Source organism: Neoarius graeffei, chromosome 14 (assembly GCF_027579695.1).
Source record: "Neoarius graeffei isolate fNeoGra1 chromosome 14, fNeoGra1.pri, whole genome shotgun sequence".
Taxonomy (NCBI): Eukaryota; Metazoa; Chordata; class Actinopteri; order Siluriformes; family Ariidae; genus Neoarius; species Neoarius graeffei.
The window spans coordinates 60,096,598-60,240,776 of NC_083582.1; the positions used below are offsets into that span (position 1 = coordinate 60,096,598).

At 41.1% G+C, this 144,179-nt stretch overlaps 2 protein-coding genes across 2 annotated transcripts; both read right to left on the minus strand.

Annotated features, from left to right (window-relative positions):
- Nucleotides 1–51,806: 51,806 nt before the first annotated feature.
- LOC132897807 (cadherin-10) lies at nt 51,807–107,779 on the minus strand. The gene is made up of 11 exons (XM_060939031.1): nt 107,582–107,779; nt 87,992–88,286; nt 81,857–81,976; nt 77,899–78,066; nt 72,026–72,213; nt 69,101–69,354; nt 66,636–66,772; nt 63,915–64,033; nt 63,639–63,747; nt 63,029–63,280; nt 51,807–52,297 (listed from the first exon to the last, which is right to left on the minus strand). The coding sequence occupies exons 1-11, from the start codon at nt 107,777–107,779 to the stop codon at nt 51,807–51,809; spliced, it is 2,331 nt and encodes a 776-aa protein (XP_060795014.1).
- Nucleotides 107,780–122,378: 14,599 nt separating this feature from the next.
- On the minus strand, nt 122,379–123,406 carry LOC132897808 (putative nuclease HARBI1). Its single transcript, XM_060939032.1, has 3 exons — nt 123,140–123,406; nt 122,656–123,029; nt 122,379–122,416 (listed from the first exon to the last, which is right to left on the minus strand). The coding sequence occupies exons 1-2, from the start codon at nt 123,255–123,257 to the stop codon at nt 122,656–122,658; spliced, it is 492 nt and encodes a 163-aa protein (XP_060795015.1). The 5' UTR covers nt 123,258–123,406; the 3' UTR covers nt 122,379–122,416.
- Between the last annotated feature and the right edge of the window lie 20,773 nt (nt 123,407–144,179).

The window sequence follows — 144,179 nt, forward strand, 5'->3', positions numbered from 1 at the left end:
CTGCAAAATATCAACAGTTCGTTACCAAATCTCTTTCCTCCTACCTCTCTCACATTGGGAAGAGAAGCCATGCTTTCCTTCATGTCAGCTGTCATCCAGGGTCTGTGGATTAAAACACGCCATCAGCTCCAGCCACTTCCATCATTGGAAGATGAAGGACTTCAGACTTTAGGTCACAGCCTTGTGGACCCACTGGTGAGCACGTGGTCAGGTCCAGGAGGGTGTCTTTTCCATCGCCATATGCAAGACCGGCTCTTGTGTGTGATGGAGAAGCGCTGAGAGGCACTGATGCTGGAGGCGGCTGGTAGGCTGGGAGAGATTCCAGAGGCTCAGTTTTTTTCTTTGTCTCAATTTCTCCCCTTCTCTGTGGGTGAGGCACTTGTGGGAATGATGCTCCGCCTTCCCTGGTGCAAATCCTACACAGGATCCTGTAGGATCCTATAGGATCTTATTTAGGAATGGGATCCTGAATAGGATCCTTCATAGGAACAGGATCCTATTTAAGATCCTGAATAGGATCCTATGTAGAAATAGGATCCTGCACAGGATTACATTCCTATTTAAGATCCTAAGTAGAAATGGGATCCTATATAAGATCCTGTGCAGAATCCTAAATAGGATCCTAGAAGGAGCCAAAATCTTGGAAGTGATAGGATCTTGAACATGATCCTGTATAAGATCTTGAAAAAGTATCAGGATCCTGTAAAAGATCCTAAGTAGGATCCTGAATAAGATCCTAACTCAAATGCTTCAGGATCCTGAGTATGATCTTGTAGGATCTTAAACAAGATCTTGAGTAGGATCCCGAATGAGATCCTAACTCGAATGCTTCAGGATCCTGAGTAGAATCTTGTAGGATCTTAAACAAGATCTTGAGTGGGATCCTGAATAAGATCCTAACTCAAATGCTTCAGGATCCTGAGTATGATCTTGTAGGATCTTAAATGAGATCTTGAACAGGATCCTGAATAAGATCCTAACTCAATTGCAGCAGGATCCTGTGTAGGATCTTGTAGGATCTTAAATAAGATCTTGAACAAGATCCTAACTGGATACCAACAGGATCCTGGGTATGTTCTTGTAGGATCTTAACAAGATCCTAAGTAGGATCCTGAATAAGATCCTAACTGGATACCAACAGGATCCTGAGTAGGTTCTTGCCGAACGAATTCCCAGTACTCTGATTCAGCAAATTCAGGGTAGCATGGAAACAAGGCTTGCTAGCCCTAAATTCTTGAATAGATAGTGCATTTAAAGTATTTTTGCGAGGTTTTTTTAAACTTAAATAAATATCCTTTTGTACAAGAGCAGAAGAGGGCTCACACATACTATGTGATTTAGGGTTTAAATATAGCTAAATATGATGACCTTTATTTCAACAAACCATAATAATGTGAATATGGAAGACAATTTTAACTATTCCATGATAATATTTCAGAGTTACAGTTTTCATGAGTTTGCTTGAATAAAGTTATAAAGAGCAGTGTTCCATATTTATTCAACGATGAAACCTAGTACAATCAACAGCATGTTTGGTTGAAAAATAACCTTCATAATAATGTGATTCATCTAAAAGCCCTGGTGCAAATCCTGGCCAGGATCCTACCAGGATCCTAGCAGGATCTTACCAGGATCCTAACCAGGATCTTGTACAGGATCTGAAATATAATCCTAAAGGATCTTGTCCAAGATCCTACAGGATCCTGTACAAGATCCTGTAGGATTCTGTAGGATATTGTATAATCCTGTTCAAGATCCTACAGGATGTTGTAGGATCCTGTACAAGATCCTGTAGGATATTGTAGGATCCTTCACAAAATCCTGTAGGATCTTACCAGGATCCTATAGGATCCTGTACAAGATCCTGGTTAGGATCCTACAGGATCTTGTACAAGATCCTACAGGATCCTGTTCAAGATCCTGTAGGATCCTATAGGATGCTGTAGGATCCTACAGGATCTTGAACAGGATCCTGTAGGATCTTGGACAAGATCCTTTAGGATTATATTTCAGATCCTATACAAGATCCTGGTTAGGATCCTGGTAAGATCCTGCTAGGATCCTGGCCAGGATTTGCACCAGGGTTGCTGAGGAGGCAGTGTGTGTCGGGGTGGTGGGGCAGACTCCAGGTCAGGGTCCATCTGAAATTTCAAACACTGAGAAGAGGGTGAGAGCCCTGCCTGTCGTTTCTCTCTTTTGTACTCTCTCTTAAGGCCCGGTCCCACTGCACTTACAGATGCAAAGAGGATGTAAAACGTAAAAAAATCTTTGCCATCTGTTGGAAAACACTATGCATCCATTGTGTACTCATTGCATACGTGCTTCATACGCTCTATCCATCGAGCATCCGTCCACTGTGATTTCATCCGCGCAAAAAGTTTTGAGCTGCACAAAACTTTTAGAACGGATGAACTTTCCACCGTGTACGATGTAAATCCGCAACATATACGAGCAACAAACGTTCTATGTCCATTATCATCCGTTAAACGTCTGCTGTATCCTCTCTGCATCCTCTGGGCATCCTCGCAACTCACATCCGCTGCAGCTGAAAACGGAAAGAGGGAGGAAAGATAAGGTACATGAAACGTCTATTCATCGTTAGTAGCACGGAAATAGAAAGGATGTAAGCGTATGCATCTTGTATATACAGTATTCAAAATGGACAAAGCATTTATATCTGGGATGTATCTCGTATATTTAGGATGTCTGGAGTATGTCTAGAGTATGTAGAAGGACACCTAGCGGACAATCGGTCTGCATCCGATATACATCCGCGCAACATCCCCTTTGTTTCCGTTAGGCGTACGTGATGCATCCCCTTCATCCGCTATGCATCCGCTCTTTCTGCTATGCGTCCACTTCTCAGTTATCACCGGTAACCCCTTCAGAGCTGTCATCCACTTCCATCCACTTCCATCCGCTAGGCTTCCTATGAACATGCGTTTAACATCCCCGCTATATACTACCCACGTCCGTTCTTTTCCGTTCTGTTTTCGCAAATTTTCGCCAATTTTGTCCATTTCTGGAGCGGATGAAAACGGATAGAGCCACCCCCAAAATTTTGCTCGTCCACTGTGTCCTTTTTGCATACGTTTTGTGTCCATTGGCCAGTGGGACCGGGCCTTTAAGTGTTTCTTCTTTCCATGCAGAAAACACCCTCCAGTCCCCTAAGAACTTAACATTATCTGCAGGCTCTACTTTTTCCTTCTGTTTCAACTTTTCTTCTAACTGTCCTATCTGCCTGGGACTAAAACTGCCCTTCTCAGGGAATTCTTAAACTAAAGTAGGTATCATTTAACACAACAACCTCAAAGACAACTCGCGCATGTGTACAAAATCTGTTTCTCTGTTTCAGAATTTGGAGGAGGACAGTACTCTGTTAATTCATCAATATTTTGTGTGCACACCAGTGTGTCTTTGCAACTTCGTGATCGAACCTCTCTATCCCGTTCCTCCGACGGGCCAGTTGTTCACACAGAACAAAGGGAGCAAGATTCAATTCTTTCCCAGTTATGAATCGCTGAACATGAGTCTGTTGAGACATGCACCCGTACTTCCTTTGCTCAAGTAGGTGAGCCGTTACCCAGTCGTCACTTGGGCGGATAATTCTCTTACACAACCCAATAAAGTACTCGCGGTTTATTGTCTCAAAATTGTGTTTTATCTGTTTCGGTAAACATATTGATGGTACCACAGCTTAGCAGTCCTTCTGGGCTCAGACAAACATCTGTCCGTCTCTTATATCAGTCTTCCTTGACTGGGACAATCTCTGTCCATCTCTTATATCATTCTTCATTGACTAGGACAAATCTCTGTCCGTCTCTTATATCATTTTTTAAATACTAGGACAAATCTCTGTCCATTTCTTGTATCATTCTTTAAAAACTGTTTCCACTAATTTCTTTACACAAGAATGCAAAGTTATCACTTACTGGTTTGGTGAGCCCTGATGGCCTGGTCTCTCATCCGAGTTCTCAGCTCCGCACCGTAGCCTTGGGAGTGTTCCGTTGTCCGAGGATCAGACACATAGGGCCCACCCAGGGGACGCCAAATTGTAATGGAAATTTCTAATAAACACTTCAAAACTCTTAGCAGTCGTCTTTTCAGTCATTTATTATAGTAGATCATATAACAGATATATAAAGTAGGAAAGGAAAGAGAAAAAAGAAGACACCACTTCTGATGCCGAGAGTATGGACACTCTGAGTTGTGTTTTAGGAATGTTATCTATTATACTCTGAAAGCATTCGCTAACTGCTTGTGTCTTCATGTGATTGGCTCAAGATTTTCTATGAAGCTTTGTTAAAGCGTGCACCTGGCATGCTCTGGTATGTGCAGGCGGATGCGAGTTAGGGAGAGCTCAAGCTCCCTGCTTATCACCACCGAGGTCAAGAAAGGTGGTTACATCATGAGAATATGCGTAGTTAGGACGAACCATGGGTGTAGCCATGGGTGTGCTAGGGTGTGCCAGTGCCACCCAAAGACGCAGTTGGCACACCCACTTGTCACCTGGCAACCGATAGTAAGCAAGCACTGGGGCACGATACAAGCTAGACAGTGCTGCGATGAAACAGAGTTCTCTCAAACATTATTTAAAAAAGCCTCGACTTGAGGGCCAGCAAGACTCAAGTTTGAGAATTGAGGAAGATGTTTTACCCTCAACAAGCCGGCCCACGACACCACCAAGTGAGCCTACCATAGCAGCTAGTGCTACAGATGACCCCAATATACAAGTAGCTAGCGCGGGGATCCCTGATCTCTCTGCCGTGGACGAGCCTGCATGCCAGCCCAAGCTGCAAGCTTTCCCAACCACTGAAGCTGTCAGTGGAAAGAGGAGGAGTTTTTCTTCTAAATGGTATGCCCGATACAGCTGGTTGGAGTACAGTTGTAAATTGGATGCGGTGTTTTGTCAGTCATGTCGTCACTTCAGCACAGACGTCAGGGAGGACAGATTCATAAAAACAGGAATGAGAGACTGGGGGCATCTAGGTCAGAGTTGTGTTAAGCACGAATCAAGTAAAGCTCATGCTTCTGCAGTGGCCTGACACAAAGGTTACACTGATATAAAACGAGCTGGAAACAGTGACATCATACATCAAGTGACAAAGGACAAACACGAGCGTTTAATAGACTCTATTGAAAGAAACCGGGCACACGTGAAAGTTATCATTGATATTTTGCTGTTTTGCGCGAAACAAGGCATTGCACTGTGTGGTCACAAGGAGGACGCAGAAAGCCTGAACAGAGGAAATTTTCTAGAGCTGTTCGAACTGATTTGTAATTATGACACTGAAATTAAAAAGCGCTTTGATGAGCTTCCAAATAACGCTAAAATGATGAGCCCAGACATTCAGAACGATCTCCTTGAAACTGCAGCATCACTACTCCTTCGAAAAATCAAAGCCGAGCTGCATGCAGAGACAGACACGTATTATGCCATTTTAGCTGACGAATATAAGGACCTGTCAAAAAAAGAGCTCATTGCTGTCTGCTTAAGGTATGTGCATAAGGGTAACCTGAGAGAGAGAGCTGTTGGATTTCTTGCGACAGATGACATGACATCATCTGGCACCACCAAAAAGATTTTGGAAGTACTTGAACCACTGCAGCTGGATCCTGAATTGTGTGTGGGTTTCAGATTTGACGGAGCAGCAGTTATGTCCGGTGAGAAATCAGGGGTGCAGGTGCAGCTCAAAAAAACTTTTCCTCATGCAGTGTATGTACACTGCCAATCCCACCGCCTGAACTTGGTGCTTTCAACAGCCTCAAAAGTGTCCCCTACTGTGGCCACTTTTTTTGATGTTGTGAATTCACTCCATCATTTCATGACCGGAGCCAACAGACATGCACGATTTTTACAAATCCAACAAGAACTTCACCCAGGCGCACCGAGTCTGGAGCTTGCGCATGCCACAGACATAAGGTGGAGTTCAAAATCAGAGTCTGTGGGCCGTGTTTTGAAGTTGTATGATGTGATATTGGAGACACTGAGTGAGTTTGCAGAGGGGTCAGGGCAGACTAAAATAGACGCCGAGTCTCTCCTGCAACAACTACAGACAAAAAGATTCATATTTCTTCTCGTTGCGTTTTCTAAGTTGTTCAGTGCAAGTGATTTTGCAACCAAAAGCCTACAGTCCCCATCTATATCAGTGACTGACTGCATCCACATGATTGAGGGTCTCAAGGAAACTTTGGCTACTTTCAGGAGTAACTCAGGCGGGGAATTTGAGAGAATACTAAAGCAAACGGATGATATTATGACCAAAAATTATATTCAGAACTGGGATGTAGCAGGGCCAGGCGCACGGAACAGAAAGCTGCCTGCCAGGTTTGCCGACTCGCATGTGACCTCCACAGTGGGTAGGTGCGCGCCCATCAGGAATGATTCGGACCTGCAGTCCTTGTGGAATGTGATCCTTGACAGACAGCTGATGGAACTTAACAACCGTTTCCAAAGTGACTCGTACGGAATAATGAAGGCTGCTGCCTCCCTTGTGTCTGCGCCAGATTCATGTTACCAGTTCGATGCATTGCACGAGGCAAGCAGGCATTATGGAATTGAGTTGGAGGCATTCGAGCTGAACGTGTTTGGGCAATTGCTCGAAAGGAAAATGGACGGAGGACATAAATTCTCGTCCCTTATTGAAGTGTTGGATTCATGTTGTAAAGATGTGTTTCCATCAATTAACAGTTTACTGCGTGTATTGGTAACACTGCCAGTCACGAGTTGCTCTGTTGAGCGACTATTTTCGGTTGTTAACAGAGTAAAGTCGAAGATCCGAAGCACGATGCTCACAGACAGACTTAATAGCATCTCACTGCTCATGTTCGAAAAAGAGCTCGCCGAGAAATTAGATTGTGATGACAAATGCGTTCAAGCCCAAGCCACGTCGCCTTACCCTATAAATTCAGTTGCGCAGCGCAGGTGTAGCAGCAGTGTTGTTATGTTCTTCACTCATCTGCTAAGGCCAATTTGTTCAGATGCTATATTCAGGTGTTATACTTATGTTCATCTCAGTGTCTGTGTGTTGTTTTGCGGTGGTTGCATGTCGTTTGAGAGAGATGCATGCTGAATGTATGTGGAGGTGTATACATTTCATAATAAATTTGGCACACCCAGTATTTGCTGTTGCACACTCAATGTTTTATTTCTGGCTACGCCACTGGGACGAACTCAAGCACCCTGCTCATTACCGCCAAGGCCACAGAAAATCGATTACAACATGTGGAAAAACATCTCTTCTCAGTAACTAAGCCACTTTAGCTCAACATACAGAAACACAGAGAATAATAATGTTCGTCCATTAAATTTTCCTCACAGTTGTCTAGCTACACTCTCCCCTGCCATCACTTTATAGTCTCCAATCTCCTTCAGGTTACACCTTCTGCAGAGTATGTAGTCTACCTGTGTAGATCTTCCTCCACTCTTAAACGTCACCCTGTGCTGCTCTTTCTTCTCGAAGTATGTACTAACTATTGCCAAATTCATCTGCTTTTAAAAATCAACCACCATTTGCCCTTCCACATTTCTCTCTCTTACACCATATCTGCCCATCACGTCCTCATCTCCTCTGTTTCCCTCACCAACATATCTGTTGAAATCTGCTCCTATCAGCACGTGCTCTCCCTTGGTATACTTTCTCCCACTTCATCTATCTTTTCCCAGAAAAACTCATTCTCTTCATTCTCACATCCAACCTGTGGGGCATATGCACACACAACATTGATTACCACTCCTTGAATCTCCAACTTCATGCCTATCACTCTGACACCCTTTTCACATCAATCACACTGTTGACCAACTCTCCCCTCAAAACAATACCAACATCATTTCTGTTTCTATCAACTCCATAATAAAACAACTTGCATCCACCTCCAATGTTCTTGGCCTTGCTTCCTTTCCACCTCATCTCCTGCACACACAAAATGTCCAACTTCCTTCTTTCCATCATACCTGCTAACTCACTTGCTCTGCCAGTCAATGTTCCCACATTCAGTGTTCCTACCCTCAATTCTAAGCTCCTTCCCTTCCATCTTTCACGCTCTCTCCTAACACGCCTCCCCCCTCTCTTTTTCCTTCTCCATTTTGCCGCAACAGTAGCATACTTTCCACCGGCACCCTGTTGACCAACAGTACCGGAGGTGGCCGTTGTTAACCCAGGCCCCGACCAATCTGGTATGGTATTTCTCTTTTCAATCAACATGTTAGATTTGGCACAGTTTTATGCTGGATGCCCTTCCTGACACAACCCTCTCCAATTTATCCGGGCTTGGGACCAGCACCAAGAGTACATTTATGCACCCCCAGTGGCTGGATTAGGTGAGTGGAACCTCCTATTCAACATAATTTCTGGTCTTCCTGTCCCTGTCCACCTATGAAAAGACTGGTTCTCTGCTGAATTTCCCTCTGCACCAACAAGGGAGAGGCACTGGAAGACACCCAGGAAGGCTTGACTCCATCCAGCTCCATTGATCCCAGCCTTCCTGGTCCAAAATGGGGAGGACAGTGTTGATGCCAAAGCTGAAGTTGAGTTAAATCCTGCCACTTACCCACTCTCTTCTGTGTATAACTAGGTCACCACAGAGGGAATCTACAGTCATGAGCAGAAAGAGGACAACAGACTCAAACACTGTTGGGGCAGGTGTGTTTGCTTGAGGGTGGAGTTCAGCTCGGGGTACAGGCCCTCCCCTTGTCTTACTTCTTAATACTACTACTACTACTACTACTAATAATAATAATAATAATACTGCTACACTCAAAAAAAAACAACATGGGTGTCTGTTACATGAACCTAATTCTAACATGTAACGGTTGACATTTAGGTCACTCAACAAGATTGTTTCTGGCTAAGTTAACGCGTTTTACTTGGGTGGAAATACTTTCCATAATTTTATTACGTTCACTGAGCAAGTTATTTTTTTGAGTGTACTACTACTACTACTACTACTAATAATAATAATAATAATAATAATAATAATAATAATAGGTTAAATTTATTTAGCACCTATCACAATCCCAAGGTTGCTTTATATAGGGGTAAAAAAAAAAAAGATTAAGCAGCAAAGAAGGAAGAGATTTGTTAACTGATATGAAAAGTCTTAAATTCAGATTTGAAAGTAAAGAAAGAAGAGCAGTCACAGAGTTTGAGGTAGAGAATTCCAGAGTTTGGGGGCCATGGCACAGAAAGACCTGCCTCCCATGGTGGAAAGTCTGGTGCATAGGACAACAAGGAGATTATTGGTCAAAGACCTGAGAGAGTCTGAGGGGTAGTAAGGGGTCAGGCATGAACTAAGGTAGAGAGGAGCAAGGTTATGCAGGCGTTTGAACATGAAAAGCAAAATTTTGAACTTAATATGAGACTCAACTGGTAACCAGTGTAGCTGAGGATGGGGGTGATGTGAGTGGAGTGCTTGGTATAGATGAGAACTCTATCTGCAGAGTTATGAATGTATGTTATGCTATAAGTTGTGAATGTAAAATTATGCTGTAACTTCTGTAAAGACTTTGCTAGGAAGCCGATGAAGAGGGAATTATAGTAGTCTAAGTGGGACATAATTAAAGCATGAACCAGAGTTTGTGCAACATTACTAGTTAAAATGAGCAGAGACAAGCAATATTATGGAGATGAAAGAATGAAATTTTGGTGAAGAACTATGTAGATCAAAATTAAGTGAAGGTTCAAACAGTACACCAAGATTTCTGACAACAGAAGTAGGCTTAACAAGCATACAATCCATACAAACAGAAAAAAATTGAATTTTTAGATCATAAGAATTTGGAGCCAATCAGTCGAAGTTTAGTTTTATGTGTTTAACTTAAGAAAGTTACCCTGCATCTAAAGCTTTAAATCAGATATACAATCAGTTAGTGCATTGGGAGGAGAGTCTGTGGGGGAATACATATTGAGATATAACTGAATATCTTCTGCATAGCAGTGAAAGTTCAGATGCATGGTTATGAATAATCTGACCAAGGGGTAAGAAGTAAATTAGAAACTGAAGGGGCCCAAGAACTGATTCCTAAGGGATATCATACATAACAGGAGAGGTGGAAGATTTGTGTGTACCTAGTGTGATAAATTGTTTGTGAGATATGATCTGAACAATTGAAGGGTTTTATCAGTGATACCGAGAGAGAAAAGACAGGAAATGAGTACATCATGAATAATAGTGTCAAATGCTGCACTTCATTCAAGGAGGCGGGGGATATTGAGCAAAACACTATCATCAGACAGGAGGAGATCAAACAACTCACAAATGACCTGTCTCTGTGCTGTGCTAAGTATGGAAATCTGACTGAAAAGACATGTAGAGTTTATCATTATGAAAAGAATGGATTTGTGCAGTGTCCACTCTTTCCATCATTTTAGCTAGAAAAGGAAAATTTGATATAGGTCTGTAATTGGAAAGAGATGTTGGATCCAAGTCTTACTTAAAGCTCCAGAACTAGATCTACAACCAGCCAGCCCAGCTCCAGGAATTCCAACCTGGGAACCATGTGCCCCTGGTCCTGCCCACTGCTAACTGCAAATTCCTTGCTTGCTGACAGGGACCCTACATTGTCATGGAACATGTGGGACCAGTCAACTGCTGCCTGCAACAGGTAAGAGGAAGCTCTCCCAACTCTACCACATAAATCTGCTCACATCTAATCTAGGCTGCACACATCTAATCTAGCATTACATAAAACCATCCCCAGAGACATTATGTGGAAACAACCATACCAGAGTCCCAGAGGCCAGACACCAGGCCATTGAGAAAGAAGTGGCCAAAATGCTATGGTATGGCATCAAGAAGTCAGCTAGTCCCTGGTCCAGCCCCATTGTTACAGTCACTTAACCAGACAAGGTCTCAGAGTTTGACTGCTACCCCCTCACCAGAGAGGATGACCTAGTGGACCGATGTGGAAGTGTCTAGTTTACTTCCAACCTAGATCTCAACAAGGGATACTGGCAGATAGCCCTGACCCTGGAGGCAAGACAAAAACAGCATTCAGCACCTTGTCAGGCCACTGGCAGTACCTGGTCCTCCCTTTTGGCTTCCATGGGGCACCAGCAACCTTCCAATGACTTACTGTCCTCCTCCTTTGTCAACACTTCTAGTTCAGCACCACCTATCTGGACGACATCATCATCCAATCATCTGCCTGGGCAGACCTTGTACACCACCTGAGGGAGGTCCTGGGCAAATTTTGGAAGGCAGGACTCACAGAGAACTCCTGCAAGTGGCACCTTGGTCTGACTGAAGCCCAGTACATGGGTTATTGCATCAGCCGTGAGTTACTGAAACCACAACAGAAGTTGGTTGAGGCCATAAAAGTGTACCCTTTGCCCACCACCAAGAGACTGCTACATGTTTTCATGACGTGGGTTGGATATTATCATAGATTTGTCCTGAACTTATCATCCCTAGCACCTCCCCTCTCTGGCCTGCTGAGGAAGGGACAACCAGACAGGGTTTGGTGGTCTGAGGTGATGGAGCAGGCATTCCAAACCCTAAAGCAAGCATTCACCAGCTGACCAGTGCTGCAGGACCCCAATTTTAACAATCCTTTCATTCTGCACACAGATGCTTTGGAAACAGGTCTGGGCACTATGCTTTTGCAGACCTTTGAGGGAGATGAATGCTCCATGCTGTACATAAGCAGGAAGCTGAACCTGCTGAATAGCTCTACTGTGACGGCAACCCTGTGTTCCCCCAACATGAAGAGCCAGGCACTCCTCGCACTGCCATCTCTGGGGTGGTGAAAGAACAGCATTGCTTCTCTTGTGGATGGAAAGGTGCTTCAAGACCACAACCATTGTCCCTGTGCCAAAGAAGTCTTCAGTGTCCTGTCTCAATGACTACCATCCCATTGCACTCACACCCATCATTATGAAGTGCTTTGAGATGCTGTCTTAAGGCACATACAGACCCTGCTGCCTCCCTCCCTGGACCCCCTGCAGTTTGTGTATTGTCGTAAACAGTCAACAGATGATACCACAGCCACCACCTTTCATCTGGCCCTTAGCCATCTGGACAAGAATTACACATATGTTTGAATGCTGTTCATGGACTTCAATTCAGCATTCAACACAATCGTTCCTCAGTAACTAATTGGAAAGCTGAGCCTGCTGGGCCTGAACACCTCCCTTTCCAATTGGATCCTGGATTTCCTGACTGAGATACCTCAGTCAGTCCAGATTGGGAGCAGAACTTCCAGCACCATCATATTGAGCACTGGCGCCCCCCAGTGCTGTGTGCTCAGTTCACTGCTATTCACTCTGCTGACTCATGACTGTGCAGCAACTCACAGTTTGAATCACATCATCAAGTTTGCTGATGACACGACTGTGGTGGGTTTCACCAGTAAGAACGATGAGTCAGCACACAGAGAGGAGATGCAACAGCTATCGGACTGGTGCAGAGTCAACAACTTGTCTCTGAATATGGACAAAACAAAAGAGATGGTTGTTGACTTCAGAAGAACACTGAGTGACCATTATCCACTGTACATCGACGGCTCACTCGTAGAGAATGTCAAGAGCACCAAATTCCTAGGTGTTCATCTGGTAGAGAATTCACTTGGTCCCTCAATACCAGCTCCATAGCCAAGAAAGCCCAGCAGTGTCTCTACTTCCTATGGAGGCTGAGGAAAACCCATCTCCCTTTACCCATCCTCACAATATTCTGCAGAGGGACGATTGAGAGCATTCTGACCAACTGCATCACGGTCTGGTTTGGGAATTGCACCATCTTGGATGCAAGACCCGACAATGGATAGTGAGGACAGCTGAGAAGATCATTGGAGTCTCTCTTTGCTCCACCATGGACATTTACACCACATGCAGCAGCCGGAAAGCCATTAGCATTGTGGCTGACCCTACATATCCCTGACACAATCTCTTCACCCTTCTGCTTTCTGGAAAAAGGTACCAAAGCATTTGGGCCTTCACAGCTAGACCCTGTAACAGTTTCTTTCCACATGCCATCAGACTTCTCAAATTTGAGGGACTGCACTGATATACACAGACTGTTGATTGCCCCACTCCCATTGCAGTCTTTGCACAGTGAACAATAATGCGCTACCATATTACTTTACAATGTTTACAGTGCTTCTCACATACACAAGGTTTACATTTATTTATTCCCTTTTCATATGGGTATACTACCTCAATACGCACACTCAACTTTCTGCACATTAACAGTAGCAGGTTGGCAATACTGGTAATGGTTGGCAATATACTGTTGTGTGTGCTAGCTGTCATTTTTGCACTGTCCTTGTTGTCTGCACTTTATGTTGTTGATGTCTGCACTTTATATTGTGTGCAGTTTATTGTCTGCAGTGTTTGCACTTGCTGCACTCTTGCGCTTTATGTAGATTTGTAGTTCTGTGATGTTAATGTCGCACCATGGTCGCGAAGACACTTTATTTTGTTTTAACTGTGTATTGTACCAACTGTATATGGTTGAAATGACAAATAAAAACGCTTTGACCTTGACCCTTGTTCCTTGAAAGAGTGCACATGGCACCCTGAAAAAAAAGCTGATTTGTGTCACATTAAAGCAAAACAAAAAAAGAAACAAACAAACAAACAAACAAACAGAAAAAAGTTTTGTGTCACTTCAGCCTGGTAATTTGAATGTAGCCTATGGGGCCCAAACCTGTTCCAGCATGACAGTGCCTCTGTGCATTAAGTAAGGTCCATGAAGATATGGTTTGTGAAGGTTGGAGTGGAAGAGCTTGAGAGGCCTGCACAGAGCCCTGAGCTCAACCCCACTGAACTCATTTGGGATGAACTGGAATGCCAACTGCACAACCTCCTCATCCAACATCTGTGCCTGACCGCAATAATGTTCTAATAGCTGAATGGGCAAATCCACACAACCACTCTTCAAATTCTAAAGCTTTCTCAGATGATTGAAAGTTATTATAACAGCAAAATGGGACTAAATCTGGAATGGCATGTTCACAAAGCACATAGCAGTGTGATGGTCAGAGGACCACAAACTTTTTTGCCATACAGTGTATTTCCTATTTTAACACTCATTCCATAAACATGAGAGGAACAGTAAATGGGAAAAGGTTTGCCAGGCAAACAAACACACTACCATTATATTAACATTAGGTCAAGTCATGTCACTGACTGGAAGTATAATGGTGGAATTAGACAGCTAACAAAAAACTCCTTTTTTGTCTAATTATGCAATGTGGCAAACGACATAATGTCAACATTGCATTAAGCCAATCAATGATGCCAGATGATCGAGACAGCTATAATGATATTCTGTATATCACTTCCATGAGGTGGTGCTACATATGAATAGGTTGCAGCAAATAAGCACATTGCAGGGCATCTTTCTTTGAACAGGAGAGGGTGCCACATGCTGAATAATTGAAAGGAAAGTCTGTTGTTTGGATACATACTGAAACAAGAGGGCAAGGGAAAGGAAATTGATCTTCAGATGACGGGGGAAATGACTGCATATGGCATGCACACAACTGTGTATCTATATGTTTGACATATAATACAGTAATTGTATGAAGTTTCCTGGTGTGTAATTTTCACAAGAAGGCTGTTTAACCTTTATCATATTCCATGTTTTAAAGTTTATTTACATGTTCTTGTGATAATATTCATTACTTCTAGCTGAAAGAAAATATCAGATAAAGAGTACAGTATATAATATTATAACAGTGCAGCTGAATTCTCAAATCTGATTGGACAGAAGATGGGCGTTATTTTTGTATAACCACATGGCTTAGACAATAATTCCAATTTTAACATGAATAGTTTATATTATTTTAAACCATGTGTTATTGTTCTGTCATAACAGCTCATATATAGAGACTTTTACAGTGGACACTCTGTCATGCAATTTAGCAGTGATGGATGGATCTACAGTGGTGCTTGAAAGTTTGTGAACCCTTTAGAATTTTCTATATTTCTGCATAAATATGATCTAAAACATTATCAGATTTTCACACAAGTCCTAAAAGTAGATAAAGAGAACCCAGTTAAACAAATGAGACAAAATTATTATACTTGGTCATTTATTTATTGAGGAAAATGATCCATTATTACATATCTGTGAGTGGCAAGAGTACTGTATGTGAACCTTTGCTTTCAGTATCTGGTGTGACTCCCTTTTGCAGCAATAACTGCAACTAAACATTTCCAGTAACTGTTGATCAGTCCTGCACACCGGCTTGGAGGAATTTTAGCCTATTTCTCCGTACAGAACAGCTTAAATTTTGGGATGTTGGTGGGTTCCCTCACATGAACTGCTCAGTTCAGGTCCTTCCACAACATTTCGATTGGATTAAGGTCAGGACTTTGACTTGGCCATTCCAAAACATTAACTTTATTCTTCTTTAACCATTCTTTGGTAGAACGACTTGTGTGCTTAGGGTCGTTGTCTTGATGCATGACCCACCTTCTCTTGAGATTCAGTTCATGGACAGATGTCCTGACATTTTCCTTTAGAATTCACTGGTATAATTCAGAATTCATTGTTCCATCAATGATGGCAAGCCATCCTGGCCCAGATGCAGCAAAACAGGCCCAAACCATGATACTACCACCACCATGCTTCACAGATGGGATAAGGTTATGTTGGAATGCAGTGTTTTCCTTTCTCCAAACATAATGCTTCTCATTTAAACCAAAAAATTCAATTTTGGTCTCATCCATCCACAAAACATTTTCCCAATAGCCTTCTGGCTTGTCCACGTGATCTTTAGCAAACTGCAGACGAGCAGCAATGTTCTTTTTGGAGAGCAGTGGCTTTCTCCTAGCAACCCTGCCATGTACACCATTGTTGTTCAGTGTTCTCCTGATGGTGGACTCATGAACATTAACATTAGCCAATGTGAGAGAGGCCTTCAGTTGCTTAGAAGTTACCCTGGGGTCCTTTGTGACCTCGCCGACTATTACATGCCTTGCTCTTGGAGTGATCTTTATTGTTTGACCACTCCTGGGGAGGGTAACAATGGTATTGAATTTCCTCCATTTGTACATAATCTGTCTGACTGTGGACTGGTGGAGTCCAAACTCTTTAGAGATGGTTTTGTCATCTTTTCCAGCCTGATGAGCATCAACAATGCTTTTTTCTGAGGTCCACAGAAATCTCCTTTGTTTGTGCCATAATACACTTCCACAAACATGTTGTGAAGATCAGACTTTGATAGATCCCTGTTCTTTAAATTAAACAAGGTGCCCACTCACACCTGATTGTCATCCCATTGATTGAAAACACCTGACTCTAATTTCACCTTCAAATTAACTGCTAATCCTATAGGTTCACATACTTTTGTCACTCACAGATATGTAATACTGGATCATTTTCCTCAATAAATAAATGACCAAGTATAATATTTTTGTTTCATTTGTTTAACTGGGTTCTCTTTATCTACTTTTAGGACTTGTGTGAAAATCTGATGTTGTTTTAAGTCATATTTATGCAGAAATATAGAAAATTCTAAAGGGTTCACAAACTTTCAAGCACCACTGTAAGTGCAGGAAGAGATTATATACAAACAGCCAAACATCAGGCAAAGGCAGGGTCATGTAACAGGCAAGGGTAATTCAAGGTGCAAACAGAATATCAGAGGCAATCACAAATCAGAGTCGAGGAAACCAGAAAGCAGTGTTGATAAACGGAGTTGCATAGACAATACAAGGCTTGGTACTTGAGACACTGGGTACAACAAGTTTACTTCACCTAGTCTGTGTGCTTGCAGAGTCCTTATAAGCATGTGCCATTATTGCACTCTGGTCAGGAACAGGTACAGTGTCTTGCAAAAGTATTCATCCCCTTTTGTGTTTGTCCTGTTTTGTCACATTACAAGGTGGAATTTTTTTTTTTTTTTTTTTGGGGGGGGGGGGTGGTAAGCACCATTTGAGTTACACAATATGCCTACAACTTTAAAGGTTAAAATTGTTGCTTTACTGTGACACAAAAAATAATTAAGATGAAAAAACAGAAAATCTGGAGTGTGCATAGGTATTCACCCCCTTTTGTATGAAACCCCTGAATAAGAGATGGTCCAACCAATTCACTTCATAAGTCACATAATAAGTTGCTTAAGATCCACCTGTCTGCAATCAAAGTGTCACATGATCTGTCACATGATGTCTGTATCAGTCAACCTTTTCTGGAAGGACCCTGACTCTGTAACACTACGAAGCAAGCAACGTGAGAACCAAGGAGCACTCCAAACATATCAGAGACAAAGTTGTGAAGAAGTATGGATCGGGATTGGGTTATAAAACATATCCTAAACTTTGAATATCCCAGGGAGCACCATTAAATCCATTATAGCAAAATGGAACGAATATGGCACCATGACAAACCTGACAAGAGAAGGCTCCCCACCAAAACTCACAGACTGGGCAGGGAGGGCATTAATCAGAGATGCAACAAAGACACCAAAGATAACACTGAAGGAGCTGCAAAGATCTACAGTGGAGATGGGAGTATCTGTCCATAGGACCACTTTAAGACATACACTCCACAGAGTGGGGCTTTATGAAAGAATGACCAGAAAAAAATGCTGTTGCTTATGAGAACACATTTGGAGTTTGCCCAACAGCATGTGGCAGACTCCCCAAACACAAGGAAGAAGATTTTCTGGTCAGATGAGACTAAAATTTGATCATTTTGTCCATCATGGGAAATGCCATGTGTGGCACAAACCCAACACCCAAAGAACACCATTCTTACAGTGAAGCATGGTGGTGGCAGTATCATGCTGTGGGGCTCTTTTTCATCTGCCGGGACAGGAAATCTGATCAGGGCTGAAGGAAAGATGGATGGCACTAAATAAAGGGCAATTCTGGAGGAAAACCTGTTTGAGTCAGCCAGAGGTTTGAGACTGGGATGAAGGTTCACGGTCTAGCAGGACAATGACCCAAAACATACTGCTAAAGCTACACTGGAGTGGTTTAAAGGGAAACATTTACCAGTAAATGTCTTGGAATGGCCTAATCAAAGCCCAGACCTTAATCCAATTGAGAATCTGTGGCATGACTTGAAGGCGACATCCACACGACAACGACAACGAGATGTTATTTAAAAATATATCGCGTCCAAATGGGCAACGATCAGTAAAATATCAGGTCCATATGGCAACGCAATGCTTGCTGAAAACGATGCAATACACATGCCACACCTCTAGGGGCGCTGTAAGACGGTCCCTTCGGAGACACCAGAACAATAGAAGAAGTAAGGCCACATGCGCATAAATTATTATGCGTGAGACTTCATATTAGCCACAAAGTCAGGAAAATCTGTTTGTAAAATTACATTATAATGACCAAATACAATGAAAAGTATTTTTCCAGTCTCACCTGTGAAAGGTAATCCCATGTGATCTCGTTTGGACGGCAAACCTGTTGGTACAGTTAAACGCAGCTAATCTTTATTCTCCGCTTTGACCTATCCAATATGGCGGCGAGGTTGACGTATGATTCTACGCGGAAGGCGGCGTCTTTAATGGTCCGGAATAAATTGAATGCTACACGTTGATGGATTAATTTGTTGTTTCTCACCTGTGAAAGGTAATCCCATGTGATCTCGTTTGGACGGTAAACCTGTTGGTACAGTTAAACGCAGCACATGAATCTTTATTCTCCGCTTTGACCTATCCAATATGGCGGCGAGGATGACGTATGATTCTACGCGGAAGGCGGCATCTTTAATGGTCCGGAATAAATTGAATGCTACATGTTGATAGATTAATTTGCTCTTCTACGCCCTTTTTGAGGAATGTATTGTAGGACTTAAACCAACATCTGAAGAAGTGAGATCGCTCCTTTTTTTCCCTATTTTTGCTGGCGGGATTGACTCTGCCCTAAGGGCAGAGTGTCTCTCTCTCACTTTGCACCATTACACAATAAATATTCAAAGTGAAAATATTTTGTAAGCGCGTTTCATGAACCAAGTTATAGGATTTGTTGACAACTCGCATCGAGTTCGTTACACTTCTACCTGGCGTGAAGCACTCACAGTCATGTGGTTGTGACATCATCGTAAACAAATCCGTTCTACTCATCCAGACGACTTCACAACAGCAACGTTGCCAGATCTTTCCACTCTGGAACCCGTTCTCAAAAAGATTGCGTTTTGGGCACCCAAAACGCCGGTGCCGTGTGGACGCCAGGCCTAAACGATAAGCAATTGTATCGGAGTCACCTGAATCCATTGCCGTGTGGACAGGGACGAAGATTGCTGTACACCAACACAACCCATCTAACTTGAAGGAGTTGGAGCAGTTTTGCTCCAAAGGAATGGGCAAAAATCCCAGTGGCTAGATGTGCTAAGCTAATAAAGACATACCCCAAGAGACCTGCAGCTGTAATTGCAGCAGAAGGTGGCTCTACAAAGTATTGACTTTGGGGGAAGGTGAATACCTATGCACACTCCAGATTTCTGTTTTGTCATCTTAATTTTTTTTTTGTCACAATAAAACAACAAATTTCACCTTGAAAGCTGTAGGCATGTTGTGTAAATCAAATGATGCTCACCCCCCAAAAAATCCAGTTTAATTCAAGCTTGTAATGCGACAAAAAAACAGGACAAACACCAAGGGGGTTGCAAACTTTTTCAAGACACTGTATTTAGTAATTAATCCTTGTGGTGTGTGCTGCAAGTAGTAGTCTTCAGCATGCACTGCACAATCAGAGCACAAATGCACATGGACATGACATATTCCACAGAAAGGAAATTAAAGAAAAATTATTATTTTAAAAGTCTTGACTGTTGATATGGGTTTTGTTTGTTTGTTTGCTTGCTTGTTGATTGATTGATTGTTAGAAGACATATATATGTATGGGAAGAGTCCCAGGTATCAGTGCATTGTAACGGTCATGGTGCTTTGCAAAGTTTTCCAGTATAGTATAATCTTCAGGACAGGAGAGTTTATATTCTTCAGTTTGTTTGTAAAATGACAAGTTGTGTTTTTTGATAGGGAGCAAAAGGTGATTCTGGTGAGGGAAGGACTGTTTTAACATGAGTGATAATAGCAACTAACTTGGCTCTTGGACCCTGAACAACAATAAAACTAAATATACCGTAAACTATTTAAATATGTGATGTCATTCATTAATAAATTAACCATTGTAAATTGCTGTGGTATAAGAAGAATAAAACACTTCAGATCATGCTGTTATATTAGAAGAATCCATTACAGGGTTGTAATGCCCTGATATATGGCCTGCTGTGTGTTATTCCTTACATAACCTACATAATAAAAGGCTTATGTAAGATCATGAGTATAGATATCTCTTTAAATAAGTGTATCTCAAGGGAATGAAAATTGAAAGCTTGCTTTTCCTTTGGGGATTGTTTTAACCCCAAAAGAGTAATTCTCAAGTCTAAAGGCCTCTGCATGCTCTTGCGACAAGGCTTTCGCAGATAGCTTTTCGCAGACAGTTGTAATTTATCGTTGAGCGGGGAGTAATAGGCGTGCGCGATGTTATTCACCGGCACAACGCAAGGGGGCGCGAAGTCGCTAGGAGTAGTTGGTGGGTGTGGTTAGTGGAGTGTTTATCCTCCAGTTACTTATAATGACTAGAACTTTTTTTTTATTATAATGACTAGAACTGGAGTCGTATAGATGTACGTACTTCCTCATTTCCTCAATCAACCGCTCTTCGTGCTGCTCCATCTTCGCTTGTGTTTTTAAAAATGCCGGTCGTGAAAACAAACCAAACCAGGAAAGTAGGGAAGCGGAAGTGTGTGTACAGCGGATGTAGAGTGGACCAATCAGAGCCCTCTTGTCTGCGAGGCTTCTGCGGTGGACACAACTTTTGGGAGGTGCGCGCAGAGCGTCTGCAAAGGAGGGGGGGCTACGCAGACACTGTCTGCGACGCTATCTGCGAGGACTGGGTTGTCAGCATAAATTGGCCTTAAGAAGGGCAAGGCAAAAATAATTAATATATTTCTGTGCCTGGCATAAAACAGAAGTTGAGTATTTTTCAATAATAAGACATATTGGTGTTTATTTTATACTACAGCTATTTGTCAATTACAAATTTAAATTTATTAAAGAATACATAATTTTTAACCATTTATAGTTACATTTAATGCGGTGTTTCTACTTGTGTTCACTTATGGCAGCTTGAAGCAGGCACTTCTATTTTTTTCAGCTTGTAATGCAACAAAACAGGACAAACACAAAAGGGGATGAATAGTTTTGCAAGGCACTGTACACTGATAGCAGTGGGTATAAATAAATTATGTAAACTTTTTTTGCACTTTGCATATATCTACTTTGTTACAGTATGATAAAGGCTTTGAGAGTCTTGATTTTTTTTTAGGTAGTGCTTGGAAAATGAATGCATTTTACTCTTAAAAAGTGAACAAAGACTAATTAAAACAAAATTAACTTCAAGTTGTACTGTTTTGTGCATTTTTAAATCACATTATTGACCATTGCTTGTGGAATACAAGGAATACAATTCATCATAGCATACTTACTTACACAAGGCAAATCTATTGAAGCTAAATGTATGAGTCTAAAAGCCTGATCTATTGATACCAGAAACTTTATTCAAATGTAGTTAGTACCTTTTAGAAACAAAGGTGTAACATCTGATAAGAGATCAGTCAAAATCCCCTTACGATTCTGATTTGCCTATTTCACAGTATTTTCATGTGCTTGTGAAAGCCACTCATAGTCTTTGGAGCTCATACTTTTCATCTGAGCTACAGCCGAGACATGGCGATCCAAAACCATGACATAATTCTCTACATGTTACTCGTGAGGATATCAGTGAATTGTTTTGATAAGTTTGGGGTAGTTTTTGTTTGTGAAAAAACAAAACACACACACACACACACATATATATATACATATATACACACATATATATATAAAAAAAAAGAAAATCACACATTGGCTTGAAGATATGAAGTTTATCTTCTCGTGTTGAAAAACTTGTATTTTTCATACAAAATACATCATCAATCTGAGTGACATATTTTCTGATATTTCACTCCAATGATGTCACTTCCAATGTTTTCCTGCTGACTTGATGAGTGTTGTCAAAATGGCGAACTGGTTCAAAATTAGAATTCTTTTGATTAACTTTTTTTTGTGGATGTGCCCATATAATATAAAGAACAGGACACAGTGGTGCAAAGATGTTTCATCTTATATTGAAAATATATGCACTTGAAGATAAACTTCATATCTTCACACAACAGTGAAATATCCTCTCTCTCTCTCTTTCTATCTAGCTACCCACCCATTATATATCAGGGCTTTGAACCAGAATTTTTTTCCTATTGGTTCGTTCCGAACAGAAACGGAATTTTAACGTTTCCGGTTTTGGGTTCCACCATTAAATAGACGTTCCCGAACCGGTTAGAACAAAAAAATTTCATTCCCAGAATGGTTAATTATGTTCCCTGTCAGCTGTTTAACAAATGGCTATAAAATTATGTCTCTGTCTCATCCAGCTTAAGCCAAATGTAGGCTAATTCTATTACAACCTTCATTAAATAAGACAAGAAATAATTCAAAACAATTATTATTTCAAATGTTGGCGATTTGGATTCTCAGTATGTCTTCCCATCTACACAAACATAAAAAGTGCCAAAAATGAAAGATAATTCGTTTAGTGTGTTACCAAAGGCTAGTCAGGCCCAATAGAGGACTACCGCATGACGTCACCGCGCCGCGAGATTTTGTTAGGCGCCATATTGGGAGACCAAGTACATATCTATGCAAGTACATACATACATAAAACAAACTACACCTGAAATGTAGCCAGGGCCGGTTCTGCCCTAATCTGGACCCGGGTGCAACATTGCGCGACCCCCCCGCCAAAAAAAAAACCACCAGTCTAAATCAGGACAACCATCACATAACTATAAACATTTTATATCAACTATTTTAACTAAATGGGCTATAATAAATAAGGCTGCAGGCAGCCACGGTGGGCTGCCTCAGAAAAGTAACCATTCAATGACACAACTGAAAGCCTGCAGCCACGGCGGGCTGCCTTAAAAAGTAACCATTTGTCCTACCTTAAAACTCGTTTTGCATTTTCTGCCTCCTTTTTTGTATTTTTGACCCTCCGTTTATTTTCTTTCCCTTTCTGAAAACCCGATTTGTGTCCAGACATTTTGTTCTGCTACCAACGAACTAACTCGTCAGGTCTCGTCTCTCGAGCCCGCGATGATTCCCGTGGGAAGGGCAACAATTGATACATTTTTACAAACAGCCAATAGGGAGGTTGCAACGTTCAGGCTCTTCTTTGCTCAGACACTCAGTAATGCACTTACTCACTTATTATCACGTGGAGACGTGATAGTAGTCCACCTTCCCGCTCTCTCCATTCAGTCAGCGAACGTCACACAGGAAGTGAACCCCAGCGGGTCATAGAAACTTGCGCAGAAGAATTATTTTTTTATTTGTAGGCTACGGAAACTTTGAGGAACGAAATAAAAAACGGTATTAACCGGTTACCATTATTTTTAATAAGCGTTTCTGTTCCGGAACATAAAAAATGATAAAGTTTCTGGTTTCGTTTCTGTTCCATGTGAAATAGAAAAAGTTCCCGGTTTTCGTTCCTTGAACCGGTTCATCTCATCTCATCTCATTATCTCTAGCCGCTTCATCCTTCTACAGGGTCGCAGGCAAGCTGGAGCCTATCCTAGCTGACTACGGGCGAAAGGCGGGGTACACCCTGGACAAGTCGCCAGGTCATCACAGGGCTGACACATAGACACAGACAACCATTCACACTCACACCTACGGTCAATTTAGAGTCACCAGTTAACCTAACCTGTATGTCTTTGGACTGTGGGGGAAACTGGAGCACCCAGAGGAAACCCACGCGGACAACATGCAAACTCCACAAAGAAAGGCCCTCGCCGGCCCCGGGGCTCGAACCAAGGACCTTCTTGCTGTGAGGCGACAGCGCTAACCACTACACCACCGTGCCGCCCCATATATATATATATACACACCTGTGTGTGTGTGTTTATATATATACACACAGATAGATAGATAGATAGATAGATAGATAGATAGATAGATAGATAGATAGATAGATGGGTGGGTAGGTGTGTGTATATATATATATATATATATATATATATATATATATATATATATATATATATATATATATATACATGTGTGTGTGTGGCAGTGGGGGCATGGCCAAGCAGCAGTCTGTGAATGGAGGGCGGGGTCAGGGAAGGTAAGTGGCTAAGTCATTACACCTGGTGTCAATTAATGTGTGTGTGTGTGTGTGTGTGTGTGTTTGTTTGTTGCAGGGATGGAGGATAAAAGGAGGGGGAGAGCAGAGGAGAGTCTGTCCCCCTGGCCAGGACACGTGTGTGTGTGTGTGTGTGTGTGTGTGTGTGTGTGTGTGTGACTGTGTGAGTGAGAGAAGCTGAAAAGCTGATGATAGATAGCAAAATAAAGTGTCTGTGTGAACACGAACTCTCGCCTGCCGTGCTTCTGTGCTCCACCCACATCAGGGATTACTACAGTGGTGCCGAAACCCGGGACGCACAGAAGAGAACCACCCCATGGTGTCCTCCCCATTCGAAGAGCTCATCCTTGCCCTCACTACTGCCCAGCAGAACCAGCATCAAGCGCTGATCACCCTCCGGAAGGAGCAGCAGCAGCGCTTCAAAGTCTTGATGCTGGCCCAGCAGGAAGATTGTTAGGCATTCCGGCACCTGCTCACATCAGCAGGGCCGCCGGCCACCGCTGCTGCCACCCTCACAAAGATGGGACTGCAGGATGATCCGGAAGCATTCCTTGCTCTCTTTGAGCAAGCAGTTGAGGCGTGAGGGTGGCCGCTGGAGCAGCGCGTGGCGCGCTTCCTCCCGTTCCTGACTGGCGAGGCACAGCTCACAGTGCAGCAGCTCCCTGCTGACAGCCAGCTGGTCTATGCTGACCTCAAGAAAGCCATTCTGCAGTGGCTCGGCTGCTCCCCGGAGCAACATCATCAGCGCTTCCGGACGCTGGCACTGGAGGAGGTCGGCCGGCCATTTGCATTCGGCCAGCAACTCCGGGACACCTGCCAGCAGTGGCTGAGGGTGGAAGACCACGACGCCGACAAGATCATTGATCTGGTGGCACTGGAGCAGTTCATCTCTCAACTTCCGGAAGGAATGGCGGAATGGGTCCAGTGTCACCACCCGGCGTTGCTGGAACGAGCCATCGAGCTGGCAGAGGACCATCTGGAGGTGGCTCCAATGGCAGGCAGGTGAGGCATCTCCCCTCGCTTCTCTTTTCCCTCTCTCTCTCCTGTCTCTTGTCCCCCTCTCCACCCCGTTCCCCTGCCACGAAGGCGGTGGCTGGCTCCTCCCCAGCTGGCCTGTCGCACCCATGGTGTCCTCCCATCTCCCTCTTCTGTGTCTGTGCTGTCTCCCCCTCAGGTGAGTGACACCCATAACACCGGTGCAGAGGGAAAGCTTGGGTAATCAGAGCATCTCCAGTGTCAGGGCTCCGCAAGGGAGGTGGAGGCTGTCATCCGGATCCCCGACGCACCAGAAACCACCCCCAATCAGGCCAGAACGTATTGCATACCGGTGAGTATTCAAGGGGATGCATATCATGCTTTGGTGGGTTCCGGTTGTAATCAGACCTCAATTCACCAACGCCTGGTGCAAGGTGAGGCATTGGGGGGAGCACAAGTGGTGAAGGTGTTGTGTGTCCACAGGGATGTTCACCATTACCCTCTAGTGTCTGTCCATATTCTATTCCGGGGCCAAATGCATAGGATAAAGGCAGTGGTTAGTCCTCATCTTACCCACTCGTTGATCTTGCATACTGATTGGCCAGGATTTAAAGAACTAATGGAATATTTAACATGTAGTGGGTCCTGCCCTAGTAGGTCACGGGAAGATCCTGGTGTGGCATTGGCTGGAGAAGCTGTCACAGAGCCATCTACGTCAACATCGTGTCAGAGTGAGGAGCACCCCGCTCCTCCTCCCTCTCTCGAGGATTCTCTTGGGGATTTCCCGTTAGAGCAGTCACGAGATGAGACTCTGCGGCATGTGTTTGACCAAGTGAGAGTAATCGATGGTCAAACTCTTCAGCCAAGCGCGGCACCAACCTTCCCCTATTTTGCCATTATTAAAGATAGATTGTACCGAGTGACACAGGACACTGAAACTAAGGAACGAGAAACCCAGTTGTTAATCCCAAAGAGCCATAGGGAACTTGTATTCCATGCGGCTCACTTTAATCCCATGGCTGGACACTTGGGGCAAGACAAAACACTAGCCTGCATAATGGCCCGGTTCTTTTGGCCAGGGATTCATGGGGATGTCCATTGGTGGTGTGCGGCATGCCGTGAATGCCAATTAGTAAATCTCATGGCCACTCCAAAAGCACCGTTGTGCCCTCTTCCTCTAATCAAGACCCCATTTGAGTGAATTGGGATGGATCTCATCGGGCCATTAGATCGGTCAGCACGGGGATATCGCTTTATTTTAGTTCTAGTGGACTACGCAACGTGATATCCAGAAGCAGTGCCTCTCCCCAATATCTCAGCACGCAGTATTGCTTAAGCGCTCTTCCGCTTTATCTCCCAGGTTGGGATTCCGAAAGAGATCCTGACAGACCAAGGCACCTTGTTTATGTCATGCACACTGCGCGAGCTGTATGGGCTACTGGGGATTAAGTCTATCCAAACCAGTGTATATCACCCACAAACTGATGGATTAGTAGAGCGATTCAACCAGACACTCAAAAACATAATCCGGAAATTCATTAGTGAAGATGCACGTAATTGGGATAAGTGGCTCGAACCCCTGTTGTTTGCAGTACGAGAGGTCCCACAAGCCTCCACAGGGTTTTCTCCTTTTGAATTATTATATGGGCGCAAGCCACGTGGCATTCTGGATGTGCTGTGGGAAAATTGGGAGAAGGGACCTTCACAGAGTAAAAATGAAATCCAGTACATTCTTGACCTGCGCGCAAAACCCCACACCCTCACGCACCTAATCCAGGAGAATTTGTGGCAGGCACAAGAACGTCAAAGCCGGATGTATGACAGGGGCACGTGCCTTAGAGAGTTCACGCCGGGAGACAAAGTGCTCGTATTATTGCCCAGGTCAAGTTCTAAATTAGTCGCCAAGTGTCAAGGGCCCTTCGTGGTCACACAGTGAGTCGGGGACATCGCCTATGAGGTGAAGCGAACGGATGGGGTGGGGCACTGCAAGTCTACCACCTCAACCTTTTAAAACGCTGGAATGAGGGGGTCCCCGTGGCGTTGGCATAGGTAGTCCCAGAGAAGGCAGAGCTGGGGCCAGAGGTAAAAAGATAACATCTCAGACCACTCTGGTCCCTTGTGGAGACCACCTCTCACCGACCCAACTCACGGAGGTAGCAAAGTTGCAGAAGGAATTTTCCGACATGTTCTCGCCCCTTCCGGGTCGTACCCACCTCATAGAGCACCACATTGAAACGCCCCCAGGGGTGGTAGTGTGTAGCCGCCCTTACTGCTTGCCCGAACACAAGAAAGAGGTGGTTCGGGATGAACTCAAGGCCATGCTCGAAATGGGCATTATCGAGGAGTCCCACAGTGATTGGAGCAGCCCAGTGGTCCTGGTTCCCAAGACTGATGGGTCGGTCCAGTTCTGTGTGGACTATAGAAAGGTCAATGCGGTGTCTAAATTTGACGCGTACCCAATGCCTCACATTGATGAGTTCCTTGATCGGTTAGGTGCTGCTCGCTTTTATTCGATACTGGATCTAACAAAGGGATATTGGCAGATCCCCTTGACTCCTCTATCCCAAGAGAAAACGGCCTTTTCCACACCATTTAGTTTACACCAATTTGTCACGCTCCCTTTTGGGTTGTTTGGGGCACCCGCTACGTTCCAGCGGCTTATGGACAGGGTCCTCCATCCTCATGCTGCCTACGCAGCTGCCTATCTAGATGACATTATAATCTACAGTCATGATTGGCTGCAGCAATTGGAACACCTGAGGGCCGTTCTAAAGTCGCTGAGGCGGGCGGGCCTCACAGCTAACCCGAAAAAGTGTGTGATTGGGCGGGTGGAAGTACGGTATCTGGGGTTCCACTTGGGTCATGAGCAGGTGCATCCCCAAATTAACAAGACTGCAGCAATTGTGGCCTGCCCAATGCCCAACACCAAAAAGGAGGTGAGGTGGTTCTTGGGGCTGGCTGGTTATCGTAGGTTTCTACCTAACTATTCGGACATCACCAGCATGCTAACCAACCTCACTAAAAAGGGGGCTCCAGATCTGGTCCAGTGGACGGAGCAGTGCCAACAGGCCTTCTCTGAGGTAAAAGCTGCACTGTGTGGGGGGCCACTTTTACACTCCCCTGACTTCTCCCTCCCCTTTATTTTGCAGACTGATGCATCGGACAGAGGGCTGGGGGCCGTTTTGTCCCAGGAGGTGGAGGGCGAGGAGCGCCTCATGCTGTACATCAGCTGAAAACTATCGATGCGCGAAAGCAAGTACAGCACAATTGAAAAGGAGTGTCTGGCCATCAAGTGGGCGGTCTTTGCCCTCCAATACTACCTGCTGGGGCTCCCTTTCACTCTCTGTTCAGACCACGCACTCCTCCAGTGGCTCCACTGCATGAAGGATGCCAATGCACAGATCACCCGTTGGTATCTCGCTCTCCAGCCATTTAAGTTCGAGGTGATCCACAGGCCGGGGGCACAGATGGTGGTGGCGGACTTCCTGTCTCGTCGGGGGGGGGTCAGCTTCAGGCCGTATGGCTCCCCGGCCTGAGTCAGGTGGTGGGGGTATGTGGCAGCGGGGGTGTGGCCAAGCAGCAGTCTGTGAATGGAGGGCGGGGTCAGGGAAGGTAAGTGGCTAAGTCATTACACCTAGTGTCAATTAATGTGTGTGTGTGTTTGTTTGTTGCAGGGATGGAGGATAAAAGGAGGGGGAGAGCAGAGAAGAGTCTTTCTCCCCGGCCAGGACACGTGTGTGTGAGTGAGAGAAGCTGAAAAGCTGATGATAGATAGCAAAATAAACTGTCTGTGTGAACACGAACTCTCGCCTGCCATGCTTCTGTGCTCCACCCACATCAGGGATTACTACTAATATATATATATGAGAGAGAGAGAGAGAGAGAGAGAGAGAGACAGATTGATTATGCGCACACACACACAAAAAAAAAATACTTTGCCTGATTGTAAAAAAATATTGCTTGGACAAAAGGAGCTTCAAACTCCATGTGGCTGTGCACCTTAAGGGAGATAACTAGATGAGAATGTGTGAAGTCTGAGTGCCAGCTCCGTATTTTTAATTTACCTTAGCTTAACTCACATAGCCTAAGAGAAGAATCTGTCAGTCAGATGAGTCCAGGAAGATGCTTTATTACACCAGCCAAAATCATCTCAATACTATTTTACCTTCTGCTGTTTGAATACCCTGGTGTTTAGGCACAACTCTAATGTGTGCAGTATGGCAGCTGAAACTGTAATTATCTCACTCACCCCCTTACATTTCTCTCATGACTGTCTTCTCCTTGCCTTCTCCCTAAAATCCCTAAATTGCATGTCTTCGCTGTCAAGGAACCATGGCATCAACATTAAGCTAGAAATGACATGATTGACATTCACTGCCTCCATAATCAGCTGAGATTTGATGAATACATATAACTACAGTGCTAGGAGGACAGGCTACCCAAATTCAAAAATGCCAATTGCAGCTTTCCCCTCAGCAAAGCATCCAGATGGAGGCAAAATATTCATCAATTTGTGTGTTCATTAAAGCAGTTCAGTTTTGTTCAAGATCATGATTGTAGTATACCCAGCTGCAACTCTATTTCATGGTCTTGGAAACGATGGAATGATTGAATGATTGCACTGACAGTTGTTAGTAAATGAGGTTATGACTGGTACTTGTCATATGTTATCCATGTATCATGGATTGATCTCGCCAGCATTCATGTTATGAAGCTTCCAGTAGTATTGCACACAACCAGAGAAAGCAGTGACACTTGTGTTCTTATTTTGTGTTTTCTATATACCTCAATAAGCAATGTGTATAAAACATTTAAGAAATACAAGAAAGAAATGTAGACAGGGATGCACCTAGGTCCACAACAGGTTGAGCCAGAATAGCAGAAAGTGTATTATCTGGCAAAGTTTCAGGCTTTCCATCTCTGAGAAGGTTTAATGGAGATGCTAAACAGTTTTTTTTCCCACTTGTGTTTGCTTTCAATGCTGAGTAATTGCCAAGATCACATCAAATTAAATTTTATGAATGATATGTATTGTAAGAGAGGCTTTTATCAAAAGTATATGAATTATAATCAATAATGATCATAATATTATAATGCAATAGCAAGATTCTTTCTTGACAGTGACTTTCAAGCCTAGAATGTGCACAACACACACACACACACACACGCATATGCAAATATCTAGGGGACTTAAATTCCTTTTTAAATTTTGTCACATACATTGCTTGTTCACTATGTCTTCTGCATTAGTGTCTCTGTAGAAAAGATCAAATTTTAGATGTATAAACAAATAAAATCATTAAGGATGTCTGGAATTGTCTACAGAAGCAATTAAAACAAAGCCTACAAAGGAACAATGCCAAATTCTTCAAAATGCTTGAAATAACTTCTCTCATTCTCTCATTATCTCTAGCCGCTTTATCCTTCTACAGGGTCGCAGGCAAGCTGGAGCCTATCCCAGCTGACTACGGGCGAAAGGCGGGGTACACCCTGGACAAGTCGCCAGGTCATCACAGGGCCGACACATAGACACAGACAACCATTCACACTCACATTCACACCTACGGTCAATTTAGAGTCACCAGTTAACCTAACCTGCATGTCTTTGGACTGTGGGGGAAACCGGAGCACCCGGAGGAAACCCACGCGGACAACATGCAAACTCCACACAGAAAGGCCCTCGCCGGCCCCGGGGCTCGAACCCAGGACCTTCTTGCTGTGAGGCGACAGCGCTAACCACTACACCACCGTGCTGCCCTGCTTGAAATAGCTTACCAAATAATTTACTTATAAAACTACATGGCATTGTACCAACAAGAATTCATGCAATTGTAAAAAGCAAAGGGTGATCAAGCCAAATATTGATTTGGGATTTCATTTGTACTTTTCAGCTGCTATTTATCATCTCATATTTGATATTTTGAAAGCCCCTCTACTTCATATAAAGAAACCCTAGACCTTTCAAATTCAGAGTGCTTGTCAATATATTAAACTGTTATCCTAAATTGGTTTAGAATCCCTAAATCCCCAAGTACCAAAATGTCAACACAACACAAACCCTCTACAGCTTGTTAGACTGCTATCTTCACAGCAAAGACCTCCTGAACATCTGCCCCACTATTACCCTCTGCTTCCTCTGAGACCTGGACTGCTTTTGAAGATAGATTTTAAAAGCAATGAGCACATCTATTGGGACTCTGGGGCAGCAAGACTCAAATGATTAATTGTCCAACTTGGTGTTTCTTCCACCATACGCCCTTGAGTCGGGACTTAAGTGCCTGTTCACTGTCTGTGCCACAACTCTGCAAGGCTTATGAGTCTTCCTTCTCTACTTGAGTTTCTTCCCTCTCATTTCTTCTTTTGCTGTCAATTTTTGTGGTTGTTCTGGTGAAGTCAGGTGGCTGAACTGTTTATCTTGTCACATAACACTTTCATTACTGATTGCAAACATGAACTTCTGAAGTCCACATCCACATTTTTCATGATCAGAAGTAGTGACAGCTTTGCTCTAGGGGTATATACAAGGGGCATACAGTATATAGCTCAACAAAATTTAAATTTAATAAAGTCCTCATTTACAACTGCAAACATTTTCAATTTCTATTGAATTCTGTGCTTACGACCCCACTTAGCTCCACAGACTTAATATTGGACCTAGTGGTCAAAAATGGGAATCACACAGCCCCATGCTCAGGAGAGGGGTAACAGACAGAGCACTTAATAACAGGGTTACCTTTTTTTTTTCAAATTGGAGTTAATAAAAATATTCCATGGCTGCCAAGAACTTGTTTATAGTAAATTACTGGAATTAAATCTACATAATACACTATAAGTGAAGCAGTGGGCCCCATTTTTCAAGTTGGACATGAACAGATTTATTTGGAAATCGTTAGTAAGAACATTTACACAAGAAATTTGGTATTTTTGAAAATCTCATAATTTCAGAAAAAAAAACCAAGTTAATTCAGCAGATCCTCATTCTGTGTCCCTGAGCCCTCCATGAGATATAGAGTGGGACCGTTGTATTCACAGGGACTACATTCCAAGATCTAAAGCAGGTAGCTGAAACCACAGATAGTAGCAAATGATATATAATGCTTGTTTTTTTGTGTATACATACCCATGATAAAGTTTAATGTATCACACAATATGACACCAACAGCATTAACTAATAACAAAATAAAACAATTATAACAATATATTATAAAGAGATGAATGCTAGTGTGGAAACTTTTTTATTAGACCAACAAAAAACAGCATAAGCTTGTCTGATGGGGTGTCTTGGCCTCAGGCTCACAGGTCCTCAATACCCCCCCCACACACACACACACACCAGATTTCTTTGAGGGCCCTCATGCCTGGTTGGTTGGTATATCAATCTCAAGAGACCACTTGCATGCTGGTCCAGTGAATCGGGATGTGGTAAGCTTCATCCACATGCTCCCTTTAGGCTTAGGTTCCATCAGACTCTCATAATAGAGATGGCACTGAAGCAAGAATCCATTGGGATGGTTCTCAACACCATCAAAGGGAGCCAGAGTTTCCATTTACATACAGTATATTGGGGGAATTGTATGGAGTTATACACAAGTATGGTGATCTTGGTGCTGTACCATTCCCTCTCTACTTATGCATCCATGGTAATGTCATGTAAAATCTGGAGGCAGATGCAAATGCAGTTTAAGAGAGTTTTATGATAAATCTTAGCAGACAAACTGAAAATGAGAATCAGAGTCATGATCAAAACAGGCAGAAAGTTGGGTAATTAACAAACAACATAAAAGGGGCAAAGCTAGAATAAAAAAAATAAAAAAAACAGGTAAACAATCAAAGTAAAGACCATTATAGCAGTACATGAAACAAAAGCTTAGTAATGACTGGCAACTTGGACACAGAGCATATTACTTTGCAGCAAACACAGAATCTATGTACATCGACGAATCAGGGGTAAACAGGAAACAGGTGCAAGTGACAATCACACATAGGGAAGGAGAAAAATGATGAGACAAAAAGGGGAATTTAAGGAGTGGATAATGTTTGCACACCAGAAAAAAAAAGAAAAAAGTGTACAGTGGTGACCTTGCTTGACACACACACACACACACACATACAAAAAAGAAAAAAAGTGGGCCTACTTTTTTTCTAATACCTAAATTTTGAATATAGTTTCAGGTATTTTGTGTGGTTTTTGAGATGTAGTTGAATTGGAAATTTTGGTGAAACTTGGTATCTCTGGTTAATGGTATTACCTCTTGCGACATGGTACTGCACAAAATTACATCTAACACTACTCAAAGCAAACTGCTAGACTGTATACTGGATGACTGCATTTTGTCAACTCCGTTCAAATGCCTATTATAAGGTTATTCTAAACATTAACTCGATAATAGCTTATAGCATAACTCAAGTTGTCATGATTAATGTTGTCATGAGCCATTGCTGCTCAGAAGAGTAGTTGGTACTCATGCTGTGAAAAACAATGCAGGAGTACAAAATAAAGAAATCGATATAATGTGCTGTAACATATGTGAGATATTTTAATGAAGATATGGCAATTATAAATAATAAATGGTGATGTTCCTCTTTAAAAATAAAATGGTACCATATATATCAGTCAATGGCTAATGAGTGTGGTAGCATAGCCTTTCCGAGAATATCATAAGAATTTATTGTGTGTTTAATAAGAGAGTTGACATTGCTGAAATGAGAAACTGAATAGCACAGGGGGTTATACATTGCACAACATGCTTGCTGACTCAACAGACCATTGCTGCACTGTAAAATGGCAAAACATGATATAAAAGCTGATCTGCCATCATCTTCTAAGGCCTGTGAAGCATATAGTAATTGACAGCTTATTGAAGATTATTTAACTTTCCGCCAGCAGTCAACCTATGAAGTGCTAGCATGGCAATAACAAAAGGGCTTTCATGTATTATTCCATGTGGCACATGGCGAGTTTAAGCATGCCCCCTGAGAGTGAACATTATTGAGAACGATAGAGCTTCTTTCCTCCATGATCACTATGATCATCTCCTGTGATCAGTCTGATTGATGCATATGAGGATCTTTCCCAGAATGTTGCCATAGCAACTCTGCGATATCCCACAGGATGCGAGATATTCCCCACAGTTCATTGCAGTGCATGGGTCATTGCTCTCTCCAAATAGCTCACTGTGTGATGCCTGGTCCCCTACCCTGTCTAAAAGCTGTGATTAAACTGTTTCCACCACTACCAGAAGCTGTACTTTGCATCAGTCTTGCCCTGCTGGTGGCAAATATCTGGAGAAATCAAAAAAAGTCTTGACATTGACAGTCATGGCAGCCTAATGGTGGCATTGCATGTCCCATTTTCCTTTCTGATTACAGAATAAATGAGAACTCTGCATGCATTTTAAGGGCTTTTAATGTGACACTGTCTACTGCTCAGTGTCATTAAGGCTTTTGGGAACATTATTGAAGACAAATTAGCCCAATTAAACATTAGATTTATGATAGGAGAAGTTTGAATGTTAAATTATTTTATCATGTTCTTGATTCTTATGCATTACAGTGGTGGGTACAAGAAACAAGGTACATAACAGAAATATCGCAAATTCACAACTGCTCATACAGTATTACTCCCCAAAGAAACAGCACATTGTTTCTTTCCTCAGATTACCTTTAGCTCTGCAAGATAAAGGTATGGGTGTTTCTTATTTGGATACTTTTGACATTAAGTGGCTCATCTGAAGCTTAGGATTGCACAGATGCTTCATCGTCTTATAAATACTCAAGCTCAATTAATATTCAGTGACAGTGTGTGTGGTGAGTGGTCGCCTTGAGTGCATTCAAGATCCCAGGTCTCATTTATAAATTCAGCTGGAGCAAGTCATGGCATGGACTTGCTTCCGTCAGCTCCTGCTAGTGCTGATGGCCATTCACTGATTCACTGCTCATATTCAGATGTTATTTGAGGTTAAAAAGTGAAGTTTTAATTTAACCCTACTGCTAAATTAGTTCTGAATATCATAGGGTCTCAGCGAATCTGGTGATACTGTGGTCTTCTTTGGACAATGCTATTAAGTTATTGGCATTATTCTCTACATCCTGAAAATATGCTACCAATCAAAAGTTTGGACACACCTACTCATTCATAGGTTTTTCTGTTTTTTTGACTATTTGCTACATTGTAGAACAATACTGAAGACATCAAAACTATTAAATGGCATATGGAACATGAGCTTAGCCCTTGGGGCATAAGAGACTTCACATCATTACAGTGAAACAGCAAATTCAGAAATACAATCAGTAGCTTCGATACCTGGTATGTGAGCACCAACAAATTAAAATTAATTTGAACATTAACTGGTAATCAGTGAGGAGAGATGAATGTTTCCCATGTTTTCATAGGAAGATGAGCTGGAAGATGAGCCAGAGCTCCTTGCCTAAGGCAAGGCAAACAAAGATTTGCAGTAAATCCAGTAATGGCATATATTTATGCAATGACATAATACATACAATAAATAAATACAACAAATATATAATACATGTGAATACATTAATGCATTTCTCTATATCCTTATGAGACAATTTATGTCTATTCTTATCAATATGTCCTAAATGGGGGAAAACAGGATTGAACTTATTGATATGCATCACAAAATTCAAAGAAAAAAATGGTACATTAAAAGCAGTGTTTAACATTAGATCCCAATGGCTATCTTAATTTCCCAAATGAGTCTACCAGGGTCAGTTACATCTTCTGTTTTATCTTCATTTAACTTAAGAATGCTATAAAGGTCCAGTCATTAATTCCTAAAAAGTAAGTTAATCTACATAAGTATTTACTTTTCACCAACAAGTAAAACTGTGTGTTTAAAATGAAAAGAGACTAAAATACTCAATTAAAATTCCAAAGGAATTCATATAGATTGGAAATAGAATTGTGCCAATAACGCATCCCAGAGATACTCCACAAGTAAGGGCAGCAAGAGAGGATCATTTATCCGCAACAAAAACAATTAAGAGCATTGCCCAAAATACCAACCCACTGATTAACCCTGATTAATTTCAATTTCATAATCAGGCTTTAAGGTCTAACACACCACTCTAACATCAACATGCATTAAATGTCATTTCATAATCTTAAGGGAGTATTCTCTGCAGTCGTTTATTTATTTATTTATTTATTTATTTATTTAAAACTATAATTTTTCAAAGGTTGTTTGTTCTAGTATACATGACAACTAAGCAGTTGCCATCTTCTCTAAAATCTTAATTATTAAATTAAATTTAGGGATTGTATACAATAATTTCCATAAACATAGATGGATCAAGGCCAGTTTTATTAAGAAGAGGCTCAACATGTGCTAACTTAAAGTTCCCTGGAACATAACCTGAAATGTGTGATTCATTCAAAATTGGGTGGCACAGACAGTTCCTAATACTACTTCTACTTCTTCTTCTTCTTCTTCAAATAATAATAATAATAATAATAATAATAAAGGGGGCGGCACGGTGGTGTAGTGGTTAGCGCTGTCGCCTCACAGCAAGAAGGTCCTGGGTTCGAGCCCCGGGGCCGGCGAGGGCCTTTCTGTGCGGAGTTTGCATGTTCTCCCCGTGTCCGCGTGGGTTTCCTCCGGGTGCTCCGGTTTCCCCCACAGTCCAAAGACATGCAGGTTAGGTTAACTGGTGACTCTAAATTGACCGTAGGTGTGAATGTGAGTGTGAATGGTTGTCTGTGTCTATGTGTCAGCCCTGTGATGACCTGGCGACTTGTCCAGGGTGTACCCCGCCTTTCGCCCGTAGTCAGCTGGGATAGGCTCCAGCTTGCCTGCGACCCTGTAGAAGGATAAAGCGGCTAGAGATAATGTGATGTGATAATAATAAAGCAGTGTCAAATGTAGTGGGGATACAGCAATATAGATAGTCACGTCCTGATGTCACTAATCTTGTCAACAAGGGCAGGGGGGCAACTTTAAACTTTTTTTATAATCAATAGTGCAAATAGAAGTGGCAGATGGAGCATCGTTTACAACTTAATCAAGAATAGACAATAAAAACTGTGAGTTCTGTTTATTGGCACTGATTACCTTACTAAATAAGGAGTTCTTGCCTCCTTAACCATTGGGTTATAGGAAACCAATAAAGCTTCCAAGTGTAGGTAATGAACTTGCAGCTTTGTCTCTTTTCACTTACATACAATGCATCTATATCCTCTCTCTAGACAAAATATTTCATCATTCAACCAATGTAATGGTTAACCTAGTCTTGTAAGAAGCACAATTATTTAATGTTGCAGAGCAGAGATTATGAAAACAGCTAATGTAATCACTGACATGATAAAACAATGTGGTTTGTACACTCAAGTCAGGGAAAATATGGCAGTTGAACCATTACTAAAACATTGCTTATCATGCTGTATGTTTAGAGCTGACCAATTTAGACTTAAAAGTGGATTCAAAAATAATACCTTTGTAGATAAAGAATCTGATGTCTTATAAATATAGGGAGTTAAGTGCCAAATCTAGCATGAACTTCAAATCCAGTATAGGTTCCATTATGTGTGGAACCTAAAAACTGTTGAACATAATTAAATAATTCAACAATATTTACACAATCTGAAGCAAATGTATTAAAATGTCATCAATCCATCCATCCATTATCCATAACTGCTTATCCTGTGCAGGTTCGTGGGCAAGCTGGAGCCTATTTCAGCTGACTATGGGCGAGAGGCAGGGAACACCCTGGACAAGTCGCCAGATCATCGCAGGGTTGGCACATAGAGACAAACAACCATTCACACCTACGGTCAATTTAGAGCCACCGATTAACCTAACTTGCATGTCTTTGGACTGTGGGGGAAACCAGAGCACCCAGAGGAAACCCAGATAGACACTAGGAGAACATGCAAACTCCACACAGAATGGCCCCTGTCAGCCACTGGGATCAAACTTAGAGCCTTCTTGCTGTGAGGTGACAGTGCTAACCACTACACCACCATATGTCATCAATGTGAATATTAAATTACCAAATGAAGCTCAATTGTTAATAAATCAATAAATTCAATTTAAACCACAATATAGTTTTGGAGGATGAACACAGCACACAAAACTGGCTTGTTCTGTGGCCACCTCCTCAACCAAGGAGCATTAGGTAGTTAAACATTGCAGAGTTCTACTGGCACAATTCAACAATCTGATCATTCTCACCATGTTTAAGCCTAGTATCAGTTAAAAAAACAAGAAGTCCAATTCATTCAAAATGAAAGTCTTATTAGTCTGAGAGCATACATAAATTAGGGCCAACTTGGTAGCAACACAATACCCTACCTCTGCTTGTGAGATGTAGGAAAGTTTCTGACAGTTATGCTAATTCATGTATTTTTAATGGTTCTTGTTGAGAATTGAAAAAAAAAAGGTCCACAAAGTAAAGCCACAATGAAGCAGCTTTGTAGTGAAGTTCTGACAAGGAAACAACTCCACTGCATCTTTAGCTGCACCCAATGCCCCCTGTTCTCCAACTTCTCTTTTGGCATTGAGTCCATCAGTTATTAGTGTTTGTAGCAGGCAAATTTCCAGAATGACTAGTAACAACAAAGTAGAATACAAGTTTGAGTGCTGCAAATGCACACTGTGTTAGCCAACCCCAAATTAGAAAATGTTGGGACAGTATGGAAAATGCAAATAAAAACAGAAATCAGTGATTTCTATGTAACCCGGGAGACTCCCCGAGTCACGTGATTGCATTTCAATATGCCAATTACTAGTCTGCAACAAATGGATAGATGGTTAATTTCCTAGGACATAGTATATTTTTTTTGTGTAAATAATAATATTAATAATAATAAAAAAAGAGATGTTGCCTAAACATAATAAATAGGGCACAATAAGAGACATTACATAAAAGTGCAACGGGAGAATGTATGTGAGTTCATGAAGTTATTGCGAGAGTTCCTCGGGGGGGGGGGGAGACAGGCAGAACGAGGGGAGAGAGACATAAAGGCAGAAGCTCTGGTCAAGTCGGCCAGGAGAAGGTTACCGCAGTAAGAATATTTCACCATTCTAGTCCGTGTGTGTTAATAACAGTTTTAGGTGTGGTGACGCCAAAAGTTATCATTTAGAGTAGTTGATTTGAGTGCCTGGCAGCAGTTATCCACAGGCCATTACAAGTGTATCTATGTACTGTGTGAAGGTAACGCACGTGAGTCGTACATGCTAGCTTGCAAAAAGCACAGTGCAGACGCATGCTAGCTTGCAAAGAGAACAGTACAGCTGCACGCTAGCGTGCTGCGATAAAAGTACAGTCGCGTGCTCACTTGTATAAAGAATAGACCACCACGTCAGAGTTGTGGTGTCTAATAATATAGATAATAGGCAGTGAAAGTTGTTTGGTTAGCGCTTCAGACTTCCCGGCATGACTGAGGTTCCACCAAGCAACCGTCGAGGGATCAATGCGCCCCAGATAGCACCGCTGGCGACCTGGGTAAAGTCAGTGGTTCCTCTGGGCAACGTGGGAGGATCGGGCCTCAAGGACGCTAACCTGGGAGGTGTGCACCCCCACCATCTGTCCACCTGAGCAGCTCGTTGGTGTCGTGAGTAAAGACTGAATAGTGAAAACGACAAGACCCATATGAACGTTCTTATCAGGCCTGCAACGTTTGTTATTTTTTGGGTTTGCCGGCTTTTTGTTTCCTTTTCTCAGTGCACCGGTGCATTTGTGTGTATTATTTTTCTGTGTTCTAAAGTGTGAAGGCCATCTCTATTTTCCCTGAGAGGCCTGGTTACAGTTTGTGTTAATTTAAATACAGCGGGATGTAGTGTTAAGGGAGTGGAGCGTTTGAAGCCCACTAAGTTTATTTTATTTTATTTTAATTTTGTTTTATCAAAGGAGACATTCTTATAGGTGGAGGTTAAAGGGGCAACTTTTGTTGGGTTAAAAAGGGTTACTGGAATATATTCAGTGTACTGCCATGGGGCACTTTCATTTATTATAATGTTTTTGGTTGTTTAAAATGAAGTGTACCCTAACATTGTGGTAAAAAAAAAAAACGGTTAATAAAAATATATATTGTTTGTTTGAAGGGATATATGTCGTGCCAGGCTCCACTCACTTGAGGTTTATCACCTGTCTGTGGGCACTGAACTGCTATAGGTAGTAAACGAACCCACTTTGGTCCTCTTACTTATCGGAGGGGTAATGAGAAGGGCTACATCTAAATTTACTTTGACTTGGAGTTTATTGAAGACAGTATGAACCCAAAATATTTCATATTTTGCCTGGTCAACTTTATTTCATTTGTTAATATACATCCATTTGTGCATTTCAGGTCTGCAACACCTTCTCAAAAAAGTTGGGAAAGGGGCAATATGAGCTAGTAATGAGGTAAGACAATATATAAATAATTATGTGATTTGAAACAGGTGATGTCAACAGGTGATTCTAATCATGATTTTGTACAAAATCAGTATTGATGAAAGGCTTAGTCTTTGAGGAGAAAAGATGGGCAGAGGATCTCCAGTCTGTCAACAAATACATAATAAAATAATTGAAATGTTTTAAAACAAAGTTTCTCAAAGAAAGACATGAAGGGATTTGAATGTTTCACTCTGCAGTCCATAATATCATTAAAAGATTCAAGGAATGTGGAAGGATTTTAGTGCATAAAGGATAATGGTGCAAGCCTAAGCTGAACACCCATGATCTCCAGTCTTTCAGACAGCACTGCATCAGAAGCCATCATTCATTTATAGCCGATCTAACCACATAAGCTCAGGATTACTTTGGCAATCCTTTGTCAATAACTACAACACTGAGTTTCATCCACAAATTCCAGTTAAAACTATACTCAGGATTGCATTGAAAAGCCTTTATTAAGCACTACAGTATAAAGTTACATCCACAGATGCTAGTTAAATCTTTACTGTGCAAAAAGGACACTTTATATTAACTGTATTAATATAATATATTAATAGAAGCCATGGTGGGGTGGAACGGTGGTGTAGTGGTTAGCACTATCGCCTCACAGCAAGACGGTCCTGGGTTCAAGCCCAGTGGCCAGCAGGGGCCTTTCTGTGTGGAGTTTGCATGTTCTCCCCGTGTCTGCATGGGTTTCCTCCGGGTGCTCTGGTTTCCCCCACAATCCAAAGACATGCAGGTTAGGTTAATTGGTGGCTCTAAATTGACCATAAATGTGAGTGTGAATGGTTATTTGCCTCTGTGTCAGCCTGGCGACTTGTCCAGGGTGTACCCTGCCTCTTGCCCATAGTCAGTTGGGATAGGCTCCAGCTTGCCTGCGACCCTGTAGAACAGGATAAGCAGCTACAGATAATGGATGGACAGATGGAAGCCATGGCCTAATGGTTAGAGAAGCAGCTTTGGGACCAAAAGGTTGCTGGTTCCCAACTTTTTTTGGAATGTGGTGCAGGCCTGTAATGCAGGAATGGGTGCATATTAACAAATGAAATGAAGTTAACCAGACAAAACTTGAAATATTTTGGGTTAATTCTGTCTGCAATGAAATACAAGTCCATTCATCCATCCATTATCTGTAGCCACTTATCCTGTACAGGGTCACAGGCAAGCTGGAGCCTATCCCAGCTGACTATGGGTGAGAGGCGGGGTACACCCTGGACAAGTCGCCAGGTCATCGCAGGTAAAAGTACTCAGTCTAGCTCATTTGATACCAAAACCCATGCCAAGTCAGTGAGGTCACATATTCTCCCAATTATGATGTTTACTGTGAACATTAACTCAAACTCTTGACCTGCATGATTTTATGCATTGCACTTCTCCACATGACTGGACAAATGGAAAATTGTATTCATGTTCCTATTAAAAGTGTTTGGTGAGATAATTGGACCTGAATATGAATTATTGTACTGTTATGCAGAAGATACCTAAATACAACTTTTGGATCATACATATCACCAAGTTTGGTGGAAAGGTAAGCACATGATACCCTACTCTGTCTCTGGCAAAATGTTAATCAGTAGAAAAAAGATTCTTCAAACATACTTTCAAATAAATACATTCATGTTAGTAGGAATACAAAATTTGATTTTGCCAATAAAAATCAGACTATTTGGATTTGAACCCTATTTTAACACACAAGCAAGCCTTTAAAAAATAAATAATCTTGAAATGTTCAGCATAAAAAAAAAAATGGTCCATCTACCTGGGTCCATCTCCTAGAACTGCCACCTTATTGTGGTGGAGGGGTTTGTGTGCTTGAATGATCCTAGGAGCTATGTTGTCGGGGGCATTATGCCCTGTTAGGGTCTCCCAAGGCAGACAGGTCCTAGGTGACAGGCCAGACCAAGAGCAGTTCACCAAAACCCTTATGGAGAAGAATCGATCAAGGACCGTGATGTCGCCTGGTATGGCGCAGCTGGGGCCCCACCCTGGAGCCAGGCCCAGGGTTGGGGCTTGTATGCGAGCACTTGGTGGCTGGGCCTTTGCCCACGGGGCCTGGCCGGGCTAAGCCCGAAGCAGTGACGTGGGCCCGACCTCCTGTGGGTTCACAACCCACAGAGGTAGCTGTAGGGGGCCAGTGCAATGTGGATTGGGCAGCAGTCGAAGGCAGGGGCCTCGACGACCTGATCCCCGAGCACAGCGGCTAGCTGTTGGGACATGGAATGTCACTTCATTGGGGGGGAAAGAGCCTGAGCTTGTGCGGGAGGTTGAGAGGTACTGGCTAGAGATAGTCAGGCTCACCTCCATGCACAGCTTGGGCTCTGAAACCCAGCTCCTTGAGAGGGGCTGGACTCTCCACTTCTCTGGAGTTGCCCATGGTGAGCAGCGGCGGGCTGGTGTGGGCTTGCTTATAGCTCCCCAGCTCAGCCGCCATGTGTTGGAGTTTACCCCAGTGAACGAGAGGGTCGCCTCTCTGCACCTTCGGATTGGGGAGAGGGCTCTTGTTGTTGTTTGTGCCTACGGGCTGAATAGCAGTATAGAGTATCCGACCTTCTTGGAGTCCCTGGGAGAGGTACAGAGAGGTGCTCAGACTGGGGACTCCATTGTTCTACTGGGGGACTTCAATGCTCATGTGGGCGACGACAGTGACACCTGGAGGGGCATGGTTGGGAGGAATGTCCTCCCCGATCTGAACCCGAGTGGTGTTTTGTTATTGGGCTTCTGTGCTAGTCACGGTTTGTCCATAATGAACACCATGTTCGAGCATAGGGGTGTCCATAAGTGCACGTGGCACCAGGACACCTTAGGTCGGAGGTTGATGATCAACTTTGTTGTCGTTTCATCTGATCTCCGGCCCTATGTCTTGGACACTCGGGTGAAGAGAGGGGCTGAGCTGTCAGCTGATCACCACCTGGTGGTGAGTTGGATCCGCTGGCAGAGGAGGAAGCCGGACAGACCTGGCAGGCACAAACGTATGGTGAGGGTCTGCTGGGAACGTCTGGCCGAGCACTCTGTCGGGGAGGTTTTTAACTCCCACCTCCGGGATAGCTTCTCCCAGCTTCCAAGGGAGGCGGGGGACATTGAGTCTGAGTGGACCATGTTCTTTACCTCCATTGTAGACGTGGCTGTTCGGAGCTGTGGCCGCAAGGTCTCCGGTGCCTGTCGTGGCAGCAATCCCCAAACCCGGTGGTGGATGCCAGAAGTAAGGGATGCTGTCAAGCTGAAGAAGGAGTCCTATCGGGCCATGTTGACCTCCAGGACTCCTGAGGCAGCTGACTGGTATCGGCAGGCCAGGCGTGCCGCAGCTCGGGCAGTTGCGGAGGCAAAAACTCGGAACTGGGAGGAGTTCGGGAAGGCCATGGAGAAGGACTATCGGTCGGCCTCAAAGAAATTCTGGCAAACCATCCGGTGCCTCAGGAGGGGGAAGCAGTACTCTGCCAACACTGTTTACAGTGCGGGTGGGGAGCTGTTGACCTCGACTGGGGACATTGTCAGGCGGTGGAAGGAATACTTTGAGGATCTCCTCAATCTCACCGTCATGTCTTCCATTGAGGAGGTGGAGGCTGATGACTCAGAGGTGGACTCGTCCATTACCCAAGCTGAAGTCACTGAGGTGGTTTGCAAGCTCCTCGGTGGCAAGGCACCGGGGGTGGATGAGATCCGCCCTGAGTATCTCAAGTCTCTGGATGTTGTGGGGCTGCCTTGGCTGACACGCCTCTGCAACATCGCGTGGCAGTCGGGGACAGTGCCTCTGGAGTGGCAGACTGGGGTGGTGGTCCCTCTTTTTAAGAAAGGGGACCGGAGAGTGTGCTCCAATTATAGGGGAATCACACTTCTCAGCCTCCCAGGGAAGGTTTACTCCAGGGTACTGGAGAGGAGAATTCGGCCGATAGTCGAACCTCGGATCCAGGAGGAACAATACGGTTTTCGTCCTGGTCGCAGAACACTGGACCAGCTCTATACCCTTCATAGGGTGCTCGAGGGTTCATGGGTGTTTGCCCAACCAGTCCACATGTGCTTTGTGGATCTGGAGAAGGCATTCGACCTTGTCCCTCATGGTATCTGTGGGGGGTGCTTCGGCAGTATGGGGTTCGGGGCTCTTTGCTAAGGGCTGTCCGGTCCCTGTACAAACGGAGCAGGAGTCTGGTTCGCATTGCCGGCAGTAGGTCAGACATGTTCCCAGTGCATGTTGGACTCTGGCAGGGCTGCCCTTTGTCACTGGTTCTGTTCAGAATTTTTAGGCGCAGCCAGGGGCCAGAAGGAATCCTGTTTGGGAACCACAGGATTTCATCTCTGCTTTTTGCAGATGATGTTGCCCTGTTGGCTTCTTCAAACCAGGACCTTCAGCATGCACTGGGGCAGTTTGCAGTCGAGTGTGAAGCAGCTGGGATGAGAATCAGCACCAGTCAAAGGCCATTGTTCTCGACTGGAAAAGGGTGGCTTGCCCTATCCAGGTTGGTGGAGAAGTCCTGCCTCAAGTGGAGGAGTTTAAGTATCTCAGGATCTTGTTCACAAGTCAGGGAAGGATAGAGTGTGAGGTCGACAGGAGGTTCGGCGCAGCCTCCGCAGTGATGCGGTCGCTTTACCGGTCCATTGTGGTGAAGAAAGAGCTGAGCCAAAAGGCGAAGCTCTCGATTTACCGGTCAATCTACGTTCCGAATCTCACCTATGGTCATGAGCTTTGGATAATGACCGAAAGAACAAGATCGCGGATACAAGAGGCCGAAATGAGTTTCCTTCGCAGGGTGGCTGGGCGCTCCCTTAGAGGTAGGGTGAGAAGCACAGTCACTCGGGAGGAGCTCGGAGTAGAGCCGCTGCTCCTCCACATCGAGAGGAATCAGCTGAGGTGGCTCAGGCATCTCTTTCGGATGCCTCCTGGACACCTCCCTGGGGAGGTGTTCCAGGCATGCCCCCCCAGGAGGAGGCCTTGGGGAAGACCCAGGACACGCTGGAGGGACTATGTCTCTCAGCTGGCCTGGGAACGCCTCGGTGTTCTTCCCGAGGAGCTGGCCAAGGTGTCTGGGGAAAGGGAAGTTTGGGCTTCCATGCTCAGACTGCTGCCTCCGCGACCCGGCCCCGGATAAGCAGAAGAAGACGAGACGAGGCGAGACCTGGGTCCATCAAAGGCTCAATCCTGTCCTCAAATATCAATTGTTGAGATTCTGATAATTCTGAAGGCAATATCCATATACCATGTTCCCTCTACCCTAATCTTCAACCTTCAGAACATCAAACATTGCTCAATTATCCTTGAGTTGTTTATTTAGATCAAGATGCGAACATTTGTGAAATGTTACTTTTCTCTTTCCTGAAGGTGATATGAAACTTTTCTCTATCAAAACCATTTCCTTGCTATTCTAGCAGATGTCCATGTACCTAAAGTGCAAATTAAAAACTGCTCTATTTGGTAATCATCTGGAGACATACACTAGTGTATAAGGGGGTGATTAAATAAGATCTTACAAAGGAATGAATAGCTAAAACCCTTATGTGCAAGCATGTACAGTGGTGCTTGAAAGTTTGTGAACCCTTTAGAATTTTCTATATTTCTGCATAAATATGACCTAAAACATCATCAGATTTTCACACAAGTCCTAAAAGTAGATAAAGAGAACCCAGTTAAACAGATGAGACAAAAATATTAAACTTGGTCATTTATTTATTGAGGAAAATGATCCAATATTACATACCAGTGAGTGGCAAAAGTATGTGAACCTCTAGGTTTAGCAGTTAATTTGAAGGTGAAATTAGAGTCAGGTGTTTTCAATCAATGGGATGACAATCAGGTGTGAGTGGGCACCCTGTTTTATTTAAAGAACAGGGATCTATCAAAGTCTGATCTTCACAACACATATTTGTGGAAGTGTATCATGGCACGTACAAAGGAGATTTCTGAGGACCTCAGTAAAAGCGTTGTTGATGCTCATCAGGCTGGAAAATGTTACAAAACCATCTCTAAAGAGTTTGGAATCCACCAATCCACAGACAGACAGATTGTGTGCAAATGGAGGAAATTCAAGACCATCGGTACCCTACCAAGGAGTTGTCGACCAACAAAGATCACTCCAAGAGCAAAACGTGTAATAGTCGGCGAGGTCACAAAGGACCCCAAGGTAACTTCTAAGCAACTGAAGGCCTCTCTCATAGTGGCTAACATTAATGCTCATGAGTCCACCATCAGAAGAACACTAAACAACAATGGTGTGCATGGCAGGGTTGCAAGGAGAAATTTAACCACTGCTCTCCAAAAAGAACATTGCTGCTCATCTGCCGTTTGCTAAAGATCATGTGAACAAGCCAGAAGGCTATTGGAAAAATGTTTTGTGGATGAATGAGACCAAAATAAAACTTTTTGGTTTAAAAAGATGAAGAAAAATTTGATTTTCACAAGGTATAAAGATGAAGGGGATTAATCATAACTGGCTGTTTATTGTGTATTTTTTTATTTTGTTCTTTTTTGAGTCATCATCTATTTGTTTTGTTTTTATCTTGTTCTTCTCCATAGTGAGCATGGTATTAGTAGTAAACTTATGTGTAGACATATGGAATTTACATATATAATTAATTATATGATATAGTCATAGAGAATTGATATCTGAATAGTTGAAACAGTAAGTAATATACAGTGTATGTGTGTGTATATAATCTTTCTCCTTCTCACCCCCAGTGGGGAGGTGGTATCCATGTCATCCTCAAGCTCGGGTCCTCTACCAGAGGCCTGGGAGTTTGAGGGTTCTGCGCAGTATCTTTTATGTTCCTAGGACTGCGCTCTTCTGGACTGAGGCTTCAGATGTTGTTCCTGGGATTTGCTGGAGCCACTCTCCCAGTTTGGGGGTTACTGCCCCAAGTGCCCCCACTACCACAGGGACCACGCAACCCTTGACCTTCCACATCCGTTCCAGCTGCTCTTTCAACCCTTGATACTTCTCAAGTTTCTCATGTTCCTTCTTCCTGATGTTGGCGTCAGCTGGGATCGCCACATCTATCACCACCACCCTCTTCTGCTCTTTGTCCACCACCACTATGTCTGGTTGGTTAGCCAGGATCTGTTTGTCAGTCTAGAAGCTGAAGTCCCACAGAACCTTGGTCCTGTTGTTCTCAGCCACCTTCTTTGGTATGGCCCATTGGGACTTGGGTACTTCTATTCCATACTGGTTGCAGATGTTCCTGTATACTATCCCAGCCACTTGGTTGTGCCTCTCCATGTATGCTGATCCAGTTAGCATCTTACACCCTGCTACTATGTGCTGGACTGTTTCAGGGGCTTCTTTGCACAGTCTCCATCTTGGGTCTGATCTACTCTGGTAGATCCTGGCCTCTATGGCTCTTGTGCTTATGGCCTGTTCTTGTGCTGCCATGATTAGTGCCTCTGTGCTGTCTGTCAGTCCTGCATTATCCAGCCACTGGTAGGATTTCTTGATATCAGCCACTTCCTCTATCTGACAGTGGTACATGCCATGTAGGGGTTTGTCCCTCCAGGTTGTCTGTTCCTCCTCCTCCTCTGCACTCTCATCAGGGTTCTGCTGCCTGAGACATTCACTTAGCAGTTCATCCCTTGGGGCCATCTTTCTGACGTATTCTCGGATTTTCGATGTTTCATCCTGGACCGTGGTCTTGATGCTCACTAGCCCTCGGCCTCCCTCTTTCCGCTTAGTGTATCGTCTCAGAGTGCTGGACTTGGGGTGGAACCCTCCATGCATGGTGAGGAGCTTTCTTTAATACCATATGGATATACATATATCATTAATTATATGATATAGTCATAGAGAATTGATATCTGAATTGTTGAAACAATAAGTAATATACAGTGTATGTGTGTGTGTGTGTATATATATATATATATATATATATATATATATATATATACAGTATGTGTGTGTGTGCGTGTGTGTGTGTGTGTGTGTATAAGGAAGCTAGATAATCAATTTATATTGACTAAAGAAGATGGGTGGGATTAAATAAGTTTTTACTTCAGCCCACTCCTTTTCAGACATGTAAACTCAAAACTGCTTAGTGCATCCTTGTTTGTATTTTTGTTTTGTTTTCTTTTGATTTTGATATATTATTATTACCTATATTTTTTATAGTTTATTTTCTAATTTAGTGGCTTTTTACGTGTTCTTGTTGCAAATGCTGTTTTGCTTTTCTTGTTTTCTGCTTATTTATTCATTGTTTTTTTACATGTTCAAAATAAACTATCATCATCATCATCATCATCATCAAATAAGAAGCATTATGTTTGGGGAAAGGAAAACACTGCACTCCAGCATAAGAACCTTATCCCATCTGTGAAACATGGTGGTGGTAGTATCATGGTTTGGGCCTGTTTTGCTGCATCTGAGCCAGAATGGCCCATCATTGATGGAGCAATGAATTCTGAATTGTACCAGCGAATTCTAAAGGAAAATGTCAAGACATCTGTCCATGAACTGAATCTCAAGAGAAGGTGGGTCATGCAGCAAGACAACGACCCTAAGCACACAAGTCGTACTACCAAAGAATGGTTAAAGAAGAATAAAGTGAATATTTTTGAATGGCCAAGTCAAAGTCCTTACCTTAATCCAATCTAAATGTTTTGGAAGGACCTGAAACGAGCAGTTCATGTGAGGAAACCCACCAACATCCCAGAGTTTAAGCTGTTCTGTATGGAGGAATGGGCTAAAATTCCTCCAAGCCGGTGTGCAGGACTGATCAACAGTTACCTAATATTAAATAAATAAAATTATTTAATACTAGTGAAATTATCTTCCTGCATGGACAGATATTTTTACTTGATAAGACATCTTAGAATAAGTTGGTTGCAATCTAGAACTAGGTTTAATAATGTCAGAATTGGTGTCTTGTATTCTTCTCATAGGAAATTCTAGATCATTTCAACTATTTTCAAGATATTTTCACTTGCTAAGGTATCTTTTTTTGCAGTGAACATGGCTGATTAGGAACCATTTCTCATTAAACACAGTCACTGTCACATTCAAGGTCACCTGATTACTAATTGCACACATCTGTAGCACATCCATAAAGCACACACACACACACACAAACAAATAATCCAGGCTCCCATGCTACTGTTTCAAAGTTTTGCTCTGAGTTTTTTTTTCATGAGGCTGCCAAATCTAGCTGTCTGAATTCAATTTTCCCCCTCCCTGATTCTGGTTTTTGCATTTGATACTTTTTTTACTGATTGTCTGACCTTTACTTGTCTTGTGATTCTGGATCTGTCTATTATTTTGGATTTGGCTACTTATCACAAAGTCAAACCTGCACTGGCAACCATCTCTTCTGCCTGACATTGTATGATCATTGCCAGTGACTTATATATGTTGTTTTTTTTCACACTGTTACTTCTTTTTCCTTTGTTTTCTTTTCCTCAAACTGTGAAATAAGACAACCCAGTCAGTTTCTTTTGAGCTGCCTATTTCAAAAACGTGCTTCAACAAGCTGTTCAGATTTGATTCCCCTCTCCATGTCACAAGCTCATTAGAATTATTTCACCCCCTCAGCTGAGTACCTCCACTTATGGCTTGAAAACTGCCTTTATGAATGAATATTCATGAGGAAAGTGCTACCTGACTGGCCAGTAGAAGGAGGGAGGGTGAACATTGGCTCATTGTCATTTCAAGGAACAGGCACTCAAATGCCGCTTTTCCACTACAAATGCGGCTGAGTCGGGCTGAGCCGTGCCGTGCTGAGTCGGGCTGAGCGGGGCTGTTGGAGTTGCATTTCGACTACAACCGCGCTGAACCGTGCTGGCTGGAAGTGGGTGGACACATTGGGTGGAGTTAGCGAAAGTGGGTGGACGTCAGGTGATGTCGTTAAGCAGCGCAAACAGTGACATCAGTGAGCTTTTAAGCGGTAGTCTCACAACCCGAATAGTAAACAATAAACATGGAGGACATGGAGTCGTTAGTGTTGCTGGTCTTGGTTCTGTGGCTTGTTGTCACCGACAACGCCAACAGATACTGGCAAGAGCGTATAGATGAGGCGAGGCGCATAAGGCTTCAGAAATTCTCGTAATTCGTAATTCTTCTCCTTCCGGGTTTGTGGTGTTTACAGATCCCAGCGCGCTCGCGGGGCGTGTGTGGGCATGTGAGGACACTCCTCCTCACCAATCAGTGCACAGGGGAGTGTCTGCTCACGCCCCCAGCCTCAGTCGGCTCGCTTTGGCTCGCTTCAGCCCCACTCCAAAACGGTGCGAGTTTTAGGGGCTAAGCAGGGCTGAAGCGAGCTGAGTCGTGCTGGTTTTTGGTAGTCGAAACGCGAGCCGTGTCGGGCTGAAGTGAGCTGAAGCGAGCTGAAGTGAGCTGAAAAAGGGTAGTGGAAAAGGGCCAAAATTGGCCATGGCTGTTTAGAGTGAGAAGGGCACTGTGGTGTCTTATCCTTGTAGTATTTTGAACAAAACATGTCAGATGATTCACTAAGACTTCTGGAAACTGTCTGTTTGTTGAAATGGGGTATAATATGTCACCTTGAAAGGAAAAACACAACATTTTTGGTATTATATTTTGCTGTGATTAAAACTGGTTAATCCATTGATTTCCAATTTATATAAATAAGTGATGATGTTTCAAACATGGTAGAGATTTTCAAAATTTATTTTTAAAAATAAGTATAAAAATATAAATACAGTATAAAACAATATGACAGCATTCAACCAGAATGAAGACTGTATGAGTAGGTTTCTACAAGATTACACGTTTCATTGTACATAATCTAATTTAATGTGCTGAGATGAATGCACACGTTGACACTTTGAACCAGTAAAAAAAAAACTTTCACTGTAACACTGCCTCTTCACCCAAGATACCAAATAGTTTACATGTATTTATTTCATATATGGTTTGCAGTAAAAGCTAAGCTAATAATCAGATTGTTTTCCATTATTGTTTTGCAAGAAACATCAATAGTATAGAAAGCTGCTATCACTGATTGTACGTACGAAACACATTATTCACACCATCAATCACAACAAATTCCTAAACTTCAAAGGCATCTTTATGGAATATAAAACAGAGAGATGAGGAAGAAAGAGAAGAACTCGATCAAGAATGAGAAGAGGGAAAAAAATATTTGAATCAAATCTCCCAATTAATTTAAGTATGTTTTCAAGTCTTTTTTGACTCTCACTGGCTTATACAGTTGGGTTAAAGAGTGTTGATTTGAGTAAGCTGATGAAGTAATGAAGTGGAGTCAGCATTCTCAGGACAGTGTTACAACATCTTATGTCTCTCTATGCATCTCTTTTCCTATATACATATCTGCCAATTTTTTGAATGGTGGCCCCCACTGACTTAGATAATCAAAATCCTGATCTCCATCAGTTGCTGTTGACTCAAGTGAACTGAGAGATTCTGCGAGTGAACCATTGCCTTCATAGGCATAAGTGGCCAGTGAATCATATGGTGGTGCTGCAGGGTCCAAATCATTCTCCTGAAGACGGCTATTAATGAAGTCCCTCACGTCTGCATTGTTTTTAATGGGCGAGACACGTCGAAAGGGGAAGAGCATTTCTGGGATGATGTCACGTCTCATCTTGTTGGTGTCAATGACTTCGGGGTTCCTCAGAGTGCCGATGTCAAAGGCTTGTGTGTCTTCTTCCCCTCCACCCTCATCGTTGTAACTCACCACATTGTCCCTCACGTCCTCTTTGGAAATGATCAGAGGCTCTTTCTTCCTCTGCCGCCTCAGTGCCGCAAACATGACCACAATCACTAAAGAAACAAGCAGAGGAAAATAAAAATATGACCATTTCCATAGCAACGACTGAAATAAACAATGCTTTATGTACCCTAAACATTATGTGAGTGAAAAGGATGACATCAGTTCGAATGGTAAATATGAAGAAAATGACTGAAAGCCAGCATGATCACCATAGCAACAAGCAAGAAAAAAATGCTGTGATCGAACCCTGGGAGTGATCTTCATTAAGCAAGTGACCACAGGAGAAAATAGCTTCATAAAAATGGATTATATATAGTCATTAAGCCACTAAATAAATAAATAAATAAATAGAAGAGGGAACAATCAAATATCCTCTGATGAGCGCTACTACTTCATCAGTTTATTAAAGCATTCAGAGGCCGCTGGCTGGCTGAGGGCAGGAGAAGAAATGAAAATGGAGCTGGCATTGCATAAAACTGTGTAGGACTCAGCAGAAGATGCAGAGGAGTGTTTCAAAAAGTGTCATACGTCATGAATAGTGTGAAAAGGAGCGATATACTATTTCTGATAAATATTTAGTACTGCCTGGGGGTATATCCTTGAAGTATTCAAGTTTCAGATACATTTTCCTCCCTGTCTTCATGTTATTTTATAGCATGTCCAAGGTTTTGAAAAGCACATATGTGATGTAATTTGACCAGGCTAATCCAACATTTATTTATTTATTTTATTATTATTTTTTTTTTCTATCCTAAAATTTAATTGGGCATTTTGTGTAAGGGTTGACATGCAGCACAGGGCTGATGTGTACACTGGCATTAAGACCTTTCTTTCAATAGGGTGAAAATTCTGTCTGAGAAAAGAGCAGGTGCTTGTTGATAGCTTTTTTCCTGATCAGTGGTTGCTCTCTCTCCTCTCAGGAGGTAAATGGAGTGATTCTCCCTCCCACTCAGGTGTTAATTATGAAGGAGATGCTGCAAGCAATGTGTGTGTGCTGTGTGATGCCCAGACTGGAGGGCCACAGGTGGTGAGGGCTTGTTGAGGGTATGTATTGGTGAGTGTGTGGAAGGGTAGTTTTAGGAATTAAGGTAGCAACATCTTGTCATGGCTCATTGGCCCCTTTTCATGATGCTGGAGTGTGATGGTGAAGTGGACGGCTTGTCAGAAAGAACAACTAAAATGGTGGCGCGAAGGGAAGGTAATGAGCAAATGTCATGGTATTGCACTCAAGAGTCATAAGTGCGAAGGTTTAACCATCAGTGCTATCACCTTTCTACTCAAGAATGAAGTACTGTTGGAAAGGGTGTCATAGATACAGAGAAATCTATGCAAAACAATAAACTTTATGACACTTACTGTAGCTCAGCAGATATAGAAGAAGATGAGAACCTGTTAAATATAATGAGCTAAACCAGAATATACACACGCTTGCGCGCACGCTCACTCACTCACTCACTCACTCACTCACTCTCTCTCACACACACACACACACACACAGAGTCCTGTGCAAAAATCTTAGGAACATGTAAAGAAATGCTGTAGACCAAAAATGGCTTAAAAAATAATGAACCATAGTAGCAGTAAAAACAGTAGTAAGCCAAAATAAATGACACAAAGCCAATTATGTACAGTTAGTGCAGTTTTACAGTATAAGGTAATGAGCTGTAGGTTTTACTGAGCATCTTCCAGAAACAGACAGTTCTTCTGGACACTTTGACTGTCACACGTGATTCTTAATTTTGCAGCAAGACCCAGTAGCCTTGATTATGTTTTGTTTTTTCATCTGAAAAATGGTCTCTTATGGAATATGCTGCTCAGATACAAACTTTTGTTTTTCTGTAACATTTTTGTGCTGGAAAATGAACATTTGGACCCTAAAATGTTTTTGTACTGACTCTGTAATGTAGAAGTAATAAAATAGAAATGTATGACAAAGTTTGTATGAAAGAAAAAAAAATAGGGTGCCGGAGACTTTTACACAGGACTCTGTGTGTGTGTGTGTGTGTGTGTGTGTGTGTGTGTGTGTGTGTGTGTGTGTGAAGAAAATGCTGCTCATTCTGCCTCATGCATCCATACATTCATGTCATTGTATTTGCATTATCTCCATGCTCCATTAACTCAGGATTTATATGATTGTGTCCTAGCACTTTTTTCATACATTCCCTGCTGAAGACACCTGATTTAGCAGCAGCATTAGCTAAGCTGAAACACAGGTGGTGGATTATAGGTTAAAATTGATGCTACAAACCCAGCACATGCACATCTCTGATACAAACATCGTGACTCAAATAGATTTACGAACACAGATGACATTACCTCAGATGGAACAAGAGTCATGCTTGGTTAAGTGCCATACTGAGAAAATATCCTAACAAAGTGCCTCTGGTTATAAGTGTGGCATATTTTAGCTCAGTACTGCAGAAAATAAATAAATAAATAAATAAATAAATAAAATGCAGCTTTGCTGTTTTTTTTTTTTTTTTGTGCTGTATTAAAGTATATCCAGGTAAATGTAGTGTTTTGTGATGGCAGAAGCATATTACTTCGGGGTTTACAACAGCAGAAAGGCCTTTCTGTCATGCATTTAATAATTTTTTTTTCATTTCACTTTTGCTGAATTTTTAGAGAGAGAGAGAGAGAGAGAGAGAGAGAGAGAAGGAGGGGGGCATGAAAAGAGACTTTCTGTAAATACTGTTTACCTGAAGTAACATCTTAATGGGGTGCCCTACTTTTGGCCTAGTTTGTGATTGTTTGTAGAAAATTAAGGGGGGGGGGGATGAAAGTAGAACACACAGACACACAGAAAAGGTCTAAGAGAAAACTTGATAAAATTTCAGTGTAAATTGTTGATTTTAAAGCATATTCAGGTTTTTGTTAATTGACTGTGAAAACTAACATGATGAAATTTTAAAATTTAATTTGCAAATTGAAATTTTCTCTGACTGTGGTTCCTCTCATCTGACTGGCATAAAGCTTAATGACTTTGTCATCGTCATCACTGCCCAACCCACCCTGGGCTTGAAGTGAACCATGCTTGGTTGAATTATGTTTGGTTGCCAGAATTGCAGCAATAGGGTGGCCAGTTCATTTCTGCACACTCATATACACATTCTCATCTATGGGCAATTTAGAGTAGCCAGTTAACCTGACTGCATGTCTTTGGACTGTGGGGGAAACCAGAGCACCCGGAGGAAACCCATGCAGACATGGGTAAAACATGCAAACTCCACACAGAAAGATCCCTGTCAGCCACTGGGCTTGAAGCAAGAACCTTCTTGCTTTGAGGTGACAGTGCTAACCACTACACCACCACGCCACCCAATAACTTTTTACAGACTATAATAATAAATGATCCTGGTTTTCCCCTGTTGAATTTTTTTCACAGTTTTGTTAAAATTTTATACATTTACTATACTATTGATCTTGTATTTCTGAATTTGCTGTTGTGTTTCTGAATATGCTGTTGAATTTTTGGTTTTGCTGTTGCATTTTCTGATTTGCTATACAGTCTTTGGTTTGTTTATGTACAGTATTTTCCATTGAAAGGCCACCATACAATACAAGGTTTGAGTGAATCATACAGAAAACACAGCTCCTTTGATTCACACTTCCATTATTTCCGATAACCCATTTGTAACTAGGCAACTTACGACAATTTTAAAATAAAGTTTAAAATTTGAAAGTCATTCTTTTTGGTAACATTCTGCCATATCTTTAGTATGTCATAATCATTTTCAGGTCCTACTGGTTTTGGGAGCTTTTTTTTCCCCATTTAGTCAGTAAGAATCATTTCAACTAAGTTGACTGACTGATTTGAACTACTCAAGAATATGATACTACTTTTTTTTTGTCCTGAAAAACTGTCTTATTTACTTCTGCAAGGTAGAGTACCATTCACTGAGTTTTGAGGCATGTGCTTGGATTCATGCAACTAAAATGCTACTGTAAATGCCTTCAGAATGAAACTTGCTCTTTCAGCTCATCATTAATAAGGTAAGGGAGCCAGTTCTATACATGGGTGGCATGCTTGGTGTGCTTTTTCAAAACCTTGTCAGAATGCCCAAGTCCAGAGAAAATGAATGTGCCAAAAAGATGGCAGTTTGCAACATGTAAAGTTGTGTTGTTTTGATCACTGTTTGGCACATTTCATTTTAGTGTTTAACCTGATTAATTTTGTAATGCTTAAAATGCAAATATCTTGGCTAAACTTGGGCATAGCTTTCTAGCCTTGACACAGCAGTGGGTGCTTAGTGTTTAAGACATTAGACTACTGATCAGTGCAGTTATGCATTCAGATCTCAGGACCACCAAGCTGTAGCTTCAGTTATATAAACAAGATACAAACAAATTGGGGCGGCACGGTGGTGTAGTGGTTAGCGCTGTCGCCTCACAGCAAGAAGGTCCTGGGTTCGAGCCCCGGGGCCGGCGAGGGCCTTTCTGTGCGGAGTTTGCATGTTCTCCCCGTGTCCGCGTGGGTTTCCTCCGGGTGCTCCGGTTTCCCCCACAGTCCAAAGACATGCAGGTTAGGTTAACTGGTGACTCTAAATTGACCGTAGGTGTGAATGTGAGTGTGAATGGTTGTCTGTGTCTATGTGTCAGCCCTGTGATGGCCTGGCGACTTGTCCGGGGTGTACCCCGCCTTTCGCCCGAAGTCAGCTGGGATAGGCTCCAGCTTGCCTGCGACCCTGTAGAAGGATAAAGCGGCTAGAGATAATGAGATGAGATGAGACAAACAAATTGCTCTGAATATTGTCATCTGCCAAATGTTGTAAATGCAATCTAAATCTAGCCTACCAGTCTTTGATAATCACTCAACAAGATCCCCCCCCCAGTCTATAGTTCATCAATCAAAACATTCATTCATTCATCATTCATTATCTCTAGCCGCTTTATCCTTCTACAGGGTCGCAGGCAAGCTGGAGCCTATCCCAGCTGACTACGGGCGAAAGGCGGGGTACACCCTGGACAAGTCGCCAGGTCATCACAGGGCTGACACATAGACACAGACAACCATTCACACTCACATTCACACCTACGGTCAATTTAGAGTCACCAGTTAACCTAACCTGCATGTCTTTGGACTGTGGGGGAAACCGGAGCACCTGGAGGAAACCCACGCGGACACGGGGAGAACATGCAAACTCCACACAGAAAGGCCCTCGCCGGCCCCGGGGCTCGAACCCAGGACCTTCTTGCTGTGAGGCGACAGCGCTAACCACTACACCACCGTGCCACCCAATCAAAACATATATTTTTTTATTTTACTCAAAATTTAGTGGCATAATATAATTTAAATGAGGTTTATGCTCCATAAATTCACCATACAAATCTTGAATGACTAGGAATGGGGTTGCGCAGTTGATGGTAATGCATAATTGAGAACATGCTTTATAAACTGTTCTCAACATGTTTTCCCCATATCCATGTTGGTTTCTTCCCAGCTTTCAAATATATCCCAGTAGGTGGACTGGCCATGCTAAGTTCCCTATAGGTGTGAATTAATGTGTGTGTAGAGTTTATGTGATGGACTGGCATCTCATCCAGGATTTAGTTCCACTTTGTTCCCAGTGTTCATGGGATAAGCTTCAGATTCACTGTATCTCTGACCAAGGCTGAAATTAAAATGTTTGTCAAGACATGAAATTAACATTTTTGTCAAATTAACCAAGTTTTCTAATAATTGCATATAATTACTAATGAAAGACAAAATAATATATAATGATTAATTTCCAACCATTTCCAGTTATCCAAAGTTCTTAACAGCTAATATGCATTTATTAATTTACAAGTTATCATTAAGACCTGTGCATTACAAAAGTAGAAAACAGACAAGAATAACAAGTTTAATCTGAATATATTGCATCAACCATTTAAGTAGCATTATTTGGAGGTTGATATAAGAATCATCCCACCAAGGTTTGTGCATTTGGGGACGTTATAAATAGAGTCTGTTCATTGCTGCAACAATGAAGTGGCCGTGAGGTTACACAACCTGTTTACACTGATTCACACTGTTTTACATTTGTCATGGAGAGAGTAGATGTAGGTCACAGTACAGTATGATGGCACATGACATGTAAAGGATAGCCTAATGAACAGATACAAGTGAATTGGAAGAATGTATGTCTTTTGTATTGCACCAACATATTGCAGAGATTCAATGGAGTATACATAATAATAATAATAATAATAATAATAATAAATTAAATTCTAGTTCTAAAACACAAAACAAAATTGAAGGCAGCTTCCTTGTTTCCTTGCTGCCTGTGCTGTCTCATAAGTTGTTGTCTCAGATAGCAGTGCTTTGATGTTATAAATATTAAACGGCAGGCTTTGAAGGCAACAGATATCATGATGTTGCCAGTGTACCGGTGTACTGACATTAACAATTGCTAAACCAAAAAGTTTGTTAGGCTGGATGGATACTGCTGAGGATTATATATATATATATATATATATATATATATATATATATATAAAAGGCCAAGAAAGCAAAAATTCTGCCAGGGTATGTAAACTTATGAGCACAACTGTGTGTATATATATATATATATATATATATATATACAGTTGTGCTCATAAGTTTACATACCCTGGCAGAATTTTTGCTTTCTTGGCCTTTTTTCAGAGAATATGAATGATAACACAAAAACTTTTTTCCCCACTCATGGTTAGTGGTTGAGTGAAGCCATTTATTGATAAACAACTGTGTTTTCTATGTTTAAATCATAATGACAACAAAAAACATCCAAATGACCCTGATCAAAAATTTACATACCCCAGTTCTTAATACCGTGTATTGCCCCCTCTAACATCAATGACAGCCTGAAGTCTTTTGTGGTAGTTTTGGATGAGGCTCTTTATTTTCTCAGATGGTAAAGCTGCCCATTCTTCTTGGCAAAAAGCCTCCAGTTCCTGTAAATTCCTGGGCTGTCTTGCATGAACTGCGCGCTTGAGATCTCCCCAGAGTGGCTCAATGATATTGAGGTCAGGAGACTGAGATGGCCACTCCAGAACCTTCACTTTGTTCTGCTGTAGCCAATGACAGGTCGACTTGGCCTTGTGTTTTGGATCATTGTCATGTTGGAATGTCCAAGTACGTCCCATGCGCAGCTTCCGCGCTGGTGAGTGCAAATTTGCCTCCAGTATTTGCTGATAACGTGCTGCATTCATCTTTCCTTCAACTTTGACCAGGTTTCCTGTGCCTTTGTAGCTCACACATCCCCAAAACAACAGCGATCCACCTCCGTGCTTTACAGTAGGAATGGTGCTCCTTTCATCATAGGCCTTGTTGACACCTCTCCAAATGTACAGTAACATTTATGGTTGTGGCCAAAAAGTTCAATTTTGGTCTCATCACTCCAAATTACCTTGTTCCAGAAGTTTTGAGGCTTGTCTCTGTGCTGTTTGGCGTATTGTAGGCGAGATACTTTGTGGCATTTGCTTGGTTTTAACAGAGCCCCTGATTTCTCCATTTGTTAATCACAGTTTGAACACTGCTGACTGGCATTATCAATTCCTTGGATATCTTTTTGTATCCCTTTCCTGTTTTATACAGTTCAACTACCTTTTCCCGTAGATCCGTTGACAATTCTTTTGCTTTCCCCATGACTCAGAATCCAGAAACGTCAGTGGCTGGATGAAAGATGCAAGAGTCTGTCTGGATCCCAGAAACTCACTCAGCTTTTATGCGCACACACTGATTACAAGCAAACAGATCACAGGTGAGGATGTTACCTTTAGTAGCCATTCAAACCCATTTGTGTCAACTTCTGTGCATGTTATCAGGCCAAAATCACCAGGGTATGTGAACTTTTGATCAGGGTCATTTGGGTAGTTTCTGTTGTCATTATGATTTAAAAAGAGAAAATACAGTCGTTTGACAATAAATGGTTTCACCCAACCACTAAGCATGAGTGGAAAAGATGTTTTTGTGTTATCATTCATATTCTCTGAAAAATGGTCAAAGAATCATAGATTCTGCCAGGGTATGTAAACTTATGAGCACAACTGTGTGTGTGTGTGTGTGTGTATATATATATATATATATATATATATATATATATATATATATATATATATATATAATTTTTTTTTTAATTATGGATTTAAACACTTTTGGGATATTTATATTCTCATATGTTGCTGTCATTACAGTAATGTAAGAAAGCATATTTGTGCCAATCCAATCCAATCCAGCTTTATTTATAAAGCACTTTAAAAACAACCAGAAGGTACCAAAGTGCTGTACATGATACAATAAATACAAAATAAATTAAAAGACATATTCTATTCTCTACCACAGATGCCTTTTAATCCATCTGTGGTAGAGAATAGAAGTTGGCCTTTGCTCTCAAAAAATGTTTGAATAGCATTTTTCTGGCAAGGATGGAATAAGTTACACTTTCAGTTTTTCAGAAATTTAGTTGTTCTGAGTCACACCACTTCATTCCCAAGCCTGTCTTCACTGGGACTCCTTGGAAGGAATGATAGGGTTGCCAATTGTGTATGTTCTTTCTGTAATTCTGAATGAAAATTCATTATCAATTATTAGCTGAGTAACTGTGATGTTCAGGCATGCATGATATACCTTTTAAGTCTGTATTGTTTTAAATGAAAATACATATTTGAGTATCTAAAGCCTCCAAAAGCGCTCCAGAATTTATTCTGAATCTGATATTTTTTTCTTATTGATTGAACACAACTTCCATGGCACCGAACAAACATTTAAACAAAGAGTGAACAAACCCACAACTCTTGACATTGATCTGAAATCTAATTAAATAACTATTACAAATAAAGTATTTGCCCAGAAACTGCTGCCTCAACATGGTGTTTTCAATTACCATTTTTTTCATAGGCTAGCTCCTCTACCCACTATGACACATGGGATAATGGAAAGTGTAGGATAATGAGGATACATATACACTGCCTTCAAAAACTTGCCAGAACAAAGGACCTCAGAAGGCAATATTACATACAAGTATTTTATTCACACATGACTTGATGCATTCCTGCTTCTCAATATAAACAGCCTTAACATTTTGGAAATTTTGTGATGAGGAACGTATAGAATAATGATTAAGAGTGGGTATGGACAATTAATATTGTTAATACTGAGTATTACAGATTCCAAATCACTACATATATTTTAGCACATTTAGTAAACATTTTAGACACAGTAAATCAAGTTAGAAAATAAGAAAAAATAAAAATAAAAAATTGGTATGTTTGTTTAAACATAATTCACTTCATCTTGGTGTGACACCTTGATTTTGCACCTCGATTCCAATAATTGTCTGTGCTGCAAATCTATTGAACTCATCAGCTGTAGCGATCTAAGGGTAGCATAACATGGAGTCACATCATAGTTAAATATATTGAGAGAATGCTCACCAGACTCATGATTTTACTTGCAAGAAGAGAACACTGGAGCTCAGAACCAAAAATTTCACCAACGACTTCTTGACTTTTTGTCAAGATCACAAGTATGATGTATGATGCCAATAACTTTAATGAGGGAGGATAAGAAAGAAAGCACAACTTTATTCATCACACACTTGTGAAATTTCCTCTATGCATTTAACCCATCTGAAGCAGTGAACACACACATGAGCAATGAGCACACACACATACCCAGAGCAGTGGGCAGCCATGCTAACAGCACCCAGGGAGCACTTGGAAGTTAGGTGCCTCACTCAAGGGCACCTCAGTCTAAGGCCCTCCAATATTAACCTAACCTGCATGTCTTTGGACTGTGGGGGAAACCGGAGCACCCGGAGGAAACCCACACAGACATGGGGAGAACATGCAAACTCCACACAGAAAGGCCCTTGCCGGCTGCTGGGTTCAAACCCAGAACCTTCTTGCTGTGAGGCGACCATGCTAACCACTACACCACCATGCCGCCCACAAATAAACCAAATATATCTTAGTTTCTTAATGGATATTATGAAGGAACTAGCCTGTTATATGTTATTGCATTGTTAGTTGCCATCATTTAGACTAGTCAATTAATTTTCAAGGGAACTAATTCACAGGATTGAGCAAGCACGCTGATTGTGTGCTTGCTTGATTAGCTAATAAATTTCTCAGTTTTCCTCTCCTGGTTAAGGTCTGGGTATGTCATAGTCTTAGTTGTAACATTAAATTAATCCAGAGATGTATGGGACATGATTGAAGTCAGAAAAATTTTACAGCTTTTAAAATATTTTCATGACTTACGGAACCTTGCAATAAGCATTTCACTGCATGCCGTACTCTGTATGACTGTAAAATGTGACAAATAAATTTGAATTTATTCATAAATTATATCCATTCCATCCATCCATTATCTGTAGCCGCTTATCCTGTACAGGGTCGCAGGCAAACTGGAGCCTATCCCAGCTGACTGTAGATGAGAGGCGGGGTACACCCTGGACAAGTTGCCAAGTCATCATAGGGCTGACACATAGAGACAAACAACCATTCACACTCGTCCCTACAGTCAATTTAGAGCCACCAATTAACGTAATCTGCATGTCTTTGGGGGAAACCGGAGCACCCGTAGGAAACCCACGCAGACACGGGGAGAACATGCAAACTCCACACAGAAAGGTCCCTGTCAGCCCTTGGGCTTGAACCTAGAACCTTCTTGCTGTGAGGCAACAGTGCTAACCACTACACCACTGTGCCACCCATATATATATATATATATATATATATATATATATATATATGAGAGGTATGACAAGTTCAGTGATGGACTTTAGATAGGTTCTGCTACTACAAGATCTACTTACTGAGCAGTATGATGATACAGAGTAAGATAGCGATGAGCGCTCCAGTGCTCAGGCCAGCAGCAAGCAGCAGTGCTTCAGTGCTGCATGACTGCACGTTTCCACGGCTGTCACAGGCACACACCCGCACAGTCAGAGTACTTGTACTGCTCTGTATAGGGTAGTCATTGTCTGAGATCACAATGGGCAGCAGGTATGAGCTCATCTCATGTCGGTTGAAGCTGCCTCTCCGTGTCAATATCCGTGCTGTGTTATCTGGAGAGTAAACAAACAAAATCACCAGGATGAATGGGCATGTCTTTGTTATCAGTGCTGGGAAACAACTGTGTGATTGTTATATAATTTTATCCTGAGATAATTCAATAGTGCTAATATTTTCTTCAAACTTGTTTGTTTGTTTGTTTGTTTGTTTGTTTGTCTATCCGTCCATCCATCCATCAATACTTGCTGTCTTCTGGCACAGACCAAAGTGTTATTTTGAGTGTATTTCTACTGGGGCCAAAATACCATAGTTGAATGTTAAAGGTTATATCGGGGTATGGAGAATTATTTAATGCTAAATTCTACTGCAGAATTCCATGTGATGAGTTGTATTTCACCCCATGATATTTACCTTCATTGTCAAAAATGGTGAAGTTAGGGTTGACTGTGCTCAGGCTGAAGACAAACTTATGCGCAACAAGTGGTTCATCTGTATCCACAGCACTTATGGTCTGAATGAGCTAAAATACAATACAGCAATATTATTATTATTCATGGTTAATTTTCTGTTCAAGTTCTTCATAATATGTCTTGTATTATATGCAGCCATTGTGGGCAAATCACAAACTTCACAAGGACAGAGAATGGAAATTTGGAAATGATTGAAAATGATGAACTGATTGCATACCTGTCCAGCTTTGACATTTTCACAGACAAAGGTCTCATAATACATGGCAAACTCAGGAGCATTATCGTTTACGTCCCGTACTTTGATAAACACAGGGACTCTAGTCTGTAAAGATGTACCTGAATGTGAGAAACAAGTTTGTGTAAGCAATCATAGAAAGGCAGATGTGTTTTTCTGTAGTCCATAATTATTATATTTATTTTCTTTTTTCTTTTGGCTATGCAACATCAGATAAGATTTACAACAAAATAATAAAGCAATCAATACACAATAACCTGTAAATGCAAAACATATTCACAGACCAAAAACACAACACAAATTCAGATACATAACAGCAAATCAGAAAATGCATCACCAATTTCAACAAAAAAAAAACAGCATGTCAGTCTGAGAGACAGTAGAAAATGAAGAGCTGGATGGTGTTTGCAATAAGAGGAATTTTGAGCCTAAATTAATCTACTGATGCCTTTATTCATGCTTATTGGCATTAAGGGTACTTAAATGGTGTTATTTTCGATATGCTGTCAACATTGCAGAATAAGCATTAATAAGCATTTCCAAATTAATAAAACCTTCCAAGCAAGGTTATTTAAGAAGAAGAAGCCTTTATTTATCACATGTACACTCAAGCACAGACTTCAGCACATAGTAACATTCCTCCTCTGCATTTAATCCATCTGAAGGAGTGAACACACACACACACACACACACACACACACACACACACACACACACACACATACACACACAAGTGAGCATACCCAGAGCAGTGAGTAGCTATACGCTACAGTGCCCAGGTAGCAGTTGGAGGTTAGGTGCCTTGCTCAAGGGTACTTCAGCCCAACCTTCAGGCCATGCCCCATCTTAATCTAACCACATGTCTTTGGACGGTGGGGGAAACCGGAGCACCCGGAGAAAACCCACGCAGACACAAGGAGAACATGCAAACTCCACACAGAAGGGCCCCCCCGTCAGCCACTGGGCTTGAACTCGGAACCTTCTTGCTGTGAGGTGACAATGCTAACCACTACACCACCGTGCCGCCCTGGTGTATAGGGTATATTTAGAAGAATAATACCCTACTATAATAAGTAACTTTGTATTGCATAATTTTCACTAGTCTAACGAGATGGTATTTGATTATCACAAGCAAAAAACAATGTTCAATCAGTAACAAGCACGTTATGTTTAAATAAAGATTACCATACAATACAAGGTTTGAGTGAATCATATAGAAAACACAGCTCTTTTGATTGACACTTCCATTATTTCAGGGAACCATTTACAACTGGGCAACTTAAGAGAATTTTGAAATAAAGTTTTAAATTTGAATGTAATTGGTAACATTCTGCCATATCATTAGTCATTTTCAGGTCCTTCTGGTTTTTTTTTTTTTTTATTTAGTCAGTGAAAATAATTTCAATTGGATTGATTGACCAATTTGAACTACTCCAGTATGTCTCATTTACTTCTGCAAGGCAGAGTACCAGCCACTGAGTTTTGAGGCATGTGCTTGGATTCATGCAAATAAAATGCTAAATGCATTCAGAAAGAAACCTGTTCTTTCAGCTCATCATTAACAAGACAAAGGAGTCAGTTTTATACATGGGTGGCATGCCTGGTGTGATTTTTTTCTTTTTCCATCGCTCTGTTGTAATTTCCATCTCATCTGTCCAAAAACTTTTTTTTCATTCATTCACTCATTCATTCATTTAATTATTATTTTTGTTTTATAAACCCTAACCTTGTCTTTAAGGTCAAACCACTGATACCATGCTAACATATTACAGTATTCTGTTCCTTGATCATGTCCCTGATTGGGTGTGGGTCAGTTAACCTTGTCAGAATGCCTGAGTGCCTAACCAACACAACTGAATAAGAAAAGGTCTAAGCTATCAGGTGCCCAATTTCGGTAAAGGAGTAAAGAAGAAGATGAGAAGCACACAAAAGAAAAAGGTATGCAGCTATGTCATCATTTTATGAATACACCATTATGTATGTAAAGAAATAAGCTCATACAACACTTGTGTTTGTTAGCACATGTTGCTGTGCTGCTTGTTATGCTTTTACACACAGGGTGACAATATTCCAATTTCTTTCCAACTCGCTCACATAACATTGGATATAATTTCACCCAGTTTCATCATGATAATGTGTGTAGCCTGCAGCAAAATGATTACAACCTAACGAGCAAATTTATGATTTGGTTAACTTTCATTGAGGTGACATCATAAAGGTTTTCTGTGACTGTGTCTACTAGGTCCTGAGCTCATTAAGGGGAATTACAATGCTGTAGGCTGACTTAAAGGACATCTATATTGTGCTGGTATTTTGTAGGTTTTGTGATATATTGAGTCTTTTGTCTAAAATTAGCCAATGAGTTTGTAGGGTTCATTTGGTAACTATTCTGAAAATTTGATAAACTGTGCATAATGAAATGTATATTTAATTGTTCAACAAATGTATCAAGGAAGTATCAAGGCGGTAGATACAATTTTTGTTGGCGGGGTGGTTGATGGGAAGTGGGTTCTGCACTGAAGAGGGGGATTGCCCTGGGTGCCATACAAGCTAGAACAACCACTGCCCCTAATGAATGTTTGAATTATGCATGTTGAGAAAAGATGGTTTAAAAGATGTAATTTAATTTTCACTAATTAGAAAAAATATCAGCATTGGCAAATTATGACGATTCTGCCATTACAGAAAGAAAATTGTGCTCACTGATTTCGGTGGCCAGGACAGAAACATTGTGCCATTTGGACATCTCTCTATCCAGAGCTTGCAGTGTGCTGATGGTACCATTGTTGGAGTCAATATTAAACAGCCTTTCTAGGTCGGTGTGTCGATCAATGGAGTATCTGCAGAGAACAATGACCATATTGAATACAGGCCAGAAGAAGAGTAATTATTGATCAACAAAGGGAAAAAGCACACAAAGTTTTAGGCTTTAATGCAGGCAAGCAGTGTTCATCATATAATTATGACTAATGACCCAGAACAAGGCCTGTATTTGGGAAGCAGCCAAATAAACACTTAGGCACGAGTTTATGATTCATAAATGTCAGCGTATATACAGTTTGACTTGCCAATTAGAACAAAATATGTTATTGGCCAAATCAATGTTAAAAGCAAAGTAGCTAAGAGTGGCCTAGACTAAGTCAGTTACTGCTTCCCAAAAATATAGGTTTTTCAGTTATTTTCCAGAGTATTTAATGACATTTATGAATTTGTAGAATAATTTATTTATTTACCCAATACATTTCTGATTATATTTTCAGATGGATGTATGAGGTAGCTAAGATTAAATGGAAATCTTTTCACCTGAGAGTGGCTGTGCTTTAATAAGGTGACATTTTGCTAGGTCTCATTTGATGGAGCTCAACCGCTGATCACTCTGACTATCCTATTTCTTTTGTTGTCAGGAAGGTAACCAAGGAAATCCCTCATTTTAGACCCATTTATCAATGTCAACATATATATTCTGGTGACATTTAAATATGCAGTGTTGTACCATGCGTTTTACAGAACCAGAGTGACAGCTTTCTGCTTTTCAGACTGCGTGTGTGTGCGCACGTGCGTGCATGCGTGCATGCATGCGTGCATTTTAGAGCAAAAACAATGCTTTCAAATCACATTTACGACTTACAGAATTTGGAAGCAATTCAAATGGGCGGTGCATGAGGATATTGGGATAAACAATGTCTGTACTCATGCCACTCAACTTCCTTGGGAAAATTACCAGCAGAGAATTCATGAATAACTGGCTTTTCTTTCACCTCTCCAATGATATGCACACAAAAACAACACAGCCATATATAGATAAATACAATATGAAAAGCTGAAAGCTGAAATTTGATTTAACCAAGTAGAAGCATCACAATGTGACAAGAGGAGTCATTATAATAGAGCATTTTATGTCATTTTTTTAATGTGTCACTATACTAATATTCTGCATATTAAATCTACATCTTTGGTGTTTTGCTACATTTTTGGTGTGGCATATTTTGGTTTCTGACAGAACTGACAGTTTATTGTTTGCTAATTGTTAGTCTGGTCGCCTGGCTTTTCACTACACCAGCTTAATCTGTAAATGAATACAGCAAACCTTCACACATACAAAACAATGCTTGAGTGAATGCTATGTTGTATAACCTGACATTACGGCAGGATACTATTTGGGGTTAGGAGACAGATTTTTGAAATTGTAATAACATGTTATGTTAAGAGCAGGAGTTGGAATGAATCATTAATTTGAAAGCAAATTAAAACAATTCTTATGAATATTTTATAATTAATATTGTTATCTACAGAGGTGCCAACATCTATGGATTAGCTGAAGCCTTTGCAATAAGGGACACGCCTGAAACACACCTGCTTTTCTGCTTTTGCAGGTAAAGCAGTGGTCAAACCTGACAAAAAAAAGCCGATTCATTAAAAAGCAAAGCACAACTTTATTCATCACACACTTGTGAAATTCCTCTCTGCATTTAACCCATCTGAAGCAGTGAGCACACACATGCGCACACACACATGAGCAATGAGCACACACATACGTACCCAGAGCAGTGGGCAGCCATGCTAACAGCGCCTGGGGAGCAGTTAGGAGTTAGGTGCCTCGCTCAAGGGCACCTCAGCCCAAGGTCGTCCCATAAGGTAGACAAAGCCATGCATTTGCTTCTGGTAGTGGTTACTTTCACTTCACCTTATCTTTATCTAAGTAAAATTTGACTTCACAATCTTCTGCTTTGTGAGCCAATAGAGTGTGCACACATTGATCGATTAAAAAAATGTAGGCGAGGAGCTTCTAATTATTAAGCACCACATATGCTTGTTTTCTGACTTTGGCTTGCCACTAACATGTGCTTGGGTTTTTGTGGTGAATGTCTCCTAGGATTTTTGTAATTAGCAATACAGACACATCTGTATCTAGTGCACACATTTAATATACTGAAATAAAGTGAGTTATCAGTGTATATATGAACCAGTATTGTGCATGAAAAAGCATTTTTGTCTGAAATTGAATAGGCTAAGGAGAATAATGGTGAGATAAAAGTGATATCACCATGCTAGTAATAGATAGATAGATAGATAGATAGATAGATAGATAGATAGATAGATAGATAGATAGATAGATAGATAACATGCCATTTACAGTACAAAGGTTTCATCCAACACTTATCACTTACTTGACCAGGTGATTGGCAGCATCAGGGTCACGGGCACTTACAGTTCCTACAGGACTACCAGGCAGTGTGTCCTCATCCACCTCAAAGATATAATGGGTCCGACCAAAAACAGGTGGTTCATCCACATCTGTGACTGTGATCCTGAGTGTAGCTGTGTCACTGAATGGACCCAGATGTTCAAATCGCCGATCCAGGTGTGTGTTCATTACCTGAACACGCAGTGAGTATGTCCTCTTGCTTTCATAATCTAGTGGCTGAGGAATGAAGAAGCAGTTAAAAAATAAAATAGGGGATCTGAATAAACTTTGGTTCTTTTTTATCCCCGATTTTCTCCCTAATGTAGTCATGGCCAGTTTCCACCCAAAAGACAGCTCTCCCCTATCACATGACAGCTACCAATCAGGGAGCCAGGGAGGGTTCCTCTGAGGCACATGAAGCCTGCTGACTGCATCTTTATGAACCGCTTGCTCGTGCAATGTCAGGAGCAGTGCAACACACTTGGAGGAAAGCACTATCCACCCAGACCTGGTGACTTGTCCAGGGTGTACCCCGCCTTTCGCCCGTAGTCAGCTGGGATAGGCTCCAGGTTGCTTGCAACCCTGTAGAACAGGATAAAGCTGCTAGAGATGATGAGATGAGATGAGACTATCCACCCACTTCTGTATGCACGAGCTCACACACCCCAAAAATTTTGGTTTGAAAATCCTTTTGGTCTTTTCAGCTTTGTCTAGAAAGGTGCATGAATGTTATCATTTAGCTTCTGCTGGATTTTAACTTTTCTCATTGAAAACTGATCTACTATGCTGTGCTCTTGCATATCATTCCCCCTTTTTGGTAAATTGTCTTCTTCTTCTTCTTTTTCTTCTTCTCTTCTTCTTCTTTCGGCTGCTCCCATTAGGGGTTGCCACAGCAGATCTGTTCCACATATTTGATTTGGCATAGGTTTTCCACCAGATGCCCTTCCTGATGCAACCCTCCCCAATCTGTCTGAACTTGGGACTGGCACCTAGTATGCACTGTCCTGTACAACCCCAGTGGCTGGGTATTTTACCTAAAATGGCCAATGACTGGCCTTAATACATCACTTCAATTATATATATATATATATATATATATATATATATCTCATCTCATTATCTCTAGCCGCTTTATCCTTCTACAGGGTCGCAGGCAAGCTGGAGCCTATCCCAGCTGACTACGGGCGAAAGGCGGGGTACACCCTGGACAAGTCGCCAGGTCATCACAGGGCTGACACATAGACACAGACAACCATTCACACTCACATTCACACCTACGGTCAATTTAGAGTCACCAGTTAACCTAACCTGCATGTCTTTGGACTGTGGGGGAAACCGGAGTACCCGGAGGAAACCCACGCGGACATGGGGAGAACATGCAAACTCCACACAGAAAGGCCCTCGCCGGCCCCGGGGCTCGAACCCAGAACCTTCTTGCTGTGAGGCGACAGCGCTAACCACTACACCACCGTGCCGCCTATATATATATATATATATATATATATATATATATATATATAGAGAGAGAGAGAGAGAGAGAGAGAGAGAGAGAGAGAGAGAGAGAGAGAGCTAAGGCTAAGCCCAAAAGATCCCTGTACTATACAAAAGCGAATAAAGGTGTCTTTGGAAGTTAATAGAACAGAATTAAGCATCATTCTTCAGTTAATAGGACATGATGGCTTTGATTGAAGGGATTACTTTCTCAGCAAATAGGATAACTGTATCGTCCAATATTTTATTTTTCAGTAAATCAGAGTATCTTGCTTTGAAAAGAACAACTAATGCAATGCAAATGTTGAATGATGTGGTTATACAATGAAAATTTTTTAATAATTTTCTTATTTATATTACAATCTATAATGTAATGACCTCATATCATATTTTGAAATATTGTATCAAAATTTAATAGATGTTCTGTTTATAGACATAATATCTCAATTTATGTTTGATTGTCATAATTCCATTATCACTGTAAAACATCATAGTAATATAGATATTTAGGCACTGCCTAAAAGCAGAGCTCCTGATAAGTGTATTAGCAAAATATTTGCAAGTGCACAAAAACAACCTGAATAGAATAATAATGTTACAGCAAATGAACCACTGAATTGTGTAGTGTAGTGTATTTTGCATCAATAAATTGATACATTGTCTTGTGAATGCGATGCCAATAATGGGATCTGCATCACAGTTATGAATTCATATTTATTATTTTCTTTGACACTGCATATCATGCGTCAGAAACACCACCATGACATTTATCATGGTGTGACTCTGCTGGGTGCCTGATGGACAGCAGTGAACCAGCGCTTTCACTTTACATGATTACTAGATAGTTATGATCGAGTATCAAACTTGATATGTCAAACGGTTGTCTGGTTACATCTTTCATGTCATGCTAGACTAAGCTAGTGGACTAATAAAACTGTTTTAACTAGTTTTATATGCAACTGTCATAAATGTTTTCTGTAAAATGTGTTAGTAAGTAATCCCATGTTATTTTTTAAAAAGCACATTAAAAATAACCACTGAATTAAAAACCCATCTATATCATGCAAATAAAGAAAACAAATGTTGTTGTCCAGTGGCCAAGTGTTTGAGATACACTGCTTTGCATTGCTCTGCACTTAGGGTTGGGTACTCTGTGGTGGTACACGTTTGTTGTTAATATGTACATACATACAAATGTCATATGGTCAACCCATCAAAAATCAGGTTGATGCATTACCATATTCTTTTAAGTATGGGGCTTTGTTCCGCATGTGCTTTGTGTATGCGAGGAGCTACCTGTATGCTATTATTTCACCCCTACAGAATGTTTTAAGGTGGCTCCTGACTGATTGAATATTGAATTATAACAATTTACAGGATTCAGATGTTTGGAACATGTGATATCTTGTCCATTCACCTTCTTGATTATGATCACCCCTTCCTGAGTCATTCCATCTGTGATGACACTGAATACATCCTGCCCATCACCATCCAAAATGCTGTACCACATTTCAGCATTCTCCCCCGCATCTGCATCATTTGCTTTTATCCGTCCAACAGAAGATCCCAGTTCAGCTGACTCGGCCGTGGAGAGATGGTATGCACCTTGGGAAGGAATGAGGGAAGTGAGTAAATTGAGTAAACATCCAGGTGCTTGAGTGAACCTTTTGTTCTCTCCACCAGTGTAGAATGCATTTATGTCTTTGTTTACCCACTTCTCAGGGGAGACACAAAGTTGCCCCTCTATGGTTATTGTTTAATAGAATTTTAGCTCCAGTGAACCACTGGAGTTTTCATGTGAAGTTTTTTTTTTTTTAAAAGTTTATTTATTTATTTATTTTTCCCCCTAGGCTTGTGCTTTTTTTTTTTCCCAGTGTTGCCTCATGCACCGGATTTAAGTGTAGCAAAAAGAAGGATTCTCAAACTAAAAGAAGCTCTGTTGCCTTCTGTTCTTCTTTCTCTATCACTCTTTTACACACACTTAATGTCTACTCCCATTAGAAATATCTAATTTTTTTTTTTCATTTTGGAAGTTTTCATGGCAAGCACATAAATGTATCCTACAGAGATCTAATGTTCTACCATGCATAAATATTCACCCCGATGAACTTTTCAACATTTTACAGTGTTATAACCTGTAATTTAAAAAGAGTTAATTTTGTAGTGTTAACAACTGTTCCTGGATTGGAGTTTTACAATTTGATATAGAAAATTTGATACAATTTGATTCAGGGTTGGGAAAGCAAGAAAAGGCAAAAAGCATGGATGGAAAGGTCTGAAAAATAAGGATAACTGCACAGTACAATATTTTATTTTGCAGTAAATCATAGTAGATTGCTTTGAAAAGAACAGCCAATGCAATGCAAATGTTGAATTATTTGGATATACAATAAAAAATATTTAATACATTTCCAGTTTAAATTACAATATACAGTATAATACAATGACTGCATATCATATTTTGAAATACTGTATCAAAGTTTAAGAGATGTTCTGTTTCTATCTATCTATCTATCTATCTATCTATCTATCTATCTATCTATCTATCTATCTATTCGTCCTGGTCGTGGAACACTGGACCAGCTCTATACCCTTCATAGGGTGCTCGAGGGTTCATGGGAGTTTGCCCAACCAGTCCACATGTGCTTTGTGGATTTGGAGAAGGCATTCGACCGTGTCCCTCGTGGTATTCTGTGGGGAGTGCTTTGGGAGTATGGTGTTTGGGGCTCTTTGCTAAGGGCTGTCCGGTCCCTGTACGAACGGAGCAGGAGTCTGGTTCGCATTGCCAGCAGTAAGTCAGACCTGTTCCCAGTGCATGTTGGACTCCGGCAGGGCTGCCCTTTGTCACCGGTTCTATTCATAATCTTTATGGACAGAATTTCTAGGCGCAGCCAGGGGCCGGAAGGAATCCTCTTTGGGAACCACAGGATTTCGTCTCTGCTTTTCGCAGATGATGTTGTCCTGTTGGCTTCTTCAAACCAGGACATTCAGCATGCACTGGGGTGGTTTGCAGTCGATTGTGAAGTGGCTGGGATGAGAATCAGCACCTCCAAGTCAGAGGCCATGGTTCTCGACTGGAAAAGGGTGGCTTGCCCTCTCCAGGTTGGTGGAGAAGTCCTGCCTCAAGTGGAGGAGTTCAAGTATCTTGGGATCTTGTTCACGAGTGAGGGAAGGATAGAGCGTGAGATCGACAGGCGGATCGGTACGGCCTCCGCAGTGATGCGGTCGCTTTACCGGTCCGTCATGGTGAAGAAGGAGCTGAGCCAAAAGGCAAAGCTCTTGATTTACCTGTCGATCTACGTTCCGACTCTCACCTATGGTCATGAGCTTTGGATAATGACCGAAAGAACAAGATCACGGATACAAGCAGCCGAAATGAGTTTCCTTCGCAGGGTGGCTGGGCGCTCCCTTAGAGATAGGGTGAGAAGCACAGTCACTCGGGAGGAGCTCGGAGTAGAGCCGCTGCTCCTCCACATCGAGAGGAATCAGCTGAGGTGGCTCGGGCATCTCTTTCGGATGCCTCCTGGACGCCTCCCTGGGGAGGTGTTCCAGGCATGTCCCCCTGGGAGGAGGCCCCGGGGAAGACCCAGGACACGCTAGAGGGACTATGTCTCTCGGCTGGCCTAGGAACGCCTCAGTGTTCTTCCCGAGGAGCTGGCCAAGGTGTCTGGAGAAAGGGAAGTTTGGGCTTCCATGCTCAGACTGCTGCCTCCATGACCCAGCCCCAGATAAGCGGAAGAAGACGAGACGATATATACGGTACATATGGTACACACACACACACACACACACACACACACGTCAATACTTGGCAGAACCACCCTGGGTGCAGTTACAGCCTCAAGTCTTCTGGGATATGTCCCTAGCAGCTTTGCACATTTGGATCCTAATTTTTTTTACTTCTGTTCCAAACTTTATTAGATTGAATAGTGATTTTTGGTGAACAACAATTTGCTTAAAAATTCTTACCACAGATAATCAGTCAGATTTAGGTCTAGGCTTTGACTGGGCCATTTTAACACTTTCAAATTCTTGGTGTTCAGCTTTGGCAGTATGCTTTAGGTAGTTGTCCTGTTGGAAGGTAATATTCAGTGTCTTCATCTCAATGTCAAACCATGTTTTCTTCCAGCATTGCCCTGAATTTGCTTGCATACACTTTGCCCCCATGATGATTCCATCACCATGCTTCACTGTGGGAAGAGTGTTCTCAGAGTGATAAGCATAGTTGGGCATAACCCAACTCACAGATAAGCATAACCTTGCACTTTGAGCAAAAGTCAAAATGTTCAAAGTGGTCTCATCAGATCAGAGAACCTTTTCTGAGTGCTCTTAGTCTTCCTTCATGTCTTTTGGCAACCTCCATATAGCTAATGGCTTTCTTGTTGAAACTCTTTCAGAAAATTTTGTGGAGTATTTGTGTTAAGGTTGTCCTGTAAACATCTGTTGTCCAAGTTTTGGATTTCTCCAACTTCTGCAACATTACCCTTAGCTTCTTGGTTGCTTCTCTGGCTAATGCCCTTCTTACCTAGGCACTGACTTTTGGTGGACGGCCTCCTTTAATTAACTGTTGTTGTGACATATTCTTTCTTACAGAGCCCCAGAAGGGACATGGAAAAAATGGGAGGAAAACATGCACTTTTTTCATTTAGGTCAGTGTACTTTGGGGTCAGTTCGGCTACATGGAAACCATGACAGAAACCACAATAATGGAGCACACACAGTAGTGGGAGAGGTTCATAGAATTTTGAGATTGGCCTCAAATATAAAAATATTAAATCCACTTTGTAGGTGGGGCTTTTTTTGTGTGTTTTTGCAGTGTTTGATCTCATCTCATCTCATCTCATTATCTCTAGCCGCTTTATCCTTCTACAGGGTTGCAGGCAAGCTGGAGCCTATCCCAGCTGACTACGGGCGAAAGGTGGGGTACACCCTGGACAAGTCGCCAGGTCATCACAGGGCTGACACATAGGCTACGTTTACACTAGACCGTATCTATCTCGTTTTCTTCGCGGATGCACTGTCCGTTTACATTAACCCCCCTGAAAAAGCGGGGAAACGGGAATCCGCCAGCGTCCACGTATTCAATCTAGATCGTATCAGCTCCGGTGCTGTGTAAACATTGAGAATACGCGAATACGCTGTGCTGAGCTCTAGCTGGCGTCTCATTGGACAACGTCACTGTGACATCCACCTTCCTGATTCGCTGGTGTTGGTCATGTGACGCGACTGCTGAAAAACGGCGCAGACTTCCGCCTTGTATCACCTTTCATTAAAGAGTATAAAAGTATGAAAATACTGCAAATACTGATGCAAATACTGCCCATTGTGTAGTTATGATTGTCTTTAGGCTTGCCATCCTTCCACTTGCAAGTAATAAGTGATATGCGCTGGGATCTCACACACAGCGGCTCAGTCCCGAATCGTGGCTTGTGCACTTCACTCGCGCGCTCTGTGAGCTGCGCAGGGCCGGAGTGCACACCCTCCAGAGGGCACTCGCTGTTCAGGGCGGAGTGATTTGGAGCGCAGGATGCCTGCGGAGCCGAGCGTATCCGCGTATTGGTGTTGCTGTGTGCACGGCTAACGGTTTTAGTGTCAACGCGAATCGTTTTAAGAACGTTAATCTGATGATCCGCTGATTCGACGTAATGTAAACGTAGCCATAGACAACCATTCACACTCACATTCACACCTACGGTCAATTTAGAGTCACCAGTTAACCTAACCTGCATGTCTTTGGACTGTGGGGGAAACCGGAGCACCCAGAGGAAACCCACGCGGCCACGGGGAGAACATGCAAACTCCACACAGAAAGGCCCTCGCCGGCTCCGGGGCTCGAACCCAGGACCTTCTTGCTGTGAGGCGACAGCGCTAACCACTACACCACCGTGCCGCCGCAGTGTTTGATCTGAATGCAAATGCTCACACTAATGCCGATGTGGACACTCAGTGGGTGTAACTGCAGTGACTTCCACATAGGAGAGACATATGCGGAAATGTATATGGAGTGATGATGTGATTGGTCACATGTATACCATATATGCTGGTGCAATTTTGCATATACCACAGCTTGCTCTGTTAAAACAACTGGAAACTAATGCTTTGTGACATTTTGCAAATGACAGATTCAGATTTTTCTCACTTATGTGAAAACTGTGCCTACTGCCAAGCACTGTGAGGCCAATCTCAAAATAAAATTCTTTGAAAGTTATACGAGATATGGCACGTTTTTTTCATTTAGCTCAATGTACTTCTCAATTAGTTCAGCAACATGAGGGCTGTAGTGGAGGCTAAAAAAAGAAAGAAAGAAAGAAAGAAAGAAAGAAAGAAAGAAAGAAAGAAAGAAAGAAAGAAAGAGCAACTTTATTCATCACACACTTGTGAAATTTCCTCTCTGCATTTAACCCATCTGAAGCAGTGAACACACACATGCACACACACGTGAGCAATGAGCACACACACATACCCAGAGCAGTGGGCAGCCATGCTAACAGCGCCCAGGGAACAGTTGGGAATTAGATGCCTCGGTCAAGGGCACCTCAGCCCAAGGCCGTCCCATATTAACCTAATCTGCATGTCTTTGGATTGTGGGGGAAACTGGAGCACCTGGAGGAAACCCACGCAGACACGGGGAGAACATGCAAACTCTAAACACGTGTAACAGGCATTTACACACTTCCTGCATGTCTGAAATAGCATGTGTGCACCTCTAAATAGAGTTTGCACAACTTTCACATTTGTTAGCATTAGAGTTTCCTATTGTTTTACCAGCACAAGCCATAGTATTTTAAAATTGCACTGCATTATCAGCCTTTACAGCATCTGTGTGACCAATCACATCGTCTCTCTGCATATGTCTCTTAATATGTCTCTCATATGTGGAAGTCACTGCAGTTATACCCACTGAGTGGCCACAATAGCATTAGCATTCAGCTCAAACATATCTACTAAAGTAATTTAATGTCTTTATGTTTGAGGCCAATCTCAAAATTATCTGAACCTCCCCAACTGGTGTGTGTGCTCCATTATTGTGGTTTCCATCATGGTTTCCATGTGGCCAAATTGACCTGTTACATTGATCAAAGTGAAAAGTAGAACCAAGCCCTGATTCATACTTATTGAAAGCACTGTATGTAGGACATGAAAACCTTCACATGCATCCAAACAAACAGTTGTTTACAGGAAGGTCAATTGGAGAATGCACACAAATTTTACAAAGATCCCTCAGGATTAGCTCAATGCAGTGACTTATCATAATGTTCACATGTACAGTATGGAAAAGCAGGGTCTTACTATGAGGGAAGCGAGGAGGGCTGTTGTTGACATCCAACAGTGTGATATTGACTGTGGCAGTCCCTGAGAGACCACCCATCTGTCCTGCCATGTCCTTAGCCTGGATTACCACCTGGTAATGTTCCCTGTTCTCCCGAATCATATTGGGCAAAGCTGTCCTTATCACACCTGATTGAAAACAAAAATGTATGCCTATTATGACCTTAACATTGGTAGGTTCTATGTGACGTTTTGCAACCTTTCTTTTTATCAGAACATACTTCTTTTCCATTTGTAGCTATCCAGATCTATCTATAAAAAAATATATAGATTTAAGAATTAACATTCTGTATTAAATATGAACATCTTTACTTTTTCATAATATTATTTTTTTTTGAGATACGTTAATGTATTACAATATGCTACCATCCAATTTCATCCAAAGACCAGCAAAAACTGAGACACCCTGCTGCACTTGACTCTGGTAACCCAAAAAGTTAGTTAGTTTATTTATTTATTTATTTATAATAAGGTCTGGTATGGCATCCAGTAAACATTTTAGATAAAGTATAAAGAAAGAAATACCTTAACAAAATTCCACCCAAAGCAAAAGCCCTCTACCTGCAGTCCAAATATCAACTACTGTCAACAATATTATCTGGTATGCTGGTGTTCCTTTGGGAGTGAATCAGCTGGCTCAAATGCTGCCCAGAATGTGCAACGAGGCTAGGACATGATCATACACTAACCATAGGTTGAGGGCCACTGTGATTCAAAAGTTGTCTTTTGTCTTTATCATTGAATGATTGTTCTATCTATCTATCTATCTATCTATCTATCTATCTATCTATCTATCTATCTATCTATCTATCTATCTATCTATCTATCTATCTATCTATCTATCTATCTATCTATCTATCTATCTATCTATCTATCTATCTATCTATCTATCTATCTATCTATCTATCTATCTATCTATCTATCTATCTATCTATCTATCTATCTATGAAACAGTTTCCAGAATATAGTTATAGTTCACTCCCATTTTTTTTTTCTTTTTGCCAAGTTGCCACCACTGTCCAACATTAATTACATTATCTAGCAGTTAACAGTGTGTATTGTAAAGCAAACAGGTAAGTTTAAAATTGCATATCTGGGCCTAACAACATAAAATAATTAATACAACAAAAGATTAATACTTATGTAACTCTGAAAGCTAAGATGATATATAGAGTGGAAACTAAAAAAAAAGTCTGCATACCCCTGTTAAAATTCCCAGTTGTTGTGATGTAAAAAGTGAAAACAAAATAAATTACGTCAGATCTTTTTTTTTCTAATTTAATGTAATATAGCACCAATGAAATTCAAGTGAAAAGCAAAGAAAAAAAGAAAAATGAAACAAAAACTTAATCTAACCCTAACCCGTACATAAGTATACACATGCTTTTATAATGGGGTATGTAACTCAGAATTAACCAAATTCAAACTCATCTTCAAAAGTAATTATCATACATCTGTCATCAATGAAGTGATTCTAATTAACTCCAAATAAAGAGCAGCTGTTTCTGTAGTATTTTTTAACATCTTCTTGGTTTCGTCTGATTGTTGAGGTCATGGTCCACAAAGCTGTTATAGAGCATGTACAGGATCTCACTGCTGAAAAGTAAAAAACAATTTCCAAAACTTCAGATTTACCATGGAGCTGCTTCGCTTCAGCTGGGACTGAGACTCTTATGAAGATAGAGGGAACTATGGACAGTTCCAAAATACCAGTCTTTTCTGGAACAAAACCTCTGAACTGTCTGAACCACAGACGTCTGTTAAACGGCTGAGGATGAAGAAAATTATAAGGACTCAAAGCAAAAATCCAATTCAACAAAGGAATGGCTTCAGAAGATCAACACTGTGGAATGGGCCAGTCAGAGCCCTGAATCCTTTTGAAAACATGTGGAATGACTTGAAGAGAACTGTACACAGGAATTTGATGGATCTGGAGCATTTTTCCAAGGAAGGGGAGGAATGTGATATCGATATGTGATAAGTTGGTAGACTCTTACCCAGAAATACTGAGCGCTGTATTACAAGAGCAAGGTAATTTTTTTTCTTTTTTTTAATTAAGGGTTGTGTACATGTATGCCACCGGGTTACTGTAAGTTCTTTCTTTTTTTAATCCAAAAATGTTTCTATTTGTTTTTTTTCACTTGAAGGCTGTTGATTGCTACAGTGTAATCACATTGAAGGTGGAATGATCTAGATTAGGATAATCGAACAAGGTTTATCTTTGTTTCAATATTTACAACAAAGTCCCATAATTTTACCAGGGGTATGTATACTTTTAATATCTGTATATTAAATCTACTTGTCTCTGACAGTTATTAAACTAATTTGTTGATCTGTTAGCTTATTATTCATCCATCCATTATCTGTAGCCGCTTATCCTGTACAGGGTCGCAGGCAAGCTGAAGCCTATCCCAGCTGACTGTGGGCAAGAGGTGGGGTACACCCTGGACAAGTTGCCAAGTCATCGCAGGGCTGACACATAGCGACAAACAACCATTCACACGCAAATCTATGGTCAATTTAGAGCCACCAGTTAACCTAACCTATTATCTTTGGACTGTGGGGGAAACCGGAGCACCCAGAGGAAACCCACGCAGACACGGGGAGAACATACAAACTCCACACAGGAAGGTCCCTGTCGGCCCCTGGGCTCGAACCTAGAACCTTCTTGCTATGAGGCGACAGTGCTAACCACTACACCACCATACTGTCCATTTTTTATTATTATTATTATTATTAGTAGTAGTAGTAGTAGTAGCAACAGCTTGTTTCTGACATATGAAAAAAAAGGTAATATAATATTTAGGTCTCAATTAATTCAATTAAATTTCATTCACATCAAATTTGTTGATCTGTCATAATTTCTGAACCACCTCACTGATGAAATGGGTTATCGATAAAGGCTGCACATTCTTTAATGAATCATATTATTGAGAGATTTAATTGAGTTTATGAAAACAATTTTCTTCGACAACCTTACAGAATAAACTTTGAGGTGTATTTGACATCCACTTAATATCTCTGGATTTTGATTATATTAAATTAAACACTTGTGAAGGCTCTACTGAACTATAAATGTGCTTAATGCACTTCAGCCAGATGGGATCTTCTCATATTAAAATATGTTTGCCGTGGCCAAATTACCACAGCAGCACAAGGACTTTTATGTAAAGATGATCACATTTTGGTTCACTGCAAATCCCTAACAACACTGTAGAATTTTTAGTCTGGCATAATGATTTCATACTGATTTAGATTGAACATGTATTGGCTTAGTGTAGCAGACTGAATAAAATAGACCATCCATCAAATATATTAGCTGCATCACAAGTAGATTGAGATAACTTGAGTAATTGGAATGTCATGCTTGTTGCATTGCATTTTGCTCATATGTTTTAATATTTCATTTAGTCTCTCACTTTGTATTTGTTTGTTGTTCTGTATTCAGGTCCAGTTATGCCTTATTAAGACACCAGATGGTAGTTTGGAATGATAGTTGTCAAAGGAATAAGTCTAAGGTGAATGGGTAAAGATTCTGCATTTCAAGCATCTAAATGGGTTATAAAAAAAAACAGAATGCAACCACACAGTGCAATGCTCAAATTGTATTTCTCATACAGTTGCATTAGCCCATAGCTGCACTGCACTGCTTTCAATACAGTGACCCAAAATAACATGTTTACTCAGAGCATTTTCTGACTGAGTATCATGACCACCTAACAGCACAAGCTCAAGGGATTAAAGGACATTGCTATGTCAATGAGTATTACAACTGATTCCATGTAGACAACAGAAAATATGTGCAGCTGTTATACTGTGAAAATGGAAGGACTAAAATGGATTTTATTAAATAGATTGTTTTTAAGAATGAATGCTATTAAAATTACTTTTTGTCATCTGATCTTGTGGGAGTATTTACCTGTTTCAGGTTCCACAGAGAAGTATGGCTGTCCCTGTAGTATACTATACACAAGCTTGGCACTGTTTCCATAAGATTCATCATCAGCATCTGTAGCAGTTACTCTCATCACAAATGCACCTGAAGGGAGAAAAAAAAAGATGGGGGGGGGGGGGCAAAGAATCAATGAAACAATGAAATTGTGAAAACAGTGCACACAGCAGATCATCATATCCAATTTTCATATCAGAAAATAATGTATAATACTTCTACTACCACCATGACTAATAATAATAATAATAATAATAATAATAATAATAGTAATAAATATAGCCGCAAGTGGGGCTCATTGGGGTGCAAGCAGGTTGCAGAAGTCACAAACAATGGTGGAATTAGAAGTGGTTCAACATCTTCAACAGTATAACTGGCCAAGTACAATCACACACAATTTGACATTTCTAACAGATCTTAAGATATTGCAGTGTTTCAGTTATAGCACCCCCTCTGGACAAAATGTCACAAAATTTGATGTGCTATGTTCTCCCCATGTTTTTATGGGTTTCCTCCAGGTGCTCCGGTTTCCCCCACAGTCCAAAGACATGCAGTTAGGTTAACTGACTGCTTTAAATTGCCTCTGGGTATGAATATCTGAGCTGTGTTCCATTGATCAAACATGAGTAGTATGGCGGCGCCTTTGTATACCTTCAACTTGGCCATGTTGAGCTGCAACTTTCGTAATTCAGCTATTCAGCTGCAAGAAAGGATGATTAACCACTCCAAACTTCAACTTCAATGAAGTACATTGAGTTTCATGACATTTTGAATGTTTACATCACAAAATAATGACCATAGAGTCAATCAGGGTCACACCTTAAAAGTTCATTGGAAATAACTTTGAAATGGTTTGATGAAATCAGGTCATGTACACCAAATTACGTGTAAATCAGACAAATGGTACAGCACAAGTTTGAAAAAATTGCAACTACTGACTGCTAAAATATGATTGTTGCTGACCATTTTTGTTGAGTAAGCCAAGTTGTACTATACGTACAGAACATTTTAGCAAATATGGCCAACTAGAATCACATTTTTTTCTTCTTTCTTAGCTTAAGTGATATGGGAGTGTAGTGGTTAGCACTATTGTCTCACAGCAAGAAGGTTCTGCGTTTGAGCCCATTGGCTGATGGGGGGCCTTTCTGTGTGGAGTTTGCATGCTCTCGCTGCATCTGCCCGGGTTTCCTTCAGGTGCTCCAGTTTCCCCCATGGTCCAAAGACATGCACTTAGGTTAACATGGAACAGCAATGGCCTGAGGTTGGGTTGAAGTGCCCCTGAGCAAGGCATCTAACCCCCACCTACTTCCCAGGTGCTGTAGCATAGCTGCCCATTGCTCTGGGTTTGTGTGTGTGCTCTTGGCTCACTTGTGTGTGTTTACTGCTTCAGATGGGTTAAATGCAGAGGAGAATTTTTACTGTATGCTTAAGTCTGTGCTTGAGTGTATGTGTGACAAATAAAGGCTTTCTTCTTCTTCTTCTTCTTCTTGAGAAATTGAAATGTGTCAGTTACAGTCCCCCCTATGGATGGGATTTCACAAAATTATCATGCAACCAGATATTTTGTTCTTGATGCAGTTTGAACCTTTATACCACAAGACCATAGAGTCAGTAAGGGCCACATATTGAATTTTTATTGTATCATAACTTTGAAATAGTTGGAAAAATCAAAATTTATCCTTTTTATTAGCATGGTCTGGAGATGAGGCAGACTAAATTTTGTGACAATTAGATGAACTGCCTCAGATGAAATTGTTTTCCTGCTCTTTTCATGAAATTGAAATGGTGGGAAAAGTTGGGGGTGGAAATTGATGGTTATATGCCCATTTAATTTGGGAAATTAAATGTAATCAAAGAAAAGGAGGTTTGTTGTAACCCATGCTAAAAGATGAGGCAAAATGTAATTATGCTTATTACAGTGCCACCTTCTGGCTGATTTGTTTCATATTTGGTACATAGCTTATTTGTTTGTTTGTTTGTTTGTTTGTTTGTTTGTTTGTTTGTTTGAACTTTTTAACCAGGCAAGTCATGAAGAACAAGATTCTTATTTACAGTGGTGGTCTAGGAGTGAGGCCAATAACAACAAGCCTATAAAGTTTCATGAAGATTAGCCATTCATAATGGAAAATATTGGCTACTGAAATTTGATCAGGCATTTGGTGGACATTTTGCTGAGCCAGCCAATTGGCACTTTAGGACATGTAGGCAAATGGGGCCAAGTATAAGTACACCAAACTTCAGATTTTTAGCTTAAGCGGTGCTTGAGATATGGACATGTCAATTGTAGAGCTGTCTAGGGATGAATGTTCATGACATTTAATGTGCATCCAAGGAATGTTGAAGTGGTAGTAATTATCAAATTTCCTTAACCCTTTCACCACTGCAGACTGCTATTCCAGTCTCATTCTAGTAGGGAAACCCCTTCTGGAAAAAGTTATGCAGTGGTGAAAGGGTTAAGTTTGGATCATGACATCACAAGATATTGGACATACATGTTGGACAAGATATTGCTCGTGCTGTTTGGCGTTGTGGTCAGGGTGCAGGTTTTGTATCCTGTAGAGCTGGGTTCAAGTCAGGATAAGGCCATTGTTCTCTTACTTCACTACAGATGGTGTCAGAAGTGAGATGGCTTGCTGGGAGGCCATTGGAGGTGTACCCTGTATATGAGCCATACGAGGGAGCCCCAGGATAGGTGGCCCCTGTGTGAGGGACCCCAGAGATGGGTGAATGGCACGAGTAGGTGGGGCACCCTGGTATGGGAGAAGTACGGCTGGACGATGCATGAGGGGCACCTGTGTGTGTGAAGCGCATGTGTGCACCTCCTGAAGGGGAGGGCAGTGTGATGGAGTGCCCATCACTACAGTTGAGTATGTGCTCTGACTGCTGTACTAATGAGCCTGGCACTTTGGTGTTGTGGTCAGGGTGCAGGTTTGGTATCCTGTAGACCTGGGTTCGAGGCAGTATAAGGTCACTGTTGTCTTGCAGAGTCATTATGGACCATGCCTTCAAATTGATTGATACATTACTTTGAAACAGACACTTGGATCAAAATTCTTTGTATAACCTTCTGTCAGCATGGTCTGTAGATGATGTATACCAAATTTTGTGAGAATTGTATAAACAGCCTCTGAGGAATTAATTTAACTTTCACTTCTTTTTTTTTTAAATGGTGGGAAATGGTGGGAAAACTGACAGCACTGTCCATTACATTTGTGAGCTTACAAGAAATTGGGGGGGGGGGGGTTGTAACCCACAAAGTTCCTGAGATATGAGCAAAAACATAAATACACTTATTATAGTGCCCCCTTGAGCATGCAGAGGTAATAACAATTTTGTGAGATCTCTCCTAGTTCAGGAACTTACGGTAAATACCAAATTTGGTGTCTGTTAAACTTATCATTTTTGCTCCCCATATACTTTTACTTTTATGAAACAACAACAACAACAATAACAATCATCCTTACAAAAGCCATAGGGTTCCAGCAGTTACTACTTGGAGCCCTACTACTACTACTACTACTACTACTACTAAATAATAATAATAATAATAAGAAGAAGAAGAAGAAGAAGAGGAAGAAGAAGAAGAAGAAGAAGAAGAAGAAGAAGAAGAAGAAGAAGTGAAATAAGTCCTTTTTCTTCATTAAAAAAAGAATAAATAAATAAATATGCATACATACATACATACTGGCAGCACTATGCCAGCATGTGTACACCCTTTGAGTTGTAATTAAAACATGTAAATGTGTATGCACCCCCATATGATGAACTTTTCTTTGTTAGTCGAAATTTTGTCAATTACTACTGGGGCATCCCATCCCTTCTCATGCTCTGTCTTTAGGGATTATGAAACCAGAGTATCACAGTCTGCTATGCTCTAAGAGTTATAATTAACATAAATTATAATAATGGTCAGATGACCTTTTTAGAGTTCCTTTCACATTCAACATAGTACAATTGCATTTATTTATTTATTTTTTTATTTTTATTTTTTTTAAATCTAGCCCTGTGATGACCTGGTGACTTGTCCAGGGTGTACCCCACCTTTCGCCCGTAGTCAGCTGGGATAGGCTCCAGCTTGCCTGCGACCCTGTAGAACAGGATAAAGCGGCTAGAGATAATGAGATGAGATTAGATGAAAGTGAAAAATGCAAACATTAATATTTTAAATGCAGACCTGTTAAATAGAAATAAAAGTTCTTCCTTGAATAAAGCTCTGTCTGATTCTGAATCAAGCTGTTATGTCTGAAAGATTAAAACAAACCTTAAATATGATCTACTGAATAAAAATTATATTTTAATGTGGCAATTAAAACTCATCATAATCATCCAAATGTCTCTGTATTAGTCACTCTGCCTCTCTGTGTTCATGTATTGCAAACATTTATTTCTACATTTGAATGAATTATAAAGGTGACCCAACACTTCCATCTTGCTTTGAAAGGTATGCACATAATGTCTCCCACCCATCCATGTCATCCTTGGCATCTCTGAGACCTCCATTGAGTGGTGTTCACTTTTGGCTTGGAGAATACTAATGAACTCAGTAACATCTGTCGTTCTCCAATGGTGCTGGAAAAACATGGAGTGAGCAGAGGCTCACGCTTCACGGATGGCCAGGCCTGATTAACAGAGAGCACGTTCACAACACATGGCCAGTTTGTTCAGCTTAAATGCAAGTGCCACCCATGACCTCTTGACTCAACACATGCTGTGAGTTTGAATCCACTCTGCATGGAGAGGGATAAAAGGAGGGAGGAAAACAAGTTGGCTTTTGAATGTAGTGTTCCATTTAGAGTGACTGAGTATGATGAAATTCCAAAGCCCATTGAGAAATAGATAAATGAAAGAGGGAATGTGGGCTTGTTGGAAAGGAGTCTTAGGATTTCAAGTGCAAGAGCTCCAGGAAACTGGAGAAAGATCCAAGATTCCTGCTTTTACCTCCATCATCAATGATATGTGACCCATGACATAAATGTCAGGTTTTGCAGATAAAAAAAATATATAAAATCTACTGATGTTAAACCAAATCATGAAACACTGAATCACAACATATTCCATTCTGATGATAAAAACTCATGTATGAAACAGTTATCATTTGTTAATTTTAATAAACAAAAATTATTCATTGCAATATAAAATATATTTATCACTCTGCGATGCATTAATTTGCACATATTGCTACAGATTAAGTCTTCAAAGCTGGAAAGAGAAAATCCATGTACTGTCACAAACTTGCCATGACTCATTTCACTTAGATTAATTTTCTTGAGTACAGATTTGTTTGTCAGCCACGATATCATTAATATCAACAACAGTGATCTTAACCCTAAACTTCCAAGCAAAACAGTCTGCCATGCTTTGTCTCATCTGCAAATGAGCTTTGATTTATTTGAGATAAAGCCAGAGGCTAATTTTGTGCTTCAGAACGACTAATGGATTTCCACTTGCTTTGGTGCTTTCATCTATGTTTATTCAGTCTATCTTAATACTGTAGGTGTAAAAAAAAAAAAAACACTGATGTTAATAGGATTATTTAAACCAGGCTTAAGTCATTTTCTTTTAATTATCTAAGGTTGAATGTTCATCATACCTTTTAATGACAGCATTTATTTGACCAGAGAAATAAATATAATTAGCTTTACAAATTACAGCACTCATCATTGAGCATTGTGCATTGTATCATTTAATGCTATGGAAATTGGTATATATGTTTTCTGAACGCTCAGTGAGAGACATATGGTACCATTTTCATTTGTTGGAAAATATATTTTTAAGACGTCAAAAGCCCATGAGCATTCTGATTATGTGGAAGTTTCATTGTAGACGCACAATTTTATTTTACATTGTAGACAGACTGTTTTAGAAAGGCATCTTAAATCAAAAGTGAAATCCAATAAGCAGAGGGGATAGCTGATGTTTGAATTCAGTGGGGTAGTTGAGGCATTACTTCTTGTTGAATAAGATGTACCCCATTTTAAGTAGATCACAGAAATGTCTGAAGCAGGCAAACAAGAATCAGCAAAAAAGTCTCATTTCAAAACAGTCAGATCTCACCACCTGCTGTTGCACAAGCATGTCACAAAATAAATTAACATTTGAACTTACCAACATTGGACATCTCAGGTACGCTGGCCACATAAGTGTCCTTACTGAACTTTGGCTCATTATCATTGATGTCATGGATTTTGATGATGAATTCTGAGGCCCTCTCCAGGACATGTCCAGATGTTTTGTTGACTGCTTTAGCACTGAGCGTGTATGAGGATTTCTCCTCTCTGTCTAATCTTCTGGTGGCATGAATATCTCCAGAGTTTTCATCAATCTCAAAAATTGTGCCTGCTCCATCTCCAGTAAGGACATACTTCACAGAACCATCCTCTGTGTCCATATCAGAATGAAGCTAAGAAAAAGAAAGAAAAAGGGGGGGGGGATAGGATGTGTCAACTGCATGTGTAGGGAGGGAATTGTTCCCTATCTTAAATAATTTTGTTACTGCAACTTTTCCAGTATTATCTAAAGCATTTACAAAAAAAATACTTTTTAGCATCATATAATTTGGGGAGGGCGGCACGGTGGTGTAGTGGTTAGCACTGTCACCTCACAGCAAGAAGGTCCGGGTTCGAGCCCCGTGGCCGGCGAGGGCCTTTCTGTGCGGAGTTTGCATGTTCTCCCCATGTCCGCGTGGGTTTCCTCCGGGTGCTCCGGTTTCCCCCACAGTCCAAAGACATGCAAGTTAGGTTAACTGGTGACTCTAAATTGACCATAGGTGTGAATTTGAGTGTGAATGGTTGTCTGTGTCTATGTGTCGGCCCTGTGATGACCTGGCGACTTGTCCAGGGTGTACCCCGCCTTTCGCCCATAGTCAGCTGGGATAGGCTCCAGCTTGCCTGTGACCCTGTGGAACAGGATAAAGCGGCTAGAGATAATGAGATAATTTGGTGATTATATATTGAATAACCTAAACTCCAAGTGTAACAATACTTGGATCAGATTGTTCCTCCCAACAACTTTATATTATGTAAAGAAAAAAATATGGCAGGGCATGTTGTTATGCAATATTCACTGAGATGGTGGTGTGATGCAGCCCAATGTAAAGCAGTAATCACAAAGCCCTCTGTCCCAAAGACTTTCTTGTGTCTGAAAAGGTAAAGTTCCAGTTTTACCTGTGACTGTCACTAAGTGCTGACAATTAACAGTCCTTTAACAATGTTAAATAAACATCTCCTAACAGAAAAAGTCACCATATCAACAATTACAGTTCTAACTTGTATGTCCCACCCAAAATAAAATGCGCACAGTTCTGCACTAATTGTAATATTTATTCACTGATTAAGAGATTTAAAACAACTTAAATCAACTTAAAACTCTCTCTCTCTCTCTCTCTCTCTCTCTCTCTCTCTCTCTCACTCTCTCTCACTCACACACACACACACACACACACACACACACACACACGCACATATATATATATATATATATATATATATATATATATATACACACAATTATGTACGATTTATCAAATTTTCAGAATAGGAACCAAAAGAACTATGCAACCTCCTTGGCTAATTCTAGGCAAAAGGGTCAATATATCACAAAAGATACAAAATCTTTGCATAATACAGGTGTCTTTACTTAACATACAGCAATAGAAATTCACCTTACTGAGTTCTGGACCTAGTCAGTACAATCACAGGAAACTGTTATGATGTCACCTCAATGAAATTAATAATCAAGAATATGCTACTTAGGTTATAATCATTTTACTGCAGGCTACACACATTATTATGATGAAACTCTGTGAGGTTATATTCAGTGCTATGTAAGCTAGTTGGACAGAAAACAGAATATTGTCACCCTACTGTACAGTATGTGTAATAGTATAACAAGCAACATAGAAACATAGGCTAACAGACATGAGTGCTGTTCTAGTTTATTTCATTACATGCAAAATACTATACTCAAAAAGAGATGACACAACTGCATACTTTAATTTTACCTTATTTTATATTTTATCTTCATACATTAGTTTTTACTAATTTATATTTTACTGAGTGCATTAATTCTGTACAAAGTTGGAAGTAATAGATATCCCTATTCCTCCTACCTTGGACTGTTGGTGAGAGCTGAGGTCAACCAACCCCCCCATCCCCCCACCCCATCTTGTACCTCTGAGTGGGAGACCAGCAAGTACAGTATCCTACCTAACTCACAATCAGAGTGCTCTTAATTGACTCACAGAGTGACATGATATCGCCGTGCAATGACATGCCGTGCAAATGAGAGACAGGAAATCGACTGTGGAAATGTATGGAGCCCTGCTCATGACACATAAAAATAATATATTAGTAAAAAAGCGTGAGCAGAAATCCATCTTTTGCTGAAGTAGCTTCATCTTACACTGGAAAAAAAGAGAAAAATTAAACCGATATGGAGACTGTACAAAGTATTAAATGCACGAGTGCCAATAAGAGTGACACACACGTTTTTGTGGAAAACAATAATTTCTTGATTTGCTTTTCTCTTAATAAATTTAATTCAATTAAAGGTTGGATTTTTTTCCACTGCATAAGTTAATATAGAATTCATCAGGGCTAGAAAAAATATAGATAGATAGATAGATAGATAGATAGATAGATAGATAGATAGATAGATAGATAGATAGATAGATAGATAGATAGATAGATAGATAGAGAGAGAGACAGATAGATAAGCACTACTGTTATACAAAATAAATCTGCATCTTTGGAGCAATTAGAATTAAGAATTCAAAAGTAACAGGACTTGTTTTGTCACAGAATGGTGGAGGAGGCAAATGCAAGTGTAGATTTAATTTATTTATAGTGACAACACACAAAACACAAAGATGAAGGAACAAAATGAGGATAAGCAAAGCAAGGAAACAACATGAACATGACATAAGACAACAAAAGAAAAAAGCTAGACACCGAGTGCTGTACAAGACGTGACTTAAATAGTAGTAGTTATTAAACATAAATGTGAATCAGGTACAAACAGTCATGTGACATAAGTGTTGTGATCATGTGATCATGTGTAGTGGCTGATGGGAGTCTTTGTCCAGTGCCATCTCCGGTGCAACCATTGCTGTGTTCAGATTGTCCATTTGTCCATTCACTCATTCATTCACTCACTCTACAGTATTTGTTATACTGTAGAACACTCACTAGGGCATAAGGGCAGACAGCTGTTGATACATTTTGGACCCAAGGGGGATGTTACACTGATACATAATTATGTGCAAGGTATTTGTAATTATTATCTCTGTTGCATTCACAAATACCAGAATGTTGACACCAACATTGGTATTTTGGGATAAGTACATGTTCTAATTGACATACCTCATCACAATGTTGAAATAAAAATAAAATAAATTTTATACACACTTAATTAAACTCTACAACTCACATGACAGGCCACAATGCATGATGGTCTAAAGTGACTGATGTATAGTGTCTGTACACTACATTTTGTTGTGCCCCATTATGCATTTGTAGTGAAACTATAGTGAATGAAATTTCACTAATATATATTGAGGTGGCACGGTGGTGTAGTGGTTAGCGCTGTCGCCTCACAGCAAGAAGGTCCGGGTTTGAGCCCCGTGGCCGGCGAGGGCCTTTCTGTGCGGAGTTTGCATGTTCTCCCCGTGTCCATGTGGGTTTCCTCCGGGTGCTCCGGTTTCCCCCACAGTCCAAAGACATGCAGGTTAGGTTAACTGGTGACTCTAAATTGACTGTAGGTGTGAATGTGAGTGTGAATGGTTGTCTGTGTCTATGTGTTAGCCCTGTGATGACCTGGCGACTTGTCCAGGGTGTACCCCACCTCTCGCCCGTAGTCAGCAGGGATAGGCTCCAGCTTGCCTGCGACCCTGTAGAACAGGATAAAGCGGCTAGAGATAATGATATTTTATATATATGTGTTAGATAGATAGATAGATAGATAGATAGATAGATAGATAGATAGATAGATAGATAGATAGATAGATAGATAGATAGATAGATAGATGGATGAAGGCTCACCAGCCACTTTAATAGGAACCTGCTCTTGATTCTAAGATTCCTGTTCTTGGTTGGCAGGATTGGACCCCAATGTGGCCTTCTGCTGTTGCAGAAGATGCTTTTCTGCTCACCATAGTTGTAAACAGTGATTATATGAGTTACGATAGCCTTCCTGTCAGCTCGAACCAATCTGGCCATCTTTCTCTGACCTCTCTTATCAACAAGGCATTTCCATCCACATAACTGTTGCTCACCCAGTCTTGTTGTTGCTGTTGTGTGATTTTTTTTTTTAATTTTTCACACCATTCTGTGTAAACTCTAGAGACTATTGTGTGTGAAAACCCCGGGAGATCAGCAGTTTCTGGAATATTCAAACCAGTCCATCTGGAACCAGCACCCATGCCACAGTGAAAGTCACAGAGAAATTTACTTCCCATTCTGATGTTTGAAGTGAACATTAACTGAAGTTCTTGATTTGTATCTTCATGGTTTTGTGGGGTTTTTTTTCGTTTTTTTTTTTAATGCATTGTGTTGCTGTCAATGGATTGACTGATTAGATAACTGCATAAAACAGCAGGTGTGTGGGTGCACCTAATAAAGTGACCAGTGAGTGTAGTTATAGATAGATAGATAGATAGATAGATAGATAGATAGATAGATAGATAGATAGATAGATAGATAGATAGCAAGCACTATTTATTGGTGAATCAGATTTACTGTTGAGAATTTGAACAGCACTACAAAGTGGTTGATGCACTATATAGTGCATGATTTAGCAGGTGAGTGGATGTGCTGAATAAATATGCATGCTAGTTAAAAGTCCATCATTAACTATATCTAGCTACTGGCAAATAATAACAGTATTGTTCCATCATATAATCAGTTTTTTTAATGCATTCATTCATTCGTTCGTTCATTCATTCAGATGCTATGTACTCAGAATACCCAAATTTCATCAGAATTTTTTTCTGTGGTAAAAGGAAGTTTGCCCATTTCAGTTGAAGCATCAGAGTAGAGAGGTATTTCAATAATGCCTTCACAGTCCAACCTCCAAACCACCCTCCAGTGTGTCTCTACAGTATACAGTATATGCCTATTTTCTGTTGACACAAGAACCCACATGTGAACTCAAAACCATTTGACTTGAACACAAAAACTTTCTCCCAGAGAAAACCTTTTTTGCACCTGTCTCTTAGCAACAAGAGTAGTTGTGCAATGGCTACCTCTCAAACTGATTGCAATGCTGCTTATCTTGATTGAAGATGCTACCTGAAGAAGCGTTCACTGGAACTACGCACATCCCATCAGAAAGAAGGGATCAGTACTAAGATCATTAGATAACCCTGTTATGTCCTGTTTCTCTTCAATATTTTATTTAAAAAAAGGCATTATACTATAAGAAACAAGGAAGATTGATTCTATTATGTTAGTGGTGCAAGGAACATTGGAGGCCACAGCTTCATGATTAGAGTAATTAGTTGACTGCAGGCTATAATTGGGTACTCCTTTTTCCTCTTTGTCTGCAACCACATCAGGATGCTGATGTGCTAATTTGAGTGGCTCATGCTTCCATTTAGGGATTGTGTCACCACATGCTATCACTGTTTCAAACCATACAATTACATTAACTGTCCATTAAACCATACACAGTTGTTAGCTGTGGCAAGATATATTATAAATGTAACATACTGTATTTACATAATATGTAAGATACTGTATTTGCATGTATGCACGCTCATCTTCTGTAAATAACTTGTGTTATACAAATTATACACACAATATGTGTGTGTGTGTGTGTGTGTGTGTGTGTGTGTGTGTGTGTGTGTGTGTACACACACACACACTTTTTTTTTTTTAGAACAAATGTCTGTTTTCAACCTGCCAGGTTGTGCCGATGTTGCTTCATAGATAGTTTTGTCTCAAACCACCTTCCATATACTGGGCATAAATCCCTTTTTTTTGAGAGTGAAATTGCATCAACTTCTTGACAATAATTTAAATGTTACTTTTCCAAAACACATTCAATGTTGTGCTTGTTAGTTATTACGCTAAACACAATTAATATATCTGCAAAGGTGGGGTCCAAAGGTCTGAGACCATGTTGAAAATTTGGGATTTTGTTTTAAACTGGAATTAAAGAGAAGGTTTTAGAATTTTTAAATTGTTAAAACAAAGAATGTAAATGTTCAATATCTTTAATAGTTAATAATCAAAATCCTGCATTATTAATAGGTCTTTATTGAAATTAAAGGAAATTTATAATATTGACCATGTTAACTGCTTTGTACAAAAGGTCTGATTTTCCTTATGTCTAATCTCTTCTTTTGAAGCACATGTTCAGATAACATGCTGATGGATTTGATCTAAAATGAATGATGAGATTTTGTACAAACGCATGGAGTCCATCCCATCTCGAGTGCATACTGTCATTAAAACAAAAAGGGGACATACAAAATAGTAAGAAACTCTGAAATGCATTCTACTTTTCAGTGGATTCTCAAATTCTCAAATATATAAAGAGTATGATATAAAATGACAAAAATAGTCACCTCTTCTTTTTTACTCTATGCAGTCTTTATTCTTTGGTTAAAGAATGTACAGCAGTCCAAAATCAATGTTTTATTATGTACATAAACACTCTCATTGTATCCATATAAATGCACAACAATCTGTTAAAAAAATCTGTTAAAAAAGAACGAGATGGAGGGGGGGAACATGACAATGGTTTTCTACACTAGTGTTACACAAGAAAACACACACACACACACACACACACACACACACACACACACACACACACATTGCATTACATAGTTTGAACTGCATTTCCAGCAGCAAGGGTATAATGTCTGAAGAGGCAGAATTGTAATTAACCTCTATTGCCCACTGACAATAATACATTCACACATTACACATGCATTCACACATGTCTGCATTAATGAAATGTATATGCACACTTTTCCATATTCTTACACTGTAAAAAATGATTTGTTGTTTTAACTTAAAAAGTTAGTACAAGGGCTGCCTTAAAATTTTGAGTTCACTGAAATTAATATAGTAAGTTCACAACAATTCAACAAATTTCAATGAACTCAAAATTTTAAGGCAGCCCTTGTATTAACTTTTTAAGTTAAAACAACAAATCATTTTTACAGTGATGAGTGACAGGGAAAGAGAGCATCACAGCATACAAGCCAACAAAAATATTAATAACTTCAGATATTATGTGCATTTTCTAGTTATTTCAGAAACACTGTTAGAGGCATATATAGCAATTGTGATGAGGTCTAAACCAAAAATAAATTATGATTTAAGTAATAATGATTCTTTTTAACCTTCATCTTCTTTTGGCTGCTCCCTTTAGGGGTTGCCACAGTGGATCTGTTCTGCATCTTTGATTTGGCATAGGTTTTACACCGGATGTCCTTCCTGATCCAATCTATCCAGGCTTGGGACTGGCACTACCGGTAAGTATGCACTGGCTTGTGCAACCCCAGTGACTGGGTATTTTTACTTAATCTGCATGTCTTTGAACTGTGGGGGAAACTGGAGCACTCAGAGGGAACCTACGCAAACACGGGGAGAACATGCAAATTCCATACAGAAAGGCCCCCATCGGCCATGAGGTTTGAACCCGGAAGCTGTGAGGTTCAAACCTATGAGGAAACAGTGTGAATCACTGCACCACTGTGTCACCTAATGAATCAATTTAATAATTCAATTAATTATTGAAATCAGTAACTAAATTATAATTGAATCATCTTTGGCTGATATCATGCTGTTTCGATACAGTTATGTGCCTGGAAACTCCCATGAACTTCAAATGACACCAGTAGTACTCAAACCTACACCAGTATTATAGTTTTGATGACTCTTCAAGGAAAGTCCAGGGTTCCCCAAGAAGCATAGCCAGGGGGTCCATGAATTTTAATTTAGGTGCACGTGTGGAAATCACAACCCTCAGTTATCAAAGTTATTATATTTATAACTGAGTTCTCAACCTGTTTGACTGGTCTCTTGAACTGACTGGGTTTAATCCCAAACACAATACCTCAAAAACTAGTAAATAATAATAATACATGATGGCATCTTAGGCCTAATGTGTTCTGTCAGTGGAAAGGTCACAAATAGAAAGCTATGTGGCTTTAATAAATAGACAAAAAATATACTTTATTGTACACTTGTAAGCAATGTTCATGATATCAGTCTGTAATTACAAATTAAAATATTTCTTCCAATAAAAGGTACCTTTGACAACAAATGACATAATACAGTACGGTATTTATAGAATCAGGGAATGTGCGTTTTGATCAGGAGGAGCTTCTATATAAATACAGATCCCATTTTTGTCATAGCATTTGAATAAAATCCCCTGACAGCCCTGAAATTAGTGTTCTGTGTCTTTTATTTCCTACAATACATCCTAATTCTCTCATATGTGACCATCTATGACAAAGATACACAACAAAGGCATATGGCAGCATGAAATCAAAACACAAACACACATGAGCCTATGATATTTGACAGCCACCAGACTGCAATGGATTATGGAATTATATATATATATATATATATATATATATATATATATATATATATATATATATATGTAATAGTTTTATTCTTTACAGTAAGCATACACAAGAACAGAAAGCAACAGCACTAATACGTTATTAATATAAACTGGATTATGGTCAGTTGTACACACCCTGAGGGATTACACTGTATATGTTACATGTTATACAGAATGTAATCAGTAAGCCACTTGTTAGCAGGTAACGATTTTTGTGCTATGGTTATTTTCTTGCTTATGTTGTGCACAACCCAATATAGTCATAGTACCAGTATATGCTGAATGGAACAAATTGATAAATGTAGCAGTTTAATTACTTAAATAAAGATTTAAATCCTAACACCTACTGATGCTCAAAAGTATATCAGCTAAAAGCAAATGTTTAGGCCAAACAGTCCATGTATGCTCTCTACAATCAAAGAAACAACCGTGGTTACTTAATTGAATTTTCTTGCTACTACTGTTGGTCATTTTTCTTTTTTATGGATTAATGCTCTCAAAGGACTGTTGGCTATGTCTCGTCACATGTGCGCCAACCTGAACATGTACCATTACTGCAGTTATTAACAGGAATAATTGATTGCAATCCCCTTTGTATTTTTCACGTCTAATGTCTCTGAATCACAATTCTCCAGATGTTTCTTTTCCACAATGTAGCCAATGTTTTTCATTCGGCTGCTCTCAATATCCTCAGAGGAACACATGGGGTGTCCTAATTATTGGGCAGAAAAAGGACTCCTTTGGGGCTTTAGGGACAAATTAAAAGACATTTCAGTATAATATATCCCCTAGCTACACAGTGGTGGTTTATGGTGATTCATAAAAATGATCATGGTTATGTATCATGGTTATGCAGATTTTCTGAACAAGCTGAAATCCCTCTCTGCATTTCAGAGACACCACAGTGAAAGCAAGGCATGGCAAGGAATACTGATTGCAAATTAATTTGCTCAGTGAAAACTTTTTGGCACAAAGTAGTGTCCTTTTTGCCTGACACTGCAGTCTTTGTGAAATTGGCAACATGAACAGATAGCCTTTGTTAAATCAATAAAGTGATTATACACACAAGTTTTCATCTTATGCACACACACGGACAAATTTCTACCCTTCCATGAAAGAAATTAACCCACAACTATCTTTGAAATTACTTGAAACTGACAAAAGTTAATGGCATTGATTGTTGTTTAATCTATGTTTAACACAAATCAGACTTTGCTTTTGATTTTTGTTTCAACTGAATATTTTACATAACATCCATCCATCTGCTGCTTATCCTGTGCAGGGTCACAGGCAAGCTGGAGCCTATCCCAGCTGTCTATGGGCAAGAAGTGGGGTACACCCTGGACAAGTCGCCAGGTCATCACAGGGCTGACACATAGAGACAAACAACCATTCACACTCACTTTCACACCTACGGTCAATTTAGAGCCACCAATTAGCTTAACCTGCATGTCTTTGGACTGTGGGGGAAACCAGAGCACCCAGAGAAAACCCACACAGATACGCGGAGAACATACAAACTTCACACAGAAAGGCCCTTGTCAGCCACTGGGCTCGAACCCAGAACCTTCTTGCTGTGAGGCGACCACTACACCACCCTGCCACCCTTTTACATAACAAAACAAATGAAAATGGCATGGACAAAAATGATGGTACCCTTAACTTAATATTTTGTTGCATAACCTTTAGCAGCAACCACTGTAATCACAGCAATCATAAGCAATGTCTATAGCTCTCAGTCAGACTTCTGCATCTGCCAACAGGTAGTTTGGCCCACTCTTCCTGAGTAAACTGCTCTAACTGTCTCAGGTTTGAAGGGTCCCTTCTCCTCACTGCATGTTTCAACTCTTTCCAGAAATGTTTGATAGGAATCAGATCAGGGCTCATAGAAGGCCACTTCAGAATTGCCCAATGTCTTGGTCTTTGCCATTCTTGGGTGCTTTTACCTGTGTGTTTTGGGTCTTTATCCAGTTGGAGAACCCATGACCTGCAACTGAGACAGAGCTTTCTGACACTGGGAAGAACATTTCACTCCAGAATGCCTTGATAGTCTTGAGACTATTGTACCCTGTGCAGATTCAAGGCACCCCATGCCAGACACAGCAAAGCAGCCCCAGATCATAACCAAGCCTCCTCCATGTTTCACAGTAGTTATGATGTTCTTTTCTTTCAAAGGTTCATTTTTTTTCTTCTGTGGACATAGAGCTGGTGTGACTTGCCAATAAGCTTGAGTTTTGTTTCAATTTGTCCAAAGGACATGCTCACAGAAGCCAAAGAAGCATTGTGGCTTGACAATATACATTTTAGTAAATTCCAGTCCAGTTTTTTTTCCAAGTTTTTCTTTCAACAGTGGGGTCCTTCCATTGAGCCCACTGTCATTCAAAAAGTGATGGATGGTGCAGTCATACATGGATGTACCTTGACCTTGGAGTTCAACTTTTATCTCTTTGGAAGTTGTCCTTGGCTCTTTTTCTACCACTGGCACTGTCATTCTGTTTAATCTGTGGTCGATTTTCCTCTTACAGACACGTCCAGGAAAGTTGGCTGCAGTCCCATGGAAGTTAAACTTCTTAATAATATTTGCAACTGTAGTCACAGGAACATCAAGGTGCTTGGAGATGGTCTTATAGTCTTTGCTATTAACAGGCTTGTCTATAATGTTCTTTCTTTGCTCCTCAAACAACTCTCTCCTTTGCTTTCTTGGGTCCATGTTCAATGTGGTGCACACTATGATACCAAACAGCGGAGTGATGACTTTTCTCCATTTAAATAGACTGAATGACTGATTACAAGATTGAAAACACCTGTGACACTAATTAAGGTTAAACAATTAGTTTGAAATATCATGATAATCCAATTATCTATAATCTTTTCTCAGGGTACCAACAAATCTGTCCAGGCTATTTTAGAATATATTTATAAAATAAACAATAAATAGTTTCTTTTCACACTTTTTTTTGTTGCTTTACTCTATGACATACTCTATCACACACTCACACACACACACACACACACACACACACACACACACACACACACACATGGACAAATTTGTCCACAAATTAACAAAAACTAATATATATAATCTAGTTATAGGAATCTTTCTTTCTTTCTTTTTATACAAAATTATACTTTTTCTACCTTAGCTCAAATTATCCCCCCCCCCATGAAAACTCATACAGCCTTTTTCACAGTGTTTCATCTTATGCAGAACAACTTGTTGGAAACACTTAAAAAAATAAAATAAAATAAATAAATAAATAAATAAAAACATATAAACATTGACAATTACCTTCCCTGTCTTGTCCAGAATACTGATGTGGTATTTAAGTGGATAGGGAGAAACAACACACATTCAAATACCTTTCACAGCTTGAAAAGTTGTTTGTAAAAGTGCGTATAAAATTGGCTGCCAAAATGTCTGTTGGATTGCGTTCAGTGAATAAAGAATGATCTGCACTCCTAAGTGACAACGTATGTTACTTTTTTTTGGTGGTATATTATATCAAGTCAAAGTCCCTGTCATGCCAGAATCTGGTCTTTCCAGGCAGTCTCCTGTCCCAGTACTAACCAACTCTTTTAAGGCATATGGGTACAGCGACAATCTCTGTTTCGATAGCCCTCAGCCTCTCACCTATACAGCTAGGGTTATAGTGGGGAGCTAGTCCTCTGGTAACCATGAGAGTTTGACTTCCCCACTCGCATCTGTATTGCAGTGTGCCTTGCCAGGCGGTAGTTGGTACCATTTTTATGATGGTCTTTGGTATGACCCAACTGCTAGTAGAACTCGCAATCTCCCAGTCGAGAGGCGAACATGCTAACCACTAGGCCAAATTGCAGTCAGTATATTATATAAGAGTATGCATATGCGTCACGCTAAAGTAGACACACACACACACACACACACACACACACACACACACACACACACACGTGGCTGTAACTCATAAATCATTCCAGGTGGTTGTGTGGGCTTATGTGCATAATTGTATTGCTATGACATATTTATAATCACAGCACTGAAGCGCAAGTGACGCCTTTAACTTGTATACAATTGTTTACCTAAATCATCTATCATTAACCACACAATTAGCTAATGAGTTGTAACAGGGGTCTCGAATGCATGAGTAGAGAATGTGTGTATGTGTGCAAATGGAAGTGTGCTTGTGCAGTTGTCAGTAAAAAAAAACAAATCTGTCTCTGTTGTGGAGTTTTGTAGTATGAGCTATCAGGAAAAAAAGAAATATCTTTTGCAGTATGATTTTTATCACTAGTCAATGCAAGGAGAACTGATTTTGAGGCTAAAAGTGATGTACAACCCCGATTCCAAAAAAGTTGGGACAAAGTACAAATTGTAAATAAATATGGAATGCAATAATTTACAAAATCTCAAAAACTGATATTGTATTCACAATAGAACATAGACAACATATCAAATGTCGAAAGTGAGACATTCTGAAATTTCATGCCAAATATTGGCTCATTTGAAATTTCATGACAGCAACACATCTCAAAAAAGTTGGGACAGGGTAATAAGAGGCTGGAAAAGTTAAAGGTACAAAAAAGGAACAGCTGGAGGACCAAATTGCAACTCATTAGGTCAATTGGCAATAGGTCATTAACATGACTGGGTATAAAAAGAGCATCTTGGAGTGGCAGCGGCTCTCAGAAGTAAAGATGGGAAGAGGATCACCAATCCCCCTAATTCTGCACCGACAAATAGTGGAGCAATATCAGAAAGGAGTTTGACAGTGTAAAATTGCAAAGAGTTTGAACATATCATCATCTACAGTGCATAATATCATCAAAAGATTCAGAGAATCTGGAAGAATCTCTGTGTGTAAGGGTCAAGGCCGGAAAACCATACTGGGTGCCCGTGATCTTCGGGCCCTTAGACGGCACTGCATCACATACAGGCATGCTTCTGTATTGGAAATCACAAAATGGGCTCAGGAATATTTCCAGAGAACATTATCTGTGAACACAATTCACCGTGCCATCCGCCGTTGCCAGCTAAAACTCTATAGTTCAAAGAAGAAGCCGTATCTAAACATGATCCAGAAGCGCAGACATCTTTTCTGGGCCAAGGCTCATTTAAAATGGACTGTGGCAAAGTGGAAAACCGTTCTGTGGTCAGACGAATCAAAATTTGAAGTTCTTTATGGAAATCAGGGACACCGTGTAATTCGGACTAAAGAGGAGAAGGACGACCCGAGTTGTTATCAGCGCTCAGTTCAGAAGCCTGCATCTCTGATGCTATGGGGTTGCATTAGTGCGTGTGGCATGGGCAGCTTACACATCTGGAAAGACACCATCAATGCTGAAAGGTATATCCAGGTTCTAGACCAACATATGCTCCCATCCAGACAACGTCTCTTTCAGGGAAGACCTTGCATTTTCCAACATGACAATGCCAAACCACATACTGCATCAATTACAGCATCATGGCTGTGTAGAAGAAGGGTCCGGGTACTGAACTGGCCAGCCTGCAGTCCAGATCTTTCACCCATAGAAAACATTTGGCGCATCATAAAACGGAAGATACAACAACAAAAAAAAAGACCTAAGACAGTTGAGCAACTAGAATCCTACATTAGACAAGAATGGGTTAACATTCCTATCCCTAAACTTGAGCAACTTGTCTCCTCAGTCCCCAGACGTTTACAGACTGTTGTAAAGAGAAAAGGGGATGCCTCACAGTGGTAAACATGGCCTTGTCCCAACTTTTTTGAGATGTGTTGTTGTCATGAAATTTAAAATCACCTAATTTTTCTCTTTAAATGATACATTTTCTCAGTTTAAACATTTGATATGTCATCTCTGTTCTATTCTGAATAAAATATGGAATTTTGAAACTTCCACATCATTGCATTCCGTTTTTATTTACAATTTGTACTTTGTCCCAACTTTTTTGGAATCGGGGTTGTAGACTGCCACAGACCATTAGATATGGTCTAGGAGCAAATATACCTCCTAATTTCCATTTGGTGGTAGGTTATTTGTCCATTGAATGGATATTGTTGTTTCACTGACAGCAAGACCATGTTTTGCTGTAGAGCAGCTAGTAAGGTTGCTTCATGCCAACAGGTTCATAAACCACACTTTAGAAAATTTCACACACTCTCTGTTTGCATACACTTAACAATCCCTTACACCTTTTCACTCACCAAAATTGTTGTTAATTCTGTTTCACAGAATCTTAGGGAAACAGAATCTTTGTTCTTTTCCTAACAGACTCTATAGAAGTCAAGTGTGGAGGAAAAGGAAGGGGCTTGTAAGGAGAAGCTGAATGAGGGCAAAGGGAAGACTGAAGAGTATGTACTTGTTTACTTACCCAGTGAATCACAGGGCTTGGGAAGGTTAATAGGATTTTGTTCACATCAATAGTGCTGATGGAACAGCGTGTGAGCTACTGCCCTTGCATCAAACCACAGCCACAAAAGGAGGCCAATTGCATGCCAAGGCTCTAACACTTCAGAGTGGCTTGCTACTCACTAGGGTCTGACTGTTAATGTACTTCTACTGACTAATGACAATCTAGTGCCAAGTACAAAAAAGTACTGCAGATTTGCTGTTCTACTGTGTAGTGAAAGGCATATCAACATTTCTGTGTAATTTCTGTTGACCTCAATATCTGTGCTTGTGGATTCAGGGATTTTCTCTTCTTCCTGTAGTTTGGAAAGTGTTAAATGTATTAAAAGTGGACAATCAAATTCATGAGGTTGCAGCAGGATACTTATGAATATTGAATTTTATTCTAACCACATTCACTGGAGGCGGCATGGTGGTGTAGTGGTTAGCGCTGTCGCCTCACAGCAAGAAGGTCCTGGGTTCGAGCCCCGTGGCCGGCGAGGGCCTTTCTGTACGGAGTTTGCATGTTCTCCCCGTGTCCGCGTGGGTTTCCTCCGGGTGCTCCGGTTTCCCCCACAGTCCAAAGACATGCAGGTTAGGTTAACTGGTGACTCTAAATTGACCGTAGGTGTGAATGTGAGTGTGAATGGTTGTCTGTGTCTATGTGTCGGCCCTGTGATGACCTGGCGACTTGTCCAGGGTGTGCCCCGCCTTTCGCCCGTGGTCAGCTGAGATAGGCTCCAGCTTGCCTACGACCCTGTAGAAGGATAAAGCGGCTAGAGATAATGAGATGAGATGAGACATTCACTGGATATGAGCAATCACACACTCTGATTGGCTACTCTACTACGAGGCTGTCAGCTCATAGCTGAAATGGCTAAAAGAACGTAGCCCTCCCCGTATCTCCTGTTCCACAGTCCAGCTCAGTCAGTGGTGGTAATGCAGCTTTAAGTTGGTTTGCCAACTGCCAAAAAACCCTAAAGAAGAAGAAGAAGAAACCCTCCCCCCCAAAATACAAAAAAGCAATAAAATATGGAATAAAAGTATTTGATGGCAAGAACATATTTTTTTTTTATTTTTCAATAATTATTCTTATAGCATTTTTACAAATTGCTCCTGTCATTGCACCGGGTTATTTATATTCTAAGTGGAAATGATTTTGTCGGACATTTTGTATAAAGTTTTTATTTATCGAATTTGCAAAAAAAAAGCTCTATTTCTCAAAATCCAGTGAATATGGATAGAATAAAACAGTTATTCCACTCAATCTCATTGTACATGTCTAATAGCCAACTAGGTGCTACGCGCCTTGTCGGCTATCAGCTCATATACGACTCGATTTCATGGAATAACTGTTAATTATTCATCTGGGTTTTAAATGGATGTTTGACATTGATTTATATGAATTCCATGCTTAATAAACATGTGAAATAAATTGCAAAGAATGGTGTGTTATTTTGGATTGCTGGGACTGTTGTATGATTTTTAAAAAAATGTGTTCATTGATTATTCTTGTCTTTTAACTGCTACAGGAATAAAGGATGTTCATGTTGTGAGTGAAAATGTCCCGGTATTTAACAAATTTAAAGGATCTTCATAGATGATAACTCTTGCCTGCTCTGTCATCCTGTGCTTTTTTCTCAGGTTTTCAGCTCTCCTCAGTGTTGGGACCTTGATGTCATCTTGCAAAAGGTTAATTCCCTTCTTTTTCTCCTCTGTAGCCTTTGTGCACTGTTTTTCCATCTGCTTTTATGCTCTGACCAATCATTATATTTCCTGCTACCCCCTGGACTTAGCTGGATTGGGGGAGTACTTTTCCCTTTCTCTATTGTTCCAAAACAATCAACTCCATAGTTGTTGCTTAGTTCTCCCATCATCTCCAACATCTTAAAGATGGTGTCCCCAAGTGTCTCCAAGACGTTGCAGAGGTCAGTACTGACTTCCCTCCACAAAGAGTATATAATAATTTCATCACTTCCTCTGAAATGTCCAGAGTTTGATTGACAGAGCTGAAAATGCAAATGCAAATATGATTAGACAGACATTTTATTTTGGACTTTTTATGTCTTTTGAGTTGGAGTTGAGGACAAGAAAGTTTCCTCAAATGGAAGGATTGCTACGACTTTTTCAATGTGGCAGGATCATACCAGTTTACACATTGAAAAATAAAATGTTGACTAGGCATTTTAATTGGATTGTTATCTGGGAAGCCATGATATACTGTTGTGCAGAAAAGTAAGGCTGGAGATGATGTTAACCGAGTCTCACAATGGCCACTGTGTCCTCCACCTATTCAACTGGGAGGACATGGACACCATCAGAGGCAACCCAGCAGGCAAAGGTGACGCTCACAAAGAACTCTGTTGGCTAACGTAGTGTAGCAAGGACGGGAGGCCTTAGCCTTGCAGCCAACAAGCTACATTGATGCAAGGCTCATCCAGCCTAGTGCTTAATTTTAATGGTGGAGGAATTGCATCAACAAGAATAGGCTACAGGGTGCAAAAATGCTGTCACCCAGGGAAGGCTAGGGGATTTGGAATATGGAAAAAAAATCAAAATCAAATAGAAGGACTGCTATATTAATATGGCAAAATCATACTTGAAATTGAAAATGAAATACCAAATGACAGCATTTGCATTTTAATTTTGGCTGCTATTTGATGTTGTTGCACACAAAAATGCAAACACACATTTTGCAATTGAATTCAAATTATGTTTCAAAATTATATGCCCATTTGGAATATCTCATCTCATCTCATTATCTCTAGCCGCTTTATCCTGTTCTACAGGGTCGCAGGCAAGCTGGAGCCTATCCCAGCTGACTACGGGCGAAAGGCGGGGTACACCCTGGACAAGTCGCCAGGTCATCACAGGGCTGACACATAGACACAGACAACCATTCACACTCACACCTACGGCCAATTTAGAGTCACCAGTTAACCTAACCTGCATGTCTTTGGACTGTGGGGGAAACCGGAGCACCCGGAGGAAACCCACGCGGACACGGGGAGAACATGTAAACTCCACACCGAAAGGCCCTCGCCGGCCACGGGGCTCGAACCCAGACCTTCTTCCTGTGAGGCGACAGCGCTAACCACTACACCACCGTGCCGCCCTAATGTGATTGTATTTTGAATTAAAAGCACAAGACAAAGTAAAAAGACTAAGTCTATCTCGAACCTTAACCTCTTCAGCCTTTTATACAAATTGAGTTATGCACATTGCTTTGATTTTGCAAGCATGAGACCATGTCTACATAAACACTGTTATGATTTAAATATGAAAGGAGGCTCCATTATCCATAAATAAACATGGCCTCCCAAGGAACATGGCAATGACTGGTGAGTTATTTTTATAAGAAAAACGATCAGTGGCTCTGATGGGTTCTTGCTGGGCTTTTAAGTGCCTATTCATTGGTCAGCACAGAGGCTGTGACACAGATGGACAAGCTCATTCACTAGCACACACTGATGGAAACCGATGGGATCAAATGATAACACATCTGCTTAGAATCACCTTTGAAACATTTTCCCTTCTCCATCCTTTGTATTTATGGCAGTCTTTTGTTTTTTTGTAATACTTTTCTTGGGAATGAGATTGGACAGTCGGCAGGAATAGGGCAAGTCCCATGTGATTGTTATAATTCCAGAGACAGACAGACACACACATACACAGAGAGAGAGAGAGAGAGAGAGAGAGAGAGAGAGCAAATAGAAGCATCCAAACACTGGGAAGAAGGCCAGGCCACTGATTAGAATAACACTACCTCTACTGATGAACTAGTTCCAGTCAGCACTGCTTTACTGCTTCAGCACATGCAAACAATGATTTTATGGATTAGAGCATTTCTTTCTTCTCCATTTTTATTTATTATTTTCTTTATCACTGTCATTTTTTCCCTCAGTTTCCCTGCTCAGAAGCTTGGGTCTAATACCCAATGAGCTCTGCATTCACACTTCATAGCTGTGAAAGGACAAGGTGCTATCAGTTGGCACTCACAGACTCAAATCCCCTCTCTGCCACGAACCCCTGCTCATGACACTTGTTTACTTGGGCAAGATGAAGGGAGTGATGAAAGTGAGCTTCCTCAACAGAAAATTGGCTGCCGACAGTCGCCCTCATTTCCCTCCCTCCCCCCTAGGATTGTAACTGCTGCTTTCTAAATTATGGTTGTCTTGGAGCTCACTGCTTATGCCAGTGGCTTGACAAGCACTTCACTCTGATCTGATGCCATGCAGTCTGAGAAGAACACTTGCATTATTGTGATTTTTTTTATCAGATTTTATCAGAGTGCTACTCACCACACCTTTCTGTGGCTGTGAAATACTGAGAATTTATATTATAGAACGCTGTTGGCCTTCATATTATTTTGTAAGTGTATTCAAGGGCTTTGCTCATAATGGAGAGTTGCAAATCTAAAATTGATTGTAATATTTTGTACATGTAAATACATCTGAGTTTTTTATATATGAGTTTTATTCATATGGTGCTTTAGTTTGATGTAATGATGCTGTTATTTTCTTCTCCTACCCACCTGCAGAGGGAGCAACGAAGGTTATGTTAGTTCTCTAAAATATTATTGTGTTTGCTTTGTTTTGTTGCTATTTTGTATTAAGCATTCAGTTTATATTTTTTTCTTCCTCCATAGGTCTTGAACATGTTCATGTACAGGTAACAATTTGTTTTCTTATTAGCACTTCATGACATCATGCATCTCACATTTGGCTTCCATTAATGATTAATCTCCAAACTTACCTTGCCTACATATTGCTTCCCACTTCCGGTCCACTCCTCCAAGAGAAAGAAACTATTCCACATCCATCCACGCTTAGAACGGTGAAGCCTTCGTCCATCCTTATCAGCTGTGCTAAAACCAGGCACTGGGCGGAGCAAGGCTGAGCTCCACTCCAGGATGGACAACAGCAGGAGAAATGTGAGCTGATTAGTTATCATTGTATCCAATCGCTCCTGGAGAGTCCTTGATAAGGAATCAATTAGTTGCTTGAGTGTTATTTGGGAGATACAGCTGAATGCAAATCACAACAGAATGGGACATCCTATCCTCAGTCTCCTTTTCTCCTCTCCTGTTCAAGCCTGGAAGAAGGCAAGAGAAAAACTGATGAGGCACAAAATTATGCATCATGCTATGGTTTCTTTCATGAATCCCTAAGATCACAGCAATTGGATAGCTTTAAATTAGCAAAAGATCAGTCAGAAACTACAGCAAAGTTACTGTTTCTAACTGAACTATCTTTTGCACTGATAACAAGGAATGACAAATGCTTCAAAAACATATGTATAACCATTTATTTACTCTGAAGGCTGATGTTGCACAGTCGTTGATAAAAAATCTAGAGTGAACTGCAGTGCTGTGCTCAAAGTTCTGATTACATACAAGTCTGTGGTATACAATAAACAGAGCAGGCTGCCTAGCTAAACCCACAATGACTCACTGAAGCACAGTGTGCCCCAAGAGCACTGCTGAATGGTAATTTAGGGAGTGCATGCATAATTTATGGGCTTTTGGGACTTAATCCTAATAAATCGTTCTTCCTTCATTCCATGCGAGCTAGTTTGCAAGGAAAATGTAGAAGGCCAAAGTGTCATGCCAGCTTGATGGGCATTTATTACCCCACTGTATCTCTGGGGGGATCACAAGCAAATCAGGAGCGAATTCATAATACTATGTTCTTGTTCACCAATCACATGAGAAAGACAAAGGAAATAAAAAAGGCACAATGTCATTGGCAGTCACGGGCGATTGCTCTAAGACAACGAGGGAGGCTCAGCCTCCTCTAAAAATGACGAACATCGTGTAGGATGAATTGCGCTAGGCTTATGTTATAGCCAACCTTATAACATTGCTATTTCAGATCCAGAATCTTAGAAATATATGTGCTCAACCCAACTACAGTGCGAAATCATTCCGTTATAACTTTCCCCAGTTCACCTAATGTGTGCGTGAGTTTTTCCCCCTCGTGACAACACGATGCAGCCCACCCTCAGTGGACTTCAATGGCATTTGGGAGCTATGCACTTTTCAATATCAAAATGCAAGACGATTATTGGACAAATACTGCGAAAACGCCCGCCCACAGAGTCCCACGGACTCCCAGCCTCAGTGGACTTCAGTAGCATTTGGAAGCTATGCACTTTTCAATATCAAAATGCAAGACGATTATTGGACAAATACTGCGAAAATGCCCACCCCACAGACTCCCAGCCTCACAGTGGGAGGGACATGGCAAAGCGTTCCGCGAGGAGACTGGTGATTGGTGAAAGCGGACGGATATTTTCTTTGATTGACAGCTCGTTTCAAATATAGACAGGCAGCGGTGAATCTCAGTTCAGTCCCATGCGGATTCGCAAGTGCTGTGGTGTATTGTAAGAGATCAGCTTACATTTCGATTTCATTCATTACATACGGTTTCTACCAGCTTTTTTAGTTTGTATATATTTTCACTGTGAATAAAGTGTAAATATAGTGTTGTCAAGTTTGCTATCTTAGTTCCAGAAATTTCATTTATTTGAGTGACTGAACTTGAACTTGAGAGGGCTAGTCAGCTAGGAAGAAAGCTGCGCACGGATGCCAAGCATTGCTGATTTAATTTTGGTGAAGCCATTTGCCAGTCTTCCTTTCGAGGAAAAAATTAAAATTAAAGAGCAGGGTAGACCAATGCCTCAAATTGACTTGGTGAAAAAGGTAGGGAATAATACTCGTTCCTTTCAGCTCTCCTGGGACGAGAAAGTGAATTGGCTAACAGCAAGTGACCCACATCAACAACAGTAAATAGGCTACTTTAGTAATATATCATGGATGGACCAAAAATATAGAATCTATTTAAAATGTTTATGCTGAGTATATTATATTGGAATATATATTTTTCTGGATATGAATTAAACACAGCTACAATTTGGAAAACATTTTTAAACAAAAACACAGCCGAGAACATTTCACACTACAGACCTGGATTAAAAGTGAAGGGTTATCAAAATTGTCAATAAAACATTTCTCAGTGTATGGCCATGAGCTTTGGGTAATGACCGAAAGAACAAGATCATGGATACAAGTGGCCGAAATGAGTTTTCTTCGCAGGGTGGCTGGGCGCTCCCTTAGAGATAGGGTGAGAAGCACAGTCACTCAGGAGGAGCTCGGAGTAGAGCCGCTGCTCCTTCACATCGAGAGGAATCAGCTGAGGTGGCTCGGGCATCTCTTTCGGATGCCTCCTGGACGCCTCCCTGGGGAGGTGTTCCAGGCATGTCCCCCCGGGAGGAGGCCCCGGGGAAGACCCAGGACATGCTGGAGGGACTATGTCTCTCGGCTGGCCTGGGAACGCCTCGGTGTTCTTCCCGAGGAGCTGGCCAAGGTGTCTGGGGAAAGGGAAGTTTGGGCTTCCATGCTTAGACTGCTGCCTCCGCGACGCGGTCCCAAATAAATCGGAAGAAGACGAGACGAGAGATGAGACATTTCTCAGTCAAAATAAGTAAAATATAGGGAAAGTGTCATTAAATGAAATGTGTGGCACCCAGCTCTATGTTTGGCTCCCCAAGGTCAGTGCTTGTGCCTATTCCAGAACACTCTGCTGTTACTGCTGAGGTTCCTGACAAAGAGCTGCTTTCAATAATGATCAATTTTTAAACAACATGCCACAATTTTAAAATATAAAATGTTAAAATATACCCCCCCAACACCACCATCATGTATATTGGACAGTAGGCTAATGGGCCAAAAGAACCTGTTATTTCACAGTTTGTGACCCTGCCAACAATCAGCCAGATCAGAGGCAAGAGTATGGGCAAAATCAATGTGTTTTTTTCTTTTTTCTTTTAAAATCTGGAAATATTGTAACCGACCAGCCTCCCCTGTTTGAAAGACTACCAGCCACCACTGTTGGCAGTATATGGAAGAACAAAACATCTGTGCCTCTCTTTTTGTCTGTGAACAAATTACAACTATGGCCATTTATGATGTTACTAAAACAGTACTTGTAAAAGCACATTATCTTATAAGCCTGAATAAAATAATTTGATTGAGATATAGATGAAACTGGGCATTATTCACAAGGTATCAGTTTAAACATATGTCAACTGCTGTAATTTGTGGAATCACTGACTTTGCTAATGTTGATAATGAATTCATGCAGGCCCAACATGGGAAGGCCTCTATGGGCTTCAGACATCCAGTTCGTGTATCTCAGGGTCAGAGAACTGGGGAAAACTTTTACATTCAATGCTTCTGTCACAGTATTCATAAATTAAACATGATATTAAGGGCAGAGCTGTCATATGCTATTGCCAATGTAGTATAATAAAATGGAAAAGTATGGAGTCAAGCTACAGACTTCTAATGTGCTGTTCATGTAAATACAATTATAATAGTGGGGAAGGATACAATGTATACACTGATACTATCAATGTAAAGCGACTGGGGGTTGTTTAAGCTTATAATATGGATATATTTCTCACTGGAAATACTATCAAACTGTATATCCATCCATTACTACAAAGGTTAGATTGGATGAAGTCAGTCTACACCTGCAACTACACCTATTCTCATACCTCAAAGACTATTATTTTGGTAAGCAAAACCTATTATTAAATTCTTACAACTTTACACTATTATTGTTCTTTGCATAAATAGGCAGTATAAATGCACATAATCAGTGCATATAATATAAACCTCAGAACCCTATCCCATTTTGAACATTTGCTACTTCCTTTATTATTTAGAATTCATATATGCTTTTCTTTTTAAAGGACATTCTATGCAACACATACTATATGCAGATGTCACTGTTTGATACATACAGTAAATACTAACATGTTATATTACCATTTTTAATAATAAAAGATCATTTGCAACTCTTTGAAAATTTGTAATTAGATTAGATTCTATGTGATCTGGAAATACTGGACTTTTCTGATGAGTAGTGTAATGATATCATTAGTGTGAGGCATAAATATTTTCCATTGATATTGTCTCCTCTTGATTTCATGTTGGTGCATTAGGTGCTTCCATTTATCTATTTCTATCTTCAAAGTTTGTTTGTAGACTTAATAGTTCTATCTTCTTGAGCACTATGCATGTCTTACCTCCAGGTGACCAACTGAAGTCTCCTGCATCTTTACACACTATAACAACCAGAGAGGTAGTAAAGCTATTGTGTGTGTATCCTTATTTGTGTTTTGAGTGACATAGCAGATTCAGACTTCCCAAACATTTGAGAAAATAGCTAAACGAATATATTGAGAAACACTAACAGAAAATAAGGACAGTAAAAATACTGATATGTAATTTTTAGATGTATCAATTTGTATTTATTTATTTATTTATTTATTTATTTTTCTGGATGTGTTGATGAATCTGTGACACTAATGATGTCAAAAGACTCACTCACACAAGTGGAAAACAATGGAAATTACAGTTGTTACAAAAAAAAAAAGTTTTCTCTCATTTGTTAATAAAACTGGGGCATAATTATATAATATGTGTAGGCAGTCCAAGTATGAAGCTGTAACAGTGTTTGGAAAGGGTATGTCTTTCTGTTTCTATTTTTAAGTGCAAAAATGCACAGAATTTGCATTCATTGGGTTCTAAGGTTTAAGACTATGTACGTTTTGGAGAGTAAATTATGTAATAATAGAAAGTTTCCAGCCATTTTCTTTGACATAAAAGTGCTAAACAAATAAACTGACTTGACTTGACATGATGAAGTTATGCTTACTGCAGCATGGTAGCATTGAGCTATAATACTGTGGATTGCACATGTATGCAGTCCTTGCAGACCCAATTCTGTTGAGAGTGTTATCATTACTGCCATGTAACAGGGCTGTTTAGAGGATGGGGTTTGTAGAAGGGTCCAGACAGAATATTATGTGAAGGTGGCTAACTTAAAGGGTGCAAATAAGCTATAAGCTGATTAAGGGGTTTTTTTTTGTTTGTTTTTTTCCTCCTCCCCTGGCCTCCACACTGAATTGAGCTGTTCCACAGTGATGACAAGTGTATCCTTGAAATCTCACAGAAACCGTTTGTGGCAATTAAACCATGGTGATTCTTGTGATTGCATTTTCTAATTAACATTCAAGGCTGTCCTTGGGTTTTAATAGCATTCTGGATATTAATCTTTGATGCAGCATGCCTATTAAGTCTTAAAACAGCACATCGTTTTAAAATTCTACTTGCTGCCCCATGCCAAGGGGAGTGGATGGGCCCACAAAAGAGGGGAAAAAAATCCTTGCCAGATGTTCAGCACTTTCATTTAATTATCTCAACTTGATTATTTTATTAAGAGTCATGGCATATTAAAAAAAAAAAAAGTTGTTTATGAAGAAAGGCATTGGTGTAAGATGATTTACAGTAGCTAAATATAAAAAAGAAGAAATAAAAAACTGGGAAGGGCAAATATTCTGATATAAAGCCTCACAGCCTTATTTGTCGTATTAACTAGTTTACATGGGAGGTGTACAAGTGTGTTTGTGTGTACACATACTTACAAAGCTCCCTGCTTTGTAATTTTGTCTTAAGTATTTAAGTGGGAATGCCCAGTAGGTGCATTGGTGGTTTGAAATAGACATACTGGCTATACTGTACAAGCAATGGGGTTTTATGTATTATTGTGGCATACTAAATATCACTGCAATTAATAATAAGAGAGAACACACACACACACACACACACACACACAGAGAGAGAGAGAGAGAGAGGTAAGTCAGGTCAGTAGAGCGGCTGTGCCCTGGCTAGTGAGACTCTGTCTTTGTAATTGCTATAGGCCTGTCTGCAAGGCAGTGATCTATTTCTCCAGATACTTATAAAAATCAGTCTGGAGCAGCAGTGCCTCCTGGGAATACATTTCCCATAGTCCAGCACAGCCTAGTTTGCTCAACCCTGTGTTGTGCCAGTTATTCCTTTCCCTCTCTCCTTCTCTCTTTGCTTTGCCCTGGAGGGCTGCCTCAGACGTGGATCATTTAGGGAATCTGGGCTAGCCCGCTCCATGCCTGGTGCTGAGCTGATGGATAGTTGTATGCCTATATGGGGTAACACTGTCTGTCTATGTCTCTACATTCATTTTACACAATGTCTTTGGAGGAAAGTTATTTTTTTCTTTCTTTCCTTTCCTCCTTCCGTTTGACCTTGACATGTAACAAGTGCAGAGGATGGAAAATGGATTTGAAGCTCTGATGGGATCAAGTAGTGAGGCAGATTGTGAAATGGAAAAAAATGAAAAAAGAGGGAAGATGCAGGCTAGTATGAAATGTTGGATAAGCAATGCACTTCATAAGATACAAAGCTTGAAACACTATCACTTAAGTTATTTAGATAAAATTATTTGATATCTAATAAGAGAATGATGCTGTGTGCAAAGCAGCAGCCCCATCAGATTATAAGAGCCAGAGCAGTCCAGTACAATGTTTTTTTTCCAACCATAAAAATGATTACATATTTATAGTGTAATATCATCATGATTTTAAAATTGATAAGAGGTTCTTTTGCTCAGACTGAATTGTCATGAAGTAAATTAAAAACTCAACCACTTGGTGGCGCTCACCATCTCTCAAAGCAGGTAGCAGAATGATGGCAACGTTCCTCTCTCTCTCTCTCTCTCTCTCTCTCTCTCTCCCTTTCTCTCTTTCTCTCTGCTGTATTTCTTCTATTCAAATATTGACTGGATTGCGTTGACAAGACATTAATTAAGATGCTCTGTATGCTGTTTGCCAATATTTTTCCAATAAAAGTGAAATCTTCAACTTGAACTTACTACCTATTATGTATTCAGTGAAATGTTTCCAAAATGACACTTAAACACCAGAAAAATGTCAGTAGTCCTGCATGAACAAATTTAAACCTAACAGAAATATGCAATGGTAAGGTTTATTTAATAGCTAAATTCCATACTTGTCAAGTAATTGACTGCTGAATAGTTCATGAAAATCTAATATCCCTCCAGGTTTAGATTCAAAGATCATGTATAATTAAAAACTCAGAGTTCATTTGATTTTGCAAAGATAATGTTATTAGATTCAACTGTCATGAATGTTGCAGATTTGTAGCTAATTTGTTGAAAAATAAATTACATGCTAAAAAAATAAAATAAAATCTACCCCAGAAATAATCAAACTCATGGTGAACAGAATTTACAACACTTCCAGTGGGGAAAAATACAAAATATCATGCACAACTTCATGTACCACTTCACTTCACGAGGAGGTTTCTTTCTCGTGTCGTCTGGGGGAGTTTTTCCTTGCCACCGTCGGCACAGGCTTGCTCATTGGGGATAGATTAGGGATAAAATTAGCTCATGTTTTAAGTCGTTCAAATTCTGTAAAGCTGCTTTGCGACAATGTCTATTGTTAAAAGTGCTATAAAAATAAACTTGACTTGACTTGACTTTGGATAGAAGAATTTTTATTTACGGGTATACTGTTTTGTCCTTTGAGTCACTGTTTCCTCATTGCATTCTGTATTTTGTGTATTATTTATTTGTTCTCCAATTTATATTGTGTTGCATCTGTTTATCAATAGATAGATAGATAGATAGATAGATAGATAGATAGATAGATAGACAGATAGACAGATAGATAGATAGATAGATAGATAGATAGATAGATAGATAGATAGATAGATTGTTTTCAGTCATCCATTCTTATTTTTATAGACATAAACAACTTATTTTGTGACCTAAGGCCAGGCGTGAAAAATGTAGACAGATGACAAGTCACAGTAATAAGCAGCTTAGTGGAATCACGCAAAAGCATTTGTGTAATTGGAGAATTCATTTGAACAATATCAAAGGATAGCCAATTCCTCTTATCAGTCCATGACAGGCTGTTTAATGATTTGACCAAATTTAAAGGAATTCAAAGCCCTTGAAAGCAATAATTTGCATTTCCCTCTATTCTTGGCTGTTTTTGATGGTCCGATATTTTACAGTGTTAAACTACCAAGAAATCTCAGGCAAAAAAAAACCAGCAGTCTCTCTGCAAGTTGAACAATGCAAAGGTGCACTAATGTAAGGCATTCTGTTTGAATTAATGTCCTCTTTTCTTTGTGAAACACACACACACACACACACACACACACATATATATATATATATATATATATATATATATATATATATATATATATATATATATATATATACTAAGCAATAGAACTTGCTTTGTTGATGCTACCAATCTTATCCAAGCTTTCCAAACTCCACACATGAGATTGTAATACTACCGAAAAGTGACTCTACAGCTATAAACAAGAACTGATGCACAAAGTAGGATTCATTCATATTCTACAATTCTTGCATTACGTTTCTCCACATTTTAAAATCCTTTTTGAACATCTGACAAATGAAAAGAATAAACCACCCACTTACATTCTTGCAGCTTTGAATCCTTCTCTGGCTAACTTTATTTACTGATTTTAACTGGCTTACAGTGAGATGCATCCACGGCAGCGGTGTAAGTCATGATGGGATGAAGCGCACATGCCTGAATAATAACCTTTAGATTCAGCAAGAGAAATTACGTACATGACTGCACTCTTTCAGTGAGCTCCTTTCATCTGTCTGACAGAAAGAGATGGAAAGAGAGGGTGGGTTATGGAGAGAGGGTGGGAGAGAGAGAGAGAGAGCAAGCCTGGGAGGGAGAGTGAGAGAGGTTTTACCTTCAGTGTTCATGCTCCGTTGCTGATCTACGTGTTAGCAGTCATGCTGCTCTGTCCCTCTTTAGCAAAGTGAAGCACTGCCTGCTCTGTCACCTTTCCTGCACTTACATGCCAAGCTTGAGCACAGTCTGCGTGTGGAAATGCGTGGATGGGAGCCAGGGTGTGTGACTGTGAAAGAGACTGTGTATGAAAGAGAGGGAGAGAGAGAAAGAGTGTGCACGCAGCTACCTCATTGACATGCTGTCTTCCCTTTCAAATGTGTTTCCCTCTGTGTTCCTTGCTTCTTTTTTTTTATTTCTATCCTAATGCATGTGCATGATTTGATTTTTCTACTCTTTACTCTGTTGTTTTTTTCTTCATAATTTCCCATCCACATTTACATGCTTTCTGATCTCTCTCTCTCTCTCTCTCTCTCTCTCTCTCTCTCTCTGTTGCTGTCAGGGAGAGAAAGAGTGAAGGAGAAAGGACTCAGCTCATGATTGGCTGCCACTCAGAAGTCCCCAGTAAAAGAAGACAGAAAGAAAGAAAAAAAATGAAGAAAGAGGAGGGGTTAGGAGAGCCTTTAGTCCCCTGGAGCTGTGGCTTTGACTTAGCTTGCCACAGAGAACAGTGGGAGTGAAAGGATACATAAAGGATAAAGGCCATCACTAGGAGGTTAGGATGGACACAGCCAAAGAGAAAAAGGAACTTAGATATAAAAAGTATATATATATATATATATATATATATATATATATATATATATATATATATATATATATATATATATATGAGAGAGTTTATAAGAAAGAGAGAATGGGAAAGAGACAAAGGAAACCTCAAGCAATAGATGGCAGTAATGATCCATTGCAAAAAGACACTTCATGATGGATAGAGTCACTGATGCTTGATGTCTAAAGCAATCCAGGCCTGAACTAATCCAGTCCCACTGACAGTGGGATGAAGGAGAAAAAGACCATAAGATATAAAGCAGCAGCAGAAGAGAATGGCAAGGGACTGCTGCTGATTTCTTCTTGTTCTTTAGGAGTTGTGTTTCTTGAAGGACAGCTTTCAGAAATTCTCTTCAGATCTAACATTTAGCATCCACCCTTATCTGAGTGGATAGCTATATCACAGCCAACATGCACACAAGAACATAGTGCAGCATCCATATTTAGACAGGAAGTAAGTTAAGCACCAGATGGTTCAGTCTTTTGGTGTAAGTTAAATTTTAATTTGAGATGAAGAGAGATTAAAAGAACATGAGTAAGCCTGTAAAAGATAGCTAGCTAGCAAGAGGAAGAGATAGGAGCCTTTCATATGATGATTTGTGTAAAAGTACCACAGGCCTGATAACCTATCTAGTAAAGATACTTTGAAGCGCATGGGTTTCTATGAATATTTTATTAGCAGAGAAAAAGGATAAAAATGACTCAGTGATGGCTGCTTGCCCTGAACTTTTTATCCATAGATTTTCTGTTTTCCTGATCTGAAATTTATCCAGCTAAATTAACTTATTAACAGATAAGAATGGACAATTACATTTGATCTCTGTCAGATGGGAGAAATTTTGTTTCTGTGGCATGAATATTACATCTCTGTATTTATATTCTGATTAAATAGAGCATGGTGGTGGGTTTAAGTAAAAATGGCTCACTGCAGTGAAGTTTCAGAGTTGTTATAGGATACTAATTTTAATCAACTTAATAGACAGTGCTCTTCTGAGATCTGTAATAGCAATCCTCTACTATCATGCACCTGGTTTGTTTTATTTTTTTATTTATTTTTAATTACTATGATGTAGATATTTGCCTCCTCAGCCCATATAATACCAAATCCAAATTAAAAATCCCTGTGGAATTCTGAGAACTTATTGACAGAGACTGAGTTGGACAAACTCTCAGACCTGTATGAGGTGATTATGATTTTTTTTTCCCCAAGAAACCTTGTAAAGCATACCATAATCCAATGCATCCATTAATTTTTCCCCCTCACTGTCTTGTTGAATGGGTCACATCGGAATAGTCAAGAATTAAGACTGAATATATTTACAATGACAAACTGTCTTTGTAGAGTTGAATATCACTAGGCTTCAGTTAGATTGATTCAAGTATATACAAATCAAATAGCATTATTGATTGTATAAAACAATACATTCAGACACTCCTCCTTTAGGAAATGCATAAAATACATCAAAATGAAACATTAATTCATTCATTTCCAATAGCCAATTTATCTTGATCAGGGTCATGGTAGAGCCAGTACTAGCCCTGGCAACAATGAGCTCCAGGTGGGTGAATTCACCTCAGATTGGATGCGAGTTCATTACAGGGCACCATTTACAGACATATTCAATTTATATCTATAAATTGACATAACCAGTCCACCTATGTGCATGGTTCTGGACAGTGGGAGGAAACCACAGAACCCATGGGAAACCCACATGAACATGGGGAGAACATGTAAAACTCTACATAAACAGTAACCCAAGCTTAGGGTCAGACCTAGGACCCTGGAGCTGTGATGTGGCATTCCTACCCACTGCAGCAACATGTTGCCCTTAAAACATGTCTAATTTTGTTTAGATCCAGCAGATAATATGCATGCAGGGATAAATCTGAGGAGGGGTTTAAGCACATGAAGCTTCTCCACCTTTGGTTTCTGTGAATAGCAAACACACGTACATTGGTTAACCAACAGTTCTTCGCTTAACCCCTTCAATGCCCTTGGACGAGTCACGTACGTCATGAAATCTTTTACCGCTGTGCCTTATGACATGCGCTACTCATCATAAACACCTCCTTTTACAGTGGGGGCAAAAAAGTATTTAGTCCATGGTAGCTGTAGAAGTTGACAGCAAGTGGTTCCAGAGACATCAAGATTCAACTTGGGAGCCAGCCCTAGTTCCTCACCTCTACCTACAGTGCTTCTTAGCGAATGATCACAGTTTACGTCCCCAATCACCCAGCAGTGGTAATCTGTGGAATGACGAGCAAACAACAACAAAGGGTGGAGGTGAAAAGTTCCCAGCAGTGGACAGGCTATACATGGAGTTTCTAATTTGTAACAGCATTTACTGATCATAGACCGGGGCAGCTGAGACATCATGAACAGACAGGAGCAATAGCAAAACTAAGCACAAGAGTACGAACAGGTGAAACACAGACAAGCCATGGCATCCACGAAGCCAACCACAGGCACCATCTTTCCACTGCCTCATCAATGTAATACCAAGTATTATGTTTTGATGGGAATGTAAATCACACATTTTCATAAAGGACAGAAATAGATACCGTACTGGAAGCCTGTTTTGATCAAATGTTGTCAACTCCATAGAAAAACAATAATGCATCCCACATTATTGGGACTGTGATCTGGCGACTTGTCCAGGGTGTACCCCACCTCTCACCCATAGGCAGCTGGGATAGCCTCCAGTTTGCCTGTGACCCTGCACAGGATAAGCAGTTACAGAAAATGGATGGATGGGTGGATGGATGGATATTGTTGGTACTCAAGAAAGAAGTCAGGCTTCCCCACCACCTAAATCCCAGTTGAGAGCCATGAATTTACAACCATGAATCAGAATAAATTGGGACAGTATGAAAAATCTCATCTCATCTCATTATCTCTAGCCACTTTATCCTGTTCTACAGGGTCGCAGGCAAGCTGGAGCCTATCCCAGCTGACTACGGGCGAAAGGCGGGGTACACCCTGGACAAGTCACCAGGTCATCACAGGGCAGTATGGAAAATGCAAATAATAAAAGAAAGCAGTGATTTATAAACTTAGTGTCACTTGTATGTCATTGCAGACAGTATGAACCCAAGATATTTCATGTTTTGTCTGGTCAACTTCATTTAGTTTGTTCATATACATCCATTCCTGCGTTTTAGGCCTGACACACATTCCAAAAAAAAAAAAATAATAATAATAATTAATTAATAAAAAAATTAAGGGCGGCACGGTGGTGTAGTGGTTAGCACTGTCTCCTCACAGCAAGAAGGTCTTAGGTTCGAGCCCAGTGGCCGACAGGGGCCTTTCTGTGTGGCGTTTACATGCTTTCCCCATGTCCACATGGGTTTCTTCCAGGTGCTCCGGTTTCCCCCACAGTCCAAAGGCATGCAGGTTAGGCTAATTGGTGGCTCTAAATTGACCGTAGGTGTGAATGTGAGTGTGAATGGTTGTCTGTGTCTATGTGTCGGCCCTGTGATGACCTGGCAACTTGTCCAGGGTGTACCCCGCCTCTCACCCATAGTCAGCTGGGATAGGCTCCAGCTTGCCTGTGACCCTGTAGGACAGGACAAGCAGCTAGAGATAATGGATGGATGGATGGATGGATGGATGGATGGATGGAAATAAAATTAAAAAAAAAGTTGGGATGGGGCAATTCAGGGCTAGTAATGAGGTAAAACAATTAAATAATGATGTGATTTGAAACAGGTGATGTCAACAGGTGATTGTAGTCATGATTTGGTACAAAATAACTATCCACGAAAGGCCTAGTCTTTGAGGAGCAAACATGGGCTGAAGATCTCCAATTTATCAACAAATGCATTAGAAAATATTTGATATGTTTAAAAACAGTGTTCCTCAAAGAAATATATGAAAAGATTTGGATATTTCACCCTCGATGGTGCATAATATCATTCAACAATTCAAGGAACGTAGAGGAATTTTGGTGCATAAAGGGCAAGGGCATAAGTCTAAAGTTGAACACCTGTGATTTTTGATCCCTCAGATGGCACTGCATCAAAAACTGTCATTCATCTATAACTCATATAACCACATGGGTGCAGGACTACTTTGGCAAACCTTTGCCAAAGTCACTAAAATAGAGAGTTACATCCACATATGCTAGCTAAACTTTAATGTGCAAAAAGGAAGCCTTATATTAACTGTGTCCAAAAGTGCTGTCGAGTTCTCTGGGCTTTGAGGCATTTGGAATGGACCATCACACAGTGGAAATGTATATTGTGGTCAGACAAATCAGTATTCCAGGGGGCTCATTTATCAACAGTGCGTAGAAAACATCCTAAATTCTGTCGTACGAGTGGAATTTAGAATGTTCGTAAGTACAAAAATATCGGCATTTATCAAACGTTCCTAGGCTGGTTTTACGCACACCCGTAAGTAATCTGCAATGATAAATCCCACACCTGCCAAATCACCTTGCGCGGGCACGATGACTCTAATTTGCATTGTGAAACGCCCCCAATTAACCATATATGGCATTAACATCCCCTTTAAAAGCCATGCAAATGAGTAATTGAGTCCTTGGTGGAATAATGGAGAAGCGCGCAAAAAAGAGGAATTTCTCTGAGACGGAGATCGACGTTTTAGTCGCGGAGGTTGAGGCCAATCAGAAGATATTGTTTTGTGGTTTAGAAGCCGGCGTTACTAGTAAAAAAAGAATACTGTGTGGGAGAAGGTGGCACACTCTGTAAATGCCGTCGGATCTGAACCACGGACTGTGGCAGAAATTAAAAAAAAAAGTGGTTTGATATTAAATTAAATGCAAAAAAGCGCGTGGCCGCTTACAGGCGCGCTACAATGGTGACAGGGGGAGGGCAAAACCTTGAAAAATTGTCTGCCTTGGATGAACGGGTTGCTGGCATTATTGGGGACGCTGCGTGTTCCGGAGTGGTGAGTGGTGTGACTGACAGTGACCTCGTGGTGGAACCCCCAGAACCCCCAGAAACAGAACCAAACGTCCAAGATGAAGGTAAGTGGTCACACATTTAATGCAGAATTTAAATCTAAACATTTTTTACTGAATCGATAAAAAAAAACTTTGTTTCAAACAGAAAATTTTGGTTTAAACAGAAGTAGCTTATTAATGCATCTGCTCTTTCAATTATACAGACACGTCCGCTCCTGCCGCGATGGTGCAGGAGGAGGCAAGGTCGTCCTCTGTGCATGAGGCTCGGGCACCAAGGGTATTAACTGATGAGGTCCTGCAGAACCAAGAGCACATTGCCCAGGCAGTTAGTGACATCAAGGGGCAGCTAAGCAACCTCACTAATGTGCTCACTGAAATCAGTGAGTCACTGAAAACACTTGCTGCTTGTGCAACTCAAATCGCAAATAAAAGCTATTGAATCGTGAAAAGTCTGCGTTCTGTCATTATGCAACACGCACACACACACACACACACACAGTGAGTAAATAATATGCATAATATGGGTAAACTTGCCTAAAATCTCTGTATGATCCCCGCTCTGATCCGCATCGCAAAAGCATTAGCAGGTGCAAGGCCCTCTTCGCAACGCTCTTCGTCATGCATGGGGTCATCAGGTCTAGGGGGATCCTGCAGGGGGACTCCTCTTCTGATGGCCAAATTGTGGAGCACACAGCAAGCCATAACCATGCTGCACACCTTTTCAGGTCGGTACTGCAGCGTTCCCCCCGCCCTTGACAAACACAGCCATCGGCCCTTCAGCAAACCAATTGCGCGCTCTATTGTAACTCTGGTGCGCGCGTGGGCCCGGTTGTAGGCTTGTTCCTGCTGTGTCTGGGGGTTGGTTAGTGGGGTCATGAGCCACGGTTTGAGTGGATATCCTTGATCACCTATGCGAACAAGTTGCATACATGACATTGCCATATTGCGGTTTACCATTGCGGAACACTGCTCAATGGACATACCCATGTTATATTATGACAAGTTGCGCGACACTCACCAATAAGCCATCCGTCTTCAACAGCTCTTTCTTGTAAACGAATGCCCACTGAGCTGTTCTGCACAATAAACGAGTCGTGCGTTCCCCCAGGCCATCGAGCAACAACGTTTAAAAGCATCAAATCGGCATCACATATGAGCTGCACATTGATGGAGTGAAACCCCTTCCTATTCACGAAATTGTATTCGTGCTGTGATGGTGCTTTTAGCGCTATGTGTGTGCAATCTATTGCCCCAATAACATTGGGGAACCCCGCGATTGCATGAAATCCTCGCTTAACTTCAGCTTTATGCGGAGGTAAATAAGGGAACCGAATATAATTTGGCACCAAAGAAACTATTGCATCCAAAACTGTTGGCAAAATTCTGCTCAGTGACGGCTGAGAAATACCCACTCTATCCCCAAGTTCACGTTGAAACGTGCCTGTAGCCCAAAATCCTAGGGTAGACAGAACTTGGATATGGACAGGTATGGCTTTCGTGCGCTTTGTTTCGCGCTCTAGCATAGGACCCAATTCATGACATAAAATTAAGTAATATATGCTTTGGAAAACGATACCTGCTCAAAAGCCACTCTGAACTTTCCGCAAATAAATCGGCTCTCTCTCTGAATACGCGCTCCCTGCGGAACGCACGGTTTGCCAACTCTTCTAGCAATGCAAGATGGGCCATGTTGCGTTCTGATAGGCATATCATGTGTGTGCTTTTTATACGTATATCAATTCAAATAATTATTTACACATGAGTAAATTAGTCAATAGTCAATTATTAGTTACACCGTGAGTAATCTGAAATCGGCCCACAAGATCACGTTGTTGGTGTGTTTGAATTTGATTCAGCACGTTCGAAACCAAAATACTTCGAATACACTCAAACAAACAAACACACAAAAATAGTTGTATTGTAACCTGCGCATCGGGCACGTTCGACTCTAGAATCAACACTACTTGTTGTTTCGTTATTCTACCACTAGGTATTGTACGTAAGCATGGGCCGAGGTGTGCGTATATTTAGGCACAATTCTACGTTCAAGTACACATTCATGAATTCCACACTTTGCGCAAAAATGTTCGTACGAACCTTTTACGCACAGAACTGTGCGTAAGAACGGTTGATAAATGAGCCCCCAGGTCTTTTTTTTGGAAGACATGGATGGCGTGTGCTCTAGACCAAAGGCAAAAAGGACCATCCAGATGGTTAACAGCAACAAGTCCAAAAGCCAGGTTCTGTCATGGTATGTAGTTATGTCACTGTCCTTGGCAAAGGTAACTGACACGTCTATGATGGCAGCATTAATACAGAAGAACACATTTTTGAACAACATATGCTGCCTTCAAGATGACGACTTTTCCAGGGATATTTCAAAAAGACAATGCAAAGCCACATTCTGCACACATTACAAAGGCATGGCTGTGGAAGAAGAGAGTGTTTCCCCTCTGTACCCAAAAGACAATGTGTGACAAATTTTGAAATGAAAAATATGACAGTGACAACCCCAGACTGTTGCACACCTTAAGACCTGTTTGCAGGAAGCACCTGAAATGCTTTATCACTTTGTGTCTTCAGTCCCTATTTATCTTTTACATATTGTGAAAAGGAATGTCAACATTATAAAGTGGTTTACTGTCCCAACTTCTTTTTTTGTGTTGTAAGAATCAAAATTGAAATGTGTTTATTTTGAAAAATAAAATAAAATTCATGAGGCAAATGATCAAATAACTTTTTCTGATTTGCCATTGTACATAAAGTCCCCTAAGCCTCTGTCACTCACTTGTTTTGGCATAAGTATTTTATAGGTTCTCAAATATTGTTTGATTAAACATCTTTGTAATGGTAATGAATGTTTCATGAAAGCATTTAGTACAGTAGGTGCCCTGATTTCTTAGGGTCCATCGATCCATTGATTATCCATAACCACTTATCCTGTGCAGGGTCACGGGCAAGCTGGAGCCTATCCCAGCTGACTATGGGCGAGAGGCGGGGTACACCCTGGACAAGTCACCAGGTCATTGCAGGGCTGACACATAGAGACAAACAACTGTTCACACTCACACCTATGGTCAATTTAGAGCCAGCAATTAGCCTACCGGCATGTCTTTGGACAGTGGGGGAAACCGGAGCACCCGGAGGAAACCCACACAGACATAGGAAGAACATGCAAACTCCACACAGAAAGGCCCCCATCGGACACTGGGCTCAAACCCAGAACCTTCTTGCTGTGAGGTGACAGTGCTAACCACTACACCACCATGCCGTCCCTATTTCTTAGGGCTACTTTTTTTAACTTAAGGATCATTTCCATGCATGACACCTACAAGAACTTGTCATGACAACTGTCGCTGTGGCTCATAATGTTGATTATATAACAGGCTGCCAAATAAGGTGAATTGGAAAATTTAACAAAAGTGATTACAAATATATGCCCATTTTCAGTGTCTCCTGTTCTTTGCACTTGGTGGTAACATTTGTCTTAAAAGCTGCTTGTTAAGGTTCAATCTCCACCTAATTTGTCCTTTTCCTGTCTGTCATTGGTTATGAGTGCCCAAAGAAAGAGAGAAACGAAACACAAACACAGTTGTCAGGTTTTGCTCAATTTAAAGTTTACTGATAAAGCATGAGCATATATAGGACTTTTCTTAAGTAAAGTGTTTACAAATGCATATTAAGACAGGAAGTTAGGCCAGTCCACATCAGTTCTGTAAGAGTGCATGAGAGACAGACAGCACAAATTAAAACAACACGAAACAGCTAAGGCTTGTCAGATAATATAATCACAGAAAAATAGAGCAAGATGACATTATTCTAACACTACTGTCTAACAGGCTTGGGTAATGACAATGATTACATTTATAATAACAATGTTGTTTAAAATTCATTAGACCTTTACGTAGTGATCTCTATATTTTCTGCATATGCAATTTTTATGAATTTCTTCTGTTGTGACAGAGTTGTGTTAATGCCCTTACAAAACATGAGCTTTATTTTAATATGCATATTTTTTTTTATGAAAACCTACCGTATATTGCCATGTCCTGAAATACTGTCTTGTTAAATTTGCTTTCCTAAAATAAAGTTTGGTTTTTGATTTTTTTTTTTTTTTTGCCACATCTTCAGTATGATGTAACACTGACATACCTGAAGTACTCTGTATAAAACCAATTCTCCTGATGTTGTAATATACAGCAAGTCAAGGAAGTGTTAGCAAAAAGCTGTCACTTGATGTTACATCCAATTAAGATCAAGATTGACTTTTGATGTTTGTGTTGGTTTATGTCAGGTGTCAGGAAGAACTTGTATAAGTTTTGTGAGCACCATTCTTAACTGTCAAGTGATGGACATGTTCAGGTTATAGAGCATTAAAGGAACAGCACTGCTAGGACATTAAAAGATTTCGTTTACCCTCTCACAAGTCAAGCTTTGAGCGATTACCTACAGGTACTGTACATGCTCAAGTGCTTAACTAATCCTGAAAAGCCTTGCCTTGTGTGCTTATAAAACCTCAAACAATGTCTCTGTCAGTCTGGTGATTTAGATTATACTTGGGTCTCAGTAAATTTGTAACAATAGTTGCATGACGCAGGAAGCAAGTATGTAAACTCAGAGTTTGTTTTTGAAGAGCAATTCATGATTGTTGATTGTGTGCACAGTGGGGGCCAGAACACATGCAGCCAAGGCAATTGTGGAGGTCCATCCATCCATCCATCCATCCATCCATCCATTATCTGTAGCCGCTTATTCTGTCCTACAGGGTCGCAGGCAAGCTGGAGCCTATCCCAGCTGACTATGGGCGAGAGGCGGGGTATACTCTGGACAAGTCGCCAGGTCATCGCAGGGCTGACACATAGACACAGACAACCATTCACACTCACATTCACACCTACACTCAATTTAGAGCCACCAATTAGCCTAACCTGCATGCCTTTGGACTGTGGGGGAAACCGGAGCACCCGGAGGAAACCCACGCGGACATGGGGAGAGCATGCAAACTCTACACAGAAAGGACCTTCGAACCCAGGACCTTCTTGCTGTGAGACAACAGTGCTAACCACTACACCATCACACCACCCTCAATTGTGGAGATATCCAAGTTAAAATAATAAGGTATATGGGTCAACATGAAGGAAAACTAGACCATAAAACAAGGCTTGGAATTACAGTAGCAAATGCATAATAACACCTGGAATGTGCAAGCGCAGTTTTAAGGGGTGGCAAAAGGTGGCAGTTGCCACTGTAAAAATATGTCTTGCCACCACAGTTGCTCCCCTATTTTAAAAAGAATTATTTATTAAAACACATTTTTGAAATTCAATTATCTATCTAAGCCCTCATCTCACCTCTACCTACCGTTATTTACGTTATTTCACACCCCACCCCACCCCCGGAATTTTGAAATGGTTTCACCCAGAGAGAGACGTTCTTCTGTTATGATTCTTCTGAATGCTCGACTTATGATGAGGCAACGTGCTGGAGCAAAGAGGTTGGTCAAATTGTTTTCACCTGATAGAATACAGTCTTGTCTTTTCTATGTTAAATGCATTTTGGTACTCAATTATTATTTTAGCCCAGCTATCTTTATTATCAATATTTTTTATTACAATCAGAGACGTTAGTTTTTCTAAAACATTAGTTTTTTTGTTGGATGCAGTCATTGGTTGGATGTACAGGTATGGCGTGCTGTCTCGCTAGGTTCCGGTAGTAGCTATACCTGTAAGTTATGTTTTACTTTCTGTGTATGCTAGGCAACGAAATGAAAGCTAATAGTTTTGTAAAGTGATAGGCTTTAGAAAGTAAACAACTTGTGTGTTGTGTGTTAGCATTACTAGCAGGTCAGCCTAGCTCGCCTTTTCGCCTGTGTGCTATTCAGTTTAGTGATATACTTAATTTGTTTCTTTTAGTTTTACGGAAATCAAGGATGAACACATCTGTATAAGTTTGAAGTCTTCAGTAAAGATCCACAATCTAAACTGTTCGCTATCTGTCTATTTTTTGATACATCGCTAGGGCAGAATAGTTCCATTCATTGCTTGGGAATATACTTTCAGAAAAGATGGTTTAGATGGTTGAATCCGTTTTCCTTGATGGTACAATAGCTCAATACATATTTGACAAGATGACTTGACTGTGAGTCTTTCTTGAGCGTAAGTAAAAATGATTTCTACGATTTGTATAAATTGCTGCATCGACAACCTATGTCCCCCTCCTGGAACCTATGCCCCTCCTTTGCCACCCTAAGGAAAAATCTCTGGATCCGCCACTGGGAATGCATAGATAAACTAATCGATAAGCCAACACATAACAGAACCCAGTAAGCGGATGGGGCAGAAACAGAAACCAAAACATGAGTTCATGGCTTTGCTGTTGTAGGAACAGCAATGAGAAAGGGAGGAATCCATGACACAACTTCAGTGAAAAGTTACAAAATGTAAAGATCGCGATTAGGGATAGGGTTAGCATTTCTGTTCTTACACATTCATTTTCATGGTCTCATTCTCATCTCATCTCATTATCTCTAGCCGCTTTATCCTGTTCTACAGGGTCGCAGGCAAGCTGGAGCCTATCCCAGCTGACTACGGGCGAAAGGCGGGGTACACCCTGGACAAGTCGCCAGGTCATCACAGGGCTGACACATAGACACAGACAACCATTCACACTCACATTCACACCTACGGTCAATTTAGAGTCACCAGTTAACCTAACCTGCATGTCTTTGGACTGTGGGGGAAACCGGAGCACCTGGAGGAAACCCACGTGGACACGGGGAGAACATGCAAACTCTGCACAGAAAGGCCCTCGCCGGCCACGGGGCTCGAACCCGGACCTTCTTGCTGTGAGGCAACAGCACTAACCACTACACCGCCGTGCCGCCCTCATTTTCATGGTAACAAATGAAATCCAACCACATCGACCTCACTTATTTATATACAACAAATTCATATATATTCTGATGAGATCAGGTTCATTTCTTTCTAGTCCATCTCTTATTTTCATAAAATATCTAACAATTTATATGTCCTCTACAGGAAGACTAATGAGTCCCAAAATGAACACTATACTCTAAATGTTGATAATCTAATCTCAGACCCGAGCATGTATTTAGAAATGTTCTCATCATCTACATCATGTCATTACATATACAATTAAAATATATAGTCAAGAATCTTCTTTGTTTCTGTGTAAATTCTCTGTTTGTGCATCATAATTTACATTCTAGACTCGAGTGTGTGTCAGAGTGCATTTTGTATCTCTCGCTAGATTCTTTTGTGTGTGCGCGCGCGTGTGCGTACCTGCCTGTGTGTATGCACATGTAAAACAGATTAGATATAAGTAATTGCATTGTGTTAAATAATACCAAAGGGGGCAATGTTGAGCTGGCGTTTCTATTCCGCTGGAATAAACCGTTCTAAGACTATAAAATAGAATTCATCACCAAACAAATATATTAAAACATGAGCTACTGCATGGCAAACAAAGCTCACATGTGTCCAAGCAGAAGATTAATGCATATCATAGAAGAGGCATAGGGAAGGCATTTATCACACCTACCCCTTCCCTGCTCTCTCTCTCTCTTTCTCTCTAACACACACACACACACACACACACACAAAGTTTATTACTGCCATCTGCATTTCATCTTCATGAAAGCAGATTGTAAGAATTATGAGTAATGATGAGTAATGCTGAGAGGTTAAAGAGTCTCCACACACACACACACACACACACACAGCAAAACATGCTCCACATCATTTCAACTCCTTAGACCAGCCTTCAAAAGCTTTGAACAGATTTGCAAGCAAGTGTGTTGCTTCTTTTAACCTTTTAGCCTCTTAGTGGGGAATAAAACATGGAACATGTATGTGTCTATTTATTTTCCCAGGACAATCTCTTAGAAAACTGTGATCAAGACTTCAATGATAATGATAATAATTATCATGTATGATTAGCCAGGCCAGATGAGCTTATGTGATCACGCATTGTCCGTTGTCCCTGGTCGTCATCCGTCCACAATTGACAAAAATCACTACTCCTCCTACAGGATTGATCGGATTTTGATCAAACTCACATATGATGTTCCCAGGTGGGTGTGCAAAAGTTGTCAAAATGGCAGCGCCACCTGTCACATTTATGGTTTTATGGGCATCTTGGCTGGTATGAGCTACAGTCTCTTTCTTTTTTTTCATTTATTTTTTACTTCATTGTCACCTGCACTAGTCTGTCAGCTACACAATTTACAATTAAAAGGCCCTGTTGTGCAACAATATACAGATTTTATCAGTAAAATGAAATTTTTATTAAAGTGCATTTCAAAATGTGAGTGCCAACCAAACACATGCGCACGCACACACACACGCACACACACACACACACACACATTCTCACTTTTCTGCCTTACCATATTACATATGTTGTCTGTCATTTTGCTTTCTGAAATGTGGTCTCTCTCTCTCTCTCTCTCTCTCGGTCACTGTTTTTATATTGTGATAAGCCTGTGCAACCGTACTTGACTACCAAATCTTTGCTCTCACTACTGTCATTTTTTTATTTTCCTGCAACTTGTCATGCACAGACAAACCAAATCATTAAGTCTTGAACTGCAACTGTATCTCTCTCTCTCTCTCTCTCTCTCATTCTTTCACGCTCTCTTTCTCTCGCTATTATGGAGCCATTGTAGGGTGAAGACATGTTAGATTAAATATGATACAACACAACACAATTACAACAGTAACAAACATAAAACCTAAAAATGTATATGGGGCATGCCACCACAAAATGAGTCTATTTGGTAAAAAAAAAAAAAAGTATTGAATATTCTAAATCTACAGTTAATTATCTTTAAAATAAGTGGTTATTTGTTATATTTGGAGCAGCCAGTCCAGAGAAATTATCAAAAATGTTTGTGTCATAATCTTAACAGAAAGTATAATTTGGAAGAAATCAACTGTTATTAATTATAACATATGTAACAGAGTGGACCATTTATTTTGTATTAAGTACATTTAGGACCGTTGCTTTAATGTGCAGTGCAGATGTAGACTATGTCTTCATTAAAGTAATATATGTTGTTTGGTTTTTGATCAGTTTACACAATGTACAGCATCAAACTATACAGCAATCATTTCAAAATATTAGTTAATTCTAGATTTCCAAAAACTCCATCTATGACCACATTTGTTTCAGTGGCAATTTATTTGATAGGTTCCTACACTGGGCCTTCATAATACATTCATAAGCATTGTATAAATATTTTAGAATGCAATACTAGATGATTTATATAAGGCTTATGTCAAAACATGAATCTACCTGAATGTTTCATGAGCTACAGTACCAGTCAAAAGTTTGGACACACTTTCTAATTCAGTGTTTGATTGTTTGTTTTTTCTTTATTTTATTAATTAAAAGACACTTCTTGTGTTAAAGTAATGATGAACTGTAATGTCACTGTCATTTCATTTAGTTGAGTGGTGCTTGATATAATATGGATTACTACAGTTGTGGAATAGGGCTATTTACTGTATTATTATTATTATTATTATTATTATTATTATTATTATTTACTGTCTGAATATTGCAAATGCATTAAGAAGGCAAGAAATCCCATTAATTATATTTGACGAGGCACACCTGTTAATTGAAAAGCATTCCAGTTGACTACCTCATGAAGCTGGTTAAGATAATGCTAACAGTGTGCAAAGCATAGTGTTGCATAGTCAAGGCAAAGGGTGGCTACTTTGAAGAATCTAATATATGAAAATATTGTGTATTTTAACAATTTTTGTTTACCACATTATTCCATATATATTATAAATGTCATTTTGTAGTTTTGATGTCTTCTGTATGGGCAGCACGGTGGTGTAGTGGTTAGCACTGTTGCCTCACAGCAAGAAGGTCCTGGGTTCGAGCCTAGTGGCTGGTGAGGGCCTTTCTGTGTGGAGTTTGCATGCTCTCCCCGTGTCCACGTGGGTTTCCTCTGGGTGCTCTGGTTTCCCCCACAGTCCAAAGGCATGCAGGTTAGGTTAATTGGTGGCTCTAAATTGACCATAGGTCTGAATGTGAGTGTGAATGGTTGTTTGTCTCTGTGTCAGCCCTGCGATGACCTGGCGACTTGTCCAGGGTGTACCCCGCCTCTCGCCCATATGGCTCTTTTTCAGCTCACTTCAGCTCGCTTCAGCTCACTTCAGCCTGACACGGCTCGCGTTTTGACTATCTAAGAACAGCACGACTCAGCTCGCTTCAGCCCTGCTCAGCCCCCAAAACTTGCACGGTTTTGGAGTGGGGCTGAAGCGAGCCAAACCGAGCTGAGTGAGGCTAGGGGCGTGAGGAGACACTCCCCTGTGCACTGATTGGTGAGGAGGAGTGTCCTCACACGCCCACACATGCCCCACGAGCACGCTGGGATCTGTAAACACCGTAAACCCGGAAGAAGGAGAATTACGAATTACAAGATTTATGAAGCCTTATGCGCCTCGCCTCATCTATACACTCTTGTTGGCGTTGTTGGTGACAACAAGCCACAGCACCAAGACCAGCAACACTAACGACTCCATGTCCTCCATGTGTATTGTTTACTATCCGGGTTGTGAGACTACCGCTTAAAAGATCACTGATGTCACTGTTTGCGCCGCCTAACGACATCACCTGACGTCCACCCACTTTCGCTAACTCCACCCAATGTGTTCACCCACTTCCAGCCAGCATGGTTCAGCGCGGTTGTAGTTGAAATGCAACTCCAACAGCCCCGCTCAGCTCGACTCAGCCCGACTCAGCACGGCACGGCTCAGCCCAACTCAGCCGTGTTGGTAGTGGAAAAGCGGCAATAGTCAGCTGGGATAGGCTCCAGCTTGCCTGCGACCCTTTAGGACAGGATAAGCAGCTACAGATAATGGATGGATGGATGTCTTCCGTATTGTCCTACAACATAGAAAATAGTCAAAATACGGGGGGGACTACGAATGAGTAGGCCTATCCAAACTTTTGACTGGTATTGTATTTAAAAGAGAAACAAGAAAATTTCACCAGTGTCCAAACTTTTGACTGGTACTGTATATTATTTTGTCTTTACATGACAGAGACAAGAGAGAAGATCTTTTCTTGTAAATAATTTTGTCATTACTACTGACTTTAATGTAGGTACATAGTGTATTGTCTATACCTACAGCTATAGGAGCATGAATGCTCTTTAACTGAAACATGCAATTGGTCCATTTGCATTCAAAACTAGTATGAAGCATTGTTCCAATACAACTGCACTTATTTATGAAGTTCATATTCCAGGAAAGTTAATTCATTTAATGAAGAAGAAGAAGAAGAAGAAGAAGAAGAAGAAGAAGAAGAAGACAGCTTTTCTTTCTCAAAGTCAGCTTGTTAAGAAGTTCAGGTCAGAGCACAGGGTCAGCCATATAGCACCCCTGGAGCAGAAATGGTTATGGACCTTGTTGTAGGGGAAATCTAGTGCAAAGCCTTATCAGAGGTTATTATAACACCAAAATGTGGACAAAATATCAAATGGGATGTTCAACAAGCACATGCAGATGTGATGGTCAGATGTTGACAAACTTTCAGAAGTAGCATTTATTAGGGTATACCTTTTACCTAATGGTATTTCTTATAGGGCTACATGACACCTACATGAAATTGTCAAGACAGCTGCTGCTGTGGCACCTAATGGTGCCAGGTAAAGTTAATTGGAAAATGGAAGAAAAGTAAACACTGCCAAAATATTCCCTGCAGTATCTGTGTCTTGTTCTTGGCACTATCACTTGGGAATATCAGCATTAAAAGCTGCTGTGTAACAGGTTTGGATAATGACAATCGTTATGCCAAAATACCAATCTTATGTATAGTTGTTTGGGTTTTTTGTGACCTTTAAGAAATACCTTTTTTTCTGCATTTTAATGAATATGTACTATAGTGACAGATATTTCTTCTCTTGTCCTTAGGTAAAGTTAGCTTAATTTTACTATTTATAATAATAACAATGCTATAAGAGCAACATTGTGCATATTTTCTTTGACTATTAAGCAAAAAGTATTTAATTTTTTTTCTAAATATGACATTTTTATGTATGTCTACTGCTGTAACAAACCTTTGTTTTTACCCTTCCATAAAGTGAGCATTATATTTTTAATTAAAATCTATAACTTTATTCTAACACTGTAATAACTGTATTATCATTTATATGTTAATTTAAGGAAGTTTGGCCTTGATCTTAGATTTGTCACATCTTTACCATTACTGTACATAACACTAACATACCTGAAGTACATGAAATTAAAAAAAAAAAAAAAACAGAAGTTCTAATGATATTCCAACATGGAATACATCTGGAATGTGTCAGTAAAAGTCTGACAGCTAACTTGAGGGTTACTTAACATCAAATTTGGTGAAAGTGGCCAATAAGTACTTATACGTACATGCCTGTGGAGGTTTATGTACATTGTGAGGAAAACCATATGTAAGTGACATATAGTTTTATGAACACCACATTTAGATAATTGTTACATCTCTTGTGATAAGTGATCAGATGATAGAGCACTACACCAGCAGCACCACTATGGCATTATAAGACTTGTTTAACTTATCACGAGTGTATAAGTGATCACAGTGCTCAAATGCTGAAAGTGCTGATAAACCCCAGACATAGTCTCAGACCCCGTCCACACGTAGCCGGGTATCTGCTAAATCGAAGATATTTTTCTACGTTTTGGCCTGTCATCCACATGAAAACACATCAAAAACGAATATTTAAAAAAACTCCGGGCAAAGTGAAGATTTTTGAAAACTCCGTGTATGCCTTTTCGTGTAGACAGAGATAACCGGAGTTTTGCGTTTTAGAACGTCACAATCTGCGCCAAAAAAATGACAACAAATCTGCCCTGACGTCAAACGTGTGACCTTTGTTTACTGCAGAAGCCAGATTAAGCATGGACAAAGAGTAATGGATCGGAGTAGTGCCTTGAAAGCGTTAATTATTGTGCAGGCGCTATTTACATGTTTAATTTTAGAAGCCCAACTACTGACAAGATTCCCAATCAAAGTTTTCTTGCGTCTTTTGAAGTTTATACTCCAAAATTATGTTTAGAAGCAATTCTGTCTCCGAGTCTGTCCAGACGAACGAGCTTGGCGCCATGTTTTATGTTTAGGCGGAAGTGACGCCAACAGAGGGCTATTCTGATGTGATTAGGGGGTAGGATTTGGAGAAATAATGCCATCTACAGGTTTGGAATGCTTATGAATGTGATTGAAAACGCAGATGTTCGGTTATGTGTGGAAGGGATTTTTTTCGAAGACGAGGTGGTGTGGATAAAACATTTTTATAGACGGAGGGGGGGGGAAATGTTCGGTTTTAAAAATACCCGGCTACGTGTGTACATGGCCTCAGTTTTTCTCTGTAGACTGCTGAGATTTTTTTTCCTGCATCCATTAGTAAATGATTTTCAGATTGCAAGCTGCTCTGGCCAGGATCAGGAATAAGGGTTTTTTTAGTGTTTTTTTTTTTTTTCAGCAATGTTGATCTTTAAAGGGATTGGTTCACCCTTCCCAGAAGCCTCTGCATAAAGTAGTGAGGCAATATTTTTGATGCCATTGATATTCCACTGTGTTATGTTTGAAAAACAATCCACAACAATGTGTCAACATCCTGTGCCATAGATCATAATGTGTAGCATGACATTTTATCAAAGTAGTTATATTTTCCTTTTTTTTTCAACTGATCCATTCCATTTTCATATGGTTATTCTGTTTTAATGGACCAGAATCATCCTTGGCTGTCTTGTTGGTGGCCATGAAGGAAAGAGAATATTGGACCTATTGTGTTCAAATCTTCCACATTTACACACAGATAAAAAGGGGGGGGGGGGGGGGCTCACGAACAGCAGAACAGCTAGCAGGGGATCAGTAACAATTTGTGGAGGTTTTGTTTCACAGAGAGCTCAGAGACTAGTGGCCATGGGATTTCAATACACAATGGTTTATATCAGAGGCGATTCTAGGGTCTGGTGGGGCCCCAAGCAGAAATCCCCCCCCCCCTCCATCCATCCCACCCCACACAACAGAAATTCACTAGGACAAACTCTTTATTTTAATAAAACATCAACAAATTCTAAGCAATATAGTTTTTTTATTTCACAAGTTACAAATTGTGAAGTTACGAACACATGCAGTTCAATAAATCAACAACAAATTGTGAACAGTAATGTTTTTTTTATTTCACACACTACAAAAAGTGAAGTTACAAAAAGTTACAAATAGATGTCAGCATTTTCATAAATTTTCCGGTTTGAAAATATTCGAGTGTCTTCCTCTAGCTGCGTTGGTCCCAGCCTGATAACGACGGTGGTAGTTATTTATCTGCTGCTAGGGCTGACCAATCACACTGTATGGGCATGCATGGCACACCGTGCGGTCTGTTGGAGAGCCAACTTAAGTTAACTAACTTTGCTGTCAAATTAAACCAGGCAGTGACTGTAGTACAGTCATTAAAATCAACAAAAGAAAAGTATGGCCATGCTAACGCGAATGAAACTAGACTAGCACCATTATATAGCACTACATCATTCATTATTATTTCGACTGACTTACCACTGTCTTGCTTTCTTCTCTCCTCTTCCTCTTTTTTCTTTTTTCATTCCCGGGTGGATAGCTCCTCTTCATTTTCTTCTTGACGTCGTAATTAGAAGCATAGCTGGTTTATGTACGACAGGCACAATTTTCTATTTGCAGGTTAATACGCGCAATGACTTTTCAAAACGCAAGTGTCAAATCTCGACTCTCTTTCGCCACCTAGTGGATCAGGGGCCCCAAGCAGCTGCCTGCCTTGACTGGTGACAAGATGCGCCTCTGGTTTATATATAAACAGAACAACAAAGTGGATTCTGGGAAGCTGGTCCCTTTAAGAAAGAAATGGGGGGGGGGGGGGTAGTTAGCAACATTAGGGACATTCCAAATAAAGTTTCCATTCAGAGTAATTAAGTCAGTCTGATGACCCCATTGCCATGAAAAAAGTGTATAGTGATTGGCTACACTTTCACAGTCTTACAGGGTACCAATACAGCATATGATCAATATCAATTGTACAAGCCCTAATTATAATAATGCACACAAGTGCAGCCACCTGATTAGCTATCATAAGCTGAAAAATCCAAAAGCACATCAAGTTTTATTGCACATGGGCAACCAGTATGACATCCAGGACGTAATGTAAATTTGTTGATAGCCAGGTACCAGCCCCTCCTAGAACTGCCACCTTATTGTGGTGGAGGGGTTTGTGTGCTTGAATGATCCTAGGAGCTATGTTGTCGGGGTCATTATGCCCCTGGTAGGGTTTCCCAAGGCAGACAGGTCCTAGGTGACAGGCCAGACCAAGAGCAGTTCACCAAAAACCCCCTATGGAGAAAAAAATCCAGGACCGTGACGTCGCCCGGTAGGACGCAGCCGGGGCCCCACCCTGGAGCCAGGCCCGGGGTTGGGGCTCGTATGCGAGCGCTTGGTGGCCGGGCCTTTGCCCATGGGGCCCGGCCAGGCTCAGCCCGAAGAGGTGACGTGGGCCCGACCTCCTGTGGGTTCACCACCCACAGAGGTAGCAGTAGGGGTATGGTGCAATGTGGATTGGGTGGCAGTCGAAGGCAGGGGCCTCTTCGACCTGATCCCCGGACACAGCGGCTGGCTGTTGGGACATGGAATGTCACTTCGCTGGGGGGGAAGGAGCCTGAGCTTGTGCGGGAGGTTGAGAGGTACCGGCTAGAGATAGTCGGGCTCACCTCCACGCATAGCTTGGGCTATGGAACCCAGCTCCTCGAGAGGGGCTGGACTTTCCACTTCTCTGGAGTCACCCGTGGTGAGCGGTGGCGGGCTGGTGTGGGCTTGCTTATAGCTCCCCAGCTCAGCCACCATGTGTTGGAGTTTACCCAAGTGAACGAGAGGGTCGCCTCTCTGCGCCTTCGGATTGGGGAGAGGGCTCTTGCTGTTGTTTGTGCCTACGGGCCAAATAGCAGTATAGAGTATCCGACCTTCTTGGAGTCCCTGGGAGAGGTACTGAGGGGTGCTCAGACTGGGGACTCCATTGTGCTACTGGGGGACTTCAATGCTCACGTGGGCGACGACAGTGACACCTGGAGGGGCGTGGTTGGGAGGAACGGCCTCCCCGATCTGAACCCGAGTGGTGTTTTGTTATTGGACTTCTGTGCTAGTCACGGTTTGTCCATAACGAACACCATGTTCGAGCATAGGGGTGTCCATAAGTGCACGTGGCACCAGGACACCTTAGGTCGGAGGTCGATGATCGACTTTGTAGTCGTTTCATCTGATCTCCGGCCCTATGTCTTGGACACTCGGGTGAAGAGAGGGGCTGAGCTGTCAACTGATCACCACCTGGTGGTGAGTTGGATCCGCTGGCGGAGGAGGAAGCTGGACAGACCTGGCAGGCCTAAACGTATGGTGAGGGTCTGCTGGGAACGTCTGGCCGAGCACTCTGTTGGGGAGGTCTTTAACTCCCACCTCCGGGAGAGCTTTTCCCAGCTTCCGAGGGAGGCGGGGGACATTGAGTCTGAGTGGACCATGTTCTCTACCTCCATTGTGGATGCAGCTGTTCGGAGCTGTGGCCGCAAGGTCTCCGGTGCCTGTCGTGGCGGCAATCCCCGAACCCGGTGGTGGACACCGGAAGTAAGGGATGCCGTCAAGCTGAAGAAGGAGTCCTATCGGGCCATGTTGACCTCCGGGACTCCTGAGGCAGCCGACAGGTATCGGCAGGCCAGGCGTGCTGCAGCTCGGGCAGTTGCGGAGGCAAAAACTCGGAACTGGGAGGAGTTCGGGGAGGCCATGGAGAAGGACTATCGGTCGGCCTCGAAGAAATTCTGGCAAACCGTCCGGCGCCTCAGGAGGGGGAAGCAGTACTCTGCCAACACTGTTTACAGTGCGGGTGGGGAGCTGTTGACCTCGACTGGGGACATTGTCGGGCGGTGGAAGGAATACTTTGAGGATCTCCTCAATCCCACCGTCATGTCTTCCACTGAGGAGACTGAGGCTGATGACACAGAGGTGGACTCGTCCATTACCCAAGCCAAAGTCACTGAGGTGGTTTGCAAGCTCCTCGGTGGCAAGGCACCAGGGGTGGATGAGATCCGCCCTGAGTATCTCAAGTCTCTGGATGTTGTGGGGCTGTCTTGGTTGACACGCCTCTGCAACATCGCGTGGCGGTCGGGGACAGTGCCTCTGGAGTGGCAGACTGGGGTGGTGGTCCCTCTTTTTAAGAAAGGGGACCGGAGAGTGTGCTCCAATTATAGGGGAATCACACTTCTCAGCCTCCCAGGGAAAGTTTACTCCAGGGTACTGGAGAGGAGAATTCGACCAATAGTCGAACCTCGGATCCAGGAGGAACAATGCGGTTTTCGTCCTGGTCGCGGAACACTTGACCAGCTCTATACCCTTCATAGGGTGCTCGAGGGTTCATGGGAGTTTGCCCAACCAGTCCACATGTGCTTTGTGGATCTGGAGAAGGCATTCGACCGTGTCCCCCGTGGTATTCTGTGGGGGGTGCTTCGGGAGTATGGGGTTCGGGGCTCTTTGCTAAGGGCTGTCCGGTCCCTGTACGAACGGAGCAGGAGTCTGGTTCGCATTGCCGGCAGTAAGTCAGACCTGTTCCCAGTGCATGTTGGACTCCAGCATGGCTGCCCTTTGTCACTGGTTCTGTTCATAATTTTTATGGACAGAATTTCTAGGCGCAGCCAGGGGCCGGAAGGAATCCTGTTTGGGAACCACAGGATTTCATCTCTGCTTTTTGCGGATGATGTTGTCCTGTTGGCTTCTTCAAACCAGGACCTTCAGCATGCACTGGGGCGGTTTGCAGTCGAGTGTGAAGCGGCTGGAATGAGAATCAGCACCTCCAAGTCCGAGGCCATGGTTCTCGACCGGAAAAGGGTGGCTTGCCCTCTCCAGGTTGGTGGAGAAGTCCTGCCTCAAGTGGAGGAGTTTAAGTATCTCGGGATCTTGTTCACGAGTGAGGGAAGGATGGAGCGTGAGATCGACAGGCGGATCGGTGCAGCCTCCGCAGTGATGCGGTCGCTTTACCGGTCCGTCGTGGTGAAGAAGGAGCTGAGCCAAAAGGTGAAGCTCTCAATTTACCGGTCGATCTACGTTCCGACTCTCACCTATGGTCATGAGCTTTGGGTAATGACAGAAAGAACAAGATCGCGGATACAAGCGGCTGAAATGAGTTTCCTTCGCAGGGTGGCTGGGCGCTCCCTTAGAGATAGGGTGAGAAGCACAGTCACTCGGGAGGAGCTCGGAGTAGAGCCGCTGCTCCTCCACATCGAGAGGAACCAGCTGAGGTGGCTCGGGCATCTTTTTCAGATGCCTCCTGGACGCCTCCCTGGGGAGGTTTTCCAGGCATGTCCCCCCGGGAGGAGGCCCCGAGGAAGACCCAGGACACGCTGGAGGGACTATGTCTCTCGGCTGGCCTGGGAACGCCTCGGTGTTCTTCCCGAGGAGCTGGCCGAGGTGTCTGGGGAAAGGGAAGTTTGGGCTTCCATGCTTAGACTGCTGCCTCCGCGACCCGGTCCCGGATAAGCGGAAGAAGACGACGACGACGAGCCAGGTACCAGAGGTTAAGTGTAGCTGATGTAAACATACTTGTTAGCCTGGATTTAGTCATATTAAAAAAAGGTATCTTCAGGTCAGTATGGACAGCAGAGAAACCTGATATCTGTATGAACCTCAGAAAAAGGACTATCTGCATCTGGTAAAGGATTTCAGCATCGAATCATCAAATGACTCTAACGATGAAAGAAGTGGTGCTTTGCAAGTACAAAGTCCGGAAGGCAAGTCAAAAAGTTTGGCAACTATCTGGTGCTGATGTGGAACGTGTGCCAAGCAGAAAACTGACACTGAATGTGTTTGGTGTAAAGAGCACAAACCTTTATGCGATATCATACAGGCACAGGTATTGGATTGTTTCACAGACAAAATTGTTGTTTTATTGTGACACAAACAATAATTAAGATGACAAAACAGAAATCTGCAGTGTGCATACATATTCACCCCCTTTTGTATGAAACCCCTGAATAAGAGCTGGTCCAACCAATTCACTTCATAAGTCATAAAATTAGTTAATTAAGATCCACCTGTGTGCAATCAAAGTGTCACATGATCTGTTACATGATGTCTGTATAAATCAACCTTTTCTGGAAGGACCCTGACTCTGCAACACTACTAACCAAGCAACATGAAAACCAAGGAGCACTCCAAACAGGTCAGAGACAAAGTTGTGAAGAAGTATAGGTCAGGGTTGGGTTATGAAAAATGCCCCAAACTTTGAATATCCCAGGGAGCACCATTGAATCCATTATAGCAAAATGGAAAGAATATGGCACCACTGCAAACCTGACAAGAGAAGGCCACCCACCAAAACTCACAGCCCAGGCAAGGAGGGCATTAATCAGAGATGCAACAAAGACACCAAGAATAACACTGAAGGAGCTGCAAAAATCCACAGCAGAGATGGGAAAATCTGTCCATAGGACCGCTTTAAGCCATACACTCCACAGAGTGGGGCTTTATGGAAGAGTGGCCAAAAAAAGACATTGCTTAAGAAAACACATTTGGAGTTTGTCCAACAGCATGTGGCAGACTCCCCAAACACAAGGAAGAAGATTCTCTGGTCAGATGAGACTAAAATTTGATCCTCTTGTCCATCATGGAAAATGCCATGTGTGGCATAAACCCAACACCCTGAGAACACCATTCCTACAGTGAAGCATGGTGGGGGCAACATCATGTTGTGGGGATATTTTTCATCTGCAGGGACATGAAAGCTGATCAGGACTGAAGGAAAGATGGATGACACTAAATACAGGGCAATTCTGGAGGAAAACCTGTTTGTCAGCCAGAGATTTGAGACTGGGACAAAGATTCACATTCCAGCAGGACAATAACCCTAAACATACTGCTAAAGCTACACTGGAGTGGTTTAAAGGGAAACATTTAAATGTCTTGGAATGGCCTAATCAAAGCCCAGACCTCAATCCAATTGAGAATCTGTGGCATAACTTGAAGATTGCTGTACACCAACGCAACCCATCTAACTTGGAGTTGGAGCAGTTTTGCCTTGAGGAATGGGCAAAAATCCCAGTGGCTAGATGTGCTAAGCTAATAGAGACATACCCCAAGAGACTTGCAGCTGTTATTGCAGTAAAATGTGGCTCTGTAAAGTATTGACGTTGGGGGGTGAATTACCTATGCACACTCCAGATTTCTGTTTTTTTTTCATCTTAATTATTGTTTGTGTCACAATAAAACAACAATTTGCACCTTTACAGTGGTAGGCATATTGTGTAAATCAAATGTTACTAACCCCCCAAAAATCCATTTTAATTCCAGCTTGTAATGCAACAAAACAGGACAAACACCAAGGGGGACGAATACTTTTGCAAGACACTGTGTGTGTGTATATATATATATATATATATATATATATATATATATATTAAAAATATAGGACAGCACGGTGGTGTAGTGGTTAGCACTGTCGACTCACAGCAAGAAGGTCCTGGGTTCGAGCCCAGTGGCTGGCGAGGACCTTTCTGTGTGGCGTTTGTATGTTCTCCCCGTGTCAGCGTGGGTTTCCTCTGGGTGCTCCAGTTTCCCCCACAGTCCAAAGACATGCAGGCTAGGCTAATTGGTGGCTCTAAATTGACCATGAGTGTGAATGGTTGTTTGTTTCTATGTGTCAGCCCTGCGGTGATATGGCGACTTGTCCAGGGTGTAATACCCCGCCTCTTGCCCATAGTCAGCTGGGATAGGCTCCAGCTTGCCTGCGACCCTGTAGGACAGCATAAAGCAGCTAGAGATAATGAGATGAGATGATATATTAGCTTTGAATATCTATACGTATTCTCATTCATTGGCTTGCATGGCCTGAGTCTCTTTTCTGTGGACAGTGTTGGAATATTTTTGGCACACCATTGGGGTTGAGTCTAATGCAACCTTCATAGTCCAATAGCTCGGCCTGTAGGTTCCTTTCAAAGCAATCAGACTCAAAATGGTCCTCACAAACAAAGAATTTCTACCAAAGGAGAGTGTTTCTAAAGTATGACCTGTTACCAAGTTATGTAGCCACTGTTTAGCAAGTCATTTATGTTGCTTGTCTGTTGCCAATGGAATACAGAAAAAAATGCTTTCCATTTTTTATCATGTTTATTATTTTTGCAGTCATCGGCTTTGCACTATGTTAATTTTCAACAATGTTTTGTACATCCGGCTACATCATGGTGTCAGGAGCAGTGTGCCAATCAAGATATGGTACAGGAAACCTATCATGCTGACCTCTGACACTGCCCACAAAATGTCAATATGGCTGCACCCTTGAGTGAGCAGGAATACAAAAGAATTTTAAAGCACTGCTTTATGCAACACACTGTAACAATACAGGGTAGTCAAAATGCAGAGATAATGAGATGAGATGAGATTTCTAGGCAATGTTTAATTTTTGGCTGCGGGTACCCTTTAATGCTGCTACTATAAACTGTTAATCAATGACTAACTTGTAGGTTTACAAAGTGGCATTGCATATCTAATGTAATGCTTGTTGCTCAAAAACTAGCAAATATTCTATAAACAGAAGAGAATATCTCATTCTCAAGAGATAAGATTCATCGTCAGTCCTCTCATTAACGAGGATGGGTCTCCTTCAAAATCTTCTCTCCTTCCTCTCATGTGTCCACAGATAACTGAGCAGGCCGAGATGAGAATGTAACTTTTGTAGACATCGAGGGCAGTGAATGGTAAGTTCACTTTCATGGCCGGTAGCCAGTCTTTCAAGTTTCAAGTTTATTTTTATCGCGCTTTTAACAATAGGCATTGTCACAAAGCAGCTTTACAGAATTTTAATGACTTTAAATATGAGCTAATTTTATCCCTAGTATATGCCCAGTGAGCAAGCCTGTGGCAATGGTGGCAAGGAAAAACTCCTTCAGATGACATGAGGAAGAAACTTTGAGAGGAACCAGACTCAAAAGGAAGCTCATCCTCATTTGGATGATAACAGACAGCGTGAT

What these genes read in the sequence shown, in the direction of transcription:
- LOC132897808 (XM_060939032.1), bottom strand. Translation starts at nt 123,257, where the DNA reads ATGCTTTTAAACGTTGTTGCTCGATGGCCTGGGGGAACGCACGACTCG. An exon ending in TGAAGACGGATGGCTTATTG is followed by an intron (nt 123,030 to 123,139) that starts GTGAGTGTCGCG and finishes TTGTTCGCATAG; the next exon opens with GTGATCAAGGATATCCACTC.
- LOC132897807 (XM_060939031.1), bottom strand. Translation starts at nt 107,779, where the DNA reads ATGATAACTAATCAGCTCACATTTCTCCTGCTGTTGTCCATCCTGGAG. An exon ending in GGAAGCAATATGTAGGCAAG is followed by an intron (nt 88,287 to 107,581) that starts GTAAGTTTGGAG and finishes TCTTTTTCTTAG; the next exon opens with CTTCATTCTGATATGGACAC. An exon ending in ACCTGAGATGTCCAATGTTG is followed by an intron (nt 81,977 to 87,991) that starts GTAAGTTCAAAT and finishes TTCTCCCTTCAG; the next exon opens with GTGCATTTGTGATGAGAGTA.